The sequence below is a fragment of the Saccoglossus kowalevskii genome, chromosome 14 (genome assembly GCF_978046115.1).
Source record: "Saccoglossus kowalevskii chromosome 14, keSacKowa6.1, whole genome shotgun sequence".
NCBI classification, from domain to species: Eukaryota; Metazoa; Hemichordata; class Enteropneusta; family Harrimaniidae; genus Saccoglossus; species Saccoglossus kowalevskii.
The window spans coordinates 7,181,849-7,326,027 of record NC_140654.1 but is presented as its reverse complement, the minus strand read 5'-3'; the positions used below and the strand labels follow the sequence as shown (position 1 = coordinate 7,326,027).

General features: G+C 38.1%; 4 protein-coding genes and 1 long non-coding RNA gene across 7 annotated transcripts in view; 3 read left to right on the top strand and 2 right to left on the bottom strand.

Moving 5' to 3' along the window:
- Positions 1-8,260, top strand: part of LOC100378239 (uncharacterized) — a 10,552-nt gene extending 2,292 nt beyond the window's left edge. Inside the window, exons 2-11 of the mRNA XM_006822442.3 lie at positions 155-325; positions 1,069-1,233; positions 2,721-2,905; positions 3,302-3,461; positions 4,058-4,154; positions 4,951-5,113; positions 5,338-5,482; positions 5,668-5,833; positions 7,074-7,267; positions 7,697-8,260. Coding sequence (XP_006822505.1) covers positions 155-325; positions 1,069-1,233; positions 2,721-2,905; positions 3,302-3,461; positions 4,058-4,154; positions 4,951-5,113; positions 5,338-5,482; positions 5,668-5,833; positions 7,074-7,267; positions 7,697-7,746 — 1,496 coding nt within the window. The 3' untranslated portion in view covers positions 7,747-8,260. The remainder of the gene's footprint in view (positions 1-154; positions 326-1,068; positions 1,234-2,720; positions 2,906-3,301; positions 3,462-4,057; positions 4,155-4,950; positions 5,114-5,337; positions 5,483-5,667; positions 5,834-7,073; positions 7,268-7,696) is intronic.
- Positions 8,261-9,891: 1,631 nt separating this feature from the next.
- LOC102807079 (uncharacterized) lies at positions 9,892-16,524 on the bottom strand. Its single transcript, XM_006822443.3, has 10 exons — positions 16,391-16,524; positions 13,802-14,078; positions 13,326-13,421; positions 12,952-13,079; positions 12,697-12,764; positions 12,279-12,481; positions 11,669-12,142; positions 11,259-11,375; positions 10,608-10,964; positions 9,892-10,449 (listed from the first exon to the last, which is right to left on the bottom strand). Exons 1-9 carry the CDS (start codon positions 16,451-16,453, stop codon positions 10,609-10,611), a joined length of 1,782 nt encoding a protein of 593 aa, XP_006822506.2. The 5' UTR covers positions 16,454-16,524; the 3' UTR covers positions 9,892-10,449; position 10,608.
- Positions 16,525-28,116: 11,592 nt separating this feature from the next.
- Positions 28,117-34,685, bottom strand: LOC100378390 (uncharacterized). Its single transcript, XM_002739498.4, has 6 exons — positions 34,286-34,685; positions 33,111-33,189; positions 32,401-32,465; positions 31,575-31,706; positions 29,706-29,955; positions 28,117-28,759 (listed from the first exon to the last, which is right to left on the bottom strand). The coding sequence occupies exons 1-6, from the start codon at positions 34,310-34,312 to the stop codon at positions 28,575-28,577; spliced, it is 738 nt and encodes a 245-aa protein (XP_002739544.4). The 5' UTR covers positions 34,313-34,685; the 3' UTR covers positions 28,117-28,574.
- Positions 34,686-37,341: 2,656 nt separating this feature from the next.
- LOC100378985 (transmembrane protease serine 11G-like) lies at positions 37,342-47,662 on the top strand. Of its 3 annotated transcripts, none has more exons than XM_002739502.4 (10): positions 37,342-37,440; positions 39,161-39,427; positions 40,541-40,746; positions 40,920-40,987; positions 41,199-41,365; positions 41,777-42,022; positions 44,135-44,321; positions 44,612-44,883; positions 46,289-46,440; positions 47,262-47,662. In XM_002739502.4, the coding sequence occupies exons 2-10, from the start codon at positions 39,169-39,171 to the stop codon at positions 47,421-47,423; spliced, it is 1,719 nt and encodes a 572-aa protein (XP_002739548.1). In that variant the 5' UTR covers positions 37,342-37,440; positions 39,161-39,168; the 3' UTR covers positions 47,424-47,662. The 3 variants fall into 3 exon arrangements, with proteins under 3 accessions (XP_002739548.1, XP_085363973.1, XP_085363974.1); XM_085507847.1 differs by having other exon boundaries at positions 39,144-39,427; XM_085507848.1 differs by lacking the exon at positions 41,777-42,022.
- Positions 47,663-53,128: 5,466 nt separating this feature from the next.
- On the top strand, positions 53,129-139,764 carry LOC146734416 (uncharacterized). The gene is made up of 2 exons (XR_014931488.1): positions 53,129-53,345; positions 139,688-139,764. It is a non-coding gene; the product is annotated as an uncharacterized LOC146734416 (long non-coding RNA).
- Positions 139,765-144,179: the final 4,415 nt, after the last annotated feature.

The window sequence follows — 144,179 nt, the reverse complement described above, 5'->3', positions numbered from 1 at the left end:
CATGGCAAATGACATATAATTCTGCACATTCAAGATCAACATTATCAATGTGTGAGCACTATATACACTAACGTTATTTTTCAACAAGTATTCAACAATCCTTATATTTTTGTTGAAATTACAGCTGACCAAGATGTTTGCGTTCTGTTTGTAGGCATGTTTTTAAGATATTTATGTATTCTGTTCGTTGGCATTCTCGCCTCCGGCTCGGTCATTGCTGGTTCGTTTGTGGACGATATTGATGAGATGATGAGGGAAATCATTCTCGAAGAAACTAAACGCGAAGACTCCAAATCACAGAACCATAAACGAGCCAATGGATTAAGTAAGTACAAAGAGACGAATGTGTGTTCAACTTGCATATTTGCGTTTTGTCCAATCATAGAGATTGTAATCACGCTAAAGCACGACCATTACAAGTAATCAAGCTCTGAATCGAGGTTGATGTGAATACAAATTCATAGACGAGCAGAGTGCAAACATTCAAACGTCTTTGCAATGTTATATAGCGACGTGCAAACATATTTTGAAATAATAATTCCCGATATATTTGTGTTCTTTCTCAATTCATAATTCTGTCATTTAAAAAATGAATGAAAGGTCTGGAAATGCAATCATGAATATGCGTTTCGTATAGAGCATCAATTTAATCATATTCATTATCGTACAAATAGATTATAAATCATACAGAATTACAAGTTGTGTATAGAGGCATGTTTGTAAAAAAAGTTTCGCATTTTACATTCATGCAGAAGATAGCCATCGAGTGACGACAATGGCCTATTATAGTGTTGAGATTAAAAACAAAAGCAAAACATATTATTGCCGTAAGAGGAGATTGTCGTACATGAGATTTTAAATACTATTACTTCACATGATATTCATTGCTGTTCTTTCTAGAAAAATATCAAACGTTTGCTTGGAGTAGGAATTCACAGATACTTCTCGCTTTGTTAGTACTATTGACATTAAGGCTGTACACGCACATAAGTACATCGCTTACTGATTTATGCCGGTGAAACACAAAAACCGTTTTCATTTACGAGTTTGTTTTGTTTTATCCCGAAGGCCATTACGAATACAGTGAGGTTCTCGATCTGTCAATACTTTTCTATGAAGCCCAGCGGTCTGGTGCACTGCCAGAAACTAAGCGGATACCGTGGAGAGGCGACTCGTTCGTTGGTGACCGTGGTATATCAAAGTACCACAACCTAACTGGGGGATGGTATGACGGTAGGTTCTATTAGCGCCGGTACATACCAGTTAGCATTAGTTTCCATGCGAGTATTCTATCAACGCTATTAAGGAAGTAGTACTTGATTTTATTATACATCTGTCACCGTAACGCAATAAGTTACATCGTGCCGTAATTTTGCGGTATCTCACTGGGTATTTTTATCCTACCATATTATGAAACGCGAATTCCAAATATGGAACGATTACGTGTGTAAGCGTCCTCTAATAATAAAAAAACATGGCTGCCCCCAGGGGTCAGTGATGAGTTGACCGACCCACACAAAGAAGTTTGCTGATTCTGTTCTAAACGTTTTGTATTTCGCCATTCCCATGATGTCTTCCTGGGAGGAAAAGATGTATAATAATAAGTATAGCACGTTACGCATATGTAACACCAAATTAAGATGCAGTTTCGCTAAAGCAATCTGAATGAAATGTTTTGTATCGTAAAACGACAAAGCGCGTTCACCTTCTTCGAGACTTTATTGTGAACAACCTGAAAGTGATCCACCCAATTTAAAAAAAAAAAACGAAGACTTTATTTTAAAGAATTGTTTTTAAAAAAATATAGGTAAACGGCTTTCGGGTTATTATGAGTAATAATACTACATTTTCCTTTGCGTTCAAAGGTTGTGGCGCAGACTTGTTTTAACTTTCAAGTTGACTGTTAGCAAGCATTAATTAGATATTTTTTAGGTAATTGGAAGGTATCGAAAAAGTCATCGGCGGTATTTAGTGCAAGTCGCGCCCAGGTCAAACCTCATACTTGTGATTTCCATTAGAAGAGCACATTGGATTGTGGGGAAATCAATGTTTATCAACACAAGTGTCGCACATGCGCAGCGCGACGACCACCGCCCTTTAATACATATGCATTGGCCATGACAGCAACAGAATACGGATATTTTTCTATTATAAAATGTTTACGGTTTCTAGTAGTATAATTATGCCCATAAATTTAAAACACAAGTGGCTTTAACCAACAACATCTTAATTTATATTGTCAAGTGAACTTTGACCCCTCCAAATATTGGTTAATGTACTTATTTTCTATATCCATTTTTCAAAATTATACACCCAGAGCTTTCCAACGATATCCTACATGATTAGCCCCCCCCCCCACCCTTGTTGGTACCAGAAATTGTATTAAAATCCGTCTTCTTATGATGAGCCAAATTAAAACGTTGTTGCCCTCATGACAGCGCCCTCAAGTTATTGAAGCGTCACAGTCAGGTTCCATGCGACATATACAACCCGTATAATAAACTTCGAACAGGCTGCGTGGTGGCTGTGAAATTCCAAAAGCTAGAGAAAGCCAACTTTTGAATTTTTAAATATCTGAACAAGTTTGTTCTTCATTTGTTTTAAGTAACCATACGGTTCATCTAAATTATATTTGTTTGATTCATACCAAGACGTGTAACAATGATTATCATTACAAATTTTCACCAAGAATGTGTAACAAATAGGTTTTATTTCAACAGCTGGCGATCACGTAAAGTTCGGCCTGCCAATGGCGTATAGCGCCACCGTCCTAGGATGGGGCGTAATCGACTACAAGGATGCTTACGAAGTAGCAGGACTCATGCACTACGTCCGCGACTCACTTAAATGGGCTTACGATTATTTCATCAGATGTCATGCTGCCACTTTTAAGTTTTACTACCAGGTAATCAGCAGTTGATAGTAAAGATGTCAATTCAAGAAACAAAAACGTGACTGCTTTCCTGTAGCTGAACAAATCCGCTCGGAATACGCACAAAACATTGCCACAGCCTGTTGTTTATCGCAGCAAGTAAAACATAAATGTTGGCTAATGGTTGCAAGTAATTTCAGAGAGAATCGTCTTAACCCATTACTTTAGAAACAAAACAATAACATTACATGCCTGCAAAGTAACGCATTGTCGATTTCACTTATATGATAGTTCTGTCGGTATTTATGACTGAGTTAGTAATCTCGTTATTTTTTCAAAAGAACAAAACTACAGATATGTAAATGTGGGTAGCAACCATCAGACGGCATGATTATTTAATATATAAATACGCCTTTGTTTGAAATTTAGGTGGGAGATGCTGGGGCAGACCACCAAGTGTGGAACAGGCCAGAAGATATGGAGATGGATCGACCAGCAGAATATCTCGATTCAGACTCAACAGGAAGTGACGTCTTAGGTGAAACCGCTGCGGCATTGGCCACGTGTGCAATTATTTTCAAAGATGTTGGTGAGAATGCTAATAGTTTTTTTGAATGTTTTTTTCGTTTTGCATATATTATAATAATGATCACAATTAATAGCTCTCATGCAGTTTTTATGCTTAATGTGTGTTCATGCGATTTCTTTATTTGTATAATTATGCATGTTTTCGGGGATAATGGTTTTAAGTGAATCGGCGTAGCACTATAGTTCTTGTAATCTGCTATAAAGAAATTTCAAAATCTGAAGATATATTTTATTTCATACAAACAAAATATACTATATCTTATTACTCCTAATTTACATTGCAATCATAGTCAGCTGGTGTACTTTTGTGATATTGTAATAAAGAAAAACAAATCTACCGATATTTACAATATCAAGACCACCATCTAGGATTCTCAAGTTAAGAAACTCTTAAAAATACTGAATGAACAAATCTTAAACTTTTTCGATCAAACGATACTGTTGGGTAACTTTAAGACATAAATAAATTCGAACACATTCGGCGTTTTTTGTGCGAATCTCCATTACCTACAAAAGTCTAAATATTCACTAAGCATATCGCAATATGGAGTTGCAATAGATACAAATTGTAATCTACTTCCCCTTCCTACACTCCAGATCCTACGTACTCAGCACTCTGTCTGGACGAAGCAAAAGCATTATACAAATTAGCGAAAAAATGGCTAGGAACATATCCATCAAAACATTACTATGTGTAAGTATACACTGGACCAAATAACTCATCTTTGATACGAAAGCGTCACCAGGAAGGTAGAGTTGGGCTTGTATCTCCAGCGTTCAATCAAATGAGCCCGCAAACAACACACAACTTGAAATATACAATGTGAAAATTGAATGGTTAAATAGAAATTGGTAAAATACTCTCTGATGTATTGTTGCAAACTGATTCCATAAGTGCTGACTGATAAAACACGTGGTGCGTAACTCGGGCGTGATTCCCTACTGGGCATGCGCCAACAATATACATGTAGTTGTATAATTGTCAAATTTGTATTACTAGTACTCTTTATATCGACTTTCGTATTGTGTACTATTACATACAGTCAGTAAGTGACACATTATCAATACTTTGGCGTAAATATATACACTTCTTGTATACTTGCGCTACAAGTCGTACACCGTATGGCGTTCGACAATACACTTTTTTTTTTCGTAGAAGTCATAGCGTCTAGCAACAAGGCTCTTCGGTGTCTTGACAGACTAGACTAAGACTAGCTGACAGACTAGAATACCGTCACAATGTTTGATTGTCGACGCCCGTAAATAAAACAATGTTTTTATTTAAGAGATGTACTGCATCATAAACGACTTACACACCTGTCGTTTAAAGTTACATTGCTTACGCGTACACCAGTCATCTTTACGTCAGAGACACGATTGTAATGCTAGTGGTCAAATTTTATTTATCATATCATTATCCTTAATCACCCAATGATACCACGCAAATATCACGTGACAAATATTTAAATGTCCCCACTACTTCGTTTCAGATCCACGTCGTTTGGCGATGAACTGATGTGGGCGGCGGCATGGCTGTATCGCGCAACTGAGGAAGAGGAATACCTCACAGAATCAGAGGCGTATTATGTAGAGTACAACGGCAGGGCGAAAGCATATGCGTTTTCATGGGGCGATAAAAGGCCAGGAGCGCAGGTAAATTTCGTTCATGTCTGCAGCGATGAAAAGACGGTGTGCATTCGTTGGGTATTTGCAGTTCATATCATATAACGTATACAAATCTGGTCAACCCAAAATGAAGATTCATTTCCAATATGTTTGGGTTCATGCTATTGGAACAACGGAGACAAAGAAGTCACTGGGCAATATCAGGTTTGATAGAATCTAAGTTATAATACACCCGAACTGTCCTTTTTCAGGTACTTTTATACCAGTTAACCAACAAGACACAATACTCAGAGAATGCTAAGAACTACCTAAACACATGGTTACCAGGAGGCGGGATAACCTACACCCCTCTGGGCCTTGCCTTTCGGCACACCTGGGGATCACTCCGATATGCAAGTAGGTTAACTATAAACGGTCAGATAATGTTCACTGTTTACTTAGTATATTGCTGGGGTTATAATGAAAGATGATTGTTCTTGAACGAGTCTGTATTTTGCCGACCTATCACACGAGCCCAATCGTCTACATTTGGTGTGTACGTTATATTATTACTCAGAAGTTTAATTACTTTTCGGTTTCAGCTTCAACGGCTTTCCTTGCATTGAGAATGGCAGACCTTGGAGTGAGAACTCCGGCTTATCGTGAATTTGGTGTAAAACAGGTGCACTACGCTTTGGGCGACGCTGGGCATAGCTTTGTTGTAGGCTTCGGGAAAGATCCACCAACAAGACCGCATCATAGATCAAGGTGAGTAGTTAGTTCAGTCCCTCGGATTTGAGAATTCAAAGTACGTGTATTTCTTGCAACGCGCCTTGAACCCTAAAAATTGTCTATTGTTTGGAACGTACATTATATTTTAAACTTCTGTATAACAGCTTAATTCATTTCCGGTTTTAGCCGAGATGGGTGTGCACAGAGCGCCGGGGTTCCATGCAATGCATAAAATATGCGATTTTGCCCAGGCCTTATTTTTCGTCGTAACAATATATTGAAAATTAAGAATGGAGTAAGTGCCAGATATCTCAAGTACATGCCACCGTAGACCCAATAGTAGAGGGATAAAAAAGGAGTTTCCTTGGATGTCATGTGATGCTATTGGATGTACTAGTCTTTGTTATGCTAATCTAAAGACTGTTCCGCTGAAAATATTACATAACTGAACAGAAATGATGAATGTGCAAATATCTTGCATTTCGTGAAAAGCCTGGCCTGAATTGTTATTATAGTAGTAGTAAATAAATAATTGCGGTTCAGTAACACAAACCATAGTTTAACATAATAAAGAAAGTTGACATTAGAAAAGGAACTGCCGTTTCGCCAACTCACCTTATTAAACGAATTTGTTAACAACATATCACATGATAATTAATTAATATTTTACGACTATTTTCACTGTCCATGTGGGCAATAACATACATATATTTACCCTGAGAGATTGTGAATCTCCCAACTAGTTTCCCGAAGCCATAGTCCACAAGAAATATATTGATTTTGTCAAACTCTCTAGGAACAAAACAGACGTATACTATTGCCCTAACAACAAATAAGTAGTTTGGCAAATGTCAGCGAATCTCAATATTTACAACAGTGCTAGTTTATGTGATTCTGGTTTATGTTGTTTCTAATTCGTTTCTGAAATACTGCATTAATTAATTTGTAGTACTGCATATTCTGTTTTTTTTTTCACAAATAAATTTCACTTATTTAACCGAAAATACTGCCAAAATCACGTGGTTGTATACCCAATTTTCCTACCTTTTCTAGGAACAGGCACTATTGAAATGGTAATTAGATGTTCCATACATATTTCTCTTACTTGAAAAAAAAACTTTCCACGTGCCTTGTCGCGGGCAAAAACCGAAACCGCGTCTAGCAAGAGCTATGATTGGCCACTATTCCACAAAACACAATTGTAGTAAATGATTATATCAATTTGCATTGTTACATTGAATAGGCTACAAACTATTTCTTCTTCTTTTTATTTCAGCTCGTGCCCAGACCCCGGAATTGAGTGTAAGAACTTCAACAGTTTCCTATTTGACGGACCCAATCACCACGTGCTGTACGGCGCACTTGTCGGTGGCCCCGAGTCTGATGACTATTGGTATGACGACCGACAAGACTACATGCTAAATGAAGTAGCATGCGACTACAACGCTGGATTCCAGTCGGCAGTAGCAGGTAGGTGACATCCTCGGCCATGTTAGTTATATTATTCATAAAGTTAATTCAAGCCATCATATATGAAGACCTTATACCAGTTCATATCTCGAAAATGAATATTAAAACGTTTCCGGGCTCCGTCGCTCACATAAAGACATTACGATTTTAAATTTGCATTTGAATAATTATTAGATGAACATGGCTGTTAAAATCTTTGTTCTTGACAATTATATATTATACCTAGTACAAATTTGATGAAAATGTTGTTTTAATGGGTATTTTATCTGAACAAAACATACAAATAGTATAGACACACAATATGCACCATCGTCTCTCGCTATGTGTCTGTACGTATAATGATTAAATGTGGCATTTCTGCAGAGAACAGATACGGAAACTATAGCGTGGAATTATTATGTTTTAATTTTTACTTTATTTTTTTTACAGCCCTGAAGCATTTGGAAATTACTGGCGAACTGGATGAATTGCAACTATAGAAATAATATCATTAGTGCCGTATGACGCTAACATTTCCCGTATGATTTTGAAGCCATTTAACATTTTCAATTTTCCCTAATATGTACTACTAGTATAAGCCGGGGACTCGGATAAAGCATGAAATATGTAAACTTATAGACGATGCCTACGTTCATTTGAAGCACCTTAATCAAGATCGACATTTTATATTACGATCTGAGTCACTATCTGACTATTTAGACATCCAATGCAACTCTTTTAACCTGTGGCCAAAGTTGTTATTGTGACTTCATTTAAATCCGAAGGCATATCTCGCTCAGCTTCATTGATTTGTGAAGTGACCTATATTTTACGAACATTTCGTAAACTTAAGAAGCCTACAATACAAAATAAAAACGAGCTTGCAAGAACCATTCAAGGTTAAATATCTAAAACCTATGTATAATTATAAATAAATACTACCACGTCTTTCCTGCGAATTACATGCATCTACGAATAAACGGAAATCCACAATTGGCAAAGGATTCACTAAAATTAATTATTTCGAAAGTTAATTCAAGTTGTATGCAAAAATGTATTTTTTTTTTTACTTTCAAATCAATGTACTTGAGATTTATGTGTGCGACTTTTATCAGAGTCCTCTACCCTGCATCACCCGGATAAATAGTCATGTATGTATGCAAGTATATTAGAAATAGAAAAAATAAATACAACTCAACTAAATAGTCTGGTTTTGCTCGTAATTATAATACTATTTAATTTTAGAGGTCAATTAAGGGTCAATTGAACCACCTAGAGATAAATTTGATGTCAAATGGAAGTAAAATGTGGTGCATATGCGAGTCATAGTATAAAACGTGGATTAGTTATCAGTGATTGCAAATTTATTTCACCATTATCCAGCTATAACTATAAGTCCACCTTAACATATGCCTCTGTTGCATATATATATATATATATATATATATATATATATATATATATATATGACGTCTTTCCATATCGCCAATCCGTGTTATTTGTATGCAGTCTGAACTATGTTCGGTAAGCATGCAAATCACATACTAGTATTGTGAATAATACCGTTGTAGAATTTTCTTTAAAAAATATTATCCAATTACACATCTTTGAGAGATAATAAAATCATTGAATTAGCTATGTATTATTGGGTTAGGGTTATTGTAGAGTAAATATTGTAAACTTAAGGGGAACTTCGCAAATAGCTCTCCCAGACGAAAATGATAGTTTTAACGTCTTTTTGACGTTAGATTATTTTACCTCATCCTGTTTAGAACATTCGCTACCAATGTTGATACCTTTGCTGGGACAAAGCCAACAATGCAACATGTTTGGGGCACAATGCATAACGTTTGTGGAGACCCTACTAATTTGTGCTGAAATATGGGGATTTTACATATGCTACGTGTCGTATGACCATATCCACTACACACAGTGGGGTGCAAAATACGTTATTGGAATTATGCAACTCGCAGTTATTGCACCACATAACAGAATCAATGGAAATAAGACTCGTAATTGCTCAAAAGAACTGCGATTATCACACGTAAACGACAATTATTTTTGTTTGGAAATGAGTTTTTCAAACTCTGTAGGTAGTGACGTTCAAAGTAATTTTAAGCTGTAGAATTAATTCTTGAATTTCCGGTCAAGTGCTCACATATTGAGTTTCATATGCAGATTTATTGTATTTGGGTTCAAGTGGCGTATACATTTTGTTTTATTAAACAACACTGTGTCTCCGAGGTTTGTACCAGACTGTTCCCATCTACGACATGCCGTAAAGCGGTCGTAGTTACGGCGATGAAGCGTATCACAGGACATGTGATGGGCGAGATTTACACATTAAAAAATAGATGTTTCTAATCTGTTACTTCAGTTGTCTTAGGCTAAATTGAAATGATATGTAACTAAAATGTACGTTTATGCAAAGTCCACACTTCCGATCTACATTACACTGGGCAATGATGAGCTCAGAGACAAGGACTTGCACAATGTTGAATCTAATACACAGGCAGTAGTGCGAATCATTTTCTAATGTCTTTGATGAAACAAACTATACTATACTTTTTACGGCCATTTTACAACAAGCCATGTTGGAATAACTCATGTTTGGAATCCACGGACAAGATACAATCACATGGTCATTTTGTTACAGTTTTTTTTTTTATTAGCACCCACGTAAAAAAAGTCGTTACAATGTCTTAAACTTAATTACATAACAAATAATAACTTCTCCTTAATATAAAAAAAATTAAAAAAAGTAACCAACTATTATAAAAAAAATATAAAAAAGACATTCTCGAATGTGGCGATGTATAGTAAAGCAATTGTCCGTGTATTAGTCAAATCTGGGAGAAGATAATAATCCCATGTGTATTTGGGGGGCCAATACTATTCATTATTGTCAGTGCAATGGTATTTCAGTCGTGTAGTATCATATTGTAGAAATGATTATTCTAACCTGGAAAATACTAATAGTGGCGTACTGGGCACATTGTAGCAAATCTAGATCTAATATCAAAGCAAAGTGGATTTTTCTGAACATTTGTCTATCTGTCGAAACAAATCCACGTGTTCATGGCAACCCCTGACAGATTCGATATATTCAGTCACATTCGCAGTCACGTTGTTCGGAATGAACAGAGTTTGGTTATATGGCAATATGTTACATGTTTCCACTGTAATTGGTTGACACATCGAATCTATAATAGGAAAAAAGGTGAATGATAATGAAAATAAATGTTTAATAATAATTAGGTTATTACATGTGGCCCGGGGTACCGGGGTAAACAATATTTCTGTTCTAGTTTTTTTTTTTTTTTTTTTTTTTTTTTTGCAAGTCGATGACGTAATAACTCACCTTAATCATGAATTGTGTCGTCTGGTTCTATGCAGCCATGATAATCCGGAACCACTTGCGTCATGCTGCAATTTATCGGAATATGTAATTGATCTAAAATATACCCACACTCCTCCAGCACCTCCTCGCATAATGGTCGGCAGACTGGACGTGATACAAGAGATCCAGCATCCGGGCATTCTGGTAAAGTCATGGCACAGATAACAAATTTGAGATGTTTGTGACAATTTCCCGCCAATTGGAAGACAAATGTAAACATTTGATTAAGATCTTTAACAACACTCGCAGGTAATATCGTTGTATTATAAGGCAGTACATTGCAAACGTCCAGTTCTATGCGATGGCATGTCGGGTAATCTGAAACAAAAATCAGTGACGTCATTTAATAATAATCATGTTTTGTTACTGTTTCAAATTGTTTTGAACATTGTTGTTCACACTATTAATACTAAGAATACTGCTAGATTATGTTTCCTAAAGTAACGTTTCGTGAGAATCGGTTTTGCGAATATTCTTTTGTCTCACTCACACGCTCTCCAGCGACGTATGTATGTATATGACTGTTTTCATTGATCTGATCAGATCCCTACACAAAAGCATATTGCTATTCTAGTCATTAAATTATGTTGGTAAAGATTGGTTGATACTTACAGCAATTTGTTTCATCCGACGAATCGCCGCAGTCGTTCTTGTGATTACAAACATCAGCCATGAGAATACACCTGCCATTACCACAAACAAACTCGTCGTCCTTACATCTACGACTATCTGAAACAGATAATTATGAACATAGTGTCAGTTGTATGAATAATTATACTGGCAATATCAAGCGAAATATACTATAAAAACTATTAATTTAGTCAGTAGTTCTAACGCTAAAATTGTTGACGTTTCATAAACATAGAACTTTACACGCAGTCAAGATTATATGCATGCGTAAGAATTATATGGCTAATTCTATTGCAATGTTACGCGGCATATATTTGAATAGAATGAGTAGTTCTAAAAACAAAATTGCTGACGAACTATATGCATACGTACGAATGACGTAGGAAACGTACCTAGCGCTTTGGTCGAATTGCTTGGTTGTATACACGTATTTGTCTCGTCTGTCACGTGATCACCTTGCGACGACACACTGCAATTAATGGGTACACCAATCTGAGTCATTACATCCTCACAATCTTCAAGAATCTCATGACAGAACGCGGGACATAACGAACGAGGACGATAACTTCCTGGTGACGGGCATTCTGGGATTGCCATGGCACAAAGGTAAACGTCTATATCCGGATGACAACCTCTGACGATATTCAATAATAATCCAACATTTGTGTTCATTGCTTCCACGGCATTCACTGGTAATATAGTTCTATTATAAGGAAGACTATCACATGCATTGACGTTGATATCGTGGCATTCATAGTCTTCATCGGGGCTCCACGAAATTTGTGTTGTCTGGGGAACGAATGTCTGTGTAGATCGCAGAACTTTGGTGAGTGACTGTGTAGATCGGACATCATTGGTTGAAATAGCTGGATAGGAGATAACAAATGTTTAAAAAATTACATAAACGAAAATATAAAAACAGAATTGAACAAAATCCTGCGTAAATAATGACATACTAGTAATTCGTACTTGAGTGCACTTTCTAAATCGTTGTTTACCCACCTTTCACAATAGTTATCGAATCCGGATCAACACCACTAAAGATAGACGAGTCGTTAATAAAGGCCGATTCGGCCACTGTCCGGGTTAGTATGTTAAATACATCAACAGTTGAAATGCTGGAAGTTTCAGAGAAGTCATCGACATCGTCCGTTAGTTGGCCCAGATTGAAAATAATATCAAATTCTGAAATTATACTACCATTCCTGAAAAGAAAATAATGCATTCTTAGTGTCACTGAATGTTCAATTACTAAAAAATGACACACACTTGATCAGAAATTTCGATTAAACACACGACTGCCCTATATTTGGACATCTTATTCAAATTCCAGTCTTTTTTTTTAATTGACGCACGCGCTGACCCGAAACATGTCGTATGTTCAACAGTTGTGTTGGTCTATATATTAACAGAAACTTACCTAAATCCTGTGACTTTTGAAGAGTTATAAAGAGCAGAGAGATTACTGTGTACATAAACGTCATCAAGCTAAAACAAAGAAAAGTTTCAAAACAGTCAGAACCCGGATGGACGGGTGGCAATAATGTGGCAATATACGGTATTACCGGTAATGGTTTTAACAAGACTGGCCACGTACGAGGATGAACAAAATGGTGGATATGATAATGACAGTCATAAATACAGAGTGACACTGAAAACTATTTCACTTTCTTACCGACTCTTCAATTTGTTTTGCCAGACTCTTGAATTCATCGGTGCCAGCTTCATTTAATTCGGTTGAAAATGTCACGGCGTGCCCTTCAATAAGTTCCAAACGAAGTTCCCCGTGAAATACTATCATATCTGTTGATCAAATTATGAAATGAAAAGTTTGGATGAGATATTATTAATCGATATATATATATATATATATATATATATATATATATATATATATATATATATATATATATATATATATATGGATGTGGAACATGTCCTGCTTTTATTCGATTACAACATGATTTCCTTTTCCGTCCATACACGTAGTTTTGTATGTTGAGAGAGAAGTATTAATCTATGCGAAACTGTCGTCAATATTGAACTTGCCTTGGTTTAATGTCACGATATCCCTGGTAGGTGTGGTAACAAGGTCTTTGTGACCTTCGGTCGCCTTTGCTGTCTCGGAATTCATAATGCTGGAAACTGGAAACGGTAATGACGACATTATCATTTTGATGATTAACATTTCATTTCAATAATGTTGTTTTGACATTGCAGTATAACTATAATAACTATAGTTGTTTGATAACTATAATTGAGCATGATCCGAAAACACTTTTTGTCGTACACATCTGAGTTATGTTCGATGAAACAATATTACAATGTGTAAATCGCAGACTAATATTCACAATTACTTCACATTGATTTCAAGGCCATTTCTGTTAATCATTTATCAGAAAAATATTAATACTACATGTAATACATTGATTGTATTGATGACTTTAGTGTGCACGAGTCCCAATGAAATGCTCGCCATTCGTTAGATACATTGTTATGATTCACTCAAATTACTATTTGATTACCTGTATAGTATAATACACCGGCGGTTATGCTCACGAACACAGAGATATACACCAGCAATGCAATATAATAGCTTGTTTTCCTGCGTGTTCTGTTTTGGGGGATTTTTTTCTTATCCGGTACTTCCCATGATGTAAGTTTTGCTTTACTCGAAAAACGGCGGGTCCCTATACCACCATCAACTGTCTTAAACTCGTGGACGGTGTCGTGGACGGTGTCGTGAACGGGAGCCTTGCGTTGGTGTTGTTTGTAGTGAGCATATCCTCCATTGACGTGGCCCTGTGAATAAAACAGTGATAAGCGTTGTCTTTCGCTGCATTCACTGTTCATGGTTAATGGTTGTTCTGACAGGGGTTACTATATAATAGCTGGGTGAACAAATATCCCAATTATTCGACATAATTCAAAACGTTGATCAATTTGAAAATAAATTGAGTACATTATAAAAGATTACTAGTAAGCAATACGACATCACGAGAAGCAAACTCGCGCGCTTTGCGATCGTTTGTATTTCGCGTGCGTCAATTAAACGTGTAGCGTTACTGAACGCAGTGGTTGATAGGAAATGAGCAAACGTACACTGACATTTTTAACTATTATCTCTTATTAAATCACTGCTACAGGAAAGGGGTGTATTATAATAATATTATCACACAAAAACTGCAAAGTACGTATTCGAGTAGTACGGGATGGCATCGACCGTCGGTACTTGTACTAATGGTATATTTTTTTTTTAATTGGTCTTTCAAAATTACAGAATATTATCAGCATATCGAATCCAAGCCTTGAATAATAAATTCGCAAGCACTTCGCACTAGGAGTCTTCCCTGTATGAACAGAAACACAAGAGATTTTTTACTGTTTTTTGCCGCTGGTGGCGTTCTAGATGATTCCGAATCGGCGTTAGTTATCACCCGACAGTATACTAGTATTAGAAGTTATTTACTAGCATCCGGCGTGAAAAGTTTCTGGCCAGCGTGCTAATTGTCTAATACTTTTAGCCGTCCTTATAAAAAAAGGGCGGAAGACAAGTATTTAAGAAGCCTTCTTTTAATACACCTCGACACTTTTTGGAAATTGGTCTCGAACTTGAATACACATTTTGTTATATAAATCAAGTTCCACATTTACTGTAGATGTTACATTATATTAGTAATGCACAATTTAAGTACTGTAATAATGTACTTGGAATTTAAATGAAGGGATGATTCAGCCTAGTAAAGATAAACTTTATACAAAACATTCTTTTCAGTGAAAATTAATTCCATCTAAAAATTGACAGCTGATAAACAAATGCGCCGCCAACGGCAATGTTAATATCCATATTTTGCTCCCATCTGACGCATACATATACATGTAGTTTACTTTTAACTTCGTCCGTTCTGACACTCTTTCGTGAAGCAAGCATTGTGCATTGTTCACTCAGTGAGAATCGTTGACAATTACCACGTATTTGTCAACAATGGAAAAGTTCACACATGGAGTTGTTATCAGGAATCGCATTTTGATAGGCACGGAACCGATGCATCTGGGCAAATGAACAATAAACTATTTGAAATCGGAGCTAATGACATCACAGGATGTTCCTTTCTAGCTCCATGAGCCCAGTTAGTGTAACGACACTATAATCAAAAGAATCATCCATTTGCACAGAAGGTAAGGTATTTTATAGCGTAAGGAATACTTGTACTGCGACAATGCTGCATGTTCGTAGTTTTGTATACGGACAAATTTATCTGAAATAAATACGTAAACGTGACGGAGCTACAACTGTATATCATCTATAATTGTGATTTTTCTGTCATGTTGAGGAGCAAATATGGTGACCATATAAATCATGTCTTATTATATACTGCCAAAACAAATTCAAATAGATAATACCTTCTTTTGTCCAGGTCATAATAAATTTTATAATTATTGGATATTTTTGTTGAGTGTACTAGTATTATGACTCCCGGGACCGCCCGGTGTCGTTCGGGCTCCTACAGTGTTTACGTTCTACAAGGAAGCTGTAATGGTCCTACGTTTGGGCTCTTATAGTACACCCATTAAAATTATTGAATACACATACAAGTGAACAATATTATTCCGGGTGATTTTTGATTCGTTGAAATGGTCCTGGATATTTTTTTCTACCAAGTAAGTATAACTTGGCTGACCTTTCAGTTGCGTCTGCATGTTAAAAAGAGGGAGTCAGTTTACATATAGAGTAGTCATACTCATATGGCCGTATTGATTATCTATGGTTCAGGAAATACACTGTACATTATACTTTAAATAAGTCACTGAAAATGCGGATAATGTTATTACACACATAAGACTAGTAATGGTACTAGCCTACGGCGTTGTTAGAGTGGGTGGAAGTTATTTAGATTTGGTTATCAGCTGACATCGCCGTAAAGTCAGACCATTCTGTGCGTGCACACATGTACGATTTAGTGGTTGCTAATGCTGTTTTCACATTGACGAGTTCGTAAACAATTGAGGAAGATCTTCGTAGTACACGCGGTATTACTGTGCTATCACAGTCCAGTGAACCCTTCTAAATTACCGTGAAGAGTGGTTATATGTGTTTATGAACATTGACTTACCTGTTGTAAATCGTCGATTGCATCTGTAGTAGTACATGTATACTTGGATTGTCTGTTCATCATCTCAGTGGCGAAATTTGACGCACATGTGTTTGCAGACACGGATGCCAGAGGAACTGCGGTATGAACCCTGGCAGTCGTGATTGGTCTGAGCTTATGTAAATGACGAGCGTAAGTGTGAATATCACCTAATTTGCATGATAAATGATGTTAACGCCCCTGTACATTCTGACACCTCGAACTTCAGGGCGCCATTATCGACCCAATCATCGCAAAGCCAGGTCTCTTCAACACTAGAGACATTCATTGAACGTTAACACATTTTCAGACACTACGTTCTGTTGTTAACTAACACCATGGAGGTACCTCCATGCTAACACACAGGGCCGAGTCGTTTTACCAAAACCAATTCGGTTTAATCGGCATGCTTTCGAATAACACGCGGTCAACTATGTTTATGGAACTGTAAACCACGTGGTTTATCATAGTACTCATTGTTTGCCAAGTTTATAATGATTTTCTTGAAATCTAAGTTAGAGTCGAGGGCAGAGAATAAAAAGTGAAAGTCCTTTGTGCGTGAACTCTTGTCAGTCACTGTTATGTAACAGTGTTTTTCTGTTTACAAGCAGGCCTTTTGTATTTACGTATACACTTTAATCACAGTTACCAGAGGAACGGTTAGGAAACTCTCGTTTCTTTTATTAGAATGCGTGTCTCGGTAAACATTTAAAACAAAGTGGAATTAGCATCCTGCCGATATAACATTACATATTCGTTTGAAGACGATTCCATCGATTGGGGTTTTCTGTAATGTGTTTTTTTTCTTTAAATAAATCCCGATTTATACTACATTGTCAGGATTTGGTATGAATAATAACGCTGAAATAAAAAAATATATTCGGATAAAAACTGCACGATGAATCCACACAACTACTTTATGTGTCACTTACACTGCGGCAGTCTGCCAGCGGTCAGGGAGAAAATAACAAGATGTAGCCAAGATTGCTATCTGGGGAAAAAAGTTTCTGTAAACTTCGAAAAAAATGAAACTAACATTGTGTAAACTATCATAGTTCTCTCACAAATTCTAATTCAATGTCCAAAATAAACTTGTGAAACGTTCCGAGATGCATTTTGGGGGTACACATCAGCAGACGCAGACTTACGATCGCCCTACTGAGACGATGACAATTTTCCATAACAACTTAATATTTAACTTACAGAAATGATGACATCCGATTTTTCAGCAATTTCCCCGAACCATTATGGCAAAGGCAGACAAAATGGCTGACGTCGCTAACCTAAAAAAAAAAGTGTTATTGTCTAAAGTTACGATTGAAACTAGCTATGATAATCGCAGTTCCATAATAAAATACCCAAACAATAACGAATACTAACACTTTCGAACATTCTCAGACAGAGTTTTTTAGGGTACAAAATGCCATGGTCATTTTCGATTCACAGACGGCAAATCTGTCAACAAAGCAAATTATTTTTATGCAAAGCAACTTATCATTTAAGACACACATTTTATGGAGATTTCATGTACAAAGTTCAAAACCTTGAAGTAGACCCAACACTTATTAATAACTTTCTTTCTGGAGGAATTAATTTTAAGTTTAATGTACTTTTTAGCGACATATTGTGGAAAGTCAACAATAATTTGGGGAATATTGTATCAAAGGAAGTTAGAGTATTTATTACTCAATTGTATAAGTATAGAAAAGAAAGTTTGAATTTAATGTGATTTTTCTTCTTTCCTTTTTCAAATATGTATGATTTGGTTGTTTTCTTCTCTTTGTTTGCCGCTCCAAAGGCTAATAAAATATTATTATTATTATTATTATTATCGGTATTTTTATTTTTCTAAAACAACGAAACCTCAAATATTCGCACAGAAGTCGGTGATGTTTTTATGTAGATCTTTCATCTCAATGACCTCTATTTCTCCAATTTAGTGAACACACGTGGTAAACGAACGAAGGTAGCAATGTAAGCGATGATGTCATAGTGGTTGGACACGCATCGAAGTGAAGTCCATGTTTAATTAGCATATCTGAATAGAGTATCCCTTGGGGTAAAGGACTGTCACGACCACGTGACTTCTAATGCTAGATAGTGCTAGATTCATATTGTATTCTAAGTTCGCCAGGTGGGACACAGTCAATTTCCTTCCAAAATAATCACCTTATGAATTCAAAAAGGAGCGTGATGTCATGGTGTTGCATGACCTCTCAAACACGGATATCTTGCGAAGACCGTTGCATTTATCATGGATTACTTGTCGTGCCAAGGACTACAAACTAAAATTTTGCCGACAATACAACTTAATTTTTAGATTGTTAGACCATAGACCTTAGAAAACAGGGACATGCAACTTCTGTCTAAGACAAAAGAAAATCCAGTTTCCTGTGTGCAACTTGGGTTATAATCCCCTGTATAGATAATCCCATTAATACATATACCTATACATCTGAAACAGTTTTAGTTCTTACTTTTCTACGCTTTTTTATTTGTTTGATAAGTTATGCTGTGCCAATATTCACATTTGTCAGTGTATAACAAGTGCACTATGCTATATCTGCTCTAAATATGATGAAAAATCCACTTGTTATAATGACACAAATGTTGACAGGTCATTGTTTACGTTTAGACAGTTTTGTTTTCTTGTAGAGAAAACTGACCATTTTTATTTCCCTTTTCTGTTTTCATTGTGGAATAAAAACTGTTAACTTTGCAATTTTTAGTTTCACTCGTATCAATAGAATGGGCTTGGCTATTCAGTTTTAATCAAATGTGATTTTTCTGATTATATTCTAACCACAAAGTTGGCTCATTTTGTGTAGCTACTATCTGGCAGCCATGTTTGGCTTATGTAACAGGAGAGGATGTAACAGTGTTGTTGACATAGCTTTATTGTCAGTTTCACTAAGGTGTTAATTGGGTAGAGGATTATAACTAAGGTTACATGAAAGGGATACCTACAGTAGCATGTTCCTGTTTTCTAAGGTCTATGGTTAGACTTAATAACAATTCTGAACGATTCATCATAAATGTAATATATCAAGATTGCTATGTACCGAGGGATATGAAATGTTATACGTTAGTAGTTGAGGTATTGGCACAGCAACACACCCGAATAGCTGTTTGGTGAGGGGGATTCTGTTTATATGATCCGTGCATGATCCAATTGCGAACATTTATTTAGTTATTTATTTGTCATAGTAGTAAATTAGCTTTGTGTGAAAAAAAGTTGCAAAGGGGCCATTATAATATCCTCATCCCCGAAAGTTTAACTTGAAACTTGCAAGATCTTTAAACGAACAGAGCAAATAATGCAGTACATAAGCCCCATTGATTTGAAATCGTTTACACGGAATTATACATAATGGAATTTTTCGCATGTACACAGTGTTGTTGTGTCGTCTCCAATGCTGCGTATAAGTAAACACATGCACAACTTACTGCACACTTCGCATACTACGTAAAAGCACGAGGTCATTTTTTCACAATAAGTATTTAATTGCATATACTCAAATGATATTACAAAGTTAAAACATGTAAAGAGTACACTCCAATTAAAATTCACACTAGCTCACAGTTTGTGAAGTTGCATACCAAATGGTAACTGCTTATTTTTATTTTTTAAATGTTAAGATACATGTATGTTTTTCTCACGTCGATCTAGATTCCGACTTGTATATTGTGCCCATATTATAGTATTATTCCGATATCAGTGAGAATTATCGTCTCATTCTTAAGATACCAGTAGAAAAGCGCCACCAGTTTGCAGAGAGAAGAAACAAATAGTACATAGATGTATGCGAAATTATTCTATTAAGAATACGAAAACAAAACAAGTGTTGAAAGTGGACAAAGATTGCGGTTGAAACCAGGGAAAAAAATCAACTTCTAGTTGCAGAAATAGATATGGGTCTTGGGCAAAATAAGCGTAATCATGGTCCAGATTATATTTCATTATTGAAAAAATATCAAGTAGCGTCAGTGGCGTCTGTGATATGAAATACAAGAGTGTCTACTACCATTTATATACATGTATTTTTATTATCGGTCCTCGCAGCTTTCTCTATTTTTTAATACAATAATTCCTTTTCAACATATTTTCAAAGCAATTACAGATTTGTCCGAACGTTTTTCTGCATGTCGTTTCACTAAAAGTCTCGGACACGTTATGCGCCTCAACCGATGCAGCGATCCTCATTGACATCAGTACCCCTTTGTGAGATACCACAGCTATCATTCACACCTATGGCAGGTAGTGTACCAGCACAACTAGCGCGGATTTCTTCACACAATGATGGGCAAACCGGACGAGGCATAACACCCGACACCGGGCACTCTGGAAACGCCAGCACGCAAAGAAACAAATCCACATGTTCATGGCAACCCCTGACAGATTCGATATATTCAGTCACATTCGCAGTCACGTTGTTCGGAATGAACAGAGTTTGGTTATATGGCAATATGTTGCATGCTTCCACTGTAATTGGTTGACACATCGAATCTATAATAGGAAGGGAAAAAGTAAATGTTATTAACATTATAAATAATCATATTTTGAAGGGCGGTGGTCGCGGCGCCACGTCATCTGTGATATGGGACTCATAGAGACGTATACAACGTGCGTACAACGTACCATTGCCCGTACTTCATTTAAAAATCACATAAAAATAAAATATAGCAAATTAATTATATTAATGACGTGACCTTAATAACATCGTATTATATAAGTCACGGAAGCTCCCTACCATCAAAGGTCGATACGAATTCGTCGAACTATGAGTAATAACTCACCTATATCATGACTTATGTCGTCTGGTTCTATGCAGCCCTGGTTATCTGGAACCTTTGGCGTCATGCTGCAGTTTATCTGAATATGTAATTGTTCCAAAATATACCCACAATCCTCCAGCACCTCTTTGCATAATGGCCGGCAGACTGGTCGGGATACAAGAGATTCAGCAGCCGGGCATTCTGGTAAAGTCATGGCGCAGATAACGAATTTGAAATGTTGATTGCAATTTCCCGCGAATTTGAAAACAAACGTAAATGTTTGATCCAGACCTTTGACACTACTAGCAGGTAATATCGTCGAATTATAAGGCAGTACATTGCAAACGTCCAGTTCTATGCGATGGCATGACGGGTAATCTGAAACAAATATCAATAAGGTCATTAAATTACTGATAATTACCATATGTTTGTCATTCTTACATCATTTCGGAACTGTGACGTCATTTTGCTTACATTTTTTTCCAATCAGCACGCGAATGTCTGATAATAAATGCCGCCCCACTGATCAACACCCACTGTCAAGTTGCTATGACAACGTTTCATTATTATCAGGGACACATATTAGAATATTTAATAACATCAGCGAAAAGTGCTATTGCGCATGTAGTTAATTTCTGAATGCAAACTGTCGTTATTTTCCCAACCAGTCACAATGTATGCGAACGCAAGCAAAATGCGAGCAAGTGTGATGGACTACGCTGATCTAGAATATAAATTTCTGTGCACCGATATCATCAACACAATCGATATTGCTTGCTGCTAGGTTGTGTTACCCAGAAATGAAGTAAGAAATGTTGGAAATCGGGATAAAATTATGCGAATTATTTCCGTAGTTTCAATTACACGTTACCCGAAAGAGTTTTTTTGTTATCTAATCAGATCTCTTCGTAGAAAGCGACAAATGCATTGGTAACGATATTCAGTAAGTTATGATACTTCTGATTGGTTTATACTTACAGCAATTTGTTTCATCCGACGAATCGCCGCAGTCGTTATTGTGATTACAAACATCAGCCATGAGAACACACCTGCCATTACCACACATAAACTCATTGTCGTTACACCTACTGCTATCTGAAAAAGATAATTAATGATACTTTGTTATTCAACAAAAATTGCCGATTTATGCCGCCAATCGTTCGCGTTATTAATGAGGTTGAATCACAATTGACTGATTAGATTATAATATTATTATTTTTGCCACATAACTAAATAACAACTTCGAACGTAGACAAGAATACAAGTATATGTAAGCGTGATAATAGAATAGGTAACGTACATAATGCTGTGGTCGAATTGTTTGGTTGTATACACTTGTTCGTGACGTGATGATCTTGCGACGACACACTACAGTTGATGGATATACCAATCTGAGTCATTGCATCCTCACAACCTTCAAGAATCTCTAGACAGAACGCGTGACAAAACGGGCGAGGACTGTGGCCTTCCGGTGATGAGCATTCTGGGATAGCCACGGCGCAGAGATAAAAGTCAATATCGGGATGACAACCCCTGACGTAATTCGATAACATGCCAACATTTGTTGTAATTTCTTCTAGAGCATGGACTTGTAATATAGTTCTATTATAAGGAAGGCGGTCACATGCACCGAAGTTGATATCACGGCATCGATAATCTAGAGAATAAATAAGATTTGATCACAGAAAATGTTTTCGAGATTTCATCGAACGAATAGGCTGCAAAGTATTAAATAGTATTAATAATACTGTCTCTTTAACGCGGGAGGGTCCTGACTTGCACACACGCGGGAATTGAGTCCCAAGCGACGATAACAATACGCGCTAAAATGCAAAGGCTCATGGGTAGACGCTTGATTGTAAACAGTGACACGCTATGGCCATCTGGCGCATGCTCAGATGACGCTTCCTCGCAGTAACATACCTAAATCTTTAGTCGAATTCTGTGGTTGTAAACACGCGCTGGTCTTGTCCGTCACGTGACCACAGTTGATGGATAAACCATACCGAGCCAAAGCATCACCACAGTCTTTACTAATCTCTTGACAGAACGCGTGACATAACGGGCGAGGAAGGTACCTTTCCGGTGATGGGCATTCTGGGACGAATTTGGTGCACAGATAAAAGTCAATATCTGAATGACATCCACTGACGTATTCCAATAACGATCCAACTTTTGTTGTCGTTTCTCCCACGGCATTCACTGGTAATGTAGTTCTATTATAAGGCAGTTGGTCACATATATCGACGTAGTTATCGTGACATTGATATTCGTCACCGGGGCTCCACGAGTTTTGTGTTGTCCGGGAAACCAGTGTCGGCGTAGATCGGATAACATCGTTGGGTGTCGGCGTAGATCGAATAACTTCGGTTGGTGTCGGTGTAGATCGTATAACGTCGGTGAAATTCCGTGTAGATAGGAAAACTTCAGTTGAAATAACTGTGTAAGAGATATAAAAAAAGTAGCACTACGTATGAATGATTTGTTTTATGAATACCATTCCCAGAAGATATGTCTTAGGCGAAGTTCGCCAAGAAATAATAGCAGACCTGTCGAGCAAAATTGAAAAATAAAAATTCCAGAAACGAGGTTTTGTGTGTTATTAGTTAGAATTATCCATCTATGCGACGATACAGGTTTTGAACTTACCTTGGTGAGGAGGTACAGTCTCTTTAGTTGCCACGGTAACGTCACCGTGGCTCCCGGTCATCTTTGCTGTATCGGAATTCCCAATGCTGAAAACTGAAAGAAAATATGACGTCATTATCACTCTGATGTAGTTGATACAGTCACCATTACCCGGTATGTAGCACAGTGTCGGCGTGTTCCTACCAGTTAGGGTGAATTCAGAGCCAATACAGTACTGATCTAACTATTTGGAGTGAAAATGGCTTGATAAATATAAAATTATCGTGACTTGGCGCATTTGTTACAGAAGCTTCAATAATAAAACAACCAGCTGAAACGCTCATTATTTCCAAGAAACTTAACATATGATCTGAATAACGTGTTGGGATTTAGTATATGACCCAAATTTTGTCTATGTCAAAATACCGGTAGAATCTGATATCATAAAAATACTAGTGGATTACCTGTGTAATATACAACAACAGTGGTTATACCCACAAATACAGAGATTAACAGCACAAAACCAATAAAATATCTTGTTTTCCAACGTGTTTTTTCTTTGGGTTGTTTATTCTCATCTGGTTCTTCCCATAACGTCAATTTTTCTCTACTCGAAAAACGGCGAAATCCTATACCAACATTAGTCGTTTCGAACTCGCCGTTGGCATTCTGAAAAGGAGTCTCACTTTGGCCTTGTCTGTAGTGAGCACGTCCCCCATTGACGTGGCTCTGTGAATATAAAAGTGTTTGTGCAATGGTTAGCCCTAAATAAAACAAAATCAGCTGATTGGGTTACGTTAACCGTCCGGGACGTATCCGCTGTTGCACTGTTAACCAGTTTCTTTCTGTGCATTTCTTTATTCATAAATTCAGCACACTGCAGGCGAACACTGGTAGTTCTTTATGTTGGCCTATACGTATATGGGTATGGAACAAATGTTCCTATGAAAATAGAAAAAATGGCTGTGTTCCCATCGAAATAAAAATGGATACGGATTACTGCATTAGCAGTAAAAATGGATTGCCGTTTTCTCAAAATGACGTACTTGTACCAAGTAGAATTACTTAGACAGCGTTCTCCCAAGACCCCATGCCAAGTATCGCGGGTAATTTGCATAACAACACATCTAGTTTGCATAATTCATTCGCATAATAATTTGTTTATCCAACAAACATTGTGATACAGTAACTACAATAAAGAAGAGATATTTGTTATAGCTCATATATTTTATATCATTTTATATCACTTCATTGTATTTTATGTTTGCATCAAGTCAAATAAAGTTTGAAATAAAACAGCACAAAATGTATTTTTTATGAATATATTGTTATTCACGGAGGTAACTGGTTCATCATTATTTTGTGTACAACAAGTACATTCAGTTTTAATGCCCATGTCACTGTCAGTTCATATGATGTAGGGAAAAAACATTTTTTTGTTAAATTTGTAAAGTCTGCCAGATTGCGTGTTATGAAAATATGACTTAGAAATTAAAACTAACTATATTTCCCACGAAAAAAAAGGAATAATGAACTTAACGTTTTAAAGTACTTTTCATATATTCGAGTGCATGGTGAAACTCCTCCCGAACAAGTTCCTCAGGGATGTAATCCCTCGGAACAAAGGTGAGGCCATACCCTGACTATAACCCCAATAATAATATTCACTCGGTAAATATAATTTATTAGTGTATATAGCACATATTTTACGAGGCATTCCATTCTGTAAATAGGCGGCGAAGGTAATTGAATAAAGGGAAAGATCATGGACTTATAGATAAAGAAATACAAAATGTACTAAATTTTCAATATTTTTATTCTGTGACCGGAAACACCGGGTGGAGAATGGAGCCGGTAGTACTGTAATTTGTAACCACTGACAGGGACTGTGTTGTAACATGCATGGAGGTAATTACCTCCATGGAAGGTACTAACTTTAGTATATTCCATGGTTGTAACAAAGGAATACCGTGTGTGTGATAGTGATGCACGTGGTGTATGTTCACTTAGTTTTTTTCTTTTCTTTCCCATACAAAGTCAACAAGTTTACAAGCATTTTGTCTGAATGGATTCGTTATATTATTTGCTTTCCACAAACCTTTGCGTTATCATTTATAAACACCCATGCCGGGTGGTGATTGCGAAAAATTTATTCGTCACTACTAGTGCCCTCTGAACGTTTTCTGGACCAATCACAAACAAGAGCAGGCAATATTTTTTAACCAAATTTCCCCCATGCTAACAATACATTTTCTTGTTTTCTACTGATTTCTGTGTTCTTAAAGAACGACAGTCTCGACATTTTTACCGATGCCAGCTTAGTTTGAGCATGGAACTATATAGTTCCATGGTTTGAGTAACAGGGGAGGAGTGACTATGTAGTATGACTGCACCATGGAGATTTCTTTGTTAAACGTGATGAGAGGACCGGATCGTTCGGTCTGGTTTCATGACATGTCACACAGAACGCGTTGGCTTAGGCACGGAAATTTTGTTTTGATAAAAACACTGACTTACTTGTTGTTCTTTTTCGATTTCATTCGCACTGTCACAGGTATACTTGGACTCCCTGTTCGTCATCTTAGATATGCCGTGAACAAAGACAGACTTCGACGATGCGTAGCTGTGTTCAGCGGATGTAACGGAGGCTGTCCGCGTAAACTGTCAGGTTTGAATGGTCTGAGCGTACGTAAATTACGTGCGTAAGTGTGAACATCATCTAATTTGCATAATAAATTAAGATGACGTTGACACTTTTGTTCATTGTGACAATCCGACCTTTGTAGCGCCTATAATGTCACTGTACCAGAGTATCACAATACCAGAGTCTCGTCTACACCAGAGACATTCAATGAACGTTCACACATTTTCGGAAACCAAATTTTACATTCTCTCTATCCACCTACGACAGAGATACGGTATGTTAACCTAATAAACTCACTTTGATTTTTCTCTTCAAATTAATCCCAGTCCTTCTATTACTTCAGAATACTCTTACATATAACAGTGACTTCCTGTTCTAAGTTTTTTAGATACAGTAATAGGGAAAAATCAAAATCATATAAAGAGCTAACAGCGAGAATAGTTCACGCGAATTCTCGTAACTTATTCTCCTAAGTGAATATTAGCACAAAATTACGTGATCGTACTGTCCTACATGTATATCCCAACTTTCTGAAAACATATACAATCATAGGTACATGGCGAATAATGTCATACCATGGAAGGTACTACTTTCCATGGTCATACTTACATCATTTCTCGTTTGTATCTCTCACTTCCTCAAAACGGCAATACCTGTGATTTTGAACATGGGCAAAGTTACCTTACACAAGACTACTAATAATATCGCATGAAATGCTAGGGGTAGAGTAGTCGCCACTTCGTTGAAATCAGTCATGTGACAAGGACTGTAAACATGTGATGCACGACTCGCAGTATTATCGGGAGTGAGACACAAAATCACTAAGGAGAGGCTATCAGAGAGAGTTTTGACCTTTCAAGATGGCGACACATTTGACGATCATCTCACCGCAATCCCCGATTTGCTTTACAAAGCGAGATTTCCACAGATGGCGCACTCTGAGAACCCGGAGTCAATAACGGGCATCTTTTTTCAGTTTCAAGTGATTTAATATACAACATCGGCACGACGTACTAGAATATGCTATGCTTTCCGTGTCCACATTTCGAAAAAAATGTTAAATGAATTGGTTGGTATGGCAACGCATCCTTAAATATTAGAAGACTGAAGCTAGCTTTTACTAAATGTCGTGGTGTCTAATCACCGAATATAAACATAATTGTGTTATTTCGATTTCAGGATTCTGTACATTTCTCAAGAAGTGTACAAAATCCAATGCCCTTACATGCCTCTTGAGAGGTTTAAATTATACAGAACATACAAGGTGGCATCTTCGACAGCCAAGGACCATTTATTCAACCAAAAGCCTCAACATTAAACCTTGGCAGAATTCACCACGATTTACTGTATGTCGCACGCCCTCAAACGATTGTAAGATTCACTTCGACTCATTTGCATCACCCAATCAGAACACACGAAAGAAACTACCTAGGGGTGGGGCTACAAAGGGAATTCTTCCCGAAATTACTATGAGCTGGTGTAGTCTACAGAAGATTTCATTGGTAAAGGTCTTCTACATGGTTGCGTTTGAATGATTTCATCACGTGTTATCTTACGGTGCTACACTTCTTTGTCATCTAATCTGGACACAGCGTTTGTTTTGATTTTACAATTAAGAACACAGCTGGGTTGGAACCTCTCTTCAAAATATGATATGCAATTTTCTATTTATATCCATGTACATTTAACTTTAATACTACAACCAGACAACTGTACACACGTTAATTGATGTCGTCAAGTACAGAGAAGGTTTCTAAGAGTGTCAGATAAACCATGTGATATAGACAACATCTAAAATGTAAATAACGTAAATATTATTAATTAGTTTTTGTAAATCACGCCAGTTACTGTACATGTGCAGTCACGTGGCGTTACGTCAGCAATTGTTCGAGTAATCTCAGAGTTATGACGTGATGACGGAATTTGTAAATGCACACGTGCATACATATTGCTTAATTACTCTTTTCTAAAGTGTACAACGTGCATTCTTCTCCGAACACTCACAACAAACGACCAGTCTGTTTTTCAATGTTCATCGCCCTCTATTGTTGTTAGACATCGCCTCGGTATTGTTGTTTCACCCTGGAGACAACGCTAGAGGGCGACATACGACGGAGATCAGCTACTGAGGGGTGGGGGTGATTCGTCCCCGAAACTGTCTTTCCGTAACATTTTGAGATCTAAAGTAATGCTTATTGGCGTGAGGCCCGTCACAGGAGTAGTTCTTGGCACTTTGAAATGGGAAGCGGTGTGTTCTCGACTCTCTAAACTTCTGTTATCGATGGCAAAAGTTGATGATTTCTCTAGAAGAAATTAGAAGAAAAAAAAGTGATCACATGTACACAAAGACCACATGTACTCATGACTTGGGAACAAACATATAAATACATTTAGTATACTATTTAGGGAAAAATCACAAGAGGAAGAAATTAAAACTTCATATCACTTTATTTAGGAGATCCAAAGTTACACTCGGAGATCACTCCTCAAGCTATAAGTTGGGATCGGTACCTGATCCCAATACGCGACGTCAACATTTTTGTTCGTCTGATTTTGCGATAAAATACCTAATAAACGGTTAAATTTCAATAATTTGTAGCGTGTGTGCATTAATTCGGAGCAGTGTGGATCCAGAGGAATCCACAAATATTTCCCGTATTGTCACGATAGTTCTAAGAGTACTAGATATAGAATCCCCCCTGCAAAAAATCAAAATATGCAACCATTCGATGGAACTGGACAACAAAATCTAAGTAAATATGGAATTTCGAACACTGGACACAATAACAGGGAGGAATGAAACACAGAGGGATGAAATGAGCAAGTCTCGCGGCTATCGCTTTCGTCACGTCGAGATTACAGCGGTCATTTGATTCTAAGGTCCACTGCGGACCAACTTTGTGTATTTGAGACATAATGATAGGCTTTACTTTTTAAAAAGTATTTCTATTATTTTACGACATGTGCTACGGTGATATATACTTTGTATACTTTGTATACTTTATTACATCAGTATGTGAAGTCATTGCCCCCATACATTCATTGCAAGTTAACGACTAATTGAGGTTTATTATTTATGTTTTGTCATTATTTGTGTTCGGTGACTTTTATTAACACATATCCCTTCTAAAATGGGTATAATTTCGCATTAGTTACAGGTCATGATCGAAAAATTGTGAAACAGTTTATACTGTGAATTGTAGCAAAAGTTGACATTGCGTTCGAAAAGTATATACCAAATTCACCTACCTGTTCGGAGGGATATTCTTGGCGTCATAGTTGTGGTACTGGCATTGAGCCTACTCCCGGGAAAGCCAGCTCTGCGAGACGACTTCCGAGGCGAAAGGCGAGGTGACGTAAAACTGTTTCGTGGAATGAACAGAGATTTGTTTGCTCTGGAAGACTCCCAGTGGTAGGAGGGTTTTGTCATCAGTGCCTCACCACAACTCAAACCTCTGGTTGGTCTGTCAAACCCCGGCTCGGGAATTTTGATTAGGCTCTGACAATACAATACAGAAACAATGGTTTGAGAAATCCACACAATATATTTCGCGGGTACTTGCAAACTTGAATTACAAAATGGTGGTCTAGCTTCCTAATGTTTGTGAAATTGACTATGTATCGGTAATCACCATGGAAATCATCAATTCTACATCTACCCAATGTAAGAGACGAAATTAGAGACGACATATGAGAAATAAAACTGATGTCATTAATATTAACTGCATCGCATGTTCTTTATCTACTACCCGAACATTTTGGATCACAGTTTTGGGTAAAATTGTTTGCAGCAAATTTAAATCGGACGCTTCGCAGTTGCGTGTGCCAAAACTGGTCCTTAATGAAATATTTTTAATTTCAGTGGCACGTGATAGTTTTGGCGGGTACGTTGTTAGTCGTATTGTCTACCAAATATGTACTAGTATTTTATTTCACTACGACTTTGCAGGTGAATGTTGAAATTGAAGTCACGATGTCCTGAAGAAACTGTAGTGACAGGTTTCTTATACAACAAATCCACAAATAAGGAAGTTTTCGCTTCAGGCTGCCATTTTGTTTTTACCCATGATGCGGTGAGTTGAGTCGCAATTCAACGTGTCGTCTTCGACATCGGAAGCTAGTCATTCCGAGTACACCCAAAAGTGCCCTGGTGAATTGCTATACAATTACGTGGTCGGTACAAAATTTTGTGTCATCTCTGAATGGCTCTATCTACGACTACAGTACGTTCTCGTGTATATACGCATGCGAACTGAAGCCTTTAGTAAAGACCTATCCACAACAACTTATGACAACTAGTAGTCACTAGTACATTATTCGTCATTACTTCAAAATCTCGTCGGCATCTAGTCTAATACCGTTGCTGAAGTGGGTGTGTTATATCATGATTTATATTTCAGTCAGTTTGACAGTGGTTGTCATGACATATACTGATAAAGGTTAATGACAAGACCAGATGGCGAGCTGGTCGAAATCAACCAAAAACATCTTATGACTCTGCAGTTTTTAAGATACAAGACAGTAGCTGTAATTCTAAACCAATGTTGTTTGCGATTTTAAACTAAGGTAGTATCTTGGTGGAATGTTAGTGCGAGATTATTACCCCATCAATATTAGTTAGTGTTGACAATGTATAGAAATGTTTTCTCTAGACAGCTTGACGAGTAATTAATTGATTATGATGTGTAAAACTTTCATGTGATTGGTTGTTTGTTGGAAGGCAAGGCCTTGGAGTCTCTTATACTGATTGTAATTGGTTAAGGGGTGACAAGAAATAAAGATGGATTTAATGCTGTCTCGGGTGAAAGCCAGGGACTTGGCAGAGAATCGTTTTGGGAACATGAACGAAGCTTGTGTGTGTCTTTTGTCAGCCTAGCGTGGAAACGACCGAATCCCGGTTACCTAAGTGAAAGGTTTTTAACCATCAAAAATACCTATCACAGTTAACTTAGTTGATTGGTGCAAGTCGGTGAGCCTACACGTTCACGGTAGTACTAATATCACGAATAGTAGGCACTTACAAAATGATCGGTTTCGTCACAATCGAATCTGTTAGATTAGAAATCTATTAAAAATACAAAATTTGTTTTTCCCGTGGCGTACCACGGCAGTACCCACCTTGGCGTGGTAATTTCCTTCCGTTGGCGCTCGCCCGATAAAGGTATACTGAGCCGGTGGATGTTTATGAAAGTATCCATTTATACCAACGCCGCCTTTCAGACTTTTCAATCTTCGCTGTGGTTTCCTGTTCTGAAAGACAACGAAAACATTTGTAATTAGGCGTATAGCGTGCAACTATCGCAAATACATATTTGTGTCGGTAGCATGCAACTTCGCCCTTAACGGCAATTTAACAAATCCCAACAAATCGTTTCGAACATGTTTTTTATTCTTGCGTTAACAATTTTCCAGTGACCTAACTATAAATTGAGACAGTTTGCTACCATTAAAACTACTTTTCGCACATAATTTAAAAAGGTTTCGTCATATCTAAAATTTTGTTCGGGTATATACATTGTAAAAGAAATGTACTTATGCATGTTCAGAATTACATGCAAACAGTTTCAGCAGAAAGGGCCATTCTATTTTTCAGACACTCAAGTTTCCTCCAAAATAACATTTGATACTGAGTAAACAAGCCCAAAATTTAATGACTTGTGCTTAAACGCTTTATGAATAAACTTATAATTTGTTCTCATATTAAGTCGAATGTTCGCAAACTATCTCAACATCCTTCCATATCTAATGCTATATTTGTAACTCGTATGGGATATAGTCATCTGGCCATCCAATGACAGTGAGATTAGTCGAACTCTTATGAATTGATGCGCAGTGGTTGCAGCAATGTCATTTTTTGTCTGCACTCTATAACGTTTAACGTGACGCTGATCACTGACGCGTGGTCACAACATTGTATCAATTGTGAGTTGTCATCAGAACTTACTTTTGATTCTGTAAATAAAGATCCTCCATCCTTCCACAGCTGGAAATCCGCATCGTCATCGTCATCTGAAGGATAATATTAGACACAATGTTAAAAGCTATGAACATGTGTGACCATATACATGTACTTGTATATTCACGGACACACGTAACACAATGCTGCCATCCTCAGCCTGGCAGCTCTAGTACTGTGCCTCGATACACACAAACACAAGTAGGCATCGAGTACTACACGTCACTATTAAACACCGTTGTCATGCATTGTTGTGAGGGTAACTTTTCCATACATGAACTGGGTTAAAGCGGGGGAGTCGTCACCTGCGCATGCGTCAGATGGCCATAGCGTGTCATTGTTTACAAACAAGTGTCTACCCATGAGCCTTTGCGTTTGATCGTCGCTTGGGACTCAATTCCCGCACGTGCAGAGTTAATTATTACACAAGAATATTACAGAAAAAAGATAATTTGCCAAAATATTCTCTATATTTTTGCCATTTATTTTCCTTGAATTATTGCTGAAAAAAGCTGAATACAATTACAAACAATGTAGTGTGTTCACCAACTCATGTATGAACAATAACTTTAATAAATATGAGTTTACTTAGTACTGTGTTTTTGGCATAAAAACAAAAGAATTTCACAATGTCGAAGACGGACAGTTTTTATCGCAGTTTTCTTTATAGTATATTGGTAACAGGGTGGTTTACTCACCTGTGAAATCAGCTAAATTTTTATCACCCAGAATCGCTCTTAACGAGATGCTACTTGAGTCCTCCTCCTGTTTGAACCGCTGTAAAATTGAACGTTTGGAAATCAATAAACAGCAATGTTTCACCATCGATTATACTGAACAACAAAGCGAATGCACTGACCACTGAATACCTACCCTGGTTTTATTATCTAGTTAGTTACTAGGTAACCTACTTGTTAAATAGGTTCCACTGTCTGGCTTAATTCTTTGCGCTATCGCGCGGGGTTTGGTATTTTTCTGGTGTACTTGCGACGGCAAGGAAACCAACTTGGCCGCCATTCATGTGGGCAAAATACGAAATGAACTCCCCGTCCAAAGAGAGTGGCATGTTTTTACAAGAAGTGTTGAAGTTAATACCATGTATACACGAATGATTCAATTGTGATCATCCCCTGCTGATCAATATATATTGATTTCTTTTTGTGGGACTGTATGTTAAAGAGTGCATGCCTATAATAGTTTAGACCGCGGCCACACACCCATGGTCACCAAATCTCCCCTACGACACACACAGGGATTACTGTACTGTGTATTTCAGACATTCGCCGCCATTACAATCACAAAGTATGTACCTTTAGGAGTGACATGAATCGACAGATATAAATGGGATTCACTGACATCAGATCGTGATCTCATGAACCCTGACAAGTTTGTTCTCCAAACGAATATAATCGATGAACACGTTGCTGAAATAGAATAAACTACTACAATCATTAATGTCGTGGTGTGAGAACAGACTGCTTATAATAGAGCCCCTTTTACAAACACTGTACAACGGTACGTACAGTTATTCGTACTAACCACCCAATCTCAGAACACATTGGTGCATATAAATTTGTTTTATGGTAGTGGCTCGTTCTATTTTAGTACCCGGTTGTCACATAACCCTAGAACCTATGGAAGCCACGGTGACATGCAGTTATATTGTATTATCTGAAGCCGAATCCATGATTTCAAATATAAGTGCGTATGATTCATTTGAAATGTACTTGCTTAATTCAATAGTGTATACACAGGTGCGACATACTTAACTGGCTGAATTGTTATTATGTATTATTGTAACTACGTGCGGGTATAATATTGTGCTGTCGTTATTATTACTTCATCTTAAATAGTTGGATATCAATTAACCTACCTCCATGTCAGCAAAAATAGTTGCCATGACGACACGCTCGTATCACGTTCTAATCCCTTTTCCTGAAATTTGATAGAATTGTCAACAAACGTGTTCACGAATGTACAATGTATTGACACGATGTCTTGTAGTAAACTCACACTTTAATACTGAACGTCCATAATTCCTCTTAATTTGGTAGCTGGTCCGATGGTTGCCCGTCGAGACACGATCAACGTCTATAGACTGTGGTGTATCAACACATTTTATCACGTAGAATTCATAAGGGCATACCGTGTGTATACGCAGTCTGTCGTGAGTTGTTAGGCCTGATAGCAACTCGCACAATAAACGAATCGTCAATTTCAGAGTGGCCTAAAGGGAGTCATCCGAACATGTGCGACAACGACTCTTACTCCAGCCGCCACGATCGAGATTTGCCGAGACTATAAAAGCCGCTGGGGGATGTTAACTGTAACCCACGAGGTATTATGATACGATAAATAAAACACGACAAAAGCTACTTATCAACTGAATACAATCGGAGAGGTCAACATTCCATTGTCGACTATTGTCCAAATAGAAAGCAAGTCGCAATAACATGGCGTGCATTTAATACAAAGTGGTTGACAGGATACATTACCTCTATATAATGCGACTAGGCGCCCGCTAAACGATTTATTAATGGCTCGCGTGAAATATTAACTACTGAAATTAAAATACATGCCGCTATTACCACGGAACTCGTGATGTGACCAACCATTTATGGAACTCGTGATGTCACGCTGACGTGTTTCCTCTGTATTTGGATATTAATAATGCACGCACAACGGAATCGGGATAATTAAATGTTGCGAAAACATTAAAATGTGCTAGAAAGTAGAAAATCAAGCAGGGGATATGTAGTACTAGTACCACGTGATACTGCATGCACATTTTTATAATTTATTCATTGTCATCAACTGGACGTTATTGAAGTAAAGACACCGCATTGGTTAGTAACGTCACGTCACGTTACGTCACATCACGCGGCGCCAGTCCGTCTGTGACTTGTTTCGACGCAGCAGCGCAGCGCAGCGCACCGACCTTAGTACTGTCACGTGACAGAAATGTCCATTCAAACGAACGAACATGTTATTTGGAACATGCTAGTGACATTGTTTTAAGTACGCGGGACCTTTAGCGTATGCCACCAAAGCTGTAACAACGTTACTATTTGTATCATACTAATATGAGATTTGTAGTAACGGTAACGACTGTGTTTATTTGACTCCATTAAACTATCGGTGACCTTTGAACCCATATACCACTGTTGAGTGGAACTAACTCATAATCCTAAATGCGGTTGACCATAAATAGATATTTATTAGTATGTACGCATTTTATTTCTGTCAAATGAGTGTCCGTGATTATGTAATTCTCGTTAAATGTCCATTGACAAGTGATAGATAGCATTGTCTTTTTCTTCTTGGCAATTGCTATCATCGCCATTTAATTCCACAATTGCACGATGGTGTACATTTCTGAATAATGCAAAATATTCACGCATGTAGCAGGTATATTTCGATCTGTCTTTGGACGACAAAAAATATGCTTTTTTTCGTTATTTTGTTAAAGCGCACTGTTTGTATTGACACACAAACTGAATCATGTTAGAACGCGCCCTTCACGACGATCGAATTTTAATATTTCAATATTTGTTGTTTGTTAATGTCGGTTTACTGGAGGGCGCTATACTAAATACTAAAAAAAATGACAAAGCCGGCGGACCTCATTATGTCCTTCAGCGTGTGCACTGAAGTGAAAAGTATAACGCGACCGTAAACACTGAGCGACTATCTTTTGTTGTCAATCAACGAACCTTTTTGTTACAGAGAATTGCAACTATTTTTAATTTAAGAGATTTGTGGATAAAGTCGTGTAAAGTTTCCCATTCATGAAAGGCGAAAGTTGTTTGTTTGTAAGGGTGGGCCAATTCAAACACTGTTAACATGTGTATATTTGTTACAACGTGTTATCGATATCAGTCACGTGATTGTTAATTTACGCCGTGTTTATACATGTAGTACCTACAGAAGCAACGAAGTGTATTCGTTGTAACACCGAAGTCATCGGCGACGAAGTATATGTATTCTGTAGGTACATTATGTACGTTATTTGTTAATAAAATCTTTGTTTAACAAATCTTAATTTTTATCTGTGAGTGTATTGTATAAATTGTATTGTTTTATGATGTCTATGTATTTGACCTTATATGACGATGGTGATATGATAGAAATTTATTTGGACGTACCAATGAAATCTTGAGTAAAGTCCAAAAAAAAAAACATTCAGGACAACAAAAACTTACAATACTAAAATATATCAAGAATATAGAAAATAAATTTTGCAAAAATGCTTAGAATGAAAAAAATCGTTACTTGAAACAATAGTAAGAAATAATTCATCCATGCTAAAGGCTGCAAGGAATCTAGATCTTTGTTCTTTGATTTGACAGTTATTATAATATAAAACGTAATGTTTCTCATCTCCTACTTCATTGCATTCATGGAGATTACATAGCCTGTTTTCCTTCAAAATGCTATATATATATGTTATATTACGTATACTGTAAAACACATTGAAATAGCTACATGCCATTTTAGCGAATTAGACTCAATGCATGAATTAACTGAATCTTAATTTAGCTAAAGTACCAATTATCTTACTGTGAGAATATACTTATTAACGACATCTTAATTTAGAAAAATCGTGGATCAGCTAAATTAGCTGAAATAACATGCTAGCTAAATATACATGTTTCACATTATTTCGATTCCATTCTATTTCTCAATTGCTACGTAGATGGCGCCCTTAATCCATGTCCGCGCGCTAGTTAAAGTTTATACGAGTGTCGATGTACTTATCATAGTTCCGACTACTAATAGACAGTTTATTGAGAAAAATAATGCCCCACTTTTAGTGCATTGCCCTCCCCGACCGAACTGCGTCAATGGAAAGGAACACACCCAAACATAACAGTTGAGTTGTCTTCCCCAATCTTTTGTCAATGCGTGTGACCTCAGTACTCATATGAAGGTCGCTCAGTTGAAATGAAGTGTTGTTCAGTGGAGACTGTCTAAGACATGTGTACCGGGTTTATCAAAACACTCGTAGTCCAGTTCAAGTCTAGGGAGGTAAGTTGATAAACCCACGCTCACGGTTTACCTTGGGCGAAGAGATGCCGTTATGTTACAGTGACTCGGCAATTACGCCCGCCGTCCACACCACATGAGTTTAAACTAAAAATTTAAGGGTCGTGATCTTGAAACATACCAATATCGCACGACTTCATTGGTAAGGGGTGGGATATTTCAACAGAAATTGTGAATCTCCATTTGTTATTAATTTAAAATATAGGTATTCATCAAGGGTGGACGGTGGATATTTTAATTATTTCAAATAGACATATATCCATAACTGTTAAGAGACAACGCCTATATTTACTGTGACGTCATAGGTAATACACAACAATGGGGGAAGCTGAATCAGCTAAGATACTTCCGGACATGCGTAGCGAAGACCACTGCCATGTCTTATTTGCGGGACGCGCCCGAGAAGTCGATTATATTGCTAAAAATTATATTATTATTCTCTAGATTTTAGAATGAGTGCGACAAAAATGGCGGTATTTCTTTAACTTCACACCATTTGTGGTTAATTATCAGCTTCAATCAAAGTAGTATCCGGACAAAACACCCCGAAAAAACATCCTCTGACAAACCAACAAAACACCCCGGACTAAGCACGACCGGACAACACACCCGGAAAGCACCGAAGCTGCATAAACCTACATCTGTTTATTTTCACTGTCAACGAAACTCGCGAAATTGCGCACGAGTTTTCACATCTAAGGGTTATGATTGTACACAAACTAACCCGAATTATGGCTTAAATTTAAAGTTAGTATTTTTGTCGACGATGCTATTGTAAATACTTCCCTTCAATTCATATCCTCGGGGGGGGGGGGGCGGAGCTACGTCACTGACGTTCTACGTTGCTAAGACGCGCACCGCTGTACCACGTATTTCTATGGGCTTTGTGCGCGCTGCTGTGGAACGCCTGTGGAGCCGGTGAAAACTCGAGAAAACAACACAAACTCAACTTTGAAGTAATCCTGAACAACCAAATTCATATATGTTACACACGTAGGGCTAATCTTGTTACACTGTTCAGGGCACTCTCAACAACCATCGCAAAGTACCGTTTTCTGTGAGTTGTTGGTCTTTGTTTTCACCGCAAAGGTTGCCAGGCGGTAGAAAATGCCCGGATGTCCGCCCCCGAGGATACTAGTATCCGATTTTCAATTCACATTATAGCGTATGTCGTGATTACGAGATCTCACTAAAAATAATATGACTTAATCATGATCATAGAACGGATTTCGGTGCGTAAAATACCAGTAGATCAAATATGGACATCATGCGCTGATAGGTGGTCAGAGCTTTGTAATATAATCAGCCGAGGAGGAGTGTTTTATTGTCAAAAACAAAATAACAACAATTTCGGATTTGTTATCATATATGTTTATTCAGTGCCAAACCTACATTCACAGGACATAGACGACAAAAGTCAGCGCCGGAGTTCAGTTACGCAATCAAATAAATCCATATATTTGTAAATCAATGCCTTGAATATATATCATTACATAAATTATGAGATCACAGAATTGTACAGAATTTATTTAGCATATTTTTTTTTAATTTTTCTCTAATAATCTTTGAAAGCCTTCGTAGCAACACAAGAAAATAGGCTAACCGTATTTCGTGAATGTTGTATGTGTACGGTTGCTCATGGTGGGTAATATATAATAATATTTATATTTTCATTATTAACGTAGTACGTATTTTGTTCGAGGTCTAGCAATGGATAACAGATTTGACAACCCTGTGTTCGAAAACGAAGACGACGAAGTTAAAGAGCCCAAAAACGAACCAATCACAGAGCGGGTATCGCCACATAGTACGTCAGAGACGAATTTACATAAATATTCATTAGGCTATGAGGAATGCTCTGCAAGTCAACCAATCACATTTAAACGTCACAAGTTTTGTTGCTTCATCTTTGTAATCGTAATCGTAATAGTGGTAGTGATTGGCGTTGCTGTCGCCATTTGTTTTACAGGTTAGTGCACTATCCGTTCTTGTCAATACATAACATAAAATAGAACACATTTAGATTTCGAGGTACATGTACTGGGCAAAATTTGCGTACAGGTCAGATTTTTGTGGAAAATTAAAAATGCAAAATGAACAAAACATGTATTTTTTATTTGTTGTTCAGTTGTTAGATACTGCCATTACGAAGACCAAATTGCGTATGATATTCTGCAAACTAGAAATCTTGCTCTTGTATTAAATTCAACACAAAGTTTTGTTCGATGAAACCCACATGTGCAATGATTGTAGTTACAGAAATCCCCGCACATGCGCAGTAATGATTTTCATTTCTTATTGAACGAACAACTAACAAAAACAACAACGATAGTGAAATATATACGTCTTCGTGTTTATCACATCTTTGAACCAATAAATAAATTCAAAGTATCATTATGGTACGGTCGTAAAAAAACTCGACTTGTATACATATGCCCATAGTGGCACCGACTAGGTTTCAAACGTGTGACGTCAATTCCCAGAGTTACCAAATTAGGCAAATCAGAAACTACCATATTTGCATAATAATATATAGTATGCATATTGCACTATTGCTAAACTATTGCTTGCTTTGTTATTATATTTACCGTATACACTTTTATTGTTCAATGTTTCGCATTGTCACAGGGTGTCTGTATCATTGAGTTGGCATTGGGAGGATTTAGGCTACACAAAACTCACTGACACTTTTCGATCGTACCGCACACGTGCACCAGGGCGCGCACCGTGTTCCATGTAGTCTCGTGATATGCAAATTAAAGCGCATGAATATTAATAACAACATTTATTTTTGAGATGACCTTTTCCGCAAACACTGCAACATTACCCATGTTATCCACATACTTGTAGTCAAGTACTAAATCTACTTTTGTTTAAATAACGAGCATGCGCTCTAAATAACTGGTACGTACTAATAATGCAATGTTTATTTTATTTAATACATGTATATTCATATTGTTTCTCCAATTTATTGCATATATGCTATATGTCAGCAATCATGATGACTCCGAGTCGATTACATAAATCTTTACAGATTTGCTGGTACTAACACATTACATTTATTTTATTAATTACTTTATAGTTTTTATATCAAGTGGCGGTTTATCCCAACCGTCTACGTCATTAGGGGACACTTCGCAAGTCGAATCTGGGACTGCAAATATATCTATATATTCCGGGGAGTTCCAAGTCCAAACTATAGGCGGAGAGAGGGCACTGTATATAACAGAGTACGATAACCGATCATCAGAGCAGCGCTTAAATTTACTTCGAAAGGCGGACGAAGAGGTAATAATTCAATAAGTCGTGACGACTTCAGAATAAACCTACTTAATTGTTTATTTTATGTACAATCTAATAAGAATATTTGCAATTCTTAATATAATAACAAGTTTTAAAATTGAGTAGTTATGCTAATTATATGTTAGTTTAAGATCAATACTTATTTGATATTTTTCCAGTTAAATTCACTGTTCTACGGTAGCACGTTGTCCGATCATTATCTAACTTGTCAGGTTACTAATATCAGGTAAGATCGCTGTTATCGTGTTAATTCAAACTCATGTGTATATGGAAATGCTGTCGAAGATGTGGAGTGGTCGGTAACACTTAATTATGAAGAGTTATTTATTACCGTGACTGTCGTTACGATTTTGTGGATAAGCGTTGTTTAGGCTGGCATGTTTCCGTAATCCAATTCCATTACAAATCCTCATTTTCACATTTCTTTTTCTCCGAAGAAACGGAAGTATCGTGATAGATTTTAAAATTTACTTCCGGTATTCGAGTACTTTATCTGGTAGCGCAGTTGAGGGCGTCCTTTCAACGTGGGTAATCTTTCTTCAAGACAGCAATGAAACAAACAACCTACTGCACGGAGTAGACGTGAGTTCTATAACAATTCGTAGTAAGTATAACTCCACCCATAAAGTTTGTTAATATAGTTTGTAGACTTTCCATACACAATACATACAGAAGTTACACAAAAATACACCATTATCTAACATGGAAGAACTCAATAGTTCAGCCTGGGTAATTCGCGCTATGCTGGTTTATGGTGTATGTATAAAACATGTTACATCTTGAGAAAGCAGGTTGAGGCAAAGGAAAACAGTAAAACGGTTGAAACACTGTGGCCGATTTTTATGTAACGCAAACGCTCTACTGGTGTGTGTCGATATCAAGCATAGGACAAGAGCCGCAGGTCCGAGTTAAGTTTCCTGAACGATTACACTCCCATTCGTACATTTCCGGCTTACGACTTGGTAACCGCACTTAGGCTTTGTTTAGTTTTAATATATCCATGTTTTGTACACAGATGATATGCATGAATCCCATGAGACAACAACTCCACAAGAACACACATCAGAAATCACACCGAATCCAGTAAAATCCACGCCGCTTCCGCTACAGTCAACTTCAAGTTCGCAAACTGTTTCACCGTTGGCGTCGTCGTCCTCAACGCCGTCAAGGAGGGGGTACGAGAGTACAATGCTAAAAGTATCAACATTCTTTTCAACAAATGCTTTATCTTCCTCTGCAACATCAACAGTGTCATATATAGGTTTGTGGCAGTTCTTTAATACATCTACAATGACGTCACACCAACCCGCAAAACAACTGAGTTACATATCAATGACGCAACTATCGTTTCCTCTAAAACAAATTATCCCCTTTATAACTACCGATATTGCAATAAACACACGAGAAAATCTTATTATGACACAAAGTGAACACATTACGGCCATAGATGCAGGTTCGTTGGCTCTAGAATTTCTAAAATCATGTGTTTGTTGTTTCGGATATCTGCCACAAACTCATAAACTCCGCTTTAGTTCGCCCGGTGATGGAGTTTCACGCTAAATAAGTTTTGTACTTATCGAAAAAAGTTGGGAGAATGACTAATTTGCCTGATCATTCACCTAGTGCCAATCGTTAAAGTCACTTAATAAAGGGAATAACTCACACGTCTTTTGATAATTCAATTTATTCAGGGCTCTGAGTGCCTGCACACATGTATCTATACCTTAAGATGCAAATACTTGAAAACCACATCTTTAGATCTGAGCCTAGAAAACTACATATTAACATTGAAAACTTTCAAACCACATCTCAAAGCGCAAAGTATGCAATGATTTGAGTACATTTGTGTATTTTTGCTGATTTTGATTTATTTTTAGTATGATCAACTTTTGGTAGAACTCCAAAACGTTAACAGTATGGGCTATGTGTTCCAATGAATCTACATTTATACTTTAAAGCGGAGGCGTCACCTGCGCACGCGCGGGAATTGAGTCCTAAGCGACGAAAAACAACGCACGCTAAAAACGCAAAAGCTCCGACGCTTGTTTGTAAACAACGCTATGACCTTCCACCGCATACGCTGGTTATGACCCCTGCTTTAAGACATAAAGTTTTGAAAGTTACATCCTAAGACACAAAGCTCAACAACATAACACATATTCCACTCATCGTCCAGGGAAATTACGTTCTTAGATATGCTGCGGTTCCTCCACTGTGGATGTGTACATCTAATTTGTAATGCAAGGTACACATATCTATAGAAAGCCAAGAAAGCTTGGCATTATTAGAATATAACAGAAAAGAAATTACTACACCGAGAAGATAAATATTTTGGTAAATATGTTAATAAAGTTTTATTCATTTGTATTTACTGAAAAATACATGAAACTGAACAAGCATATAATGAGTTCCTTGCAATTCAACACTTTTCAAGGTACATTATTGTTTCGTTTATTAATGTAATGTTTTGGTTGCTCAAAATTTCCATGAATTTTCATGGTTGGTTATATCCTGGAATCCATCTATATAGGTCTTGGCTGGATATAGAGATTTCTCTGTCGTTTGCATATACGGTTGTAAACTATTTTCACAAGTTAAACTCTGCTGTGGTATTTTAGATCTTCGATGTCGACCGGTTTCGATATTCAGTTTGTGGCAACTCAGGCATTGTAAATCTCGCAAATAATCCGGCTGTTTTTCTGTCATAGCGTTTTTGTATAAAGAAGTTTTTTGTTGACTGTTATTTTTGAATAGTTTGAAAGCCCTTAATAATTTTGAGTCAGTTATGCTCACGTTTGTTATCAAGGAATTGATATAATTTTCTTTATACAGTTCCTGAAAGTGTTCTTTTGTTGTGTGTATATTAAAGCGGGAGGGTCGTCACCTGCGCACGCGCGGGAATTGAGTTCCAAGCGACGATAACAACACACGCTAAAACACAAAGGCTCGTGGGTAGTTGCTTGTTTGTAAACAATGACACGCTATGGCCATCTGACGCATGCGCTGGTGTAGACTCCACGCTTTAACTGTTTTACCTTATGTTTTTATCAGATCACGTAGTTTAGATAACCAATCTAGTCTCCACCCATTTTAGTGCATGGCATGTCATAAGAAGTGTATTGCTCCCAATAATGGGCTTAAAGTATTTAGTTTAAAGCTTTGTATTGTGTCTGCGTTCGTTTTGTTCCATTTAGTCCAGTTTGTATACATTTCTCTAGTAGTTTTCTCAAGTAATTTTATTTTCAGCGTCACACGATTGTTGTTCGTACCACTTCAGACATGACTATCGTTGACACTACTGGCATACGTATATTTTGTCTCATATCTTAAATCATAAAGTCTCCTTATTACGTCTCTCACACTTTACTTATAGAATGCGGCTATATGCCCGCAATGGAAGCAGCACCGTCAGACAGAATTGTGGGAGGTTCGACCGCGGTATCCGGTAGCTGGCCGTGGTTAGCCTCAATTGGCAACCCTGGTAGTGGGCCATTCTGTGGTGGCACACTCGTAAACAGACGATGGGTTATGACGGCGGCACACTGCTTTGAAAATGAGAGGTAAGACAAAATGTCGGGCCATTCGCGGTAATATAACGTGAGATAAATTTAAAGCGCGGTGGTCGTCGCGCAGCGCGTATTCAAATTTCACGTAAATAAACAATGTATTTTACACGCGTTGTATACGTCGCTATCAGTTTAATATCGAACAGAACGCGGCGTGACAACTGCCGCCCTTTAACAACGTAAATGTAATATTGTATCGTCCCTTTTCGTGCTATAATTTGTAAAAATTCAAATTTGTTATTGCCAAACTTCAAAACCATGTTCCAAACAAAATTTGATTTCAGCGTTGATGACATGTACGTCGCTGTGGGAGCTATCAACAGTTTTCCGACAGGAGAGGAACCCTATCGAGTCGATGTTGGAGTAGAAGCGTTTTACACTCACCCATTATATGAAGACAGTGGTCACGATTATGATATTGGTTTGATTAAATTGTCTCGCGACTTGGAGATCAACGATTACGTATTTCCAGCTTGTCTGTCATCACGTGGCCACACTGGCGTCGAGCCCGGTACGATGTGCCGCATTGCGGGATGGGGCGCCATACGGGAGGACGGTAGGTTACTACAAAGTTTTAAGAATAACTTTTTAAGTGAACGCTAGCGACAATGCGCTTGCGTGACATAGGCGGCCGAAGATAGGTGAAAGAAATATTGTCTGTGGGCCGCCATTGATCTGATATGTGAACCGTCTAAGAACCGTCTATTTGCTCCGTCATGGACATAATGCAACTTGAATCCAACAAGCTCAATGACGTCATTTGAAAATGTTTCAATTGAAACCGTTGTAAAATTTATTTTAATTTATTTATAGAAATTAACGGAATGGGTTTGTTGTGTGCATACTATTCCAAATATGAACTACACATACGAACAAAATTGTCGCTCTTGATATCCGATGTCATCGACATTGCTTTCATTTAAGTGCAACGTACACAACAGAAACTCTTCGTCGCTAGCGGGCGCAATTTATAGGAAGCGTGGGTTTTGTTGATATACATGATGTTCAGTGGGACTCAGAGTTCTAAAGAGATTGATTGGGTCATGATTTATTGATGACGTCATTTATCGTACATACTTCTAATCGTTATTATCTAAGAATTATAACATTTTCAAAGCCAGTAAATAATATAACGATCTATACGTCATATATGTGTTATTTAGTAAGCGCGGTGTAACAGTTTTTTTATTTGACACAAATCGCTTCCAGTTCCAGTATGACTCCTATGAGATTTGTATTCTTACCCATTCCGGGTGGCATTTCTAGTGTGACCCCTTCCCTGTGGGGTTTTACTCTGACCCCTTCTTTACAGGATTTCTAGTCTGTCCCCTTTCTATTGGAAGTTCCAGTCTGATCCATTCTATATGGAACGTTCAGTCTTATTCGTTTCTTGATGGATTTCCAGTTTGACCCATTCCTTGATGGATTTCCAGTCTGACCTATTCCTTGTTGGATTTTTAGTCTGACATATTCCTTGTTGGATTTCCAGCCTGCCTCATTCCTTGATGAATTTCCAGTCTGCCCGAATTTGTTGTGGATTTCTTGTCTGACCCTTTCCTTGCTGGATTTCCAGTCTGACCCATTCCTTGATGGATTTCCAGTATGACCCATTCCTTGATGGATTTCCAGTCTGACTCATTCCTTGTTGAATTTCCAGTCTAACTCATTCCTTGTCGGATTTCTAGTGTAACCCATTCCTTGTCGGATTTCTAGTCTGACCCCTTCCTTGCTGGATTTCCAGTCTGACCCATTCCTTGTTGGATTTCTAGTCTGACCCATTCCTTGATGGATTTCCAGTCTGACCCATTCCTTGATGGATTTCTAGTCTGACGCATTCCTCGCTGGATTTCTAGTCTGACCCATTCCTATTCGGACTTCACGTATAACTCATTCCTTGTCGGATTTCACGTGTAACCCATTCCTTCTTGGATTTCCAATCTGACACTATTTGTATATGGCAGGTATATATGCTCCATCTCTTCGTGAAGCCCAAGTACCGATCATCTCACACTCTGATTGTCAACAGTACTTCGACTCACCTCAGTATAACGACCAGATAACGCAAAGAATGATATGTGCTGGTTATGAAAACGGCGGCATCGACGCATGCGAGGTACGCTAGCAATGTATTTTTATTCTCCCATATTAAAGGACCATTTTTGGGAAATTTATACATTTAATACACATTTTCCTCTGGGAAAAAACTCGACATGGTAATATGTCATGTAAGTAAACATTACATGTTATCAATTTTTGTTTAAGACAAAATAATTTCCCAGCTATTCATAACAAGTAGTCTAGGTGTTGTTTGTATGTTCATATCCAATGTCTAGGTGTTGTTTGTATGTTCATATCCAATGTCTAGGTGTTGTTTGTATGTTCATACCCGATGTCTAGGTGTTGTTTGTATGTTCATACCCGATGTCTAGGCGTTGTTTGCATGTTTATACCCAGCTACCTAGATGTAGTTTGCAATGTCATACCCAGCTGTCTAGGTGTTGTTTACACGTTCATGTCATGCACGTCGTAGCATTGTGTTCCTGTCTATTCATTTGACAGCGAAAACTTTCAAAGAATGAAATATACATAACTATCCCAAATCACAACTCGTGCACTGGATTTTAATACATGATGACAGTGAACAGTTTCACACAATGTTTCTCTTGACTAATGTTAGTTTGTAGATTGTATCGGACTATTTAAATAGACATGTTAACTTTCTCGTTGTATTGTTTTCCTACCAGACACTACATTGTGATTTTATTTAAATTAATTCATAATTGACGACTCATTTATTATGAAACGCGTTCGTATCACGTGCTGTCTGGTATCCGCTTGATGTATTATCATAATACCGGCGATGTAGGAACACAATATTGTAATATAATAGCGACATCAAGTGGTTGTTTCACAATTTTCTTTCTTTTTTTGCAGGGCGACAGCGGTGGTCCATTGATTTGTCAGTTTGAAGACGATAGATGGTACCTATTCGGAATAGTGAGTTGGGGTTATGGATGCGCCCGGCCACAACTGCCTGGCGTTTACTCGAAAGTCGACGAATTTCACGATTTCTTTGAACCGTATCTTGAACTCTAAACTTAATCAAATGTATAGATGTACAGTTTGTATATAAATAGATTTATTTATTATTGCCAATAATATTTTTAGGAAACATAATCTATATTATTTCATAGTTTGAATCATGTATGTGTCGGACCACGTACGCAGTAACTTTAACATCATGTGACCAATGAACTAGAGCACGCAATTAAGGTAGTTGTCTACCAGATTTTTTTTACTTTTTTGTTTACAATTAAACATATGGTTTTATTTTATGTTGTTTCTCACAAAAAAACAGAAGAAAGATAGAAAGTGTGGTCTTGAAAAATAAATATAAATTGCGTAAACGAGGGGTGAACGCGAAGTCATGTGACCGCGAAATCCCAAACTTTACCTACTTTCTCATATCCGAATCGCATATGCCATTTTATTTTAGATTGAATTTCAAAAAAACGTGCAATGTTATCAGAAGATGTTCGGTTTATTGTTATGATCCGTGGCTCGGCTGCTCCACCCACCGTATGACGTATATGCAAATTAACAAGCCCGAATTTGGCCGGTAATATGAGGGCGCTTACACTGAAGGCAAGTCTTTCTTTCGCGTTCACCCCTCGTTTATGCAATTTATATTTATTTTTCAAGAATTTTTCATCGGAATCGCAACAGACTGCAAGCAAGTCTAACTCTAGATATAAATTACCATATTATGAGAATGTTATAGAATTTGCTCATTTAATTGGCACGGTATTGTAACAGAAACACATGCCCCCAAAGCCGGCTATAAATAGAATATTTGCAGCATTATTAGAAAGCAGAGTATTCCATGATACCGATTTCTATCAGAAGTATTCAAACCGTCTTACTGATTGCCATGTCACTGTCCAGAACAATACAGCACTGCGCCATCTGGTCGCAAGGCGCTATAAATCACCGACAAATGCTTTACCCCACTAATTGCATGCAAGAAAATGGCTAATGTTGAGTTCAAGGTACCAATGCAGCTGTAGTTACAATCAGCTGGCAGTTGCGGAACGCAGTGTAACCAGCTTTTCAGTCCTCGCCGATTTTAGGAAATTTAAGCTGTTATGTAACAAAGCAGTGTCTTCCTGCTCATAATGATTATCAAATCAGCTGATTCCAAAAGCTTATTCCGGCAGTTTTACAATAACCGGTAATTAGGTTTTCAAGGCCTATGGCTTGAAAGATTTTGTTTTTGTTACTAAGTATGTTTCAGGTTTTTAAAGCCTTTGGTTTGAAAACCTTTGTTTTTGTTTGTGTTTCATTGTTCCGCGAATTGTTTATGTAATGCTTGAAACGTTTTAAAATTTGGCAGGTTGATAAAGGCCGATGCGATATACTGAATTTCCTGAGATGTGGCATATTGGTCACATGTTTTGGCAGCCATCTTGAATTTGAGACGAATATTTCAGTGCTAAATTACACATATTTCCTGGGGGGGGGGTCTTAGCATTCTGAAATTAGGCTTGTAACATCACATGCACATGATCTATTGACATCATAAATACAATCTTTAGCGGTCACGTGACTTTTGCTGTTGATTTTTGTTGGAAATATTTTGAAATTGCTCTTCATCTCATTTGCGTAATTTTGATCATATTAAAATTCCACTAGGTCATTTTGAAGGGCACCACACATACTGCCGACTACCCAAATTTTTCATGAAAATACGACCAGTGGTTTGGGGAAAAAAGATTTATGCCAGTTTTTCAATTTTTTTTCTTTAAATAGTTTGCAATGCATTGTGGGAAAGAGGCCCTACTTATATTACGTACAGAATTGACAGTGTTTTAACATAGACATTGTCTTGAGAACTATTACATATTGGACAGGGCTTTCAGCGCAATAAGAAGCGATAAACATTTGCCCAGCGCAATGAGTGGCGATAAACACATAAAACTTGAAAGGCTTCCAATCCATATGCAAGTACATACACATTCGCGCTGTCAAGAATTTCACACGGCCATAATACAACCAAAGATAAACGTATTCTATATTATATCGCCTTGTACGCAAAATGACAAAGGTTTAGCTGAATATAGTGCTCCGAAGAAATCCTTGACTGGTGGATTTATTGCAATTGGATTAAATTAGTGTACTGATTAGAAGATATTTTATTTTCAGATCATTATTTGCCTAAACAATTTATATGAAGGTTTTCAGAAGGAATGTTAATAAGGAATTTCGGATAGAATCTGCTAGTATAAAGACATCATCGGAGTTAAAAAAAAAATGTGTGTGTCTTGAGTAAGTTAAAAACGTAACTGCCCAGAATTGGCTACGTTCTGTTCTTCATAAAAATTGAAAATAAAAATAAAATAAAATGCACTTATTCTGACTCAACTAGACATTGAATATATTCTGATATTGCATTTCCCGATTTAACACAAGCTTTTGACTGAATAAAATTGTCTGATCGCCATCAGGCCTAATTCGTTGATGGTGCCCAATCAGTCCCCGCAGTTTACATAACCTTGTTCAAAGTATGTGTATTCGGACAAGAAACAAGTGTTGCATCAATTAACATATTAACACTAGAGAGGGGGGTCGAGTTGGTGGCGGTGAAACGTGAATCATTCCGACAATAGCTATTTGTTTCTTAATTACCGGAGGAGGAGGAGGAGGCAAAGTAGCCTGAATGGAATAGATCAAACGGAAATGGCCTGTCTCAGTATGCTACAATATTGAAACGTTTAACATGTTCAAATAACTCGATAGTATTACGTACAAACCAAGGGGACTTGTATAGGGCGTAACAGCAAGACTGGGGATGCTGACTTTGCAGATGACATTGCCCTGTTTTCTCATACCGAGAAAGACATTCAAGAGAAGACAGATCGGGTCAACAGAATTGCAACAGGCATAGGACTCAGGATTCACTCTGATAAAACCAAGGTTATGAAGAACATAGGCACAACAAAAATCAGTGTGCATGGAGTAGATATAGAAGAGGTACAGAATTTCAAATACCTTGGCAGCTATATACCAGCTGACAGACAGCAGTATCGAGAAGAAAATCTCCACTTCACGTCTTCAGTGGACTGCAGAATATCTGGAAAACGTCAGTCCTGATCCACCACGAAGTTGAAAATCAATGAATCAAATGTACGCTCGGTCCTCCTGTATGCAGCAGAACCAAAAAGAAGATTGAGAGCAGGCACAATGTATTTGAAAGCCGGTGTCTCCGCCGATTTCTGAAAGTACACTGGTCACAACATTTTACAAACAAAAAAATCAGTAAACGCACAGGTATCAAAAATATAATTCATGAAGCAAGACGCTGGCGATGGCTGGGCCATGTAATGAGAATGAATATGACCAGACACCCACACACTTCACTCAGATGGGCACCACTAGAAAAAAGGAGAAGAGGCAGACTATTGGGCACCTGGCGTAGGACATTGGAAGAGGAAATAGTAGAAATGGGGGAAACCTGGAGCGAGATTCATTCGCTTGCTCAGGATCGTGAAGGCTGGTGTAGATATATTGGCACCTTATGCTCCAGTTGGAGCGAAGAGCATTAAGCTAATAACGTATTCTACAAGACTGCATTCATTTCGTTTCATCATCATACAGTCTACTTGTTACACATTATTTATTCCCGCACGTGTTCCAGATTATTCATTCTCTCTGTGTTCCAGCATAGACTTTAGAAAACAGGGACATGCTACTAAGGGTATCCCGTTCAAGTAACCTTAGTTATAATCCTCTACCAAATTAACACCTTAGTGAAACTGACAATAAAGCTATGTCAACACCCCTGTTACATCCTCTACTGTTACATAAGCCAAACATGGCTACCAGGGAGTAGCTACACAAAATGAGACAATTTTGTGGTTGGAATATAATCAGAAAAATTACATTCGATTAAAACTGAATAGCCAAGTCCATTCTATTGATACGAGTGAAACTAAAAATTGCAAAGTTAACAGTTTTTATTCCACTATAGAAACAGGAAAGGGAAATAAAAATGGTCAGTTTTCTCTACAAGAAAACAAAACTGCCTAAACGTAAACAATGACCTGTCAACATTTGTGTGGATTTTTCATCATATTTAGAACAGATATAGCATAGTGCACCCGTTATACACTGACAAATGTGAATATTGGCACAGCATAACTTATCAAACATATAAAAAAGCGTAGAAAAGTAAGAACTAAAATTGTCTCAGATGTATAGGTATATTTATTAATGGGATTATCTATACAGGATATTATAACCCACGTTGCACACAGGAAACTGGATTTACCTTTGTCTCAGACAGAAGTTGCATTCCCTGTTTTCTAAGGTCTATGGTTCCAGATTATTCATTCTCTCTGTGTTCCAGATTATTCATTCTCTCTGTGTTCCAGATTATTCATTCTGTCTGCATTCCCAGTTATTAATTCCCTCCATGTTCCAGATTATAAATTCTCTTCGTAGTCCAGATTAATCATTCTCTTCGTGTTCCAGATTCGTCATTCTCGTCGCGTGTTCCAGATTCTTCATACTCCGTGTTCAAGGTTATTCATTCCCTCCGTAGTCCAGATTATTTATTATCTCCGTGTTCAAATATTATTCATTATCTCCGTGTTCAAATATTATTCATTCTCCCCGTGTTCCGGATTATTCATTCTCGCTGTGTTCCAGATTATTCATTCACTCAATGTTCCAGATTCTTCATTCTCTCCGTGTTCCAGATTCTTCATTCTCTCTGTGTTCAAGATTATTCATTCTCTCCGTAGTCCAGATTATTTATTTCCTCCGTGTTCCAGATTATTCATTCTCTTCGTGTTCCAGATTATTCATTCTCTCCGTGTTCCAGATTCTTTATTCTCTCCGTGTTTCAGATTCTTCATTCTCTCCGTGTTCCGGATTATTCATTCTCTTCCTGTTCCAGATTATTCATTCTCCCCGTGTTCCAGATTATTCAATCTCTCCGTTATTCTGTCCGTGTTCTGTTCAATTCGTTTTTTAATCGAGTGCTATTCGTCTTCAATGTCTATCCATGTTTGCAGGTGGTCTATGCATACTTGTGTAATTCGTATAATTTGTTTGAAATGCTTATCACGTTGAGTTTCGTCCCTATAAAAAGATGCGGCTCGGTATTTGTGCTAGCTGAATTTGTCTTTGGTGGGAGTTACGACCAATGTCCCCACTTACAGGTACTTTGAAAGGCAAACAGACAGGCATTTAATTTGCATTTGATAGTTTGCGGAGGTCGTGAGCAAGGAAGACTTTTTAAGGAGAATTGTGACAAGTCGAATTTTCGCTTGTGATAATATGAGCGCCCTCTCGAGTCAGAGAATGCCAATTAGGGAATTATAACGAGTGCGCTGCGGTTTGTTGTTCCTGTCAGGCACATGTGCCCGGAAGAGACAGTTCAGTCTGTTCGAAGTCGATTTTTTTTAAGTGATCAATCGGTAGACCTGTTTTCCGTGTTTTTGGTATATTTTCAAAAATGTGCCCTATTTATTGTGTGTGCATACCAGAACGCAATGAACAAGTCTGGTTCCTAAAAAGAAAAATGACGGATCAATATGTAAATGTAGAATGCTTAGATTATTAGACAACGCCCTCATATTTCACTTTTGCAACACCATTATTAAACTGAAATTACAATGAGTATATTTGTCTCCAGGGAGCATTATATTGCCCTTTTCCGCTATTCCAATAAACGTCATCCCTCCGTGCGGTAATTATAAATTCAAGATATCTACAAAGCGTCGCCATAGAGCACTGTTCATATTGAGACTGTATGCACCTGTCATCGCGAGCTGTCACGGCGCATAGGAATTACTGATGACGGTGTAATTTACCCCTCACTAAGGAGTCCTAATTCTTGGCGGCGTTTCAAAAAGCAGCGAACATAATCGCTACGAAGAGGCACAATATCCACGCCTGACTCAGTGAAAGTGTAGGTGTGAGCAGTATCGGGAAAAACATTCTCGTCATCGATCGGTAAGTACTTGAATACGATGTCACCTAATCCCCAATAGCCATCAGTTACAAATCTCGATAACGGATTCGACTATGAAATTTACCAAAGACACAATGTGATAGTAAACGTGTTATTCACACCCAGCGTCAACAACGACAACGCGTGAGCGCCACCGAGACGACGCGCGGCGTGTGTTCGATGTTGGTTTCCAAGCGACGTGTACAGCGCGTCTAAAATACGTTGCTTGTTTACATGAAATGTGTGAACACGCGCTGTGATTGGACACACCCGTATTTCTAATCATTGTTATCGGCGAAATGTTTCACATTGTCTTTATGCAAATAGAGCTATTTGAAGTGGTGTTGGTGTAGTGATGCACACATCTTGTGCTATTAACGTCACGTCGACGTTTACGCTCGTCATTTTTTATACCAACACTCGTTGATACAGCTATCCAGAATTAACGTCAAATATGAATATTTGAATTCATAGAATTCGGTATTTATTGGCAATTTCGAGTACTACACCGTTAATAGATGGAGCAGCTGATAAATAACAACAATATTAATATATTATTTTCAAGCTGTGCTCAAAATGTTAACGACCTATTTGCCGAGTAATACAAAGTAGCTACTCATTCAGCTGAACTAACTGATAATTTCCCCCCAGTCTTATACACAATTATAACAACCACACTGGTGTTGCTTGTCACGTATTATATGCATGGGTCAGCGTATACAGTTTTATCATATGCCCCGTGAAATACTAGGCCCGATTCGATCATGCTACGCACCTACAAAAGAAGTAACGATTATTATATGCAACTTCAGTGTTATATTCAATTAGAAATGCGAATTATATTCTCGGATTTCTTGAAAGCCTTTGTTATGATGTGGTGGTCGATATGCATCTCGTGACGCTATATAGTTGCTAGGGTTACTAGCTTCGATATATTATTGATTAATAAGGAAGTGAAACTTAGTGTTGGTTGTATAATGTGTTGCTTAACATAGGCTGACACAACATCCGGGATACAACTTGGACATTTTGAAAAGATGGCTGTGATTGTGGGGAGGTATCTCAGATTGGTCATGATTATGGAAAGAGGGTAACTCAGATTGGTTGTGATTAAGGGAAGGGGTATCTCGGATTGGTTGTGATTAAGGGAAGGGGTATCTCAGATTACTTGTGATTAAGGGAAGGGGTATCTCAGATTGGTTGTTATTATGGGAAGGGGTATCTCAGATTGGTTGTGATTAAGGGAAGGGGTATCTCAGATTGGTTGTGATTATGGGAAGAGGTATCTCAGATTGGTTGTGATTAAGGGAAGGGGTATCTCAGATTGGTCGTGATTATGGGAAGAGGTATCTCAGATTGGTTGTGATTATGGGAAGGGGTATCCCGGATTGGTTGTGATTAAGGGAAGGGGTATCTCAAATTGGTTGTGATTAAGAGAAGGGGTATCTCAGATTGGTTGTGATTATGGGAAGGGGTATCTCAGATTGGTTGTTATTATGGGAAGGGGTATCTCAGATTGGTTGTTATTATGGGAAGGGATATCTCAGATTGGTTGTGATTAAGGGAAGGGGTATCTCGGATTGGTTGTGATTAAGGGAAGGGGTATCTCAGATTACTTGTGATTAAGGGAAGGGGTATCTCAGATTGGTCGTGATTATGGGAAGGGGTATCTCAGATTGGTTGTTAATATGGGAAGGGGTATCTCAGATTGGTTGTTATTATGGGAAGGGGTATCTCAGATTGGTTGTGATTATGGGAAGGGGTACCTCAGATTGGTTGTTATTATGGGAAGGGGTATCTCAGACTGGTTGTTAATATGGGAAGGGGTATCTCAGATTGGTTGTGATTATGGGAAGAGGTATCTCAGATTGGTTGTGATTAAGAGAAGGGGTATCTCAGATTGGTTGTGATTAAGGGAAGGGGTATCTCAGATTGGTTGTGATTATGGGAAGGGGTATCTCAGATTGGTTGTGATTATGGAAAGGGGTATCTCAGATTGGTTGTTATTATGGGAAGGGGTATCTCAGATTGGTTGTTATTATGGGAAGGGATATCTCAGATTGGTTGTGATTAAGGGAAGGGGTATCTCGGATTGGTTGTGATTAAGGGAAGGGGTATCTCAGATTACTTGTGATTAAGGGAAGGGGTATCTCAGATTGGTCGTGATTATGGGAAGGGGTATCTCAGATTGGTTGTTAATATGGGAAGGGGTATCTCAGATTGGTTGTTATTATGGGAAGGGGTATCTCAGATTGGTTGTGATTATGGGAAGGGGTACCTCAGATTGGTTGTTATTATGGGAAGGGGTATCTCAGACTGGTTGTTAATATGGGAAGGGGTATCTCAGATTGGTTGTGATTAAGGGAAGGGGTATCTCAGATTGGTTGTTAATATGGGAAGGGGTATCTCAGATTGGTTGTGATTAAGGGAAGGGGTATCTCAGATTGGTTGTTATTATGGGAAGGGGTATCTCAGATTGGTTGTGATTAAGGGAAGGGGTATCTCAGATTGGTCGTCATTAAGGGAAGGGGTATCTCAGATTGGTTGTTATTATGGGAAGGGGTATCTCGGATTGGTTGTTATTATGGGAAAAGGTATCTCAGATTGGTTGTGATTATGGGAAGAGGTATCTCAGATTGGTTGTGATTAAGGGAAGGGGTATCTCAGATTGGTTGTTATTATGGGAAGGGGTATCTCAGATTGGTTGTGATTAAGGGAAGGGGTATCTCAGATTGGTTGTGATTATGGAAAGAGGTATCTCAGAATGGTTGTGATTAAGGGAAGGGGTATCTCAGATTGGTCGTGATTATGGGAAGGGGTATCTCAGATTGGTTGTGATTAAGGGAAGGGGTATCTCAGATTGGTTGTGATTAAGGGAAGGGGTATCTCAGATTGGTCGTGATTATGGGAAGAGGTATCTCAGATTGGTTGTGATTATGGGAAGGGGTATCTCGGATTGGTTGTGATTAAGGGAAGGGGTATCTCAGATTGGTCGTGATTATGGGAAGAGGTATCTCAGATTGGTTGTGATTAAGGGAAGGGGTATCTCAGATTGGTTGTGATTAAGGGAAGGGGTATCTCAGATTGGTTGTGATTATGGGAAGGGGTATCTCAGATTGGTTGTGATTATGGGAAGGGGTATCTCAGATTGGTTGTTATTATGGGAAGGGGTATCTCAGATTGGTTGTTATTATGGGAAGGGATATCTCAGATTGGTTGTTAATATGGGAAGGGGTATCTCAGATTGGTTGTTATTATGGGAAGGGGTATCTCAGATTGGTTGTGATTATGGGAAGGGGTACCTCAGATTGGTTGTTATTATGGGAAGGGGTATCTCAGACTGGTTGTTAATATGGGAAGGGGTATCTCAGATTGGTTGTGATTATGGGAAGAGGTATCTCAGATTGGTTGTGATTAAGAGAAGGGGTATCTCAGATTGGTTGTGATTAAGGGAAGGGGTATCTCAGATTGGTTGTGATTATGGGAAGGGGTATCTCAGATTGGTTGTGATTATGGGAAGGGGTATCTCAGATTGGTTGTTATTATGGGAAGGGGTATCTCAGATTGGTTGTTATTATGGGAAGGGATATCTCAGATTGGTTGTGATTAAGGGAAGGGGTATCTCGGATTGGTTGTGATTAAGGGAAGGGGTATCTCAGATTGGTTGTGATTAAGGGAAGGGGTATCTCAGATTGGTCGTGATTATGGGAAGGGGTATCTCAGATTGGTTGTTAATATGGGAAGGGGTATCTCAGATTGGTTGTTATTATGGGAAGGGGTATCTCAGATTGGTTGTGATTATGGGAAGGGGTACCTCAGATTGGTTGTTATTATGAGAAGGGGTATCTCAGACTGGTTGTTAATATGGGAAGGGGTATCTCAGATTGGTTGTGATTAAGGGAAGGGGTATCTCAGATTGGTTGTTAATATGGGAAGGGGTATCTCAGATTGGTTGTGATTAAGGGAAGGGGTATCTCAGATTGGTTGTTATTATGGGAAGGGGTATCTCAGATTGGTTGTGATTAAGGGAAGGGGTATCTCAGATTGGTCGTGATTAAGGGAAGGGGTATCTCAGATTGGTTGTTATTATGGGAAGGGGTATCTCGGATTGGTTGTTATTATGGGAAAAGGTATCTCAGATTGGTTGTGATTATGGGAAGAGGTATCTCAGATTGGTTGTGATTAAGGGAAGGGGTATCTCAGATTGGTTGTTATTATGGGAAGGGGTATCTCAGATTGGTTGTGATTAAGGGAAGGGGTATCTCAGATTGGTTGTGATTATGGGAAGAGGTATCTCAGAATGGTTGTGATTAAGGGAAGGGGTATCTCAGATTGGTCGTGATTATGGGAAGGGGTATCTCAGATTGGTTGTTAATATGGGAAGGGGTATCTCAGATTGGTTGTTATTATGGGAAGGGGTATCTCAGATTGGTTGTGATTATGGGAAGGGGTACCTCAGATTGGTTGTTATTATGAGAAGGGGTATCTCAGACTGGTTGTTAATATGGGAAGGGGTATCTCAGATTGGTTGTGATTAAGGGAAGGGGTATCTCAGATTGGTTGTTAATATGGGAAGGGGTATCTCAGATTGGTTGTGATTAAGGGAAGGGGTATCTCAGATTGGTTGTTATTATGGGAAGGGGTATCTCAGATTGGTTGTGATTAAGGGAAGGGGTATCTCAGATTGGTCGTGATTAAGGGAAGGGGTATCTCAGATTGGTTGTTATTATGGGAAGGGGTATCTCGGATTGGTTGTTATTATGGGAAAAGGTATCTCAGATTGGTTGTGATTATGGGAAGAGGTATCTCAGATTGGTTGTGATTAAGGGAAGGGGTATCTCAGATTGGTTGTTATTATGGGAAGGGGTATCTCAGATTGGTTGTGATTAAGGGAAGGGGTATCTCAGATTGGTTGTGATTATGGGAAGAGGTATCTCAGAATGGTTGTGATTAAGGGAAGGGGTATCTCAGATTGGTCGTGATTATGGGTAGGGGTATCTCAGATTGGTTGTGATTAAGGGAAGGGGTATCTCAGATTGGTTGTGATTAAGGGAAGGGGTATCTCAGATTGGTCGTGATTATGGGAAGAGGTATCTCAGATTGGTTGTGATTATGGGAAGGGGTATCTCGGATTGATTGTGATTAAGAGAAGGGGTATCTCAGATTGGTTGTTATTATGGGAAGGGGTATCTCAGATTGGTTGTTATTATGGGAAGGGATATCTCAGATTGGTTGTAATTAAGGGAAGGGGTATCTCAGATTACTTGTGATTAAGGGAAGGGGTATCTCAGATTGGTTGTGATTATGGGAAGGGGTATCTCAGATTGGTTGTTAATATGGGAAGGGGTATCTCAGATTGGTTGTTATTATGGGAAGGGGTATCTCAGATTGGTCGTGATTAAGAGAAGGGGTATCTCAGATTGGTTGTTATTATGGGAAGGGGTATCTCAGATTGGTCGTGATTAAGGGAAGGGGTATCTCAGATTGGTTGTGATTATGGGAAGGGGTATCTCAGATTGGTTGTTATTATGGGAAGGGGTATCTCAGATTGGTTGTGATTATGGGAAGGGGTATCTCAGATTGGTCATGATTATGGAAAGAGGGTAACTCAGATTGGTTGTGATTAAGGGAAGGGGTATCTCGGATTGGTTGTGATTAAGGGAAGGGGTATCTCATATTATTTGTGATTAAGGGAAGGGGTATCTCAGATTATTTGTGATTAAGGGAAGGGGTATCTCAGATTATTTGTGATTATGGGAAGGGGTTTCTCAGATTGGTCATGATTATGGAAAGAGGGTAACTCAGATTGGTTGTGATTATGGGAAGGGGTATCTCAGATTGGTCATGATTATGGAAAGAGGGTATCTCAGATTGGTTGTGATTAAGGGAAGGGGTATCTCGGATTGGTTGTGATTAAGGGAAGAGGTATCTCAGATTATTTGTGATTATGGGAAGGGGTATCTCAGATTACTTGTAATTAAGGGAAGGAGTATTTCAGATTGGTTGTGATTATGGGAAGGGGTATCTCAGATTGGTTGTTAATATGGGAAGGGGTATCTCAGATTGGTTGTTATTATGGGAAGGGGTATCTCAGATTGGTCGTGATTAAGAGAAGGGGTATCTCAGATTGGTTGTTATTATGGGAAGGGGTATCTCAGATTGGTCGTGATTAAGGGAAGGGGTATCTCAGATTGGTTGTGATTATGGGAAGGGGTATCTCAGATTGGTTGTTATTATGGGAAGGGGTATCTCAGATTGGTTGTGATTATGGGAAGGGGTATCTCAGATTGGTCATGATTATGGAAAGAGGGTAACTCAGATTGGTTGTGATTAAGGGAAGGGGTATCTCGGATTGGTTGTGATTAAGGGAAGGGGTATCTCATATTATTTGTGATTAAGGGAAGGGGTATCTCAGATTATTTGTGATTAAGGGAAGGGGTATCTCAGATTATTTGTGATTATGGGAAGGGGTTTCTCAGATTGGTCATGATTATGGAAAGAGGGTAACTCAGATTGGTTGTGATTATGGGAAGGGGTATCTCAGATTGGTCATGATTATGGAAAGAGGGTATCTCAGATTGGTTGTGATTAAGGGAAGGGGTATCTCGGATTGGTTGTGATTAAGGGAAGAGGTATCTCAGATTATTTGTGATTATGGGAAGGGGTATCTCAGATTACTTGTAATTAAGGGAAGGAGTATTTCAGATTGCTTGTTATAATGGGAAGGGGTATCTCAGATTGGTTGTGATTAAGGGAAGGGGTATCTCAGATTGGTAGTTATTATGGGAAGGGGTATCTCAGATTGGTTGTGATTAAGGGAAGGGGTATTTTAGATTGGTTGTTATTATGGGAAGGAGTATTTCAGATTGGTTGTTATTATGGGAAGGGGTATTTCAGATTGGTTGTTATTATGGGAAGGGGTATTTCAGATTGGTTGTGATTATGGGAAGGGGTATCTCAGATTGGTAGTTATTATGGGAAGGGGTATCTCAGATTGGTTGTGATTAAGGGAAGGGGTATCTCAGATTGGTCGTGATTATGGGAAGAGGTATCTCAGATTGGTTGTGATTAAGGGAAGGGGTATTTCAGATTGGTTGTGATTAAGGGAAGGGGTATCTCAGATTGGTTGTTATTATGGGAAGGGGTATCTCAGATTGGTTGTGATTAAGGGAAGGGGTATTTTAGATTGGTTGTTATTATGGGAAGGAGTATTTCAGATTGGTTGTTATTATGGGAAGGAGTATCTCAGATTGGTTGTGATTAAGGGAAGGGGTATTTTAGATTGGTTGTTATTATGGGAAGGAGTATCTCAGATTGGTTGTGATTAAGGGAAGGAGTATCTCAGATTGGTTGTTATTATGGGAAGGGGTATCTCAGATTGGTTGTGATTAAGGGAAGGGGTATCTCAGATTGGTAGTTATTATGGGAAGGGGTATCTCAGATTGGTTGTGATTAAGGGAAGGGGTATTTTAGATTGGTTGTTATTATGGGAAGGAGTATCTCAGATTGGTTGTGATTAAGGGAAGGGGTATCTCAGATTGGTTGTTATTATGGGAAGGGGTATCTCAGATTGGTTGTTATTATGGGAAGGGGTATCTCAGATTGGTCGTGATTATGGATAGGGGTATTTCAGATTGGTTGTGATTAAGGGAAGGAGTATCTCAGATTGGTTGTGATTAAGGGAAGGGGTATCTCAGATTGGTTGTTATTATGGGAAGGGGTATCTCAGATTGGTTGTTATTATGGGAAGGGGTATCTCAGATTGGTCGTGATTATGGGAAGGGGTATTTTAGATTGGTTGTTATTATGGGAAGGAGTATCTCAGATTGGTTGTTATTATGGGAAGGGGTATCTCAGATTGGTAGTTATTATGGGAAGGGGTATCTCAGATTGGTTGTTATTATGGGAAGGGGTATCTCAGATTGGTCGTGATTATGGGAAGGGGTATTTTAGATTGGTTGTTATTATGGGAAGGAGTATCTCAGATTGGTTGTTATTATGGGAAGGGGTATCTCAGATTGGTAGTTATTATGGGAAGGGGTATCTCAGATTGGTTGTGATTATGGGAAGGGGTATCTCAGATTGGTTGTGATTATGGGAAGGGGTATCTCAGATTGGTTGTGATTAAGGGAAGGGGTATCTCAGATTGGTTGTTATTATGGGAAGGAGTATTTCAGATTGGTTGTTATTATTGGAAGGGGTATTTCAGATTGGTTGTTATTATGGGAAGGGGTATCTCAGATTGGTTGTGATTAAGGGAAGGGGTATTTTAGATTGGTTGTTATTATGGGAAGGAGTATCTCAGATTGGTTGTGATTAAGGGAAGGGGTATCTCAGATTGGTTGTTATTATGGGAAGGGGTATCTCAGATTGGTAGTTATTATGGGAAGGGGTATCTCAGATTGGTTGTGATTATGGGAAGGGGTATCTCAGATTGGTTGTGATTAAGGGAAGGGGTATCTCAGATTGGTTGTTATTATGGGAAGGAGTATTTGAGATTGGTTGTTATTATGGGAAGGGGTATTTCAGATTGGTTGTTATTATGGGAAGGGGTATCTCAGATTGGTTGTGATTAAGGGAAGAGGTATCTCAGATTGGTTGTTATTATGGGAAGGAGTATTTCAGATTGGTTGTGATTAAGGGAAGAGGTATCTCAGATTGGTTGTTATTATGGGAAGGAGTATTTCAGATTGGTTGTTATTATGGGAAGGGGTATTTCAGATTGGTTGTTATTATGGGAAGGGGTATCTCAGATTGGTTGTGATTAAGGGAAGGGGTATCTCAGATTGGTTGTTATTATGGGAAGGAGTATTTCAGATTGGTTGTGATTAAGGGAAGGGGTATTTCAGATTGGTTGTTATTATGGGAAGGGGTATCTCAGATTGGTTGTGATTAAGGGAAGGGGTATCTCAGATTGGTTGTTATTATGGGAAGGAGTATCTCAGATTGGTTGTGATTAAGGGAAGGGGTATCTCAGATTGGTTGTGATTAAGGGAAGGGGTATCTCAGATTGGTTGTTATTATGGGAAGGAGTATTTCAGATTGGTAGTTATTATGGGAAGGGGTATCTCAGATTGGTTGTGATTAAGGGAAGGGGTATCTCGGATTGGTTGTTATTATGGAAAGGGGTATCTCAGATTGGTAGTTATTATGGGAAGGGGTATCTCAGATTGGTTGTGATTAAGGGAAGGGGTATTTCAGATTGGTTGTGATTAAGGGAAGGGGTATCTCAGATTGGTAGTTATTATGGGAAGGGGTATCTCAGATTGGTTGTGATTAAGGGAAGGGGTATTTTAGATTGGTTGTTATTATGGGAAGGAGTATTTCAGATTGGTTGTTATTATGGGAAGGGGTATTTCAGATTGGTTGTTATTATGGGAAGGGGTATCTCAGATTGGTCGTGATTATGGGTAGGGGTATCTCAGATTGGTTGTGATTAAGGGAAGGGGTATTTCAGATTGGTTGTGATTATGGGAAGGGGTATCTCAGATTGGTTGTGATTAAGGGAAGGGGTATTTCAGATTGGTTGTTATTATGGGAAGGGGTATTTCAGATTGGTTGTTATTATGGGAAGGGGTATCTCAGATTGGTAGTTATTATGGGAAGGGGTATCTCAGATTGGTTGTGATTAAGGGAAGGGGTATTTTAGATTGGTTGTTATTATGGGAAGGAGTATTTCAGATTGGTTGTTATTATGGGAAGGGGTATCTCAGATTGGTAGTTATTATGGGAAGGGGTATCTCAGATTGGTTGTGATTAAGGGAAGGGGTATTTTAGATTGGTTGTTATTATGGGAAGGGGTATCTCAGATTGGTAGTTATTATGGGAAGGGGTATCTCAGATTGGTTGTGATTAAGGGAAGGGGTATTTTAGATTGGTTGTTATTATGGGAAGGGGTATTTCAGATTGGTTGTTATTATGGGAAGGGGTATTTCAGATTGGTAGTTATTATGGGAAGGGGTATTTCAGATTGGTTGTTATTATGGGAAGCGGTATTTCAGATTGGTTGTTATTATGGGAAGGGGTATCTCAGATTGGTTGTGATTAAGGGAAGGGGTATCTCAGATTACTTGTGATTAAGGGAAGGGGTATCTCAGATTGGTCGTGATTATGGGAAGAGGTATCTCAGATTGGTTGTTATTATGGGAAGGAGTATCTCAGATTGGTTGTTATTATGGGAAGGGGTATCTCAGATTGGTAGTTATTATGGGAAGGGGTATCTCAGATTGGTTGTTATTATGGGAAGGAGTATCTCAGATTGGTTGTGATTAAGGGAAGGGGTATCTCAGATTGGTTGTGATTAAGGGAAGGGGTATCTCAGATTGGTTGTTATTATGGGAAGGAGTATTTCAGATTGGTAGTTATTATGGGAAGGGGTATCTCAGATTGGTTGTGATTAAGGGAAGGGGTATTTCAGATTGGTTGTTATTATGGGAAGGGGTATCTCAGATTGGTTGTGATTAAGGGAAGGGGTATCTCAGATTGGTTGTTATTATGGGAAGGAGTATCTCAGATTGGTTGTGATTAAGGGAAGGGGTATCTCAGATTGGTTGTGATTAAGGGAAGGGGTATCTCAGATTGGTTGTTATTATGGGAAGGAGTATTTCAGATTGGTAGTTATTATGGGAAGGGGTATCTCAGATTGGTTGTGATTAAGGGAAGAGGTATCTCAGATTGGTTGTTATTATGGGAAGGAGTATTTCAGATTGGTTGTGATTAAGGGAAGAGGTATCTCAGATTGGTTGTTATTATGGGAAGGAGTATTTCAGATTGGTTGTTATTATGGGAAGGGGTATTTCAGATTGGTTGTTATTATGGGAAGGGGTATCTCAGATTGGTTGTGATTAAGGGAAGGGGTATCTCAGATTGGTTGTTATTATGGGAAGGAGTATTTCAGATTGGTTGTGATTAAGGGAAGGGGTATTTCAGATTGGTTGTTATTATGGGAAGGGGTATCTCAGATTGGTTGTGATTAAGGGAAGGGGTATCTCAGATTGGTTGTTATTATGGGAAGGAGTATCTCAGATTGGTTGTGATTAAGGGAAGGGGTATCTCAGATTGGTTGTGATTAAGGGAAGGGGTATCTCAGATTGGTTGTTATTATGGGAAGGAGTATTTCAGATTGGTAGTTATTATGGGAAGGGGTATCTCAGATTGGTTGTGATTAAGGGAAGGGGTATCTCGGATTGGTTGTTATTATGGAAAGGGGTATCTCAGATTGGTAGTTATTATGGGAAGGGGTATCTCAGATTGGTTGTGATTAAGGGAAGGGGTATTTCAGATTGGTTGTGATTAAGGGAAGGGGTATCTCAGATTGGTAGTTATTATGGGAAGGGGTATCTCAGATTGGTTGTGATTAAGGGAAGGGGTATTTTAGATTGGTTGTTATTATGGGAAGGAGTATTTCAGATTGGTTGTTATTATGGGAAGGGGTATTTCAGATTGGTTGTTATTATGGGAAGGGGTATCTCAGATTGGTCGTGATTATGGGTAGGGGTATCTCAGATTGGTTGTGATTAAGGGAAGGGGTATTTCAGATTGGTTGTGATTATGGGAAGGGGTATCTCAGATTGGTTGTGATTAAGGGAAGGGGTATTTCAGATTGGTTGTTATTATGGGAAGGGGTATTTCAGATTGGTTGTTATTATGGGAAGGGGTATCTCAGATTGGTAGTTATTATGGGAAGGGGTATCTCAGATTGGTTGTGATTAAGGGAAGGGGTATTTTAGATTGGTTGTTATTATGGGAAGGAGTATTTCAGATTGGTTGTTATTATGGGAAGGGGTATCTCAGATTGGTAGTTATTATGGGAAGGGGTATCTCAGATTGGTTGTGATTAAGGGAAGGGGTATTTTAGATTGGTTGTTATTATGGGAAGGGGTATCTCAGATTGGTAGTTATTATGGGAAGGGGTATCTCAGATTGGTTGTGATTAAGGGAAGGGGTATTTTAGATTGGTTGTTATTATGGGAAGGGGTATTTCAGATTGGTTGTTATTATGGGAAGGGGTATTTCAGATTGGTAGTTATTATGGGAAGGGGTATTTCAGATTGGTTGTTATTATGGGAAGCGGTATTTCAGATTGGTTGTTATTATGGGAAGGGGTATCTCAGATTGGTTGTGATTAAGGGAAGGGGTATCTCAGATTACTTGTGATTAAGGGAAGGGGTATCTCAGATTGGTCGTGATTATGGGAAGAGGTATCTCAGATTGGTTGTTATTATGGGAAGGAGTATCTCAGATTGGTTGTTATTATGGGAAGGGGTATCTCAGATTGGTAGTTATTATGGGAAGGGGTATCTCAGATTGGTTGTTATTATGGGAAGGAGTATCTCAGATTGGTTGTGATTAAGGGAAGGGGTATCTCAGATTGGTTGTGATTAAGGGAAGGGGTATCTCAGATTGGTTGTTATTATGGGAAGGAGTATTTCAGATTGGTAGTTATTATGGGAAGGGGTATCTCAGATTGGTTGTGATTAAGGGAAGGGGTATTTCAGATTGGTTGTTATTATGGGAAGGGGTATCTCAGATTGGTTGTGATTAAGGGAAGGGGTATCTCAGATTGGTTGTTATTATGGGAAGGAGTATCTCAGATTGGTTGTGATTAAGGGAAGGGGTATCTCAGATTGGTTGTGATTAAGGGAAGGGGTATCTCAGATTGGTTGTTATTATGGGAAGGAGTATTTCAGATTGGTAGTTATTATGGGAAGGGGTATCTCAGATTGGTTGTGATTAAGGGAAGGGGTATCTCAGATTGGTTGTTATTATGGGAAGGGGTATCTCAGATTGGTCGTGATTAAGAGAAGGGGTATCTCAGATTGGTTGTTATTATGGGAAGGGGTATCTCAGATTGGTCGTGATTAAGGGAAGGGGTATCTCAGATTGGTTGTGATTATGGGAAGGGGTATCTCAGATTGGTTGTTATTATGGGAAGGGGTATCTCAGATTGGTTGTGATTATGGGAAGGGGTATCTCAGATTGGTCATGATTATGGAAAGAGGGTAACTCAGATTGGTTGTGATTAAGGGAAGGGGTATCTCGGATTGGTTGTGATTAAGGGAAGGGGTATCTCATATTATTTGTGATTAAGGGAAGGGGTATCTCAGATTATTTGTGATTAAGGGAAGGGGTATCTCAGATTATTTGTGATTATGGGAAGGGGTTTCTCAGATTGGTCATGATTATGGAAAGAGGGTAACTCAGATTGGTTGTGATTATGGGAAGGGGTATCTCAGATTGGTCATGATTATGGAAAGAGGGTATCTCAGATTGGTTGTGATTAAGGGAAGGGGTATCTCGGATTGGTTGTGATTAAGGGAAGAGGTATCTCAGATTATTTGTGATTATGGGAAGGGGTATCTCAGATTACTTGTAATTAAGGGAAGGAGTATTTCAGATTGCTTGTTATAATGGGAAGGGGTATCTCAGATTGGTTGTGATTAAGGGAAGGGGTATCTCAGATTGGTAGTTATTATGGGAAGGGGTATCTCAGATTGGTTGTGATTAAGGGAAGGGGTATTTTAGATTGGTTGTTATTATGGGAAGGAGTATTTCAGATTGGTTGTTATTATGGGAAGGGGTATTTCAGATTGGTTGTTATTATGGGAAGGGGTATTTCAGATTGGTTGTGATTATGGGAAGGGGTATCTCAGATTGGTAGTTATTATGGGAAGGGGTATCTCAGATTGGTTGTGATTAAGGGAAGGGGTATCTCAGATTGGTCGTGATTATGGGAAGAGGTATCTCAGATTGGTTGTGATTAAGGGAAGGGGTATTTCAGATTGGTTGTGATTAAGGGAAGGGGTATCTCAGATTGGTTGTTATTATGGGAAGGGGTATCTCAGATTGGTTGTGATTAAGGGAAGGGGTATTTTAGATTGGTTGTTATTATGGGAAGGAGTATTTCAGATTGGTTGTTATTATGGGAAGGAGTATCTCAGATTGGTTGTGATTAAGGGAAGGGGTATTTTAGATTGGTTGTTATTATGGGAAGGAGTATCTCAGATTGGTTGTGATTAAGGGAAGGAGTATCTCAGATTGGTTGTTATTATGGGAAGGGGTATCTCAGATTGGTTGTGATTAAGGGAAGGGGTATCTCAGATTGGTAGTTATTATGGGAAGGGGTATCTCAGATTGGTTGTGATTAAGGGAAGGGGTATTTTAGATTGGTTGTTATTATGGGAAGGAGTATCTCAGATTGGTTGTGATTAAGGGAAGGGGTATCTCAGATTGGTTGTTATTATGGGAAGGGGTATCTCAGATTGGTTGTTATTATGGGAAGGGGTATCTCAGATTGGTCGTGATTATGGGTAGGGGTATTTCAGATTGGTTGTGATTAAGGGAAGGAGTATCTCAGATTGGTTGTGATTAAGGGAAGGGGTATCTCAGATTGGTTGTTATTATGGGAAGGAGTATCTCAGATTGGTTGTTATTATGGGAAGGGGTATCTCAGATTGGTAGTTATTATGGGAAGGGGTATCTCAGATTGGTTGTTATTATGGGAAGGGGTATCTCAGATTGGTCGTGATTATGGGAAGGGGTATTTTAGATTGGTTGTTATTATGGGAAGGAGTATCTCAGATTGGTTGTTATTATGGGAAGGGGTATCTCAGATTGGTAGTTATTATGGGAAGGGGTATCTCAGATTGGTTGTGATTATGGGAAGGGGTATCTCAGATTGGTTGTGATTATGGGAAGGGGTATCTCAGATTGGTTGTGATTAAGGGAAGGGGTATCTCAGATTGGTTGTTATTATGGGAAGGAGTATTTCAGATTGGTTGTTATTATTGGAAGGGGTATTTCAGATTGGTTGTTATTATGGGAAGGGGTATCTCAGATTGGTTGTGATTAAGGGAAGGGGTATTTTAGATTGGTTGTTATTATGGGAAGGAGTATCTCAGATTGGTTGTGATTAAGGGAAGGGGTATCTCAGATTGGTTGTTATTATGGGAAGGGGTATCTCAGATTGGTAGTTATTATGGGAAGGGGTATCTCAGATTGGTTGTGATTATGGGAAGGGGTATCTCAGATTGGTTGTGATTAAGGGAAGGGGTATCTCAGATTGGTTGTTATTATGGGAAGGAGTATTTCAGATTGGTTGTTATTATGGGAAGGGGTATTTCAGATTGGTTGTTATTATGGGAAGGGGTATCTCAGATTGGTTGTGATTAAGGGAAGAGGTATCTCAGATTGGTTGTTATTATGGGAAGGAGTATTTCAGATTGGTTGTGATTAAGGGAAGAGGTATCTCAGATTGGTTGTTATTATGGGAAGGAGTATTTCAGATTGGTTGTTATTATGGGAAGGGGTATTTCAGATTGGTTGTTATTATGGGAAGGGGTATCTCAGATTGGTTGTGATTAAGGGAAGGGGTATCTCAGATTGGTTGTTATTATGGGAAGGAGTATTTCAGATTGGTTGTGATTAAGGGAAGGGGTATTTCAGATTGGTTGTTATTATGGGAAGGGGTATCTCAGATTGGTTGTGATTAAGGGAAGGGGTATCTCAGATTGGTTGTTATTATGGGAAGGAGTATCTCAGATTGGTTGTGATTAAGGGAAGGGGTATCTCAGATTGGTTGTGATTAAGGGAAGGGGTATCTCAGATTGGTTGTTATTATGGGAAGGAGTATTTCAGATTGGTAGTTATTATGGGAAGGGGTATCTCAGATTGGTTGTGATTAAGGGAAGGGGTATCTCGGATTGGTTGTTATTATGGAAAGGGGTATCTCAGATTGGTAGTTATTATGGGAAGGGGTATCTCAGATTGGTTGTGATTAAGGGAAGGGGTATTTCAGATTGGTTGTGATTAAGGGAAGGGGTATCTCAGATTGGTAGTTATTATGGGAAGGGGTATCTCAGATTGGTTGTGATTAAGGGAAGGGGTATTTTAGATTGGTTGTTATTATGGGAAGGAGTATTTCAGATTGGTTGTTATTATGGGAAGGGGTATTTCAGATTGGTTGTTATTATGGGAAGGGGTATCTCAGATTGGTCGTGATTATGGGTAGGGGTATCTCAGATTGGTTGTGATTAAGGGAAGGGGTATTTCAGATTGGTTGTGATTATGGGAAGGGGTATCTCAGATTGGTTGTGATTAAGGGAAGGGGTATTTCAGATTGGTTGTTATTATGGGAAGGGGTATTTCAGATTGGTTGTTATTATGGGAAGGGGTATCTCAGATTGGTAGTTATTATGGGAAGGGGTATCTCAGATTGGTTGTGATTAAGGGAAGGGGTATTTTAGATTGGTTGTTATTATGGGAAGGAGTATTTCAGATTGGTTGTTATTATGGGAAGGGGTATCTCAGATTGGTAGTTATTATGGGAAGGGGTATCTCAGATTGGTTGTGATTAAGGGAAGGGGTATTTTAGATTGGTTGTTATTATGGGAAGGGGTATCTCAGATTGGTAGTTATTATGGGAAGGGGTATCTCAGATTGGTTGTGATTAAGGGAAGGGGTATTTTAGATTGGTTGTTATTATGGGAAGGGGTATTTCAGATTGGTTGTTATTATGGGAAGGGGTATTTCAGATTGGTAGTTATTATGGGAAGGGGTATTTCAGATTGGTTGTTATTATGGGAAGCGGTATTTCAGATTGGTTGTTATTATGGGAAGGGGTATCTCAGATTGGTTGTGATTAAGGGAAGGGGTATCTCAGATTACTTGTGATTAAGGGAAGGGGTATCTCAGATTGGTCGTGATTATGGGAAGAGGTATCTCAGATTGGTTGTTATTATGGGAAGGAGTATCTCAGATTGGTTGTTATTATGGGAAGGGGTATCTCAGATTGGTAGTTATTATGGGAAGGGGTATCTCAGATTGGTTGTGATTATGGGAAAGGGTATCTCAGATTGGTTGTGATTATGGGAAGGGGTATCTCAGATTGGTTGTGATTAAGGGAAGGGGTATCTCAGATTGGTTGTTATTATGGGAAGGAGTATTTCAGATTGGTTGTTATTATTGGAAGGGGTATTTCAGATTGGTTGTTATTATGGGAAGGGGTATCTCAGATTGGTTGTGATTAAGGGAAGGGGTATTTTAGATTGGTTGTTATTATGGGAAGGAGTATCTCAGATTGGTTGTGATTAAGGGAAGGGGTATCTCAGATTGGTTGTTATTATGGGAAGGGGTATCTCAGATTGGTAGTTATTATGGGAAGGGGTATCTCAGATTGGTTGTGATTATGGGAAGGGGTATCTCAGATTGGTTGTGATTAAGGGAAGGGGTATCTCAGATTGGTTGTTATTATGGGAAGGAGTATTTGAGATTGGTTGTTATTATGGGAAGGGGTATTTCAGATTGGTTGTTATTATGGGAAGGGGTATCTCAGATTGGTTGTGATTAAGGGAAGAGGTATCTCAGATTGGTTGTTATTATGGGAAGGAGTATTTCAGATTGGTTGTGATTAAGGGAAGAGGTATCTCAGATTGGTTGTTATTATGGGAAGGAGTATTTCAGATTGGTTGTTATTATGGGAAGGGGTATTTCAGATTGGTTGTTATTATGGGAAGGGGTATCTCAGATTGGTTGTGATTAAGGGAAGGGGTATCTCAGATTGGTTGTTATTATGGGAAGGAGTATTTCAGATTGGTTGTGATTAAGGGAAGGGGTATTTCAGATTGGTTGTTATTATGGGAAGGAGTATTTCAGATTGGTTGTTATTATGGGAAGGGGTATTTCAGATTGGTTGTTATTATGGGAAGGGGTATCTCAGATTGGTCGTGATTATGGGTAGGGGTATCTCAGATTGGTTGTGATTAAGGGAAGGGGTATTTCAGATTGGTTGTGATTATGGGAAGGGGTATCTCAGATTGGTTGTGATTAAGGGAAGGGGTATTTCAGATTGGTTGTTATTATGGGAAGGGGTATTTCAGATTGGTTGTTATTATGGGAAGGGGTATCTCAGATTGGTAGTTATTATGGGAAGGGGTATCTCAGATTGGTTGTGATTAAGGGAAGGGGTATTTTAGATTGGTTGTTATTATGGGAAGGAGTATTTCAGATTGGTTGTTATTATGGGAAGGGGTATCTCAGATTGGTAGTTATTATGGGAAGGGGTATCTCAGATTGGTTGTGATTAAGGGAAGGGGTATTTTAGATTGGTTGTTATTATGGGAAGGGGTATCTCAGATTGGTAGTTATTATGGGAAGGGGTATCTCAGATTGGTTGTGATTAAGGGAAGGGGTATTTTAGATTGGTTGTTATTATGGGAAGGGGTATTTCAGATTGGTTGTTATTATGGGAAGGGGTATTTCAGATTGGTAGTTATTATGGGAAGGGGTATTTCAGATTGGTTGTTATTATGGGAAGCGGTATTTCAGATTGGTTGTTATTATGGGAAGGGGTATCTCAGATTGGTTGTGATTAAGGGAAGGGGTATCTCAGATTACTTGTGATTAAGGGAAGGGGTATCTCAGATTGGTCGTGATTATGGGAAGAGGTATCTCAGATTGGTTGTTATTATGGGAAGGAGTATCACAGATTGGTTGTTATTATGGGAAGGGGTATCTCAGATTGGTAGTTATTATGGGAAGGGGTATCTCAGATTGGTTGTGATTATGGGAAGGGGTATCTCAGATTGGTTGTGATTATGGGAAGGGGTATCTCAGATTGGTTGTGATTAAGGGAAGGGGTATCTCAGATTGGTTGTTATTATGGGAAGGAGTATTTCAGATTGGTTGTTATTATTGGAAGGGGTATTTCAGATTGGTTGTTATTATGGGAAGGGGTATCTCAGATTGGTTGTGATTAAGGGAAGGGGTATTTTAGATTGGTTGTTATTATGGGAAGGAGTATCTCAGATTGGTTGTGATTAAGGGAAGGGGTATCTCAGATTGGTTGTTATTATGGGAAGGGGTATCTCAGATTGGTAGTTATTATGGGAAGGGGTATCTCAGATTGGTTGTGATTATGGGAAGGGGTATCTCAGATTGGTTGTGATTAAGGGAAGGGGTATCTCAGATTGGTTGTTATTATGGGAAGGAGTATTTGAGATTGGTTGTTATTATGGGAAGGGGTATTTCAGATTGGTTGTTATTATGGGAAGGGGTATCTCAGATTGGTTGTGATTAAGGGAAGAGGTATCTCAGATTGGTTGTTATTATGGGAAGGAGTATTTCAGATTGGTTGTGATTAAGGGAAGAGGTATCTCAGATTGGTTGTTATTATGGGAAGGAGTATTTCAGATTGGTTGTTATTATGGGAAGGGGTATTTCAGATTGGTTGTTATTATGGGAAGGGGTATCTCAGATTGGTTGTGATTAAGGGAAGGGGTATCTCAGATTGGTTGTTATTATGGGAAGGAGTATTTCAGATTGGTTGTGATTAAGGGAAGGGGTATTTCAGATTGGTTGTTATTATGGGAAGGGGTATCTCAGATTGGTTGTGATTAAGGGAAGGGGTATCTCAGATTGGTTGTTATTATGGGAAGGAGTATCTCAGATTGGTTGTGATTAAGGGAAGGGGTATCTCAGATTGGTTGTGATTAAGGGAAGGGGTATCTCAGATTGGTTGTTATTATGGGAAGGAGTATTTCAGATTGGTAGTTATTATGGGAAGGGGTATCTCAGATTGGTTGTGATTAAGGGAAGGGGTATCTCGGATTGGTTGTTATTATGGAAAGGGGTATCTCAGATTGGTAGTTATTATGGGAAGGGGTATCTCAGATTGGTTGTGATTAAGGGAAGGGGTATTTCAGATTGGTTGTGATTAAGGGAAGGGGTATCTCAGATTGGTAGTTATTATGGGAAGGGGTATCTCAGATTGGTTGTGATTAAGGGAAGGGGTATTTTAGATTGGTTGTTATTATGGGAAGGAGTATTTCAGATTGGTTGTTATTATGGGAAGGGGTATTTCAGATTGGTTGTTATTATGGGAAGGGGTATCTCAGATTGGTCGTGATTATGGGTAGGGGTATCTCAGATTGGTTGTGATTAAGGGAAGGGGTATTTCAGATTGGTTGTGATTATGGGAAGGGGTATCTCAGATTGGTTGTGATTAAGGGAAGGGGTATTTCAGATTGGTTGTTATTATGGGAAGGGGTATTTCAGATTGGTTGTTATTATGGGAAGGGGTATCTCAGATTGGTAGTTATTATGGGAAGGGGTATCTCAGATTGGTTGTGATTAAGGGAAGGGGTATTTTAGATTGGTTGTTATTATGGGAAGGAGTATTTCAGATTGGTTGTTATTATGGGAAGGGGTATCTCAGATTGGTAGTTATTATGGGAAGGGGTATCTCAGATTGGTTGTGATTAAGGGAAGGGGTATTTTAGATTGGTTGTTATTATGGGAAGGGGTATCTCAGATTGGTAGTTATTATGGGAAGGGGTATCTCAGATTGGTTGTGATTAAGGGAAGGGGTATTTTAGATTGGTTGTTATTATGGGAAGGGGTATTTCAGATTGGTTGTTATTATGGGAAGGGGTATTTCAGATTGGTAGTTATTATGGGAAGGGGTATTTCAGATTGGTTGTTATTATGGGAAGCGGTATTTCAGATTGGTTGTTATTATGGGAAGGGGTATCTCAGATTGGTTGTGATTAAGGGAAGGGGTATCTCAGATTACTTGTGATTAAGGGAAGGGGTATCTCAGATTGGTCGTGATTATGGGAAGAGGTATCTCAGATTGGTTGTTATTATGGGAAGGAGTATCTCAGATTGGTTGTTATTATGGGAAGGGGTATCTCAGATTGGTAGTTATTATGGGAAGGGGTATCTCAGATTGGTTGTTATTATGGGAAGGAGTATCTCAGATTGGTTGTGATTAAGGGAAGGGGTATCTCAGATTGGTTGTGATTAAGGGAAGGGGTATCTCAGATTGGTTGTTATTATGGGAAGGAGTATTTCAGATTGGTAGTTATTATGGGAAGGGGTATCTCAGATTGGTTGTGATTAAGGGAAGGGGTATTTCAGATTGGTTGTTATTATGGGAAGGGGTATCTCAGATTGGTTGTGATTAAGGGAAGGGGTATCTCAGATTGGTTGTTATTATGGGAAGGAGTATCTCAGATTGGTTGTGATTAAGGGAAGGGGTATCTCAGATTGGTTGTGATTAAGGGAAGGGGTATCTCAGATTGGTTGTTATTATGGGAAGGAGTATTTCAGATTGGTAGTTATTATGGGAAGGGGTATCTCAGATTGGTTGTGATTAAGGGAAGGGGTATCTCAGATTGGTTGTTATTATGGGAAGGGGTATCTCAGATTGGTCGTGATTAAGAGAAGGGGTATCTCAGATTGGTTGTTATTATGGGAAGGGGTATCTCAGATTGGTCGTGATTAAGGGAAGGGGTATCTCAGATTGGTTGTGATTATGGGAAGGGGTATCTCAGATTGGTTGTTATTATGGGAAGGGGTATCTCAGATTGGTTGTGATTATGGGAAGGGGTATCTCAGATTGGTCATGATTATGGAAAGAGGGTAACTCAGATTGGTTGTGATTAAGGGAAGGGGTATCTCGGATTGGTTGTGATTAAGGGAAGGGGTATCTCATATTATTTGTGATTAAGGGAAGGGGTATCTCAGATTATTTGTGATTAAGGGAAGGGGTATCTCAGATTATTTGTGATTATGGGAAGGGGTTTCTCAGATTGGTCATGATTATGGAAAGAGGGTAACTCAGATTGGTTGTGATTATGGGAAGGGGTATCTCAGATTGGTCATGATTATGGAAAGAGGGTATCTCAGATTGGTTGTGATTAAGGGAAGGGGTATCTCGGATTGGTTGTGATTAAGGGAAGAGGTATCTCAGATTATTTGTGATTATGGGAAGGGGTATCTCAGATTACTTGTAATTAAGGGAAGGAGTATTTCAGATTGCTTGTTATAATGGGAAGGGGTATCTCAGATTGGTTGTGATTAAGGGAAGGGGTATCTCAGATTGGTAGTTATTATGGGAAGGGGTATCTCAGATTGGTTGTGATTAAGGGAAGGGGTATTTTAGATTGGTTGTTATTATGGGAAGGAGTATTTCAGATTGGTTGTTATTATGGGAAGGGGTATTTCAGATTGGTTGTTATTATGGGAAGGGGTATTTCAGATTGGTTGTGATTATGGGAAGGGGTATCTCAGATTGGTAGTTATTATGGGAAGGGGTATCTCAGATTGGTTGTGATTAAGGGAAGGGGTATCTCAGATTGGTCGTGATTATGGGAAGAGGTATCTCAGATTGGTTGTGATTAAGGGAAGGGGTATTTCAGATTGGTTGTGATTAAGGGAAGGGGTATCTCAGATTGGTTGTTATTATGGGAAGGGGTATCTCAGATTGGTTGTGATTAAGGGAAGGGGTATTTTAGATTGGTTGTTATTATGGGAAGGAGTATTTCAGATTGGTTGTTATTATGGGAAGGAGTATCTCAGATTGGTTGTGATTAAGGGAAGGGGTATTTTAGATTGGTTGTTATTATGGGAAGGAGTATCTCAGATTGGTTGTGATTAAGGGAAGGAGTATCTCAGATTGGTTGTTATTATGGGAAGGGGTATCTCAGATTGGTTGTGATTAAGGGAAGGGGTATCTCAGATTGGTAGTTATTATGGGAAGGGGTATCTCAGATTGGTTGTGATTAAGGGAAGGGGTATTTTAGATTGGTTGTTATTATGGGAAGGAGTATCTCAGATTGGTTGTGATTAAGGGAAGGGGTATCTCAGATTGGTTGTTATTATGGGAAGGGGTATCTCAGATTGGTTGTTATTATGGGAAGGGGTATCTCAGATTGGTCGTGATTATGGGTAGGGGTATTTCAGATTGGTTGTGATTAAGGGAAGGAGTATCTCAGATTGGTTGTGATTAAGGGAAGGGGTATCTCAGATTGGTTGTTATTATGGGAAGGGGTATCTCAGATTGGTTGTTATTATGGGAAGGGGTATCTCAGATTGGTCGTGATTATGGGAAGGGGTATTTTAGATTGGTTGTTATTATGGGAAGGAGTATCTCAGATTGGTTGTTATTATGGGAAGGGGTATCTCAGATTGGTAGTTATTATGGGAAGGGGTATCTCAGATTGGTTGTTATTATGGGAAGGGGTATCTCAGATTGGTCGTGATTATGGGAAAGGGTATTTTAGATTGGTTGTTATTATGGGAAGGAGTATCTCAGATTGGTTGTTATTATGGGAAGGGGTATCTCAGATTGGTAGTTATTATGGGAAGGGGTATCTCAGATTGGTTGTGATTATGGGAAGGGGTATCTCAGATTGGTTGTGATTATGGGAAGGGGTATCTCAGATTGGTTGTGATTAAGGGAAGGGGTATCTCAGATTGGTTGTTATTATGGGAAGGAGTATTTCAGATTGGTTGTTATTATTGGAAGGGGTATTTCAGATTGGTTGTTATTATGGGAAGGGGTATCTCAGATTGGTTGTGATTAAGGGAAGGGGTATTTTAGATTGGTTGTTATTATGGGAAGGAGTATCTCAGATTGGTTGTGATTAAGGGAAGGGGTATCTCAGATTGGTTGTTATTATGGGAAGGGGTATCTCAGATTGGTAGTTATTATGGGAAGGGGTATCTCAGATTGGTTGTGATTATGGGAAGGGGTATCTCAGATTGGTTGTGATTAAGGGAAGGGGTATCTCAGATTGGTTGTTATTATGGGAAGGAGTATTTCAGATTGGTTGTTATTATGGGAAGGGGTATTTCAGATTGGTTGTTATTATGGGAAGGGGTATCTCAGATTGGTTGTGATTAAGGGAAGAGGTATCTCAGATTGGTTGTTATTATGGGAAGGAGTATTTCAGATTGGTTGTGATTAAGGGAAGAGGTATCTCAGATTGGTTGTTATTATGGGAAGGAGTATTTCAGATTGGTTGTTATTATGGGAAGGGGTATTTCAGATTGGTTGTTATTATGGGAAGGGGTATCTCAGATTGGTTGTGATTAAGGGAAGGGGTATCTCAGATTGGTTGTTATTATGGGAAGGAGTATTTCAGATTGGTTGTGATTAAGGGAAGGGGTATTTCAGATTGGTTGTTATTATGGGAAGGGGTATCTCAGATTGGTTGTGATTAAGGGAAGGGGTATCTCAGATTGGTTGTTATTATGGGAAGGAGTATCTCAGATTGGTTGTGATTAAGGGAAGGGGTATCTCAGATTGGTTGTGATTAAGGGAAGGGGTATCTCAGATTGGTTGTTATTATGGGAAGGAGTATTTCAGATTGGTAGTTATTAAGGGAAGGGGTATCTCAGATTGGTTGTGATTAAGGGAAGGGGTATCTCGGATTGGTTGTTATTATGGAAAGGGGTATCTCAGATTGGTAGTTATTATGGGAAGGGGTATCTCAGATTGGTTGTGATTAAGGGAAGGGGTATTTCAGATTGGTTGTGATTAAGGGAAGGGGTATCTCAGATTGGTAGTTATTATGGGAAGGGGTATCTCAGATTGGTTGTGATTAAGGGAAGGGGTATTTTAGATTGGTTGTTATTATGGGAAGGAGTATTTCAGATTGGTTGTTATTATGGGAAGGGGTATTTCAGATTGGTTGTTATTATGGGAAGGGGTATCTCAGATTGGTCGTGATTATGGGTAGGGGTATCTCAGATTGGTTGTGATTAAGGGAAGGGGTATTTCAGATTGGTTGTGATTATGGGAAGGGGTATCTCAGATTGGTTGTGATTAAGGGAAGGGGTATTTCAGATTGGTTGTTATTATGGGAAGGGGTATTTCAGATTGGTTGTTATTATGGGAAGGGGTATCTCAGATTGGTAGTTATTATGGGAAGGGGTATCTCAGATTGGTTGTGATTAAGGGAAGGGGTATTTTAGATTGGTTGTTATTATGGGAAGGAGTATTTCAGATTGGTTGTTATTATGGGAAGGGGTATCTCAGATTGGTAGTTATTATGGGAAGGGGTATCTCAGATTGGTTGTGATTAAGGGAAGGGGTATTTTAGATTGGTTGTTATTATGGGAAGGGGTATCTCAGATTGGTAGTTATTATGGGAAGGGGTATCTCAGATTGGTTGTGATTAAGGGAAGGGGTATTTTAGATTGGTTGTTATTATGGGAAGGGGTATTTCAGATTGGTTGTTATTATGGGAAGGGGTATTTCAGATTGGTAGTTATTATGGGAAGGGGTATTTCAGATTGGTTGTTATTATGGGAAGCGGTATTTCAGATTGGTTGTTATTATGGGAAGGGGTATCTCAGATTGGTTGTGATTAAGGGAAGGGGTATCTCAGATTACTTGTGATTAAGGGAAGGGGTATCTCAGATTGGTCGTGATTATGGGAAGAGGTATCTCAGATTGGTTGTTATTATGGGAAGGAGTATCTCAGATTGGTTGTTATTATGGGAAGGGGTATCTCAGATTGGTAGTTATTATGGGAAGGGGTATCTCAGATTGGTTGTTATTATGGGAAGGAGTATCTCAGATTGGTTGTGATTAAGGGAAGGGGTATCTCAGATTGGTTGTGATTAAGGGAAGGGGTATCTCAGATTGGTTGTTATTATGGGAAGGAGTATTTCAGATTGGTAGTTATTATGGGAAGGGGTATCTCAGATTGGTTGTGATTAAGGGAAGGGGTATTTCAGATTGGTTGTTATTATGGGAAGGGGTATCTCAGATTGGTTGTGATTAAGGGAAGGGGTATCTCAGATTGGTTGTTATTATGGGAAGGAGTATCTCAGATTGGTTGTGATTAAGGGAAGGGGTATCTCAGATTGGTTGTGATTAAGGGAAGGGGTATCTCAGATTGGTTGTTATTATGGGAAGGAGTATTTCAGATTGGTAGTTATTATGGGAAGGGGTATCTCAGATTGGTTGTGATTAAGGGAAGGGGTATCTCGGATTGGTTGTTATTATGGAAAGGGGTATCTCAGATTGGTAGTTATTATGGGAAGGGGTATCTCAGATTGGTTGTGATTAAGGGAAGGGGTATTTCAGATGGGTTGTGATTAAGGGAAGGGGTATTTCAGATTGGTTGTTATTATGGGAAGGGGTATCTCAGATTGGTAGTTATTATGGGAAGGGGTATCTCAGATTGGTTGTGATTAAGGGAAGGGGTATTTCAGATTGGTTGTGATTAAGGGAAGGGGTATTTCAGATTGGTTGTTATTATGGGAAGGGGTATCTCAGATTGGTAGTTATTATGGGAAGGGGTATCTCAGATTGGTTGTGATTAAGGGAAGGGGTATTTTAGATTGGTTGTTATTATGGGAAGGGGTATCTCAGATTGGTAGTTATTATGGGAAGGGGTATCTCAGATTGGTTGTGATTAAGGGAAGGGGTATTTTAGATTGGTTGTTATTATGGGAAGGAGTATTTCAGATTGGTTGTTATTATGGGAAGGGGTATTTCAGATTGGTTGTTATTATGGGAAGGGGTATTTCAGATTGGTTGTTATTATGGGAAGGGGTATCTCAGATTGGTTGTGATTAAGGGAAGGGGTATCTCAGATTACTTGTGATTAAGGGAAGGGGTATCTCAGATTGGTCGTGATTATGGGAAGAGGTATCTCAGATTGGTTGTTATTATGGGAAGGAGTATCTCAGATTGGTTGTTATTATGGGAAGGGGTATCTCAGATTGGTAGTTATTATGGGAAGGGGTATCTCAGATTGGTTGTGATTAAGGGAAGAGGTATCTCAGATTGGTTGTTATTATGGGAAGGGGTATCTCAGATTGGTTGTTATTATGGGAAGGGGTATTTCAGATTGGTTGTTATTATGGGAAGGGGTATCTCAGATTGGTTGTGATTAAGGGAAGGGGTATCTCAGATTACTTGTGATTAAGGGAAGGGGTATCTCAGATTGGTCGTGATTATGGGAAGAGGTATCTCAGATTGGTTGTTATTATGGGAAGGAGTATCTCAGATTGGTTGTTATTATGGGAAGGGGTATCTCAGATTGGTTGTTATTATGGGAAGGGGTATCTCAGATTGGTAGTTATTATGGGAAGGGGTATCTCAGATTGGTTGTGATTAAGGGAAGGGGTATTTTAGATTGGTTGTTATTATGGGAAGGAGTATTTCAGATTGGTTGTTATTATGGGAAGGGGTATTTCAGATTGGTTGTTATTATGGGAAGGGGTATTTCAGATTGGTTGTTATTATGGGAAGGGGTATCTCAGATTGGTTGTGATTAAGGGAAGGGGTATCTCAGATTGGTCGTGATTATGGGAAGAGGTATCTCAGATTGGTTGTGATTAAGGGAAGGGGTATTTCAGATTGGTTGTGATTAAGGGAAGGGGTATCTCAGATTGGTTGTTATTATGGGAAGGGGTATCTCAGATTGGTTGTGATTAAGGGAAGGGGTATTTTAGATTGGTTGTTATTATGGGAAGGAGTATTTCAGATTGGTTGTTATTATGGGAAGGAGTACCTCAGATTGGTTGTGATTAAGGGAAGGGGTATCTCAGATTGGTTGTGATTAAGGGAAGGGGTATTTTAGATTGGTTGTTATTATGGGAAGGGGTATCTCAGATTGGTTGTTATTATGGGAAGGGGTATCTGAGATTGGTTGTGATTAAGGGAAGGGGTATCTCAGATTGGTTGTGATTAAGGGAAGGGGTATCTCAGATTGGTAGTTATTATGGGAAGGGGTATCTCAGATTGGTTGTGATTAAGGGAAGGGGTATCTCAGATTGGTAGTTATTATGGGAAGGGGTATCTCAGATTGGTTGTGATTATGGGAAGGGGTATTTTAGATTGGTAGTTATTATGGGAAGGGGTATCTCAGATTGGTTGTTATTATGGGAAGGAGTATCTCAGATTGGTTGTGATTAAGGGAAGGGGTATTTTAGATTGGTAGTTATTATGGGAAGGGGTATCTCAGATTGGTTGTGATTAAGGGAAGGGGTATTTTAGATTGGTAGTTATTATGGGAAGGGGTATCTCAGATTGGTTGTTATTATGGGAAGGAGTATTTCAGATTGGTTGTGATTATGGGAAGGGGTATTTTAGATTGGTAGTTATTATGGGAAGGGGTATCTCAGATTGGTTGTTATTATGGGAAGGAGTATCTCAGATTGGTTGTGATTAAGGGAAGGGGTATGTTAGATTGGTAGTTATTATGGGAAGGGGTATCTCAGATTGGTTGTGATTAAGGGAAGGGGTATTTTAGATTGGTAGTTATTATGGGAAGGGGTATCTCAGATTGGTTGTTATTATGGGAAGGAGTATTTCAGATTGGTTGTTATTATGGGAAGGGGTATTTCAGATTGGTTGTTATTATGGGAAGGGGTATCTCAGATTGGTTGTTATTATGGGAAGGGGTATTTCAGATTGGTTGTTATTATGGGAAGGGGTATCTCAGATTGGTTGTGATTATGGGAAGGGGTATCTCAGATTGGTTGTTATTATAGGAAGGGGTATCTCAGATTGGTTGTGATTATGGGAAGGGGTATCTCAGATTGGTTGTTATTATGGGAAGGGGTATCTCAGATTAGTTGTAATTAAGGGAAGGGGTATCTCGGATTGGTTGTGATTAAGGGAAGGGGTATCTCAGATTGGTCGTGATTATGGGAAGAGGTATCTCAGATTGGTTGTGATTAAGGGAAGGGGTATTTCAGATTGGTTGTTATTATGGGAATGGGTATCTCAGATTGGTTGTTAATATGGGAAGGGATATCTCAGATTGGTTGTTATTATGGGAAGGGGTATCTCAGATTGGTTGTGATTAAGGGAAGGGGTATCTCAGATTACTTGTTATTATGGGAAGGGGTATCTCAGATTGGTTGTGATTAAGGGAAGGGGTATCTCAGATTACTTGTGATTAAGGGAAGGGGTATCTCAGATTGGTTGTTATTATGGGAAGGGATATCTCAGATTGGTTGTGATTATGGGAAGAGGTATCTCAGATTACTTGTGATTAAGGGAAGGGGTATCTCAGATTGGTTGTTATTATGGGAAGGGTTATCTCAGATTGGTCGTGATTAAGAGAAGGGGTATCTCAGATTGGTTGTGATTATGGGAAGGGGTATCTCAGATTGGTTGTGATTATGGGAAGGGGTATCTCAGATTGGTTGTTATTATGGGAAGGGGTATCTCGGATTGGTTGTGATTAAGAGAAGGGGTATCTCAGATTGGTTGTGATTATGGGAAGGGGTATCTCAGATTGGTTGTGATTATGGGAAGAGGCATCTCAGATTACTTGTGATTAAGGGAAGGGGTATCTCAGATTGGTTGTGATTATGGGAAGGAGTATCTCAGATTGGTCGTGATTAAGAGAAGGGGTATCTTAGATTGGTTGTGATTACGAGAAGGGGTATCTCAGATTGGTTGTGATTATGGGAAGGGGTATCTCAGATTGGTTGTGATTGTGGAAAGGGGTATCTCAGATTATTTGTGATTAAGGGAAGGGCATCTCAGATTCGTTGTGATTTTGGGGTTTTGCTTCACATGTCAGTGTCCCCTGGTATCCTCTCTAAATTCACACAACAAGAATTGTTTCACTCAATATATCATCGTCTCCTGGGTAACTTTCCCAAATACACATAGTGATTGTTTACTTCATACGTCAATGTATCCGGGTAATCGTCCTAGAATGACACAACATCACTTTATACGCTTCATGTGTTAGTGTCCCAGGGTAACCTTCTAAATATACTCGTGAGTTTAATCTTACCAATGCATTCGTGTTGTCACGTGATACCTACATATACTTTTGCACTTTCGCAGCATGACGTACTTCAATACACTTGTTCCTGCATTAAAGTTCCTAGAAAGGTCAGGGCTGTACATCTAAGCTTAATTGTTTTTGTTTTTAGTACAGACAATCTGAATTTTACACATTTTAAGTTGTTATCGTGTTCTAGGAGTGATGTTTAACATGAATGAATGTATATTTAAGTCGCTTCGTCTACCAGCAACTCACTCAGAACAAAAAACAAAAACATTACAATTTACGTTCAAATAATATCACTATTTCCGTTCACTTTAGAAATATAGTAACTTGCCTACTCTTAATAAATCGGTCACAAAAGTACGCATTGTCTTCTACGAGAATCGTGTATCTTTTAAGTCAATCTCGCACACCCCTAATCACGTGACATGATTGCGATGTGATCTTTGATCACCCCAAATGGGAATGCATCATATTCGTAGTGTGTATAATCGGCGTCACCTCTGATCTGTTATTGAACATTTGAACCCAATTTCGTTGAGTGGACTAACATCGGGTATTAATGAGATCGTTATTGCATTTTACACATCATGTTGGCATTGCATAATGTATTGTAACGTGGCATGAAGTCATGTTATGAGATATGGTGCATGATGCGATGCAGCGGGTGGCACTAGAGGGCGACTTCCGACCTGGTTGGAACGTTTCAAATTCAGCGGTCTGCAGACTGAACACAAATGTTTACGTGGTTAAGCATACTTCATTTTTATCTTAATACTCTGTTTGATTTTATTTCTTTATTTATTTATTTACTTAGTTGTAATTTGGACGCACGAGTTATTAGGAATTTCAATATTCATAATATATATTGCAAGTGTTTTGAAGACCTACAAATGTGTATATTTGACAAATATTATACACGTTAAAGGGCCGTGGTAGTTGCGTCACACATATGTGAGATATGGGTCTCATACGATCAAAAATGGCGACAAACTGAGCCGTTGCCAAACTTTAGCTGGGCAATTTATTTTGTGATTTGAAGGTATCGAAGAAGTCACTGGCGATAATTATTACACGCCGCTCTCAGGTGAAAACTCTTACTTGGGATTTTTTTATTGGAAGAGCGCATTGTATTGTGGGAAAATCAATATTTTTTCCAACACAAATTTCGCACATGCGCGGCGCGACAATCCCCGCTCTTTAACTAGAACCTTTATATGTTGCAATACATTACCCAGATTTGCGTATAATCATACGGACATGACGTCAAAACCTCAAAAAGATGTATATCTGGTATTTCCCAAAAAGTCAACCAGCTTGTTTCAATTCTGTCATCTCATAATAGCAGGAACAGTCCATTCTTGTTCGGGTGATTCGAACGTATCCCATTTTGTGTAATTTTTCTGACATCGCAGTTGAATCATGGGAGATGCTGCTGTTTTCGAATGCCTTAAAATGTGGATACCGTTCAGGTATCGTAAGTCACGAGCGTGTTCTGGTGATGTCTCTGAGAATGAATGTAGTTCATACACCTAAACATATTTCCATATACAATTGTGTTGTATATTAATGAGACAATTTTATTGGATCCAAATGAGGCACACCCAGTCCATTGTCTACGGGTCAAGTTCAAACACTATGAATTAATGCATTACTAGTAGACAGGTTTATGCGGATGGGCATTACAGAAGATTTCCATGCCAAAAACAATCTTATTTGGTATTTTCTCTTGAGTGCATATGACGGGATCATATACAAATTGTATGAGATCAATAAGAGTGAATATGACGGGTATTTCTCAGTACAACTACTCTAACTATTAAACGTTCAGCTGTCCATCTATCGACGTAACTATTATATTCTGGTTGACTAATCCTTTTATCTAGAAAACCGGATTCTCTGTGCTACGTAGTAATTAATATTTGATCGATATGTCGATTTTTAAAAAAATCGTTGAAACTGTTCTATTGTTGTTTGCATTCGTGGAACATTTTTCTTACAAATAACAGTTATTAAAACCCATTGTTTGTTTTGGAGAAAAGCCTATGTTTGTTTCATCATGATTAAGAAAATAATGAGACGCCATGCAAAAAAAAGTATATATAAAAAAGCTGTCATTTCAAATAAAAAATGCTATTTATTCAATTGTAACAATTTCGGATAATGAGTCTATCCAGGCAGTACCATTTATTGGAGTGAGGTGTTTTTAAGTTCGTTAATAGTTTTTATATAACTTACTTAGGGTACCGAGTCAATCTGAAATGTCTCCCAATGAATGTAATGAATGCGTGAAGCTGTGAATGCTTATAAGTTACAGCATTGATTCGTTGGAATTAGTTTATTGATTTGTTTGCCTGGCTCTTCTCCAACGGAGTCTACTAGGCAGATTGTTCTGATTAGTCGGGTCTGAATGAATGAGTATTCACATATATCTTGTTTTTGTTACCATGTGTATAGATTTAACGACTGACTGATTTATTTTGTACAAGTGGATTACGGGATTAGTATTTTCGATATTGTTGTTCAAGTGTACATGTACTTGACAATTTATTTAACTAGCTGCGGAAGCACTGCAGGTGGCGGTTCATTTTTTGTTTAAAAATACAAATTCTCTGATTTGCTATTTGAAAAAGGGCACATCAAATTACAAACACGGACAACACCCATTGTCGTAGTTTTGAGGATGCACACATTTCGCCGCGTAACATTCGTGTACCATGAGTGTCCTAATTTAAAACAAGGATTCTGTATATGCCACCAACATACTATCCGACTTGAAATGTAGACCTGTTATCACGTGCTTTCAATAATGATTCATTTCCAATAATTATTTGATATCCTGCATTGCTGAAAATACACCAAAACCAGTATTGTTGTTTCGTCTATTAAATATTCAAATATATAATAAATTATCTTGAATGTATCTTGCAACTTTGATACATTTTCCCTCTGAGAGGATATCAAAATGCAATTATTCTTTCGTCCACTTATCGTTATTTCATGCAACTAGTTTACTTTTTATGAGTTTATTATTTAATCGAAATCTAATGAGGTCTATGTGTGGGCGATATTTTACAACTAAACTGTCCTGATTTGTTCATAGCCACTATTGGTTTAACTCTGTCATTGTACTTTGTATGATTCGTATTCATTGTCATACAAGTATTCAGGTTCAACGTTGCTGTTTTCTTTAATTATCGTGTTTGTATTAATCCGCTCGCTGTCATTGACATGTATTAAGATTAAATAAATTGAACAGCAAAGTTTATGTTTGTAGAAAGGTTTCTTCTAGTAATGTGTTTCACTGTTTTTATTAAAGACTTTAATTTCGTGGGTTCGAATAAGCGCTGAAACCGTACATCCTTAGCTTTTTCAAAGTAATAAATTTCTAATTTATATATTTTGATAGCGATGTGGTAGCATACCGTAGTGTCATTTACATTGTTTAATCTGACGCGTTTATTGATTTTCTTCGCCAGTTTGGAATTATATGTGATTGCATCGAATCATACAATTTTTTCTAAAAATAGTTGGCTATTATGGAGGACGATTACGGCTTATTATTATCGCTTGCTAACTGGACAAGGTCACGCATTTATTTCACCTTACAATCATTTTTTTTTAATTTCCCAACAAAATAAGATAACTTCTTAAAATGAATGTTTCCAGTTACACTGCCACAAGTTTGTTGGAAATCGTGGCGTCATGTGATGTATTCTTGGCACCGCATCCGAAAGTATTGTAGTCAAAGAACAGATGTTGAAATAATTGAGAATTTAAAGATAGCAACCTAATGTAACGTATTCACATGTGAATATGTTGTAATGTTTTTATCAACGATGCACTTGCGTATTTAGGAGCAAGACCTCTCTGGAGAAAATTGGCATATTAGGGGGATACAATCAACTTCATTCGCTTGATATTTACCCCCAGCAAATATGCTAAGGTAGGACTTGTATCCACTACAAAATACCACTCACTCTCCGTTTGTAACCTCCAATTAATCAATAAATTTGTAAATCAATGTTATTTTGAAAAGTATTATTCTGTAATCTTTTATTTTAAAATTCACTTCTGTGCTAGGCATAATATGTTCAAGTTAAAAGCTAAATTATGTCCTGTGACAGGCATCCATGCATGGGAATGAAACCGGAACCGGAAACAAACCCCAACCTTTGTCTATGCGGCATCCAATAGCTACCTTGTGCCTGGATTACATAACAAATTAATAATATGGCGACAGAGTGGGAAATGTGGTTACTAAACTCGCGTGACTATACACATTAGTTCTGTCCAATGTTAAAGTAGAACTATTATGACGCATTCTATAATTTATGCTATGATAAAAACTCAGTAATACTTTTGGAACACATACATAGGTTAATTATAAGACATGATCACTACGCAAAAATATATTCTTCATATAATTTACTAATGATAATCTCCAACTGGTTTAATATTTGGAAAAAATAAGTTTTCAATCCGATTTATTTAAAATGTTACGACCCTTAGCTTGTAAACAGCCCTTTCATTTCAAAACGTAGGACATATCGATTGTCATAACATATTATCTACTCTCGTTATTGAAGGCACGAGACGATCTGTCTGCTGGATGATATGGCCCTGGTGCTCGCGTTGTTAGTAGATTAATCGGCTAAATAGGATAAATGATGTCAACATTTCTAACTCAAAACTGATTAATATTGTCACAAAATGAGTATTTACCAGCCCATTCGCTGTGTCGAGCCATTAGGTTATCGATTTGCCAACTCAGTATCTACGTAATGCATTTAGTCCAGATGTTGGATTATCAACGCATCCGCTACACTTTGGGTTATCCATTTACAAACCCATTCGCTATGTCATGGCATGTAGTCCAGCATTTAGGTTCTCCATTTACAACCCCATTCGCTATGACATGGCATGTAGTCCAGCATTTAGGTTATCCATTTACAAACCCATTCGCTATGTCATAGCATGTAGTCCAGCATTTAGGTTATCCATTTAGAAACCCATTCGCTATGTCATGGCATGTAGTCCAGCATCCAGGTTCTCCATTTACAACCCCATTCGCTATGACATGGCATGTAGTCCAGCATTTGGGTTATCCATTTACAAACCCATTCGCTATGTCATAGCATGTAGTCCAGTATTTAGGTTCTCCATTTACAAACCCATTCGCTATGACATGGCATGTAGTCCAGCATTTAGGTTATCCATTTACAAACCCATTCGCTATGTCATAGCATGTAGTCCAGTATTTAGGTTCTCCATTTACAACCCCATTCGCTATGACATGGCATGTAGTCCAGCATTTAAGTTATCCATTTACAAACCCATTCGCTATGTCATAGCATGTAGTCCAGCATTTAGGTTATCCATTTACAAACCCATTCGCTATGTCATAGCATGTAGTCCAGCATTTAGGTTATCCATTTACAAACCCATTCGCTATGTCATGGCATGTAGTCCAGCATTTAGGTTATCCATTTACAAACCCATTCGCTATGTCATAGCATGTAGTCCAGCATTTAGGTTATCTATTCACAAACCCATTCGCTATGTCATGGCATGTAGTCCAGCATTTAGGTAATCCATTTACAAACCCATTCGCTATGTCATAGCATGTAGTCCAGCATTTAGGTTATCCATTTACAAACCCATTCGCTATGTCATGGCATGTAGTCCAGCATTTAGGTTATCCATTTACAAACCCATTCGCTATGTCATAGCATGTAGTCCAGCATTTAGGTTATCCATTTACAAACCCATTCGCTATGTCATAGCAAGTAGTCCAGCATTTAGGTTATCCATTTACAAATCTATTCGCTATGTCATAGCATGTAGTCCAGCATTTAGGTTATCCATTTACAAACCCATTCGCTATGTCATAGCATGTAGTCCAGTATTTAGGTTATCCATTTACAAACCCATTCGCTATATCATAGCATGTAGTCCAGCATTTAGGTTATCCATTTACAAACCCATTCGCTATGTCATAACATGTAGTCCAGTATTTAGGATATCCATTTACAAACCCATTCGCTATGTCATAGCATGTAGTCCAGTATTTAGGTTCTCCATTTACAAACCCATTCGCTATGTCATGGCATGTAGTCCAGTATTTAGGTTATCTATTCACAAACCCATTCGCTATGTCATGGCATGTAGTCCAGCATTTAGGTAATCCATTTACAAACCCATTCGCTATGTCATAGCATGTAGTCCAGCATTTAGGTTATCTATTTACAAAGCCATTCGCTATGTCATGGCATGTAGTCCAGCATTTAGGTAATCCATTTACTAACCCATTCGCTATGTCATAGCATGTAGTCCAGTATTTAGGTTATCTATTTACAAACCCATTCGCTATGTCATGGCATGTAGTCCAGCATTTAGGTAATCCATTTACAAACCCATTCGTTATGTCATGGCATGTAGTCCAGCATTCAGGTTATCCATTTACAAACCCATTCGCTATGTCATGGCATGTAGTCCAGCATTTAGGTTATCCATTTACAAACCCATTCGTTATGTCATGGCATGTAGTCCAGCATTCAGGTTATCCATTTACAAACCCATTCGCTATGACATGGCATGTAGTCCAGTATTTAGGTTATCCATTTACAAACCCATTCGCTATACCATGGGATGTTATCCAGTATTTAAGTTATCTATTTACAAACCCATTCGCTATATCATGGCATGTAGTCCAGTATTTAGGTTATCCATTTACAAACCCATTCGCTATGACATGCATGTAGTCCAGCATTTAGGTTATCCATTTACAAACCCATTCGCTATGTCATGGCATGTAGTCCAGTATTTAGGTTCTCCATTTACAACCCCATTCGCTATGACATGGCATGTAGTCCAGCATTTAGGTTATCCATTTACAAACCCATTCGCTATGTCATAGCATGTAGTCCAGCATTTAGGTTATCCATTTACAAACACATTCGCTATGTCATAGCATGTAGTCCAGTATTTAGGTTATCCATTGACAAACCCATTCGCTATGTCATAGCATGTAGTCCAGTATTTAGGATATCCATTTACAAACCCATTCGCTATGTCATAGCATGTAGTCCAGTATTTAGGATATCCATTTACAAACCCATTCGCTATGTCATGGCATGTAGTCCAGCATTTAGGTAATCCATTTACACACCCATTCGCTATGTCATGGCATGTAGTCCAGTATTTAGGTTCTCCACTTTACAAACTCATTCGCTATGTCATAGCATGTAGTCCAGCATTCAGGTTATCCATTTACAAACCCATTCGCTATGTCATAGCATGTAGTCCAGTATTTAGGTTCTCCACTTTACAAACTCATTCGCTATGTCATAGCATGTAGTCCAGCATTCAGGTTATCCATTTACAAACCCATTCGCTATGTCATAGCATGTAGTCCAGTATTTAGGTTCTCCATTTACAAACCCATTCGCTATGTCATAGCATGTAGTCCAGTATTTAGGTTCTCCACTTTACAAACTCATTCGCTATGTCATAGCATGTAGTCCAGCATTCAGGTTATCCATTTACAAACCCATTCGCTATACCATGGGATGTAGTCCAGCATTCAGGTTATCCATTTACAAACCCATTCGCTATGTCATGGCATGTAGTCCAGCATTCAGGTTATCCATTTCCAAACCCATTCGCTATGTCATGGCATGTAGTCCAGCATTTAGGTTATCCATTTACAAACCCATTCGCTATACCATGGCATGTAGTCCAGCATTTAGGTTATCCATTTACAAACCCATTCGCTGTGTCATAGCATGTAGTCCAGCGTTTAGGTAATCCATTTACAACCCCATTCGCTATGTCATGGCATGTAGTTCAGCATTCAGGTTATCCATTTACAAACCCATTCGCTATACCATGGCATGTAGTCCAGCATTCAGGTTATCCATTTACAAACCCATTCGCTATGTCATGGCATGTGGTCCAGCATTGAGGTTATCCATTTACAAACCCATTCGCTATGTCATGGCATGTAGTCCAGTATTTAGGTTATCCATTTACAAACCCATTCGCTATACCATGGGATGTTATCCAGTATTTAAGTTATCTATTTACAAACCCATTCGCTATATCATGGCATGTAGTCCAGTATTTAGGTTATCCATTTACAAACCCATTCGCTATACCATGGGATGTTATCCAGTATTTAAGTTATCTATTTACAAACCCATTCGCTATACCATGGCATGTTGTCCAGCATTTAGGATATCCATTTACAAACCCATTCGTTATGTCATGGCATGTAGTCCAGCATTGAGGTTATCCATTTACAAACCCATTTGCCTTGTCATGGCATGTAGTCCAGTATTTAGGTTATCCATTTACAAACTCATTCGCTATGTCATGGCATGTAGTCCAGTATTTCGGTTATCCATTTACAAACCCATTCGCTATGTCATAGCATGTAGTCCAGCATTTAGGTTATCCATTTACAAACCCATTTGCTATACCATGGCATGTTATCCAGTATTTAAGTTGTCTATTTACAAACCCATTCGCTATGTCATGGCATGTAGTCCAGCATTTAGGTAATCCATTTACAACCCCATTTGCTATGTCATAGCATGTAGTCCAGCATTTAGGTAATCCATTTACAACCCCATTTGCTATGTCATGGCATGTAGTCCAGCATTCAGGTTATCCATTTACAAACCCATTCGATATGTCATGGCATGTAGTCCAGCATTGAGGTTATCGATTTACAAACCCATTCGCTATGTCATGGCATGTAGTCCAGCATTTAGGTTATCCATTTACAAACCCATTCGTTATGTCATGGCATGTAGTCCAGCATTTAGGTTATCCATTCACAAACCCATTCGCTATGTCATGGCATGTAGTCCAGCATTGAGGTTATCCATTTACAAACCCATTCGTTATGTCATGGCATGTAGTCCAGCATTTAGGTTATTCATTTACAAACCCATTCGCTATATCATGGCATGTAGTCCAGCATTGAGGTTATCCATTTACAAACCCATTCGCTATGTCATGGCATGTAGTCCAGCATTTAGGTTATCCATTTACAAACCCATTCGCTATACCATGGCATGTAGTCCAGCATTTAGGTTAACCATTTACAAACCCATTCGTTATGTCATGGCATGTAGTCCAGCATTGAGGTTATCCATTTACAAACCCATTCGCTATGTCATAGCTTGTATTCCAGCATTTAGGTTATCCATTTACAAACCCATTCGCTATGTCATGGCATGTAGTCCAGTATTTAGGTTCTCCACTTTACAAACTCATTCGCTATGTCATAGCATGTAGTCCAGCATTCAGGTTATCCATTTACAAACCCATTCGCTATGTCATGGCATGTAGTCCAGCATTTAGGTTATCCATTTACAAACCCATTCGCTATGTCATGGCATGTAGTCCAGCATTGAGGTTATCCATTTACAAACCCATTCGTTATGTCATGGCATGTAGTCCAGCATTTAGGTTATCCATTTACAAACCCATTCGTTATGTCATGGCATGTAGTCCAGCATTTAGGTTATCCATTTACAAACCCATTCGTTATGTCATGGCATGTAGTCCAGCATTTAGGTTCTCCCTTTACAAACCCATTCGCTATGTCATGGCATGTAGTCCAGCATTCAGGTTATCCATTTACAAACTCATTCGCTATGTCATGGCATGTAGTCCAGTATTTAGGTTCTCCATTTACAAACCCATTCGCTATGGCATAGCATGTAGTCCAGTATTTAGGATATCCATTTACAAACCCATTCTCTATGGCATAGCATGTAGTCCAGTATTTAGGATATCCATTTACAAACCCATTCGCTATGTCATGGCATGTAGTCCAGCCTTTAGGTTCTCCATTTACAAACCCATTCGCTATGTCATGGCATGTAGTCCAGCATTCAGGTTATCCATTTACAAACTCATTCGCTATGTCATGGCATGTAGTCCAGTATTTAGGTTCTCCATTTACAAACCCATTCGCTATGGCATAGCATGTAGTCCAGTATTTAGGATATCCATTTACAAACCCATTCTCTATGGCATGGCATGTAGTCCAGCATTTAGGTTATCCATTTACAAACCCATTCGCTGTGTCATAGCATGTAGTCCAGCGTTTAGGTAATCCATTTACAACCCCATTCGCTATGTCATGGCATGTAGTTCAGCATTCAGGTTATCCATTTACAAACCCATTCGCTATACCATGGCATGTAGTCCAGCATTCAGGTTATCCATTTACAAACCCATTCGCTATGTCATGGCATGTGGTCCAGCATTGAGGTTATCCATTTACAAACCCATTCGCTATGTCATGGCATGTAGTCCAGTATTTAGGTTATCCATTTACAAACCCATTCGCTATACCATGGGATGTTATCCAGTATTTAAGTTATCTATTTACAAACCCATTCGCTATATCATGGCATGTAGTCCAGTATTTAGGTTATCCATTTACAAACCCATTCGCTATACCATGGGATGTTATCCAGTATTTAAGTTATCTATTTACAAACCCATTCGCTATATCATGGCATGTAGTCCAGTATTTAGGTTATCCATTTACAAACCCATTCGCTATACCATGGGATGTTATCCAGTATTTAAGTTATCTATTTACAAACCCATTCGCTATACCATGGCATGTTGTCCAGCATTTAGGATATCCATTTACAAACCCATTCGTTATGTCATGGCATGTAGTCCAGCATTGAGGTTATCCATTTACAAACCCATTTGCCTTGTCATGGCATGTAGTCCAGTATTTAGGTTATCCATTTACAAACTCATTCGCTATGTCATGGCATGTAGTCCAGTATTTCGGTTATCCATTTACAAACCCATTCGCTATGTCATAGCATGTAGTCCAGCATTTAGGTTATCCATTTACAAACCCATTTGCTATACCATGGCATGTTATCCAGTATTTAAGTTGTCTATTTACAAACCCATTCGCTATGTCATGGCATGTAGTCCAGCATTTAGGTAATCCATTTACAACCCCATTTGCTATGTCATAGCATGTAGTCCAGCATTTAGGTAATCCATTTACAACCCCATTTGCTATGTCATGGCATGTAGTCCAGCATTCAGGTTATCCATTTACAAACCCATTCGATATGTCATGGCATGTAGTCCAGCATTGAGGTTATCGATTTACAAACCCATTCGCTATGTCATGGCATGTAGTCCAGCATTTAGGTTATCCATTTACAAACCCATTCGTTATGTCATGGCATGTAGTCCAGCATTTAGGTTATCCATTCACAAACCCATTCGCTATGTCATGGCATGTAGTCCAGCATTGAGGTTATCCATTTACAAACCCATTCGTTATGTCATGGCATGTAGTCCAGCATTTAGGTTATTCATTTACAAACCCATTCGCTATATCATGGCATGTAGTCCAGCATTGAGGTTATCCATTTACAAACCCATTCGCTATGTCATGGCATGTAGTCCAGCATTTAGGTTATCCATTTACAAACCCATTCGCTATACCATGGCATGTAGTCCAGCATTTAGGTTAACCATTTACAAACCCATTCGTTATGTCATGGCATGTAGTCCAGCATTGAGGTTATCCATTTACAAACCCATTCGCTATGTCATAGCTTGTATTCCAGCATTTAGGTTATCCATTTACAAACCCATTCGCTATGTCATGGCATGTAGTCCAGTATTTAGGTTCTCCACTTTACAAACTCATTCGCTATGTCATAGCATGTAGTCCAGCATTCAGGTTATCCATTTACAAACCCATTCGCTATGTCATGGCATGTAGTCCAGCATTTAGGTTATCCATTTACAAACCCATTCGCTATGTCATGGCATGTAGTCCAGCATTGAGGTTATCCATTTACAAACCCATTCGTTATGTCATGGCATGTAGTCCAGCATTTAGGTTATCCATTTACAAACCCATTCGTTATGTCATGGCATGTAGTCCAGCATTTAGGTTATCCATTTACAAACCCATTCGTTATGTCATGGCATGTAGTCCAGCATTTAGGTTCTCCCTTTACAAACCCATTCGCTATGTCATGGCATGTAGTCCAGCATTCAGGTTATCCATTTACAAACTCATTCGCTATGTCATGGCATGTAGTCCAGTATTTAGGTTCTCCATTTACAAACCCATTCGCTATGGCATAGCATGTAGTCCAGTATTTAGGATATCCATTTACAAACCCATTCTCTATGGCATAGCATGTAGTCCAGTATTTAGGATATCCATTTACAAACCCATTCGCTATGTCATGGCATGTAGTCCAGCCTTTAGGTTCTCCATTTACAAACCCATTCGCTATGTCATGGCATGTAGTCCAGCATTCAGGTTATCCATTTACAAACTCATTCGCTATGTCATGGCATGTAGTCCAGTATTTAGGTTCTCCATTTACAAACCCATTCGCTATGGCATAGCATGTAGTCCAGTATTTAGGATATCCATTTACAAACCCATTCTCTATGGCATGGCATGTAGTCCAGCATTTAGGTTATCCATTTACAAACCCATTCGCTGTGTCATAGCATGTAGTCCAGCGTTTAGGTAATCCATTTACAACCCCATTCGCTATGTCATGGCATGTAGTTCAGCATTCAGGTTATCCATTTACAAACCCATTCGCTATACCATGGCATGTAGTCCAGCATTCAGGTTATCCATTTACAAACCCATTCGCTATGTCATGGCATGTGGTCCAGCATTGAGGTTATCCATTTACAAACCCATTCGCTATGTCATGGCATGTAGTCCAGTATTTAGGTTATCCATTTACAAACCCATTCGCTATACCATGGGATGTTATCCAGTATTTAAGTTATCTATTTACAAACCCATTCGCTATATCATGGCATGTAGTCCAGTATTTAGGTTATCCATTTACAAACCCATTCGCTATACCATGGGATGTTATCCAGTATTTAAGTTATCTATTTACAAACCCATTCGCTATACCATGGCATGTTGTCCAGCATTTAGGATATCCATTTACAAACCCATTCGTTATGTCATGGCATGTAGTCCAGCATTTAGGTTATCCATTTACAAACCCATTCGCTGTGTCATAGCATGTAGTCCAGCGTTTAGGTAATCCATTTACAACCCCATTCGCTATGTCATGGCATGTAGTTCAGCATTCAGGTTATCCATTTACAAACCCATTCGCTATACCATGGCATGTAGTCCAGCATTCAGGTTATCCATTTACAAACCCATTCGCTATGTCATGGCATGTGGTCCAGCATTGAGGTTATCCATTTACAAACCCATTCGCTATGTCATGGCATGTAGTCCAGTATTTAGGTTATCCATTTACAAACCCATTCGCTATACCATGGGATGTTATCCAGTATTTAAGTTATCTATTTACAAACCCATTCGCTATATCATGGCATGTAGTCCAGTATTTAGGTTATCCATTTACAAACCCATTCGCTATACCATGGGATGTTATCCAGTATTTAAGTTATCTATTTACAAACCCATTCGCTATACCATGGCATGTTGTCCAGCATTTAGGATATCCATTTACAAACCCATTCGCTATGTCATAGCATGTAGTCCAGCATTTAGGTTATCCATTTACAAACCCATTTCCTATACCATGGCATGTTATCCAGTATTTAAGTTGTCTATTTACAAACCCATTCGCTATGTCATGGCATGTAGTCCAGCATTTAGGTAATCCATTTACAACCCCATTTGCTATGTCATAGCATGTAGTCCAGCATTTAGGTAATCCATTTACAACCCCATTTGCTATGTCATGGCATGTAGTCCAGCATTCAGGTTATCCATTTACAAACCCATTCGATATGTCATGGCATGTAGTCCAGCATTTAGGTTATCGATTTACAAACCCATTCGCTATGTCATGGCATGTAGTCCAGCATTTAGGTTATCCATTTACAAACCCATTCGTTATGTCATGGCATGTAGTCCAGCATTTAGGTTATCCATTCACAAACCCATTCGCTATGTCATGATATGTAGTCCAGTATTTAGGATATCCATTTACAAACCCATTCGCTATGTCATGGCATGTAGTCCAGCATTTAGGTTATCCATTTACAAACCCATTCGCTATACCATGGCATGTAGTCCAGCATTTAGGTTAACCATTTACAAACCCATTCGTTATGTCATGGCATGTAGTCCAGCATTGAGGTTATCCATTTACAAACCCATTCGCTATGTCATAGCTTGTATTCCAGCATTTAGGTTATCCATTTACAAACCCATTCGCTATGTCATGGCATGTAGTCCAGTATTTAGGTTCTCCACTTTACAAACTCATTCGCTATGTCATAGCATGTAGTCCAGCATTCAGGTTATCCATTTACAAACCCATTCGCTATGTCATGGCATGTAGTCCAGCATTTAGGTTATCCATTTACAAACCCATTCGCTATGTCATGGCATGTAGTCCAGCATTGAGGTTATCCATTTACAAACCCATTCGTTATGTCATGGCATGTAGTCCAGCATTTAGGTTATCCATTTACAAACCCATTCGTTATGTCATGGCATGTAGTCCAGCATTTAGGTTATCCATTTACAAACCCATTCGTTATGTCATGGCATGTAGTCCAGCATTTAGGTTCTCCCTTTACAAACCCATTCGCTATGTCATCGCATGTAGTCCAGCATTCAGGTTATCCATTTACAAACTCATTCGCTATGTCATGGCATGTAGTCCAGTATTTAGGTTCTCCATTTACAAACCCATTCGCTATGGCATAGCATGTAGTCCAGTATTTAGGATATCCATTTACAAACCCATTCTCTATGGCATAGCATGTAGTCCAGTATTTAGGATATCCATTTACAAACCCATTCGCTATGTCATGGCATGTAGTCCAGCATTTAGGTTCTCCATTTACAAACCCATTCGCTATGTCATGGCATGTAGTCCAGCATTCAGGTTATCCATTTACAAACTCATTCGCTATGTCATGGCATGTAGTCCAGTATTTAGGTTCTCCATTTACAAACCCATTCGCTATGGCATAGCATGTAGTCCAGTATTTAGGATATCCATTTACAAACCCATTCTCTATGGCATGGCATGTAGTCCAGTATTTAGGATATCCATTTACAAACCCATTCGCTATGTCATGGCATGTAGTCAAGCATTTATGTTCTCCATTTACAAACCCATTCGCTATGTCATGGCTTGTAGACCAGTATTGAGGTTATCCATTTACAAACCCATTCGCTATGTCATGGCATGTAGTCCAGTATTTAGGTTATCCATTTACAAACCCATTCGCTATGTCATGGCATGTGGTCCAGCATTGAGGTTATCCATTTACAAACCCATTCGCTATGTCATGGCATGTAGTCCAGTATTTAGGTTATCCATTTACAAACCCATTCGCTATACCATGGGATGTTATCCAGTATTTAAGTTATCTATTTACAAACCCATTCGCTATATTATGGCATGTAGTCCAGTATTTAGGTTATCCATTTACAAACCCATTCGCTATACCATGGGATGTTATCCAGTATTTAAGTTATCTATTTACAAACCCATTCGCTATACCATGGCATGTTGTCCAGCATTTAGGATATCCATTTACAAACCCATTCGTTATGTCATGGCATGTAGTCCAGCATTGAGGTTATCCATTTACAAACCCATTTGCCTTGTCATGGCATGTAGTCCAGTATTTAGGTTATCCATTTACAAACTCATTCGCTATGTCATGGCATGTAGTCCAGTATTTCGGTTATCCATTTACAAACCCATTCGCTATGTCATAGCATGTAGTCCAGCATTTAGGTTATCCATTTACAAACCCATTTGCTATACCATGGCATGTTATCCAGTATTTAAGTTGTCTATTTACAAACCCATTCGCTATGTCATGGCATGTAGTCCAGCATTTAGGTAATCCATTTACAACCCCATTTGCTATGTCATAGCATGTAGTCCAGCATTTAGGTAATCCATTTACAACCCCATTTGCTATGTCATGGCATGTAGTCCAGCATTCAGGTTATCCATTTACAAACCCATTCGATATGTCATGGCATGTAGTCCAGCATTGAGGTTATCGATTTACAAACCCATTCGCTATGTCATGGCATGTAGTCCAGCATTTAGGTTATCCATTTACAAACCCATTCGTTATGTCATGGCATGTAGTCCAGCATTTAGGTTATCCATTCACAAACCCATTCGCTATGTCATGGCATGTAGTCCAGCATTGAGGTTATCCATTTACAAACCCATTCGTTATGTCATGGCATGTAGTCCAGCATTTAGGTTATCCATTTACAAACCCATTCGCTATATCATGGCATGTAGTCCAGCATTGAGGTTATCCATTTACAAACCCATTCGCTATGTCATGGCATGTAGTCCAGCATTTAGGTTATCCATTTACAAACCCATTCGCTATACCATGGCATGTAGTCCAGCATTTAGGTTAACCATTTACAAACCCATTCGTTATGTCATGGCATGTAGTCCAGCATTGAGGTTATCCATTTACAAACCCATTCGCTATGTCATAGCTTGTATTCCAGCATTTAGGTTATCCATTTACAAACCCATTCGCTATGTCATGGCATGTAGTCCAGTATTTAGGTTCTCCACTTTACAAACTCATTCGCTATGTCATAGCATGTAGTCCAGCATTCAGGTTATCCATTTACAAACCCATTCGCTATGTCATGGCATGTAGTCCAGCATTTAGGTTATCCATTTACAAACCCATTCGCTATGTCATGGCATGTAGTCCAGCATTGAGGTTATCCATTTACAAACCCATTCGTTATGTCATGGCATGTAGTCCAGCATTTAGGTTATCCATTTACAAACCCATTCGTTATGTCATGGCATGTAGTCCAGCATTTAGGTTATCCATTTACAAACCCATTCGTTATGTCATGGCATGTAGTCCAGCATTTAGGTTCTCCCTTTACAAACCCATTCGCTATGTCATGGCATGTAGTCCAGCATTCAGGTTATCCATTTACAAACTCATTCGCTATGTCATGGCATGTAGTCCAGTATTTAGGTTCTCCATTTACAAACCCATTCGCTATGGCATAGCATGTAGTCCAGTATTTAGGATATCCATTTACAAACCCATTCTCTATGGCATAGCATGTAGTCCAGTATTTAGGATATCCATTTACAAACCCATTCGCTATGTCATGGCATGTAGTCCAGCATTTAGGTTCTCCATTTACAAACCCATTCGCTATGTCATGGCATGTAGTCCAGCATTCAGGTTATCCATTTACAAACTCATTCGCTATGTCATGGCATGTAGTCCAGTATTTAGGTTCTCCATTTACAAACCCATTCGCTATGGCATAGCATGTAGTCCAGTATTTAGGATATCCATTTACAAACCCATTCTCTATGGCATGGCATGTAGTCCAGTATTTAGGATATCCATTTACAAACCCATTCGCTATGTCATGGCATGTAGTCAAGCATTTATGTTCTCCATTTACAAACCCATTCGCTATGTCATGGCTTGTAGTCCAGTATTGAGGTTATCCATTTACAAACCCATTCGCTATGTCATGGCATGTAGTCCAGTATTTAGGTTATCCATTTATAAACCCATTCGCTATGTCATAGCATGTAGTCCAGTATTTAGGTTATCCATTTACAAACTCATTCGCTATGTCATAGCATGTAGTCCAGTATTTAGGTTATCCATTTACAAACTCATTCGCTATGTCATGGCATGTAGTCCAGTATTTAGGATATCCATTTACAAACCCATTCGCTATGTCATAGCATGTAGTCCAGTATTTAGGATATCCATTTACAAACCCATTCGCTATGTCATGGCATGTAGTCCAGTATTTAGGTTCTCCATTTACAACCCCATTCGCTATGACATGGCATGTAGTCCAGCATTTAGGTTATCCATTTACAAACCCATTCGCTATGTCATAGCATGTAGTCCAGCATTTAGGTTATCCATTTACAAACACATTCGCTATGTCATAGCATGTAGTCCAGTATTTAGGTTATCCATTGACAAACCCATTCGCTATGTCATAGCATGTAGTCCAGTATTTAGGATATCCATTTACAAACCCATTCGCTATGTCATGGCATGTAGTCCAGTATTTAGGTTCTCCACTTTACAAACTCATTCGCTATGTCATAGCATGTAGTCCAGCATTCAGGTTATCCATTTACAAACCCATTCGCTATGTCATGGCATGTAGTCCAGCATTTAGGTTATCCATTTACAAACCCATTCGCTATGTCATGGCATGTAGTCCAGCATTGAGGTTATCCATTTACAAACCCATTCGTTATGTCATGGCATGTAGTCCAGCATTTAGGTTATCCATTTACAAACCCATTCGTTATGTCATGGCATGTAGTCCAGCATTTAGGTTATCCATTTACAAACCCATTCGTTATGTCATGGCATGTAGTCCAGCATTTAGGTTCTCCCTTTACAAACCCATTCGCTATGTCATGGCATGTAGTCCAGCATTCAGGTTATCCATTTACAAACTCATTCGCTATGTCATGGCATGTAGTCCAGTATTTAGGTTCTCCATTTACAAACCCATTCGCTATGGCATAGCATGTAGTCCAGTATTTAGGATATCCATTTACAAACCCATTCTCTATGGCATAGCATGTAGTCCAGTATTTAGGATATCCATTTACAAACCCATTCGCTATGTCATGGCATGTAGTCCAGCATTTAGGTTCTCCATTTACAAACCCATTCGCTATGTCATGGCATGTAGTCAAGCATTCAGGTTATCCATTTACAAACTCATTCGCTATGTCATGGCATGTAGTCCAGTATTTAGGTTCTCCATTTACAAACCCATTCGCTATGGCATAGCATGTAGTCCAGTATTTAGGATATCCATTTACAAACCCATTCTCTATGGCATGGCATGTAGTCCAGTATTTAGGATATCCATTTACAAACCCATTCGCTATGTCATGGCATGTAGTCAAGCATTTATGTTCTCCATTTACAAACCCATTCGCTATGTCATGGCTTGTAGTCCAGTATTGAGGTTATCCATTTACAAACCCATTCGCTATGTCATGGCATGTAGTCCAGTATTTAGGTTATCCATTTACAAACCCATTCGCTATGTCATGGCATGTGGTCCAGCATTGAGGTTATCCATTTACAAACCCATTCGCTATGTCATGGCATGTAGTCCAGTATTTAGGTTATCCATTTACAAACCCATTCGCTATACCATGGGATGTTATCCAGTATTTAAGTTATCTATTTACAAACCCATTCGCTATATCATGGCATGTAGTCCAGTATTTAGGTTATCCATTTACAAACCCATTCGCTATACCATGGGATGTTATCCAGTATTTAAGTTATCTATTTACAAACCCATTCGCTATACCATGGCATGTTGTCCAGCATTTAGGATATCCATTTACAAACCCATTCGTTATGTCATGGCATGTAGTCCAGCATTGAGGTTATCCATTTACAAACCCATTTGCCTTGTCATGGCATGTAGTCCAGTATTTAGGTTATCCATTTACAAACTCATTCGCTATGTCATGGCATGTAGTCCAGTATTTCGGTTATCCATTTACAAACCCATTCGCTATGTCATAGCATGTAGTCCAGCATTTAGGTTATCCATTTACAAACCCATTTGCTATACCATGGCATGTTATCCAGTATTTAAGTTGTCTATTTACAAACCCATTCGCTATGTCATGGCATGTAGTCCAGCATTTAGGTAATCCATTTACAACCCCATTTGCTATGTCATAGCATGTAGTCCAGCATTTAGGTAATCCATTTACAACCCCATTTGCTATGTCATGGCATGTAGTCCAGCATTCAGGTTATCCATTTACAAACCCATTCGATATGTCATGGCATGTAGTCCAGCATTGAGGTTATCGATTTACAAACCCATTCGCTATGTCATGGCATGTAGTCCAGCATTTAGGTTATCCATTTACAAACCCATTCGTTATGTCATGGCATGTAGTCCAGCATTTAGGTTATCCATTCACAAACCCATTCGCTATGTCATGGCATGTAGTCCAGCATTGAGGTTATCCATTTACAAACCCATTCGTTATGTCATGGCATGTAGTCCAGCATTTAGGTTATCCATTTACAAACCCATTCGCTATATCATGGCATGTAGTCCAGCATTGAGGTTATCCATTTACAAACCCATTCGCTATGTCATGGCATGTAGTCCAGCATTTAGGTTATCCATTTACAAACCCATTCGCTATACCATGGCATGTAGTCCAGCATTTAGGTTAACCATTTACAAACCCATTCGTTATGTCATGGCATGTAGTCCAGCATTGAGGTTATCCATTTACAAACCCATTCGCTATGTCATAGCTTGTATTCCAGCATTTAGGTTATCCATTTACAAACCCATTCGCTATGTCATGGCATGTAGTCCAGTATTTAGGTTCTCCACTTTACAAACTCATTCGCTATGTCATAGCATGTAGTCCAGCATTCAGGTTATCCATTTACAAACCCATTCGCTATGTCATGGCATGTAGTCCAGCATTTAGGTTATCCATTTACAAACCCATTCGCTATGTCATGGCATGTAGTCCAGCATTGAGGTTATCCATTTACAAACCCATTCGTTATGTCATGGCATGTAGTCCAGCATTTAGGTTATCCATTTACAAACCCATTCGTTATGTAATGGCATGTAGTCCAGCATTTAGGTTATCCATTTACAAACCCATTCGTTATGTCATGGCATGTAGTCCAGCATTTAGGTTCTCCCTTTACAAACCCATTCGCTATGTCATGGCATGTAGTCCAGCATTCAGGTTATCCATTTACAAACTCATTCGCTATGTCATGGCATGTAGTCCAGTATTTAGGTTCTCCATTTACAAACCCATTCGCTATGGCATAGCATGTAGTCCAGTATTTAGGATATCCATTTACAAACCCATTCTCTATGGCATAGCATGTAGTCCAGTATTTAGGATATCCATTTACAAACCCATTCGCTATGTCATGGCATGTAGTCCAGCATTTAGGTTCTCCATTTACAAACCCATTCGCTATGTCATGGCATGTAGTCCAGCATTCAGGTTATCCATTTACAAACTCATTCGCTATGTCATGGCATGTAGTCCAGTATTTAGGTTCTCCATTTACAAACCCATTCGCTATGGCATAGCATGTAGTCCAGTATTTAGGATATCCATTTACAAACCCATTCTCTATGGCATGGCATGTAGTCCAGTATTTAGGATATCCATTTACAAACCCATTCGCTATGTCATGGCATGTAGTCAAGCATTTATGTTCTCCATTTACAAACCCATTCGCTATGTCATGGCTTGTAGTCCAGTATTGAGGTTATCCATTTACAAACCCATTCGCTATGTCATGGCATGTAGTCCAGTATTTAGGTTATCCATTTACAAACCCATTCGCTATGTCATAGCATGTAGTCCAGTATTTAGGTTATCCATTTACAAACTCATTCGCTATGTCATAGCATGTAGTCCAGTCTTTAGGCTATCCATTTACAAACTCATTCGCTATGTCATGGCATGTAGTCCAGTATTTAGGATATCCATTTACAAACCCATTCGCTATGTCATAGCATGTAGTCCAGTATTTAGGATATCCATTTACAAACCCATTCGCTATGTCATAGCATGTAGTCTAGTATTTAGGTTATCCATTTACAAACCCATTCGCTATGTCATGGCATGTAGTCCAGTATTGAGGTTATCCATTTACAAACCCATTCGCTATACCATGGGATGTTATCCAGTATTTAGGTTATCCATTTACAAACCCATTCGTTATGTCATGGCATGTAGTCCAGCATTTAAGTTATCCATTTACAAACCCATTCGCTATGTCATGGCATGTAGTCCAGTATTTAGGTTATCCATTTACAAACCCATTCGTTATGTCATGGCATGTAGTCCAGCATTTAGGTTATCCATTTACAAACCCATTCGTTATGTCATGGCATGTAGTCCAGCATTTAGGTTATCCATTTACAAACCCATTCGTTATGTCATGGCATGTAGTCCAGCATTTAGGTTCTCCCTTTACAAACCCATTCGCTATGTCATGGCATGTAGTCCAGCATTCAGGTTATCCATTTACAAACTCATTCGCTATGTCATGGCATGTAGTCCAGTATTTAGGTTCTCCATTTACAAACCCATTCGCTATGGCATAGCATGTAGTCCAGTATTTAGGATATCCATTTACAAACCCATTCTCTATGGCATAGCATGTAGTCCAGTATTTAGGATATCCATTTACAAACCCATTCGCTATGTCATGGCATGTAGTCCAGCATTTAGGTTCTCCATTTACAAACCCATTCGCTATGTCATGGCATGTAGTCCAGCATTCAGGTTATCCATTTACAAACTCATTCGCTATGTCATCGCATGTAGTCCAGTATTTAGGTTCTCCATTTACAAACCCATTCGCTATGGCATAGCATGTAGTCCAGTATTTAGGATATCCATTTACAAACCCATTCTCTATGGCATAGCATGTAGTCCAGTATTTAGGATATCCATTTACAAACCCATTCGCTATGTCATGGCATGTAGTCAAGCATTTATGTTCTCCATTTACAAACCCATTCGCTATGTCATGGCTTGTAGTCCAGTATTGAGGTTATCCATTTACAAACCCATTCGCTATGTCATGGCATGTAGTCCAGTATTTAGGTTATCCATTTACAAACCCATTCGCTATGTCATAGCATGTAGTCCAGTATTTAGGTTATCCATTTACAAACTCATTCGCTATGTCATAGCATGTAGTCCAGTATTTAGGTTATCCATTTACAAACTCATTCGTTATGTCATGGCATGTAGTCCAGTATTTAGGATATCCATTTACAAACCCATTCGCTATGTCATAGCATGTAGTCCAGTATTTAGGATATCCATTTACAAACCCATTCGCTATGTCATAGCATGTAGTCTAGTATTTAGGTTATCCATTTACAAACCCATTCGCTATGTCATGGCATGTAGTCCAGTATTGAGGTTATCCATTTACAAACCCATTCGCTATACCAAGGGATGTTATCCAGTATTTAGGTTATCCATTTACAAACCCATTCGTTATGTCATGGCATGTAGTCCAGCATTTAAGTTATCCATTTACAAACCCATTCGCTATGTCATGGCATGTAGTCCAGTATTTAGGTTATCCATTTACAAACCCATTCGCTATACCATGGGATGTTATCCAGTATTTAAGTTATCTATTTACAAACCCATTCGCTATACCATGGCATGTAGTCCAGTATTTAGGTTATCCATTTACAAACCCATTCGCTATGTCATGGCATGTAGTCCAGTATTTAGGATATCCATTTACAAACCCATTCGCTATACCATGGCATGTTGTCCAGCATTTAGGATATCCATTTACAAACCCATTCATTATGTCATGGCATGTAGTCCAGCATTGAGGTTATCCATTTACAAACCCATTCGCTATGTCATGGCATGTAGTCCAGTATTTAGGTTATCCATTTACAAACTCATTCGCTATGTCATGGCATGTAGTCCAGTATTTAGGTTATCCATTTACAAACCCATTCGCTATGTCATAGCATGTAGTCCAGCATTTAGGTTATCCATTTACAAACCCATTCGCTATACCATGGGATGTTATCCAGTATTTAAGTTATCTATTCACAAACCCATTCGATATGTCATGGCATGTAGTCCAGCATTTAGGTAATCCATTTACAACCCCATTTGCTATGTCATAGTATGTAGTCCAGCATTTAGGTAATCCATTTTCAACCCCATTTGCTATGTCATGGCATGTAGTCCAGCATTCAGGTTATCCATTTACAAACCCATTCGATATGTCATGGCATGTAGTCCAGCATTGAGGTTATCCATTTACAAACCCATTCGCTATGTCATGGCATGTAGTCCAGCATTTAGGTTATCCATTTACAAACCCATTCGTTGTGTCATGGCATGTAGTCCAGCATTTAGGTTATCCATTCACAAACCCATTCGCTATGTCATGGCATGTAGTCCAGCATTGAGGTTATCCATTTACAAACCCATTCGTTATGTCATGGCATGTAGTCCAGCATTGAGGTTATCCATTTACAAACCCATTCGCTATGTCATAGCATGTAGTCCAGCATTTAGGTTATCCATTTACAAACCCATTCGCTATACCATGGGATGTTATCCAGTATTTAAGTTATCTATTCACAAACCCATTCGCTATGTCATAGCATGTAGTCCAGCATTTAGGATATCCATTTACAAACCCATTCGCTATGTCATAGCATGTAGTCCAGTATTTAGGTTCTCCACTTTACAAACTCATTCGCTATGTCATAGCATGTAGTCCAGCATTTAGGTTATCCATTTACAAACCCATTCGCTATACCATGGCATGTAGTCCAGCATTTAGGTTAACCATTTACAAACCCATTCGCTATGTAATGTCATGTAGTCCAGCATTGAGGTTATCCATTTACAAACACATTCGCTATGTCATGGCTTGTAGTCCAGCATTTAGGTTATCCATTTACAAACCCATTCGCTATGTCATGGCATGTAGTCCAGCATTGAGGTTATCCATTTACAAACCCATTCGTTATGTCATGGCATGTAGTCCAGCATTTAGGTTATCCATTTACAAACCCATTCGTTATGTCATGGCATGTAGTCCAGCATTTAGGTTCTCCATTTACAAACCCATTTGCTATGTCATGGCATGTAGTCCAGCATTCAGGTTATCCATTTACAAACTCATTCGCTATGTCATGGCATGTAGTCCAGTATTTAGGTTCTCCATTTACAAACCCATTCGCTATGGCATAGCATGTAGTCCAGTATTTAGGATATCCATTTACAAACCCATTCTCTATGGCATAGCATGTAGTCCAGTATTTAGGATATCCATTTACAAACCCATTCGCTATGTCATGGCATGTAGTCCAGCATTTAGGTTCTCCATTTACAAACCCATTCGCTATGTCATGGCTTGTAGTCCAGTATTGAGGTTATCCATTTACAAACCCATTCGCTATGTCATGGCATGTAGTCCAGTATTCAGGTTATCCATTTACAAACCTATTCGCTATGTCATAGCATGTAGTCCAGTATTTAGGTTATCCATTTACAAACTCATTCGCTATGTCATGGCATGTAGTCCAGTATTTAGGTTATCCATTTACAAACTCATTCGCTATGTCATGGCATGTAGTCCAGTATTTAGGATATCCATTTACAAACCCATTCGCTATGTCATAGCATGTAGTCCAGTATTTTGGATATCCATTTACAAACCCATTCGCTATGTCATAGCATGTAGTCCAGTATTTAGGTTATCCATTTACAAACCCATTCGCTATGTCATAGCATGTAGTCCAGTATTTAGGATATCCATTTACAAACCCATTCGCTATGTCATAGCATGTAGTCCAGCATTTAGGTTATCCATTTACAAACCCATTCGCTATGTCATAGCATGTAGTCCAGTATTTAGGATATCCATTTACAAACCCATTCGCTATGTCATAGCATGTAGTCCAGTATTTAGGTTATCCATTTACAAACTCATTCGCTATGTCATGGCATGTAGACCAGTATTTAGGATTTTCATTTGCAAACCAATTCGCTATGTCATTTCATGTAGTCCAGCATTGAGGTTATCCATTTACAAACCCATTCGCTATGTCATGGCATGTAGTCCAGCATTTAGAATATCCATTTACAAACCCATTCGCTATGTCATAGCATGTAGTCCAGCATTTAGGATATCCATTTACAAACCCATTCGCTATGTCATAGCATGTAGTCCAGTATTTAGGTTCTCCACTTTCCAAACTCATTCGCTATGTCATAGCATGTAGTCCAGCATTCAGGTTATCCATTTACAAACCCATTCGCTATACCATGGGATGTAGTCCAGCATTCAGGTTATCCATTTACAAACCCATTCGTTATGTCATGGCATGTAGTCCAGCATTTAGGATATCTATTTACAAACCGATTCGCTATACCATGGCATGTAGTCCAGTATTTAGGTTATCCATTTACAAACCCATTCGCTATGTCATGGCATGTAGTCCAGTATTTAAGTTATGCATTTACAACCCCATTCGCTATGTCATGGCATGTAGTTCAGTATTTAGGATATCCATTTACAACCCCATTCGCTAAGTCATGGCATGCAGTCCAGTATTGAGGTTATCCATTTACAAACATATTCGTTATGTCATGGCATGTAGTCCAGCATTTAGGATATCTATTTACAAACCCTTTCGCTATACCATGGCATGTAGTCCAGCATTGAGGTTATCCATTTACAAACCCATTCGCTATGTCATGGCATGTAGTCCAGCATTGTTGTTATCCATTTACAAACCCATTCGTTATGTCATGGCATGTAGTCCAGCATTTAGGTTATCCATTTACAAACATATTCGCTATGTCATGGCATGCAGTCCAGTATTTAAGTTATCCATTTACAAACCCATTCGCTATACCATGCATGGCATGTAGTCCAGTATTTAGGTTATCCATTTACAAACCCATTCGCTATGTCATGGCATGTAGTCCAGTATTTAAGTTATCCATTTACAACCCCATTCGCTATGTCATGGCATGTAGTCCAGCATTTAGGTAATCCATTTACAACCCCATTTGCTATGTCATAGCATGTAGTCCAGCATTTAGGTAATCCATTTACAACCCCATTTGCTATGTCATGGCATGTAGTCCAGCATTCAGGTTATCCATTTACAAACCCATTCGATATGTCATGGCATGTAGTCCAGCATTGAGGTTATCGATTTACAAACCCATTCGCTATGTCATGGCATGTAGTCCAGCATTTAGGTTATCCATTTACAAACCCATTCGTTATGTCATGGCATGTAGTCCAGCATTTAGGTTATCCATTCACAAACCCATTCGCTATGTCATGGCATGTAGTCCAGCATTGAGGTTATCCATTTACAAACCCATTCGTTATGTCATGGCATGTAGTCCAGCATTTAGGTTATCCATTTACAAACCCATTCGCTATATCATGGCATGTAGTCCAGCATTGAGGTTATCCATTTACAAACCCATTCGCTATGTCATGGCATGTAGTCCAGCATTTAGGTTATCCATTTACAAACCCATTCGCTATACCATGGCATGTAGTCCAGCATTTAGGTTAACCATTTACAAACCCATTCGTTATGTCATGGCATGTAGTCCAGCATTGAGGTTATCCATTTACAAACCCATTCGCTATGTCATAGCTTGTATTCCAGCATTTAGGTTATCCATTTACAAACCCATTCGCTATGTCATGGCATGTAGTCCAGTATTTAGGTTCTCCACTTTACAAACTCATTCGCTATGTCATAGCATGTAGTCCAGCATTCAGGTTATCCATTTACAAACCCATTCGCTATGTCATGGCATGTAGTCCAGCATTTAGGTTATCCATTTACAAACCCATTCGCTATGTCATGGCATGTAGTCCAGCATTGAGGTTATCCATTTACAAACCCATTCGTTATGTCATGGCATGTAGTCCAGCATTTAGGTTATCCATTTACAAACCCATTCGCTATGTCATGGCATGTAGTCCAGCATTTAGGTTATCCATTTACAAACCCATTCGTTATGTCATGGCATGTAGTCCAGCATTTAGGTTATCCATTTACAAACCCATTCGTTATGTCATGGCATGTAGTCCAGCATTTAGGTTCTCCCTTTACAAACCCATTCGCTATGTCATGGCATGTAGTCCAGCATTCAGGTTATCCATTTACAAACTCATTCGCTATGTCATGGCATGTAGTCCAGTATTTAGGTTCTCCATTTACAAACCCATTCGCTATGGCATAGCATGTAGTCCAGTATTTAGGATATCCATTTACAAACCCATTCTCTATGGCATAGCATGTAGTCCAGTATTTAGGATATCCATTTACAAACCCATTCGCTATGTCATGGCATGTAGTCCAGCATTTAGGTTCTCCATTTACAAACCCATTCGCTATGTCATGGCATGTAGTCCAGCATTCAGGTTATCCATTTACAAACTCATTCGCTATGTCATGGCATGTAGTCCAGTATTTTGGTTCTCCATTTACAAACCCATTCGCTATGGCATAGCATGTAGTCCAGTATTTAGGATATCCATTTACAAACCCATTCTCTATGGCATAGCATGTAGTCCAGTATTTAGGATATCCATTTACAAACCCATTCGCTATGTCATGGCATGTAGTCAAGCATTTATGTTCTCCATTTACAAACCCATTCGCTATGTCATGGCTTGTAGTCCAGTATTGAGGTTATCCATTTACAAACCCATTCGCTATGTCATGGCATGTAGTCCAGTATTTAGGTTATCCATTTACAAACCCATTCGCTATGTCATAGCATGTAGTCCAGTATTTAGGTTATCCATTTACAAACTCATTCGCTATGTCATAGCATGTAGTCCAGTATTTAGGTTATCCATTTACAAACTCATTCGCTATGTCATGGCATGTAGTCCAGTATTTAGGATATCCATTTACAAACCCATTCGCTATGTCATAGCATGTAGTCCAGTATTTAGGATATCCATTTACAAACCCATTCGCTATGTCATAGCATGTAGTCTAGTATTTAGGTTATCCATTTACAAACCCATTCGCTATGTCATGGCATGTAGTCCAGTATTGAGGTTATCCATTTACAAACCCATTCGCTATACCATGGGATGTTATCCAGTATTTAGGTTATCCATTTACAAACCCATTCGTTATGTCATGGCATGTAGTCCAGCATTTAAGTTATCCATTTACAAACCCATTCGCTATGTCATGGCATGTAGTCCAGTATTTAGGTTATCCATTTACAAACCCATTCGCTATACCATGGGATGTTATCCAGTATTTAAGTTATCTATTTACAAACCCATTCGCTATACCATGGCATGTAGTCCAGTATTTAGGTTATCCATTTACAAACCCATTCGCTATGTCATGGCATGTAGTCCAGTATTTAGGATATCCATTTACAAACCCATTCGCTATACCATGGCATGTTGTCCAGCATTTAGGATATCCATTTACAAACCCATTCATTATGTCATGGCATGTAGTCCAGCATTGAGGTTATCCATTTACAAACCCATTCGCTATGTCATGGCATGTAGTCCAGTATTTAGGTTATCCATTTACAAACTCATTCGCTATGTCATGGCATGTAGTCCAGTATTTAGGTTATCCATTTACAAACCCATTCGCTATGTCATAGCATGTAGTCCAGCATTTAGGTTATCCATTTACAAACCCATTCGCTATACCATGGGATGTTATCCAGTATTTAAGTTATCTATTCACAAACCCATTCGCTATGTCATGGCATGTAGTCCAGCATTTAGGTAATCCATTTACAACCGCATTTGCTATGTCATAGTATGTAGTCCAGCATTTAGGTAATCCATTTTCAACCCCATTTGCTATGTCATGGCATGTAGTCCAGCATTCAGGTTATCCATTTACAAACCCATTCGATATGTCATGGCATGTAGTCCAGCATTGAGGTTATCCATTTACAAACCCATTCGCTATGTCATGGCATGTAGTCCAGCATTTAGGTTATCCATTTACAAACCCATTCGTTGTGTCATGGCATGTAGTCCAGCATTTAGGTTATCCATTCACAAACCCATTCGCTATGTCATGGCATGTAGTCCAGCATTGAGGTTATCCATTTAGAAACCCATTCGTTATGTCATGGCATGTAGTCCAGCATTTAGGTAATCCATTTACAACCCCATTTGCTATGTCATAGTATGTAGTCCAGCATTTAGGTAATCCATTTTCAACCCCATTTGCTATGTCATGGCATGTAGTCCAGCATTCAGGTTATCCATTTACAAACCCATTCGATATGTCATGGCATGTAGTCCAGCATTGAGGTTATCCATTTACAAACCCATTCGCTATGTCATGGCATGTAGTCCAGCATTTAGGTTATCCATTTACAAACCCATTCGTTGTGTCATGGCATGTAGTCCAGCATTTAGGTTATCCATTCACAAACCCATTCGCTATGTCATGGCATGTAGTCCAGCATTGAGGTTATCCATTTAGAAACCCATTCGTTATGTCATGGCATGTAGTCCAGCATTTAGGTTATCCATTTACAAACCCATTCGCTATATCATGGCATGTAGTCCAGCATTGAGGTTATCCATTTACAAACCCATTCGCTATGTCATGGCATGTAATCCAGCATTTAGGTTATCCATTTACAAACCCATTCGCTATACCATGGCATGTAGTCCAGCATTTAGGTTAACCATTTACAAACCCATTCGCTATGTCATGTCATGTAGTCCAGCATTGAGGTTATCCATTTACAAACACATTCGCTATGTCATGGCTTGTAGTCCAGCATTTAGGTTATCCATTTACAAACCCATTCGCTATGTCATGGCATGTAGTCCAGCATTGAGGTTATCCATTTACAAACCCATTCGTTATGTCATGGCATGTAGTCCAGCATTTAGGTTATCCATTTACAAACCCATTCGTTATGTCATGGCATGTAGTCCAGCATTTAGGTTATCCATTTACATACCCATTCGTTATGTCATGGCATGTAGTCCAGCATTTAGGTTCTCCATTTACAAACCCATTTGCTATGTCATGGCATGTAGTCCAGCATTCAGGTTATCCATTTACAAACTCATTCGCTATGTCATGGCATGTAGTCCAGTATTTAGGTTCTCCATTTACAAACCCATTCGCTATGGCATAGCATGTAGTCCAGTATTTAGGATATCCATTTACAAACCCATTCTCTATGGCATAGCATGTAGTCCAGTATTTAGGATATCCATTTACAAACCCATTCGCTATGTCATGGCATGTAGTCCAGCATTTAGGTTCTCCATTTACAAACCCATTCGCTATGTCATGGCTTGTAGTCCAGTATTGAGGTTATCCATTTACAAACCCATTCGCTATGTCATGGCATGTAGTCCAGTATTCAGGTTATCCATTTACAAACCCATTCGCTATGTCATAGCATGTAGTCCAGTATTTAGGTTATCCATTTACAAACTCATTCGCTATGTCATGGCATGTAGTCCAGTATTTAGGTTATCCATTTACAAACTCATTCGCTATGTCATGGCATGTAGTCCAGTATATAGGATATCCATTTACAAACCCATTCGCTATGTCATAGCATGTAGTCCAGTATTTTGGATATCCATTTACAAACCCATTCGCTATGTCATAGCATGTAGTCCAGTATTTAGGTTATCCATTTACAAACCCATTCGCTATGTCATAGCATGTAGTCCAGTATTTAGGATATCCATTTACAAACCCATTCGCTATGTCATAGCATGTAGTCCAGCATTTAGGTTATCCATTTACAAACCCATTCGCTATGTCATAGCATGTAGTCCAGTATTTAGGATATCCATTTACAAACCCATTCGCTATGTCATAGCATGTAGTCCAGTATTTAGGTTATCCATTTACAAACTCATTCGCTATGTCATGGCATGTAGACCAGTATTTAGGATTTTCATTTGCAAACCCATTCGCTATGTCATTTCATGTAGTCCAGCATTGAGGTTATCCATTTACAAACCCATTCGCTATGTCATGGCATGTAGTCCAGCATTTAGGATATCCATTTACAAACCCATTCGCTATGTCATAGCATGTAGTCCAGCATTTAGGATATCCATTTACAAACCCATTCGCTATGTCATAGCATGTAGTCCAGTATTTAGGTTCTCCACTTTACAAACTCATTCGCTATGTCATAGCATGTAGTCCAGCATTCAGGTTATCCATTTACAAACCCATTCGCTATACCATGGGATGTAGTCCAGCATTCAGGTTATCCATTTACAAACCCATTCGTTATGTCATGGCATGTAGTCCAGCATTTAGGATATCTATTTACAAACCGATTCGCTATACCATGCCATGTAGTCCAGTATTTAGGTTATCCATTCACAAACCCATTCGCTATGTCATGGCATGTAGTCCAGTATTTAAGTTATGCATTTACAACCCCATTCGCTATGTCATGGCATGTAGTTCAGTATTTAGGATATCCATTTACAACCCCATTCGCTAAGTCATGGCATGCAGTCCAGTATTGAGGTTATCCATTTACAAACATATTCGTTATGTCATGGCATGTAGTCCAGCATTTAGGATATCTATTTACAAACCCTTTCGCTATACCATGGCATGTAGTCCAGCATTGAGGTTATCCATTTACAAACCCATTCGCTATGTCATGGCATGTAGTCCAGCATTGTTGTTATCCATTTACAAACCCATTCGTTATGTCATGGCATGTAGTCCAGTATTTAGGTTCTCCATTTACAAACCCATTCGCTATGGCATAGCATGTAGTCCAGTATTTAGGATATCCATTTACAAACCCATTCTCTATGGCATAGCATGTAGTCCAGTATTTAGGATATCCATTTACAAACCCATTCGCTATGTCATGGCATGTAGTCCAGCATTTAGGTTCTCCATTTACAAACCCATTCGCTATGTCATGGCTTGTAGTCCAGTATTGAGGTTATCCATTTACAAACCCATTCGCTATGTCATGGCATGTAGTCCAGTATTCAGGTTATCTATTTACAAACCCATTCGCTATGTCATAGCATGTAGTCCAGTATTTAGGTTATCCATTTACAAACTCATTCGCTATGTCATGGCATGTAGTCCAGTATTTAGGTTATCCATTTACAAACTCATTCGCTATGTCATGGCATGTAGTCCAGTATTTAGGATATCCATTTACAAACCCATTCGCTATGTCATAGCATGTAGTCCAGTATTTTGGATATCCATTTCCAAACCCATTCGCTATGTCATAGCATGTAGTCCAGTATTTAGGTTATCCATTTACAAACCCATTCGCTATGTCATAGCATGTAGTCCAGTATTTAGGATATCCATTTACAAACCCATTCGCTATGTCATAGCATGTAGTCCAGCATTTAGGTTATCCATTTACAAACCCATTCGCTATGTCATAGCATGTAGTCCAGTATTTAGGATATCCATTTACAAACCCATTCGCTATGTCATAGCATGTAGTCCAGTATTTAGGTTATCCATTTACAAACTCATTCGCTATGTCATGGCATGTAGACCAGTATTTAGGATTTTCATTTGCAAACCCATTCGCTATGTCATTTCATGTAGTCCAGCATTGAGGTTATCCATTTACAAACCCATTCGCTATGTCATGGCATGTAGTCCAGCATTTAGGATATCCATTTACAAACCCATTCGCTATGTCATAGCATGTAGTCCAGCATTTAGGATATCCATTTACAAACCCATTCGCTATGTCATAGCATGTAGTCCAGTATTTAGGTTCTCCACTTTACAAACTCATTCGCTATGTCATAGCATGTAGTCCAGCATTCAGGTTATCCATTTACAAACCCATTCGCTATACCATGGGATGTAGTCCAGCATTCAGGTTATCCATTTACAAACCCATTCGTTATGTCATGGCATGTAGTCCAGCATTTAGGATATCTATTTACAAACCGATTCGCTATACCATGACATGTAGTCCAGTATTTAGGTTATCCATTTACAAACCCATTCGCTATGTCATGGCATGTAGTCCAGTATTTAAGTTATGCATTTACAACCCCATTCGCTATGTCATGGCATGTAATTCAGTATTTAGGATATCCATTTACAACCCCATTCGCTAAGTCATGGCATGCAGTCCAGTATTGAGGTTATCCGTTTACAAACATATTCGTTATGTCATGGCATGTAGTCCAGCATTTAGGATATCTATTTACAAACCCTTTCGCTATACCATGGCATGTAGTCCAGCATTGAGGTTATCCATTTACAAACCCATTCGCTATGTCATGGCATGTAGTCCAGCATTCTTGTTATCCATTTACAAACCCATTCGTTATGTCATGGCATGTAGTCCAGCATTTAGGTTATCCATTTACAAACATATTCGCTATGTCATGGCATGCAGTCCAGTATTGAGGTTATCCATTTACAAACATATTCGTTATGTCATGGCATGTAGTCCAGCATTTAGGATATCTATTTACAAACCCATTCGCTATACCATGCATGGCATGTAGTCCAGTATTTAGGTTATCCATTTACAAACCCATTCGCTATGTCATGGCATGTAGTCCAGTATTTAAGTTATCCATTTACAACCCCATTCGCTATGTCATGGCATGTAGTCCAGCATTTAGGTTATCCATTTACCAACCCATTCGCTGTGTCATGGCATGTAGTCCAGTATTTAGGTTATCCATTTACAAACCCATTCGCTATACCATGGGATGTTATCCAGTATTTAGGTTATCTATTTACAAACCCATTCGCTATGCCATGGCATGTAGTCCAGCATTTAGGTTATCCATTTACAAACCCATTCGCTATACCATGGGATGTTATCCAGTATTTAGGTTATCTATTTACAAACTCATTCGCTATGTCATGGCATGTAGTCCAGCATTTAGGTTATCCATTTACAAACCCATTCGCTATACCATGGGATGTAATCCAGCATTTAGGTTATCCATTTACAAACCCATTCGTTATGTCATGGCATGTAGTCCAGCATTTAGGTTATCTATTTACAAACCCATTCGCTATGTCATGGCATGTAGTCCAGCATTTAGGTTATCTATTTACAAACTCATTTGCTATGTCATGGCATTTAGTCCAGTATTTAGGATATCCATTTACAAACCCATTCGCTATGTAATGGCATGTAGTCCAGCATTTAGGTTATCCATTTACAAACTCGTTTGCTATGTCATGGCATGTAGTCCAGTATTTTGGTTATCCATTTATTACCCATTCGCTATGTCATGGCATGTAGTCCAGCATTTAGTTTATCCATTTACAAACTCATTTGCTATGTCATGGCATGTAGTCCAGCTTTTAGGTTATCCATTTACAAACCCATTCGCTATGTCATGGCATGTAGTCCAGTATTTAGGATATCCATTTACAAACCCATTCGCTATGTCATGGCATGTAGTCCAGCATTTAGGTTATCCATTTACAAACCCATTCGTTATGTCATGGCATGTAGTCCAGCATTTAGGTTAATCATTTACAAACCCATTCGCTGTGTCATGGCATGTAGTCCAGTATTTAGGTTATCCATTTACAAACCCATTCGCTATACCATGGGATGTTATCCAGTATTTAGGTTATCTATTTACAAACCCATTCGCTATGTCATGGCATGTAGTCCAGCATTTAGGTTATCCATTTACAAACCCATTCGCTATACCATGGGATGTTATTCAGTATTTAGGTTATCTATTTACAAACTCATTCGCTATGTCATGGCATGTAGTCCAGCATTTAGGTTATCCATTTACAAACCCATTCGCTATACCATGGGATTTTATCCAGTATTTAGTTTATCTATTTACAAACCCATTCGCTATGTCATGGCATGTAGTCCAGCATTTAGGTAATCCATTTACAAACCCATTCGCTATGTCATGCCATGTAGTCCAGTATTTAGGTAATCCATTTACAAACCCATTCGCTATGTCACAGCATGTAGTCCAGCATTTAGGTAATCCATTTACAAACCCATTCGCTATGTCATGGCATGTAGTCCAGCATTTAGGTTATCCATTTACAAACTCATTTGCTATGTCATGGCATGTAGTCCAGTATTTTGGTTATCCATTTATTACCCATTCGCTATGTCATGGCATGTAGTCCAGCATTTAGGTTATCCATTTACAAACTCATTTGCTATGTCATGGCATGTAGTCCAGCTTTTAGGTTATCCATTTACAAACGCATTCGCTATGTCATGGCATGTAGTCCAGTATTTAGGATATCCATTTACAAACCCATTCGCTATGTCATGGCATGTAGTCCAGCATTTAGGTTATCCATTTACAAACCCATTCGTTATGTCATGGCATGTAGTCCAGCATTTAGGTTATCTATTTTCAAACCCATTCGCTATGTCATGACATGTAGTCCAGTATTTAGGATATCCATTTACAAACCCATTCGCTGTGTCATGGCATGTAGTCCAGCATTTAGGTTATCCATTTACAAACCCATTCGCTATGTCATGGCATGTAGTCCAGCATTTAGGTTATCCATTTACAAACTCATTTGCTATGTCATGGCATGTAGTCCAGTATTTTGGTTATCCATTTACAAACTCATTTGCTATGTCATGGCATGTAGTCCAGCTTTTAGGTTATCCATTTACAAACGCATTCGCTATGTCATGGCATGTAGTCCAGTATTTAGGATATCCATTTACAAACCCATTCGCTATGTCATGGCATGTAGTCCAGCATTTAGGTTATCTATTTACAAACTCATTTGCTATGTCATGGCATTTAGTCCAGTATTTAGGATATCCATTTACAAACCCATTCGCTATGTAATGGCATGTAGTCCAGCATTTAGGTTATCCATTTACAAACTCATTTGCTATGTCATGGCATGTAGTCCAGTATTTTGGTTATCCATTTATTACCCATTCGCTATGTCATGGCATGTAGTCCAGCATTTAGGTTATCCATTTACAAACTCATTTGCTATGTCATGGCATGTAGTCCAGCTTTTAGGTTATCCATTTACAAACCCATTCGCTATGTCATGGCATGTAGTCCAGTATTTAGGATATCCATTTGCAAACCCATTCGCTATGTCATGGCATGTAGTCCAGCATTTAGGTTATCCATTTAGAAACCCATTCGTTATGTCATGGCATGTAGTCCAGCATTTAGGTTATCTATTTTCAAACCCATTCGCTATGTCATGGCATGTAGTCCAGTATTTAGGATATCCATTTACAAACCCATTCGCTATGTCATGGCATGTAGTCCAGCATTTAGGTTATCCATTTACAAACCCATTCGCTATGTCATGGCATGTAGTCCAGCATTTAGGTTATCCATTTACAAACTCATTTGCTATGTCATGGCATGTAGTCCAGTATTTTGGTTGTCCATTTACAAACTCATTTGCTATGTCATGGCATGTAGTCCAGCTTTTAGGTTATCCATTTACAAACCCATTCGCTATGTCATGGCATGTAGTCCAGTATTTAGGATATCCATTTACAAACCCATTCGCTATGTCATAGCATGTAGTCCAGCATTTAGGTTATCTATTTACAAACTCATTTGCTATGTCATGGCATTTAGTCCAGTATTTAGGATATCCATTTACAAACCCATTCGCTATGTAATGGCATCTAGTCCAGCATTTAGGTTATCCATTTACAAACTCATTTGCTATGTCATGGCATGTAGTCCAGTATTTTGGTTATCCATTTATTACCCATTCGCTATGTCATGGCATGTAGTCCAGCATTTAGTTTATCCATTTACAAACTCATTTGCTATGTCATGGCATGTAGTCCAGCTTTTAGGTTATCCATTTACAAACCCATTCGCTATGTCATGGCATGTAGTCCAGTATTTAGGATATCCATTTACAAACCCATTCGCTATGTCATGGCATGTAGTCCAGTATTTTGGTTGTCCATTTACAAACTCATTTGCTATGTCATGGCATGTAGTCCAGCTTTTAGGCTATGTCATGGCATGTAGTCCAGCATTTAGGTTATCCATTTACAAACTCATTTGCTATGTCATGGCATGTAGTCCAGTATTTTGGTTATCCATTTACAAACTCATTTGCTATGTCATGGCATGTAGTCCAGCTTTTAGGTTATCCATTTACAAACCCATTCGCTATGTCATGGCATGTAGTCCAGTATTTAGGATATCCATTTACAAACCCATTCGCTATGTCATGGCATGTAGTCCAGCATTTAGGTTATCTATTTACAAACTCATTTGCTATGTCATGGCATGTAGTCCAGTATTTAGGATATCCATTTACAAACCCATTCGCTATGTCATGGCATGTAGTCCAGCTTTTAGGTTATCCATTTACAAACCCATTCGCTATGTCATGGCATATAGTCCAGTATTTAGGATATCCATTTACAAACCCATTCGCTATGTCATGGCATGTAGTCCAGTATTTAGGTTCTCCACTTTACAAACTCATTCGCTATGGCATAGCATGTAGTCCAGCATTTAGGTTATCCATTTACAAACCCATTCGCTATGGCATAGCATGTAGTCCAGCATTTAGGTTATCCATATAGAACCCAATTGGTTTTGTTATGAGATGTAGTCCGCACTGAGGCATCGTATGGCGCTTCGCGTAGTATGAAACAAATATCGAACGGACGCTACGATTGTCTTTAATCGCACAGTTAATTCAAACTCCTTAGAATAAGACTAATGACGTGTTAACTACACTAACATTTGAACACCTTGCAACATTACAATGACTTCATTGATAGGAACATACCTGTGCGTCTCAACAAGAAAAATAATCCTTTTTTTCGAATAATAACGTTTATTCAATTTGTTTAACCCACTCAAAGGTTAAAAATAAGTATATTATGCATAATTGTAATGTATTTACGACGTAAATACAGTTTTTAACCCGTGAGTCAGTTTGTTTTAAGGATTAGGACAATGAAAGATACGCCAAAGAATAATTTTATTATTTAACAACAAAATCATCAATAGTAGTACCTCTATGAGTTTGCAACATTGTTTGCCTATAACTATCTAATCATTGGCTCACTCTACTGGCTAAATAATAAATTAATCTTGTCATATACACATCGTTTAATGAAATAGTAAATTATGGTATATTGTTAATATTGTGTGATATTGTATGTATGCTGTTCATTGCTTTGTCCATCACACAATAGTATTTATTTGAATTGTTGGTACGTATCATATATTCAGATTACACACGCAACTTAGTAGCCTATTTGTACTGTGTTCGCCAGTATAGCGCAGATGTTAACGGTATTTGTTAACACCAAAATAGGTAGTATATGGTTTCCAGTCATATTGACAGTGCTATAAATACTTTACATTGAGTTTCATTCTTTCCGAATTACTAGCGTGTATATAAATTCATTAAAACGTCACACTGTGATGGAAGTGGCATATAGTATATACAATTGGATTTGTGGTCTTGTAATTTAATTTAGTGTTTTCAATAATTTTACAATGTCGACACAATTATAGACTTATGTGACCGCCTAACATGCCAGTTTGCGAGACCGAACATATTTTGTAAATTGTACATTTATTTTTCCGTCTCTAGGTGTATAGTAGACTAGTTAACAACCAAATCAAGGCAGCCGACGAATTTATCAGAATGTTGAAATTATCGATTAAATACGTAGTCTTTTTATAGTTGTGTTTTAAGATTCTCAATACTTTATGCATATCGACATTTTCAATTTCACACTTATGAATATGCAGATAAGATGAGAATTCTATCTATAAAAAAAATACAATTTGGATTTTTGAATCAATTTCGCAAATTATATTCAGACCTTCTGGCTAAATGTGATAAACAAAATACCGCCTATTAACTTTACCATAGATGTTATAAGACAACCACATACCAGGACATAGAACGTTTACCTTTCAATTTCACACATATACAATCAGAATCCAATCGATACAATTTGTAGTTTTTGAATCAATTTTGAAAACTATTTTTAACACTTGTGATTCAAGGTCAAATACATGCTTTCACGCTAGAGATATTTTCGACAAAATAAAATTCGCTCTTAACTATTTATTTCCACAAACATCTTAAGACTCCGTTCGCCCACACAGATTTTTTTCACAGTGTTTGAGATAATTTTCTGTATTTTATCTGGTATTTTATCTGGTATTATCTGGATATATATATATATATATATATATATATATATACTGTTATGGAAGCCTAACCATATATATATCAATATATATGCACTCACCAGCAAGAGTTAAAAAGCATCACTCGAACGCACATTTAGACGCTCTATTACGCTGACGAGAAAGCTTTAAGTTATTTAAAGTTACGCATCCCCATTAATTTATTTCGAATATTGTTGGTGCATGTTTTGGTTGTTGCATTTTGCATCGCAAATGTTCGAAGCAAATCATTCTGTCGTCTGATAAAAACCACGATGTCACCGTACGACAATGACTTATTATAACCATGGGTAAAGTGAAGGAATTGTGATTATGAATAGTATTATCATGGTATTACTCAGTCTAGAAAATAAAATACATTGTTGAACGGATTTATCAAGAGAATTATTGATTGAACATTGTATACATCGGACATAACAAATCCTTGAACCTTTTATGTGAGGGTTAAGAGCACCAACCAATGAGAATCGCTCTCATATATATGATTAGGTCGGTCTTCGTGTTCAGGGAATAAACATGGTTGTAATTATTGTCTTAACGAAAGTGTAATTTTTAGAAATTCCACTTGCATTCTAGGTTGCAGACATTTAAATTCAAGAATAACACGTAAAATATTTTAGGATTTTCTTAAAAATACGCATGACCTCTTGGCCCCAATGAGATATTACTGGCATCGTAGCTAGGCACTATTCGAGAGGTATGTAGGAGATGTGCATGTTATTTATACACTGTTTTAACACACCAAGATTTCGCTCACTGATTTTACTGATTTTAATATAAAAAGGGTTTTAATGGCTGTTGTTGGAAAGCAGGAATTTACCATTTTCATTTCCGTATATAAACCTTTGTAGATTTAATAATACATGAAATCGAAATTTAAATGAGGATTTTTCTTTTTGTAAATTTAAGTGGTTTAAAATGAAAATAACGTTGGGTTTATCAACTTGATCAGTTAGAAACAGTGAATTAAATATCATGTAGCATTTCTACATGGTGGACAATTCCAGATTAATAAAGCCACTACTGAAATGTACAACGAAATGCACAATACAATTGAAATACCGTACTATACCATGCATATTACTTACGTATTATCAGTATACACCCATGGGGCACCTTGACAGTAATCTGTAAGTTATTGCACCATATATCATTCGTTAACTTTGGCACACTAATTACTGAATTGCAAAACCAATTTATGTGCCTGTATCCGTACACCAAATGTGTCAAATAAAAAACATTCCTTTAATTATTAATTTTATCATTTAAAAAAACTCTTTCCACAGAAAGACGATAATAATTTCTAAGATAAACAATATTATTTGAGGGATAATAATTAATATAATTATCCCACAAGTAGTATTGTAATAATTATTATTATTATTAGTAGTATTTTATATTTAATTATTAATAATAATTATTATAAATACTATTATTATCATAATCATTATAATAATAATAATAATTATTATTATTATTCATTTTTTGTATTCGTAAAATGGCCAAGAGTCGTAGGTGTTAAGTTTAATATTAGCTCATGTGCCTCCTTTGCCAACAAATTACAAAACATGGAAATAGTCGACACTCAGTCCGTATGGCAAAACATAGATAGTCATTTATTTGTTTTCTTACAACAACTACTACTTCTCCAAGATTTTGCTCCATACAAATACGCAACTCTTGTTTTACTGAACAAAGTTGTCCGCTACAATGTAATGTGTGCAGGCATTATTGATTTGTGTTTCCTGGGTACTGAGCTATGAACGTGTCTATTTCACGGACAATTACTCTTAGAATCATTTTGTCTAAGCTTTGTTTAGTTGTACCATCATAGCCAGTCCTAAAATACCAAGACTTATGGGACGATATGGGACGAGACAAATTCATTCTCGAGATGTAATGTGGTCCAATATCGCAGTCGTGCATTAGGTACGTGAAAGCGTTATTGTAAATTTGCTGACCAGGTTTGTCAATTCGATAGATATACTTGCATTCTCTTATTTCTTCTCCGAACTAACTCCACGCTACAAAATGGCGGAGAGTCGACACACCAAACTCGCCGCTAACGTGGCCATAAAATGACTTCTTTAATATCATTATATTTATTTAGAAAGAGAGATAATTCACAATTCATAAGTGACACATTTACGTGTTTTTAGTGTTGATTGCTATTCGATTAGCGAGTCCCCATGTGTTCCATTATCATCTCCAGTGATGTAAAAACTCCATGAATTCCAAAATTCCCTATTAGAGTATCAATTTTCGCCTCAATTGACGCTTAGTAAGCATTACTATAATAGATCCGCGCAATGTGAGATTATCGCTACGGAAAAGGAAGTATTTGGCGGCACCAAACAGTGTGCGGCAATTGTTCACTTGAATCGCTAAGTGTAATATGGTTAGCATGCCAGGTTAATATGCCGTACTTACTGTTGAAGTTATACCGCTCTCTGTCATGTGACCATTCCTAAGACATGTAATCACGTGTGTATGTTTCGTACGATGTTATACAAATTGTAAACGGACACTCTTGTATTCATATGCAGATTGTAACCGACCACACTTGTATTCAAATACAGTTCGTAACCGACCACTCTTGTATTCTTTTGCACATTGTAAGCGTCCATATACATAAATTCATATGCAGATTGTAAACAGGCCATACATTTGTATTTATGTACAGGTTGTAAACTTGCTACTCACACCTGTTTGCGTATTGTAAGTGGACACACAAATTGTATTCATATGCAGATGTGAAAATCACCACACTTTTTACATTAGAATCTTCTAAAATAACATTGTGTTTATGTATTATTATCACTACGCACTCCGACATTATTAGGAATGATTGCTACAATTGCCTACTACCACCTTATACATACCCAAAGCTATTGGCCAAAGGAATAGGTGCTTGTAATATCTATCCTCTACTGGACTCCGATATCGGGCAGGCGGGTATTGCAAATACACAGTCGTTAGTGTGTGTTTACGGTTTTGTATGCTCTCTGTAAATTACTAACTCACTATATTTTCATGTGGTATGGCGGACATAAAAATCGAAAAAGATAACGCTGTGTGCATATAGCAACATTATCCATCATAAATTGTCGAGTGTGCTTGAATAGTAAGATGTTAGTAGATATAGAGAAGATAAAATAAAACAGAACATATTGATAGACGTCCGGTCGGCTAACACGGAACAACACAAACCGTTATCACGTGAGCGTGGATAAATAAACCTCAGGACGCGCAACACAGACGTGACGTCAGTTGTCAAAAGGATAAACTAATTGTGTCTTTCATATTGCATCCGTCATACATTAATCTGAGTGGTACATAAGAAATTTCTGTCAGCAAGTCGTGGTGTCGACATCACATTCAGACTTTCTTAATTCATTTGTGAACCAAAATAGCCATATTTTGACGAAGCTAGACGTCGTCTGAAAAAAAACTACAATAATCGGGAAATAATATTTGATCATTCGCTTGTCATCACCGGAAGATCACGGCACTCTTGGCTACGTACGCTACATGGTTACTAAGCATTGCGCATTGTACAGTTTTATTGTGAATGGGACGAGTACATTTATCGCAAACCACATTTAAACACATTTCACATCCCTCGTCAGTAACAAGGTTACTTTAAAAATACATGAAAGCCTCGGGTAACTCATGGGTCACAATGAACTGTCTGGTATATATAAATAAATTCTCGGAGATCTGTACACGTATGGTTATAAAATAAATTCAAGTTCAACCTATGCTCGGTCAGGCTCTAAGTCCCGGGATCTCGTGATACGTTGGCAATGCAAAGATTTTAGTAATTCATAAACGAATAGTTTAATTTCATCTCACATCTGGAGACATCATATCCTCGAATTGTGAAAGATTCACTTTTAATCAACTGAGAGGTTAAGAAGCCCCAATGTATTAAGCATTCATTCAGGAGCTATTTCTATTAGTTGAAATATAAATCACCCATTAATCTTACGTTTTAACCAAACTGAAGCCATCTATGTGAAGCATGTTTTGTTCTGGTTGTAATACAGCGAAATGTACAGGTCATTGCTAAAATTCAGTCAGTTTTAATTCTGCATTTTATTGTCTTCTACAAACAACTAAAACCACGCCTGATTACCTTTGAAGTGTTGTCGTGCTGCTCTGTTGTATAAACAGCGACCTGCCCATAACCCTCAGTCAACATCGGAGGTATAATTGTTTTCAAGTCAGATTTCGAATCACGCATGCGTATATCGCCTTACTTTGAACAGTAATAACACAAATCATCTGTTGGCATTGTAATATAGTACGCTCACATGTGATGTAGCATAGACAAACCATCAATACACACGGAATTTTAGGTTGCGCTAAGTTGAGTTGAGCTGACTTGTGCTGACAACTGAATTAGGGCTATACTCGCCCACGAAGACACAGCTATACGCAGTCGAAGATAGTGACCAACCAAATTCTGAATATCAGTTTTTGTTGTGAGTATTTTACTTATTTTTGGTTTTGATGTATGCCGGTATAATTTCAATTTCGAAGATAGTGACCAACCAAATTCTGAATATCAGTTTTTGTTGTGAGTATTTTACTTATTTTTGGTTTTGATGTATGCCGGTATAATTTCAATTTCATATTACAATAGTATTAACTGATCACGTATTTGACATACATCCAAATCAAACCAAATTGTGTTTTGTAAACGTACTCTGTGCAACACAATGTCGCTTGATAAAATAAAACGACATACAATATAACTGTATAATAGAGATAATAATTGATTTATGTAGAGAAACAAAAATATCCTTTTTCATTCGAACTCATGTATATTTTAATGACCCCATCAACATTTTTTAGTCTCGATATGAAAATCAAATATACTTGAGAACGGAGACGTTCTACATAGCAGCTTTCTAGAATTCCAATGAAACCGAACTGATTTGTGAATAATGAAGATTAGTGAGTATAATTTGACTAATTTCCAAATAAGTGTAGTGTAGGGTTTAACAAACATCGCCCCCTGTACAACTTTTCGTTCAGCAAAGTACCACATTCATTGAATTTAAATGATTGACAAACTGTATTATCAGTTCGTTCATAAACGAATAGAGGAAGCATCACTTCGCTGGTGGCGATGATCGTGGGTTCACAAATTGTCTGCTTATCGTCTATGATATATATTCCTGGGTTAGATTTTAGGACATGGTCATTGATTGCTTTCAGTATTCTCGTCACCAATTTCCAATCATGTATAAACAATGTTCATTTATATTTCCATTTGTATTTAGATCGATCTCTTTCACAAACACTACACCATTAGGAATTTTCATGTACATGTATGTGTAAACTATTAATTCCAACGGCAATAGGCGTATACAATGGTCTTTTTCACAATGTGCCATTGTATCTTACCATTTCCGTGTAAATGATGTGCATTTAAAGCGGGGGAGTCGTCACCTACGCATGCGTCAGGTGGCCATAGCATGTCATTGTTTGCAAACAAGCGTCTACCCATGCGTTCTTAGCGTGTGTTGTTATCATCGACTGGGACTCAATTCTCGCGCGTGCGCAGGTGACGACTTTCCCGCTTTAACATATCATGTGTGTGTCCGATTTTTTTCATTCATCACTTTAACACATGTGTACATTACTCATTGACACTTTCGTACATATACCATTTACGTGGCCGTATGTGTACATACGAATTTCTTTACATGTTTACACATTGTCATTGTTGTTTATTCACATCGTCAAAACATCAGAAACCTCCAGTTACTGTCGTAATCCTTTTTGAATTAAATATTATTCGATCGGTATATAAACACACGAGTACTGAATTATGTTTCTACTTATATTTATTAAAACAACTCAAACTAATCTAGCAACACTCGTACCGGGCGATTAAAGTAACATAAATTCAATAGCATCCGATGAATTCTGATTAATCTATTCAATACTCGTATACAGCGAAGATGTTCATCCGGGACATTTCCGTGTTTCTGAACCATGCCAAAGTAATGTAGTAAAACAGTTCTTATAAATAAATGAATATCAGTGGTATTCTTCGACTTCTAAGCTAATATTATTAATTTACAATCATGAAGGTAGATTGTTTTTTTTATTCTTTGATCTTAATGACGGTGGATGGGAATGTATTGATACTGGGATAGGACTGACGACTGTTCACATTCACATGGTTTGTTTGCGTAGATAGCGATGAATTATTCACTGGTATAATATTTAAATGTTGAATCCTCGGTAAGACATCATCTTGGCATTGATCTCTATGAAATATAATTACACGCCGTGTACAGTAAACATTCACAAACGAACAGATAAGTCGACTTAGGAGCAGCGGCATCCCCAAATCATTGTGGGGTGAAGTGATAACGTCATGTTTTCAATTGTCAACACCATACGTGTTTTATTTATTTTAAACATTAGCTGACAGAAATATTTATTTTGATAAATATAGTGTTTATATATATACAACTTGCAGGTATACACAATCTAGAACAAAGTCCCACCACTATGACAGCACGTTTATCTGTATCAGAGACTATTCCATCTGTTTACAGTATCAGAAAAAAGACCATACTTATCAATTTGTTTTCGATCACACGTCAAGTTAGCGTTACCACACTCAACAAGAACTAGCAGTTGAAGCCATGGGACGTGATATCATATTTTCAAAACTGAGATTGTTAAATTTTGGGGTCTATTTTATTACATGCGTCAGAAGACATACTTTTGTAATGGTGTTATATATCACCTGATCACCCGCGTGTAGTGATATGTAAAAAGTAGTGCCGTTGGTAACTGAAAATGGCGGAATAAACAAGAAGTTAAACTTGAAAGCTCTCTGGTTTCTTAGACGTTTCGTGTGTTCCTAAGTCAACACATCACAAAGATGAAAAAGTAAAAAAAAAATATGCCAGTTTTTAAAACGGTGAAAATTATAAAGAACCAAGGCGACAACTCGGACAAAATAAGTGTCATTATTATAGTCTTATAATGCCTCTTCGACATTTGCAATTTGAGATTGCAGCCAGAACTCAAAAATTCAAATAATTGACGCTTCAGAAGTAGTAATGGAGCTGTTCTTGGAACTTAAAAGGAAACGAAACAAGTGTGACGTATAGACACATCATTTAAATCTTCGTGCATTTTAGTTTATTCCCTCAATTAGAGTGTTCTACACAATTCAGACAAGAATATATATTAATTACATACTCAGCACAGTATTGCACCTAATACGACGAGCTCCTATTCATATACCTATACGATGTATAAATGAAACCGTCACTTTTCCGGGCCTCTATACAGTCCCAAGTGACCAATAGTGGTAACAACCAATGCCGTTTATTATAATCAACGTTCAGAAAATGCATACACTTATCAGACGCTATATTAATATTCAGGACAGGGAGAAATTAATTATTAAGTATTATTTATATAATTTCATAGAGCAAAGCGTGAAATGAGTAAAAAAAAACATGTGTAAATAGAGCCTTGTAGTATTCATACAACGCCACCAACATTGCATTGTATAATAAGTATCAATATAATCTGTCGTGTGAACAAAACATGTCAAGATATTGTTAGAATACATATTGCAGGGCCACGGATTTATAAATTGAAATATGTTTACGATTAGGAAGATTCAAACAATATTCAATGTAAACGGAAATGACGTAGAAAGAGAACAATGGCGTATTTTTACCAGAAAGAGTTTAAACACCATGTTCCCTTGATTAAAAATTCGATACAATCAGAACGCCAACGCAACAAGAGTTTAATTCTAGCAATATGTCTTATTCCCTAAGCATGTTATGCTTACATTATCTAACCTTATTTATATGATATTATAATAGTAAAATGTCTACACATAACTCACACTCTGGCACTGTGTTTAAAACATATCTTTTAGGGGAAGAGTGTGCATCAGCTATTTTACATGCTTTGAATATAGAATATATTAAACACACATTATTTCTAAATAAAATGATTTTACCGCTACCATGCATTAGCGAGAATGTCGTCTCATGTGTACGTGCGTTTGTTATTTGACATAATGGCAATTCACCCAGGCAAAGAAACCAACCAAATAACTAAAATAAGTGAATTTGGTATTAGGCTATATCTTGATTGATTAGATAATTACGTAATGTTATTCCGCCGTAATTATATTTCTTAATTGGCTGAAACCCAGTGAGATAGTATGTGATGCTTCAAAGACTACATGGGTCGTTAGCATTCCTGTTGATTGTACCTTTGACAAGCAATTTATTTTTTATTAATGTTATAGTTTTATTTAATTCATATACCCGAATGGTAAAGACATTCCTATGCATATTACTGTGGATCGTAGTCATGTAAATGTGTGTGGCGTGACATGCCATTCTTAATAAAGTTATATTACCGAATTTCGCATTCAAGAATACATTTAGTTGTCGATGATCTGTTGTGTTTTTACGGGCGACCAAAAGGGCACTCTGATTGGGATTTAATCTTATTTCATATATAATCTATTCCCATTTATGTATTTTTATTTTACCTATATTTGCCACAAATTAATTATAACTCCAAGCAGAACTTTCATATTTCCGACTATTGTAATAAAGTCGGATAATGAACCATACATTAAAAAGCATGGATTCACACTGAGTGATCTATCTAAACTTATATCATGCTTTCGCTACAGATAATTACTTTGTATTATACTTCTAGCACCGAAAACAATAGACATTGCCTTTCCGTAAAAAGCCGTATCAGCACTCTTTCTACTAAAACGTGTCAGCGTTTATTTGAACGTTCGAATTGTCCTTTATACGGGGTATAATAATAAGGTTATCGCGAGAATACCGCAAAATTAACACTCGGGCAGTGCGCGTCGCATCGCATCGCTCAATAAATTCACCGTACATTCATGCATAATTTGATTATTCTTGGGATAACGTCATATTATTATAAGTATCCCGTTTAATTGACTACCTTCTTTGATCGTCTGTTAATAATTACGTATCGAGAATGATTTGAATGTCTACATTGCACAAAATTAAATAAAACATAAATTGAAATCAGGTTGCTACATTATCGAAGTATAAATATGAATCCAGAACATATTCTAAAAACGATTGTGACTTCTATGTATGTAACTTACATAATTGGGTAGCATGTGGTATATTAGTTAAATGTTATTTATCTGCTTAAATATAATTACATAATACTGCCTTAATATAACAATTTATCCTTCTTGGCATCAGAGACTGGCTATATATTACTTATTATTTTAAATTAATCCTACTTTGAAATAAAATGGTAGACATAATTCCATGATTGCATTCTTTTTCACTGTGATGATTGATTCCTGGCAACGCGACGTCAACTAACAGTGACTCTACGCTTGTGCTCATTTGTGGATTGTGAATTGCTAAAGAAACGTGTATTCCTATGGAGTTTGTAAAACGTGTACTTTTTTGTGCATTGTTTGTCAGTCACATGAGATGTGTGACTATATTTATAGAGCTGTACTCTACTGTGGTGTGGTGTGGTGTTGTGTTGTGTGGTGTGGTGTAGCGTGCGTATTAGTCAGTTTGTGATGAGTTTGACAGTTAAGAACATAGCTACAAATTCGAACATGATTTTGGGGGATGTATACGAATGGTTCCGTGATATTATGCAGTTATCAAAGATGTTACACGATTGGTTTCGCGATTTAATTTATTCACATAAATAAATAAAGACAGTGGTATGCAGAAATGTATTGATTCTCGGAATATAAGTATTAATGTCAGCACAGGTCATAGCCACATATTATGTGCCTGGGCACAAACAATGTGAGGTTACAATAAAATGACTTCTCATTTCTTTAATATTGGTATTTGATTGTTTGCCATAATATATTCAAATGAAATAAATGTATGAGAAAATTGACAAGTTGTGGGGTACCTACCCCTAATTTGCATATTTATCTGAACGCATGACGTAATCTTATTAATTACTTGAGATTCTGGTGCACTGCTTCTCAAAAACCTTATGTGGCATAAAAATCATGCTATTATCATAGACTGATTTTTTGGACGATCCAAAATACCACTCAATGTGTGTTTTATAATACAACTTCAATTAATCACAATTTTCACACACTGAATATTCAACAGTTCAATTCATAACACAAAATTAGTAGTTGTCCGTATTTGACAATGTTCTTAGTGAATCCTTGTCGTATACGAGGTCACTCAAAGGTAGAAAACATGGATTCTCTTTCGCTATGCGTATGCAAGAGTGGCATTGTGAGCACACGCATGCGCGGCGACATGTGGACTATTCCCAAAGTAATGTTACTTCCAAAAAGACGTTCATCATGTGCGGGTGTCACGAAGCGTCTGGATTGTATAATATAAGAAACCAATTGCGGATCGTACACGAGAGATTCGTTTATACATTACTGTAACGAATTACGTGTTGTACACAAGGGAGCTAATTATGTATTTATATTTATTATAACGAATTACGTGTTGTACACGAACAATTCATTTATGTACTTACTTATTATGACTGTATAAACTGATACCAGCCCACACTCAGATGTACAATTTATAGAGTCGTGCTACGTGCTCTAATGGCACACTGGACTTCCCGGTCACTGGATGAGTAGCTGAGTGATGAATCTACAGGTCTTATACACCAAACACCGATTAACACAATAGATTGTGGGACGTCATGACTTATATCTAATGTACGGACGCTTGTTTCCATGAGGTTCCTACTCAAGATTTCGACTGACAAGAATGATCCACGCTTTGGGTGCCCGACGCTTCAACTCATGAACTCCAGGCGCCAGTTTTGTGAGATTCACTGGGCTGATCAACTCTGTTGATTGGTGTATTGTTTCAACACACCACGACTTAATGTTCGTTGGGAAATTCATGTACTGGACATTCGTACACTCACACTAGTTCGTCCCATGCTTTCAGTTTTATATACCGCGCTTGTTCTTTTATGGAATATATTATTTCCTGTCTATGTGGTATTTTACAAATATATATATGTGAATAAATTTGAATGTTTTCCGTCCCGCTTTGTCGCATTCTTACTGCCCACAGCTGTGATGCGTATAGTGCATGTTTTGTCGCCCTCCACCTTTGCTAACCGTGTATCTGAGTTAGTTAGTTTTGAAGGCCGTGTTCAGCACCGAACCATTACAGGGACGAGTAATATTGCTTGCGACGTGTAACCATACAAAGTACGATTTTCGTTGTACCTAATAAATGATTGTTTCACGTAGTTCATGTGTTGTGTCACACGTGTACGATTGACCGATGTGCATTTCTGTCTGTATTTATATATACATATAATTATATTGTAATATATTAGTGCCTATCACTGTAAATTATCCCTGTATTATTTTGTAATATTAAAGTGGTTAAAAACCCGCACACGATGTGGTAAATTCATTATTTGGTTAATGTTTGACCCCGTGATCTTATGACAGAGGTTGATTGCATAATTCTATATAACACCATGTGACTACGACGTATTGACCAATCATTACACATAATCTGGATATGGTATGTTATAATGAAGGAATTAAGGGTGTTTTTTTGTATAATACCAGCGTTTTGTTTTTGTAGATTCTATTTTTGTTAGTTGTCAGTTATTTATTTAATTGTACGACTTGTTTTCAACAATCTATGGTTAGATACGTTATTTTAACTTTTTGACATGCAGATGATTAACGGCCACATCATTTTCCCATTATAGCCCAACACTAAGTAAACAGAGAGCAAAAATAGCTATATAATCACCAATAGCTCCCATGTCATGAGTCTTCTTTGCGTTGTGGTAATTCCTTTTTTCGATATTATCTACTTGTCTCGAGTGTTTTTTTATAATAAAAAGAACGTAATAGAAATAATTATTTGTGAACATTTCCTAAGGATAATATCATGTTTTTGAAAAGACAGGCAGCTGATAAAAACAGTTTTGGCAAGTTTTACCAAAGTGTGTGTACTTATTTCAGTCAAATTATAAATTCATAATCTCAAATTTTTTTAGACCGAATTTTCCCGTACACCATGATTTTAAATTGCGTTACTGGTTACTTTCGAATTTTTGAATTGAAATGAATAAAATAAACTATCCAGGCAACACACCCGCCTAACACAATCCCGACCAATTAAAAGTGATCGTCTTTTCATTATGCTTTACTGTTCTAGTTTTAACCATTTACATAGTATTTCATAGTTTCATAATTGAAGAAAACAAACAAACAAAAATAAATAAATAAATAAATAACTGCAATTCATTAACATTAACCACGACATGCACGCGTGGATACATGTCTCGCCTATCTCTAATAGTTTACGGAAGCGCGTATTTAACCTACGCGGGCGGTAGTCTGAACCACGCAGTAGACGAAAGCGCATTAAAGAAAGACCCGCGATAGACGAAGGTACGTGAAATTCGAAACAATGTTGAAGACGGAGCGCGTGACACGTGGTAGACGGAAGCGCGTGATTGAAAGAGGCGTTTGGTAGACAAAAACACAGGTCTGACGAGCGTGATAGACGTAGAAATACTAGACGGAAGCGCATTAATGGAGGGAACGTGTGGTAGACAGAATCACATGGTAGCACACCATAGACGAAAGCGCGGCATAGAAAGAAGCGTGCAGTAGATGGAAGCGCATGGTATATGGAAGCGCGCAGTAGATGGAAGCGCGTGATAGACGCAAGCGCATGATAGGCGGAATCTGCATAGCTACATTATAGGATTATGGGAACATGCAAACTTGTCAGAGATGTAATGATGTACTACATATACTACTTTTGTTAGACGTCATTCTAACAGCTTCTTTTTTTGCATTTCATCGTGTTACGTCGAGTAGGTAATATGCACCATACATTTGTGAAAATTACTAGCCTCTATTTCTAACCGCTCAACCATTAATGCCGATACTTGCTGCCTGCAAGCTTATTGATATGGCAGGAAGATGACAACGGCAATTGTATTTCCTCACTGTATTCGTCATCGTAAACTTGACATGAGAGTAAAAAACCCGCTGAAGCCCATTTTTATTGATACTAATATATATATACATATAATCTGAGACGTTGTTAATAGTATCCAGGGAAACGGTGTGAAAATAACTGCCCGGCAACAGCTGTATTCAAGTAATACTACAATATTTATGTCAGTAATAAATTTTAAATTGCAGTGTTATGGGATAATAAGTCAACAGGTCACTGAGTGGTTCTCATCAATCGCTCCGTGTTCGTTCTGTAGATTTATCCGTCACTGTACATTTAACAAATGTTGGATTGGGGTTTATTAGACATTACTGGGTATTCGTTATTATTCGAAACTGGAGAATCGTTTGTCAAAGCGTCTTAGTCGATATAGTTCCACAAATATAATTATTATGTGTACATATCGCCCAAATGTCATTATGTTTGATGTTCTGCTGAAAAGAAATTGGTAAGCCCTGTAGTAAAAGTAATACCAGTCGCGATCACGTGACCAATATGACGCCAAATGTGTATTTTTTATAACTTTGTTTTATATTGATAGAAACAACAAATGTGTGATGCGTACATTTCATACTAACTCACGCGCTGACGGACGACAAATCTACATTTGTTGTCACTATTGACAACCTGTTACATTTATCGTATACCATCATGCTACCCACATGTACAGTAATGGTTACGAGCGGTGATTAGCTATACACTCATAACTTGTAGTATAAAAATGATTATTTAGCACAGGAAAACAGATCAATACTTAAACCTGTACCAAGAAATCGTGTGTGAACGCAACATGTTTTTGTTTAGTTATAGCTGTTTTTATCGTGAAATTGAGTATAAGCGCAGTCTGTCGTTTCTGTCATTTATTACATACCAATATTCTTGTAACGCCCGAACCATTTAATCGCTCTTGGATCCAAACCACGTTATTTACATGTCTTTATAAAGTTATTAGAAACTAAAACTGCATCATATGAACTTCCCGAGCTTGTCAATCAGAGGTCGTAAATATTGACAAACGAACAGTGACTTTAACTATCCAATCGTAATTCAGATTTTTCCGTCACTATCTGAAAGTCATTTTCCCCATTTATTAATCTTTACAAATTTATGTTTAATTTAGTTTTAATTTCAGGATTTCAGGATCTGTGAATATGGGTCTAGCAGTCCAGTGTTTGTTCTAAGCATTCACCCTTTTAATTGTTCTTTTTTATGAATGATTGTAGCTCTTTTCACACGCATCGCCCTTAAATTGTAAAATAATTTTACCACTGTCTGGATTTCAATTAAAATAACTTCGTTAATTAAATATCGCAATTTATATTCATCCAGTTATTCACTTGGGGGTACTGGAATATTTTGTGTCGAATGAGAAGAGCATATTTCACTATGATTTATCAAAATAATTTTCAATTGCCTGGTTTTCGTATTACCCTTTAATGATTCTTCCGTTGCATAAATAACATTTTACTATCTGATATTAGGCACTGCCCTATTTAGGATGTAACAAATGGGGCCATCTTATTTTAAAAAGATTTTTTTTTATTACAGAGTGCTGCTGAATAATTATTTACATGATACACGTTTTTAGCTCATTATTAAAGGTATCCATCGGAAGGTAATAAAACAAACAATGATAGTGATAATAAAATAAACATGTAATATATGGAATCGAATACAGATATTCAAAGACACGATAACAGTACAGGCATGTGCAGACAGCACAACTGATAAGACGACGGGTGACTCGCGATAAGACAACTCTGATCATATATTCTGTGATATGTCAACTGGTGTTCATTAATTTCCAAGTAAGTCAATGTAGTCTGCATTTATGCAAACTACAGAGCACTATAAGTTATTACATGTTTCTACATTCACGTACATTCGATACATGGTTTGAAATAGAACAGCCGTGATGTGATGCGACATCTTCTATTAACCGTTACCACCTGTTCAAGATGGCGGCACTCGCGATAGTTCTGCTGGCTTTCGTTATTTTTGTTTTGAAGAATACACCTAATGAATATACTGTAATGAAATATATGCCAAAAACACACTAAGTTAGGATTTGGTTTTCGAAAGTCGACAAAAGACGTGGGCTTGGTCACCAGGCACATCGCACGTGTCGCCACGCTCGTCGCACGTATCGCCACGTACATTGTATATGTTGCCACGCACATCCCACGTGTCGCCAGGTACATGGCGCATGTCGCCCTCCATGGCGTATGTCACCACGTACATCGCATGTGTCGCCACGTACGTCGCGTATGTCGCATCTGCATTGCTATGTCGCCACTGTAAGGCGCTCCACTCGAGTGGAGGTGGGGTTATTTCTTCTTCGTGTTACTGTGCCATTCTCAGTCCTGTTTAATTGCAATACTTCATTACACTTGTATACTCTTCCCTGAACAAAACGCTTATAGGACATAGTCGATATTGACTTTAAGGCATTTGGCCACAAATAAACAGATCATCATAATTTTTTGCGGTCTTATATTATGTAGTTGTTCGCAAAACCTAGATACAATTTACCGTCGCCAAAGTGATTTTTTGTGAAAAGAAAGCCATACCAAACCGTGTTTTTTGGGCCATTTTCTACTGGTTTCCATGGTAAAATTATCTCACCGTATTTTGATTCTTATGGTTGTCACAATGTTTTTAGGAAATGTTGATAAATACTATTTATCAGTCCCGTTCAAAATCGAGGTCTATTAATTTGGGGTCTGTAACATGAGGATAATGTATGATGACATATGCACATCAGTTTGTATGACAATTCGAACAAATATGGTCGACTGTCGCTAAATTCTGATATTTAAATGTATCCGGAAATGTTCCTCGGAGATGAACAGGTCGATTTCAATCAAACTTTGTGTCATGATTATAGGTTATAGGTGTACGTTAATGTATTATTTGAGATTCGAACAAGAATATACGACTTGCTAATGCGAGTTAATTACTAATTCTGTATACAGGAAGTTTTATATTTAGTTGCCTAAAATTTTTTCGAAGATATTGGAATTGTAATCTATGGATTTACTTGCATGTATGAAACTAGACATTCAGAACGTCATTTCACAATTAAAATGTTCACGTTACATTACATTATAGACATCAATGATTTATAAAACCTTGATTTGTATAAATTGCAGGTCATGTTTGTTGAAATGCCTAATACACTATATGTATGCATTGGGACATAAATCACTAACAATTTCTAATACAGTTTATGCATCACCATTTAGAGTTGCTAAACATATAATTTATTAAGAGATTAAATATGCACCGCAATTTGGTTGTTTCGCGGTCTGATCCAATTGTCCGTAGTTTCGCATAATGTGATTAAAACTTGTCATTTTACTCTCGTTTCTTTGATAAATCTCACATTATTTGTTTGAGTTCAGTATAATTTGGTTGCCCATTTCATTTTCACCCAGTGAACCAAACATTTTCTGCAACAATCGAATACATCACGATAGCCACAAATAATCCCCATAATTGTGAATCACTACTAACGACGGATTCCATTCTCAATGTTTCTTTATTTATTATTTTTCAACCAACAAATGAAAAACAAATGTATGAAAAGTTTCAAAACAATAATTATGTGATACGTGATACGTTCATGAAACCAAGAAGCTATATTTTACTCCCCTATGGTTTAATGACTTTACAATTTAAAAAAACATTGTCACAAACCGTACACAATGACGAATATTGCTTCGTCACATGACCATATTGGTGCATATCCTTACCATAAGGTGTAATCTGGTATAACTAGTACAGTAAATAGTAAATAACGTCATCGCTGTGTGCATGTTTGAAGAATACGCAAAAACAAATGGTTGAAAGGTATTATTGAAAACTGTTGCTAAATTAGCATAAATTATCATATGATTTTTTTAGGTGTACTTCTGTGACGTCATAGCTGTTATGGCTAGCGGGTAATGCATCCCATGACACCACTCCACGAAAAAAGAAAACTGTCGATAACCGCTATTAAATCCTTAATACACATGGTAGCTACACAAAATATCTAATTGTGAGTATTGATTTTTTATTTTGGTATTCTAGTCTGCCCACTGTCTTCTCACAAAACGTTGCCCAGTTGAGCATGTTGGCATGAACGCCAACTTATTATATTATATCATATTTACTTTGCAGACAATATACTATGTAATATCCACCCCAGTCGTAAGATGTGATCAAAAAACATAATATTGTCACATTGTGTGTGTCCTGTTAAACATACAGAAAAAAAATATATATCAAAAACTGTTCCTAGAACGAGTATTGCGTTGTAGATACGCCCAGTGTAAATTCTAAACTAGGTGCAATATTGTAATCGCAATGATTGCTTGTGAGCATCTCCAATGATGTAGACATAGGTAGAGTTTGTAACACAATAGTCAATGAGAATTATCTCGGTTCACGGGTGTTAGGCTGGGTGAGTCCTTCCAAACGAATTTGTATTCTCAGGTTCAATGATCTGGATATGAATAAAAAACAACTAAATAATAACGATATAAGAGCCTCTCGAGGCTATGATACGGTATCACGCACATGTACTTTAACGCTTCAAGGGGTCACATGGGATCTTGCATAATCATTATTCATATTTCCCATGGAAACGTCACACACATTATGAACCAAGTACAAACAATCCTTAAATCCTTTAGTTTTTGATTAGCTACACACGCACTTGTCAGTTTCTTATCTCTGCATTGATCAATACTTCCATTTTGATTATCAATTATGATCCTGAAAAGAAATCTTCCTCCAAGGTATAGCTCATTGAATTGCATTCCATTTAGCTTTTCCCATGTGATTGACAAGTATAATGTAGTGCCCTTTTCATTTTCTCTTCTTCTCACTCTCCCATATTGATATCTAGCACCGATAATTTGGTACGTGTAAAAAGAAAAGATAATACACAGAGGATTTATAGAAAAGAGATGATTTGATGAAGTATTGCCTGAAGTTTCCTTTTTTATGTCAAGCTGTTCTTCTGAAGTGACAGCTATTGTTTTGTCTATATGTTGATGTACATATTTATTCATTTATTCATCTTTTTATTGAACACACAATTTATTATTTAAATGTTGTTACCGTTACAGATCCACACATACTGCTTGTGTATGCATTATTATACTATATCTGTAAATTGTATTATAAAATTGTGTCCAAGCTGTTATTGACGAGTAGTCAGCACCAGGAGTTCTGACTTGCAGAAATGCTCTTCTACATGTATATCCATTAAATTGACTTGCGTCAAGCAGACATGCTATTCCACACACATACCAATTAAACTCACTTGCTTGAAGCAGACATGCTCTTCCACACACATATATTCATTAAACTGACTTGCTCCCAGCAGGCATGCTCTTCCACACACATACAATTAATCTGACTTGCTTCAAGCAGACATGCTCTTCCACACAAATATCCACTAATCTGACTTGCTTCAAGCAGACATGCCCTTCCACACACATATCAATTAATCTGACTTGCTTCAAGCAGTTATGCTCGTCCACACACACATATCCATTAATCTTACTTGCTTCAAGTAGACATGCTCTTCCACACACATATACAATAAAGGGCGGCAGCCGTCGCGCCGCGTCCTGTTCGATATGGGACTCATAGCGACGTATACAACGCGTGTAAAATACATTGTTTATTTACATGAAATTCGAACACGCGCTGCGCGACGACCACCGCGCTTTAAACTGACTTGCTTCAAGCAGACATGCTCTTCCACACACACATATAAATTAAACTGACTTGCTTCAAGCAGACATGCGCTTCCACACACACATATAAATTAAACTGACTTGCATCAAGCAGACATGCTCTTCTACACATATATTCTTTACACTGACTTGCTTCAAGCAGACATGCTCTTCCACACATATGTCAATTAAACTGACTTGCTTCAAGCAGACATGCTCTTCCACACACATATACATTAAACTGACTTGCTTCAAGCAGACATGCTCTTCCACACATACATATAAGCAGACACGCTCTTCTACACATATATTCTTTACACTGACTTGCTTCAAGCAGACATGCTCTTCCACACATATGTCAATTAAACTGACTTGCTTCAAGCAGACATGCTCTTCCACACATATGTCAATTAAACTGACTTGCTTCAAGCAGACATGCTCTTCCACACATATGTCAATTAAACTGACTTGCTTCAAGCAGACATGCTCTTCCACACACATATCCGTTTAACTGACTTGCTTCAAGCAGACATGCTTCAACAGACTTGTTTGAAGCAGACATGCTCTTTCGCATACATATCAATTAAACTGACTTGCATCAAGCAGACACGCTCTTCTACACATATATTCTTTACACTGACTTGCTTCAAGCAGACATGCTCTTCCACACATATGTCAATTAAACTGACTTGCTTCAAGCAGACATGCTCTTCCACACATATGTCAATTAAACTGACTTGCTTCAAGCAGACATGCTCTTCCACACACATATCCGTTTAACTGACTTGCTTCAAGCAGACATGCTTCAACAGACTTGTTTGAAGCAGACATGCTCTTTCGCATACATATCAATTAAACTGATTTGCTTCAAGCAGACATGCTCTTCCACACACATATATATTAAACTGATTTGCTTCAAGCAGACATGCTCTTCCACACACATATATATTAAACTGACTTGCTTCAAGCAGACACGCTCTTCCACACACATATATATTAAACTGACTTGCTTCAAGCAGACATGCTCTTCCACACACATGTATATTAAACTGACTTGCTTCAAGCAGACATGCTCTTCCACACACATATACATTAAACTGACTTGCTTCAAGCAGACATGCTCTTCCACACACATGCATATTAAACTGACTTGCTTCAAGCAGACATGCTCTTCCACACACATATATATTAAACTGACTTGCTTCAAGCAGACATGCTCTTCCACACATATGTCAATTAAACTGACTTGCTTCAAGCAGACATGCTCTTCCACACACATATACATTAAACTGACTTGCTTCAAGCAGACATGCTCTTCCACACACACATATAAATTAATCTGACTTGCTTCAAGCAGACATGCTCTTCCACACACATATACATTAAACTTACTTGCTTCAAGCAGACATGCTCTTCCACACAGATATATATTAAACTGACTTGCTTCAAGCAGACATGCTCTTCCACACAGATTTATATTAAACTGATTTGCTTCAAGCAGACATGCTCTTCCACACCTATGTCAATTAAACTGACTTGCTTCAAGCACACATGCTCTTCCACACACATATACATTAAACTGACTTGCTTCAAGCAGACATGCTCTTCCACACATATATTCTTTACACTGACTTGCTTCAAGTAGACATGCTCTTCCACACACATATGTCAATTAAACTGACTTGCTTCAAGCAGGCATGCTCTTTCACACACATATCCGTTTAACTGACTTGCTTCAAGCAGACATGCTTTAACAGACTTATTTGAAGCAGACATGCTCTTTCGCATACATATCAATTAAACTGACTTGCTTCAAGCAGGCATGTTCTTCCACATACATACCACCCACACTACCGATCGATGGGTTGCAATAATAACATGACATCATTTTATGTTGGTTGCTCCATGATTACAAATATCTAGCAGGCTTATCATTATCAGGTTTTCATCATCAATCTAACATTTCTTTTTAAATTGCTACATTTTGTTTGTGATGTGTGAGTTCTATAGATTGTTAAATCTTGAACTAGAGCAGCTACTTACTTGTTACTCGGCAATAACACGTTGGATGTAATGGACCATTTGATAATATATTAATGCGGGAGGGTTGTCACCTGCGCACGCGCGGGAATCGAGTTCCAAGCGACGATCACAATACACGTTAAAAATGCAAAGACTCATGGGTAGGCGCTTGTTTGTAAACAATGACACGCTATGGACGCATGCGCAGGTGACGACTCCTCCGCTTTAAGGGTCAATAAGCTTGTTCATAGGCAGCTGATTTTGCACGCTACATCACCTGCCGGTGTCCACAGTGCATAAAGCATGTCATATATTGGCCAGGTCGACAAAAGACATATGTGGTATTGGCACCTAGATGGAAATATTAATTTACTATATGCGTTTTTTCATACAATCCATGAACACGAGTCGTTTAATTCTATTTCTCAATCCCATATATACGTTGGCTGGCCAGTCTTTTGTTTTTTGTTTCGAGATCATGTAACATTCGTTTGTTGGGTTTTCCTTTGTGTGTTTGTCGTTTTTTTATTATTATTTACAATCTTTTGTAGTTTTATATTTGTGCATATAGTTTTGTATATTATGGTTTCAACAGTCGTTGGTACCGGTTGTTTTGTAATTTCTATTAGAGTTTTTTACATCCA

Coding starts and splice junctions, on each gene's coding strand:
- LOC102807079 (XM_006822443.3), bottom strand. CDS start 16,453: ATGATGAACAGACAATCCAAGTATACATGTACTACTACAGATGCAATC. Junction 14,079..16,390: donor CAATCGACGATTTACAACAG/GTAAGTCAATGT, acceptor TTTTATTCACAG/GGCCACGTCAATGGAGGATA. Junction 13,080..13,325: donor TATCGTGACATTAAACCAAG/GCAAGTTCAATA, acceptor TTTGATCAACAG/ATATGATAGTATTTCACGGG.
- LOC100378985 (XM_002739502.4), top strand. CDS start 39,169: ATGGATAACAGATTTGACAACCCTGTGTTCGAAAACGAAGACGACGAA. Junction 42,023..44,134: donor ATCAACAGTGTCATATATAG/GTTTGTGGCAGT, acceptor CTTTACTTATAG/AATGCGGCTATATGCCCGCA. Junction 46,441..47,261: donor GCGGCATCGACGCATGCGAG/GTACGCTAGCAA, acceptor CTTTTTTTGCAG/GGCGACAGCGGTGGTCCATT.
- LOC100378390 (XM_002739498.4), bottom strand. CDS start 34,312: ATGGCAACTATTTTTGCTGACATGGAG. Junction 31,707..32,400: donor CTTTATTTACAGAATCAAAA/GTAAGTTCTGAT, acceptor GTTGTCTTTCAG/AACAGGAAACCACAGCGAAG. Junction 29,956..31,574: donor AAGGAAATTACCACGCCAAG/GTGGGTACTGCC, acceptor TTGTATTGTCAG/AGCCTAATCAAAATTCCCGA.